Source organism: Papilio xuthus, unplaced genomic scaffold (genome assembly GCF_000836235.2).
Source record: "Papilio xuthus unplaced genomic scaffold, Pxut_1.1 DF826961.1, whole genome shotgun sequence".
Taxonomy (NCBI): Eukaryota; Metazoa; Arthropoda; class Insecta; order Lepidoptera; family Papilionidae; genus Papilio; species Papilio xuthus.
Window position 1 is genome coordinate 2,253,153 of NW_013531688.1, and position 104,655 is coordinate 2,357,807.

Below are 104,655 nucleotides of genomic sequence, written 5' to 3' on the forward strand. Positions count from 1 at the left end.
TCCTTGACAGACTTAAAGATACAAGGTCATCAAGACCCACGTCACTCGGTTAGGTCTACAATATTAACAGACAACAGTTAGTCTCTAATACAATATAGAATTCATCAGGTCTAACGCAATTCCATGGAAATAATGTTATTTAATTTATGTTTTCATTGCATTGACAGTTTTTAGATTAAATTTAACTAAAGATCTTAAACCACCACAAAAATAACATTCTGTTCTTCTACAGAATGAATTCTAGAGCAAACTAGAAAAGGGTTACAAAATCAAAGTATTAAATAGTCTTGTCAGATTATAAGTAGAGTTTAAAATTTGCATGATCACAAACCAGCGTGAAAAGCGCCTTAAAATTTTGTATGAGCAAATAATAAAAACATGCAAAATATTTAGGGCACACAAAAATTAGGTGTTATGATTATTTGAAATTTTATGAAAAACTAACCTATAAATAACCGCCAAATCCAGATCAGTATAGTCTGTTCCTTAGTCATCGGATCAAAGTCTGGGATGACATTATTTTCATATGATAAGTTAGGTCGGTCTGAATCCCTAACACCTTTAATTATTGACAGGAATTTATCAAGTATTTGACTTGTACTATCATGGGTAATTCTACTACGTTTGTATTTTGGATGAACTTTGACAGACTCGCCAGACTCACCAGATGATGAGCTCGAATGTCTTCGCTTGCGCCTTGTATGTTGCTCCGTGCTGGATCCGCTTCGCCGCGTCGTCACCCGTTCTTCGTAAGCATCCTCCGCAGGAGACATTGTTCTTTTCGGGCTTCGTCTCATCGTCCTCCGCGTAACTCGTTCCCGTCGTGGCCTGAAAATTCCATCCGTTCCTGGTCCTCGTCCTTGGACCTTATCATCACTATCATACCCTAATAATGGGGTAACATCATTAACATCATACCTCAATCCTTGGGTATCATCAACCTGCTCTCGTCCTTGGGCGTCATTATCCGGCCCTGGTCCTTGGGCATCATCATCTAGCCCTCGTCCTCGGGCGTCATTACTAGTTCCATGTTGGGCACCGGTCCCCTCCATGTTTCTGAAGCTCAATAAGGGCATAGCTTAGTATCACGTAAGAAATCGAAAATGCTGATGCTAAAAGCGGACCAGATATTGAGAGCTAGCCTAGCCATTTTAAATATTCAGAAAATCGTACGAGACATTCCGTTTGTCAAGTAACTATAAGTGTACGTTTGATTTATCTTATTGTATATTATTAAAGTTGGTCAAACGCTAAACAAATTTATACTTACGTCTAATTGTGTACAGAACTTAAGAAAGAAAATTAATTGGTTCAATTCAATCCATGTTATTTGCAATAACGCATTTTCCGGCACTATGTTAGTCGTATACCTTCTACGATATTCACACATAATATTAATAATGTCCAAAGAGAAATAGAATGTCAAACTATATTAATATTACTATTTTTATTATCCAATTTTAAAAATATTGTCCAATTGAATGTAATTTAATTGCTTCCTTAGGGAAGCTATTAAATTTAGACGATATAGTACATATTACGCGGATATTAGGCTTAGAAAAAAAGAGACTAATAAGGAAAATAATAAGGAATCTAATATAAATATAAAAGAAAAAAAAATTAGGCGGTGCTTACGTTTATGTAGGCGTGGAAGGAAGTTTTATTTATCCTTGTCGTAATCTCACTTCTGAACTTTTGGGAATGACCAAAAGTTCACAAAACAATATTCCTTGCACTCGTTTATTTAATCACTCGCTCCACAACATCGATCATCAATCCGTTTTTAGAATGATTACGTAAATTGCCGATACTCAACGAATGAATCCGTCTCCGTGGTCGTTTTCACATTTATACTTTCACTCTATAGACCAATCCAACGGAACCGGACGTTCGTTCAGTTGTCGTATTAAAATAGTACAACATTTAGTTAAGATTCAACAATATAATCTAAAATCATAAAACAGATTAAGATTAATTTACGGATGATTAAAACAATTATGTATTTTCAACTCGATACAAATAAAAGTAAATTATTAAGCTTAAGGAAGCTAATCAATTGCACAACTAGTCTTGAGTCAATGCAAATACCATTATTACATGAATTACGCCGTCAATGACTATATAATTATAAAATAGGCACGAAGGACCCTAACACAAGACAGTAATAAGAATGATGCTGGTTGGCTGCAAGGATAAAAAATTGATGTATCAGCTGTAGCCCGCGAATCTGTCTGAGCGGAATGAAAAAAAAATAAAGTAGCCTATGTGTACGTGTATGAGTACTACGTTCTGCAGACACCTTCTAACATCGTCTATCTATTCATCAATTTAAACATTTGGATTTTTAATATCAGTAAGATTGTGAAAAAGAGCATATGCGTAAGACGGTAAGGAATTCATATTTGACGGCTGAGAGAGGAAATAAATAAATATGGGAAGCAGTGCAGACCTTCCGCAAAAAGGACGTGAATTTGAAAATGATTATTTAAAATATACTATTGTTAAGAAGAAAATCCGGCATTGTGCCGGTGTAGCGCAACACTAGCCTTACTAAAATATCGACGTTTATGTCCCCTCACTAATCATTCTGACACTTGACTTTGTAACAAAAGCGCGCCATTCGCGCAAATGGTTCGAACTAATAAATTAATATAAATAACTGTGGTCCGTGTATGGCGAGAATGATAAGCGTAAATAACCGATATGATAAATTAAAGAGAGGTTAGTTATTAAAGAATAAGATGTTTATATAAATACAATATTTTCTATATCCAAAGAACATCGAAAACTCCTAACTAAAGGTCTTGTTTCGTTAGATTTTATTTCCTGCTAGTAATAAAACGCTAGAGGCATTTCGGTTCAACAGCGCCCAGCTCAATTACAAACTAGTTATAAACTTTTTAAAAATATACGTACTTTATAAACTTTAAGTTCTAAATCCTTGGAGCGGTTAACTAGAGTTTCTTAAGACATATTTAAAAAAAAATTCTTAACGAAAAATTACCAGATTTTATTTTTAATTTAATTTATTTGTCAAATTAATCTTGTAATGTATCCTATGAACTTCATTACTAATAATAATTTATTCAATTGGGAATTAAAATTATTGACATATTGTTATCTCTTTTTTTAAAAGAGAATGAAAGAGATGACAATATGTTTTAATAAAAGAGTTACGTCAATGGAGTTCTACTGTTAGAATAATTCCGAACAATAACGACAATTTAGTTCCCGTCGACAGTAAATGGCGCCGCCTTTATTTATTGCGCCAAACTAATTTATTCTCGGAATATATTTTATTAAAGTGCTTTGTAAAATTGCGGTATTTTCCTCGCTTTGTTTATTCAAGGAATATCTGAAAGGAAATTATTGAACATTAGAAATATGTTTAGTACTTGTTACGTACAAACATTGATCTGTTATAAGTGGATAGGGGATTGCATAGAAATGACAACTTTTTCTTCGATTTAAACGTCCTTGTTGATGTTACATGTCAGTAGATTCTATAAATATTATTAGTTCCAATCCACACCACCACGACAAACCGCTACCATCAGCGCCAAAATGGCGAGAATCAAATAGGCACAAAACACTACATCTTTTATCCAGTCCATTTATAGAAGTCAGTGCGTACAAGCCTTTATTATTCATGTGCAGTCGCCCGCATTGTTTGTTTCGGGATCGTATTTAAACCAGTTAATATGAAGGTCGTTCCGTCATAAAATGGTGAAGGATGTCAAAACCACCGGCACGGATCCATGACAACTGCGCACTACATTTAGATTGTGGAACGTTTTAAAAAGCTATAAATAATTTTAATCACTTTAAATCAGATATTTTCAAACTTTTCTCTCTTAAACACTTGTAAATTGTACAGGTCTTAGTTTTTTAATTTTTCCCTACTCTATTTAGGGTTTATATTCCACTAAGGCACATACCACGGGTCTTTCATAGACTCCAGGGGGTCCTGGAGCACTTTGGATCAATTCAAACATATTCATGGATTCCTTGAAATCAGTATAAAGTACTACCAAAAATATTTCTTTATAAAAAAATATCAGGAATTGAATATTTAACTTTTTATCTTTTGGATTACACGACGACGATTAAAAAAAGCATTAAACGGTCGTCGGACACGATCAGTCGCTTAATGGAAGAAGGGTTTTAGCACACATACTATGTTAAAAATATGTGCACTCAACAAGATTGTAAATCTTACGCCGCGTAATAATATTACTATATTTACTCATAAGAGATTTCCTCTCGATTTATATGCCGTTGAAATAATATCGTCACAAAATAATAAATGATGCTGTAAAGCTTTTTATGTATCTTCACACGCGCACTTTATTACTTTCAGCGTAAAGAAACGATGCATAACTTTCAGCACTTGGCACTTGTGTGTCGAGAAAAAATTGGCAAATAAACAAACTACTCCATAATAAGAGTAAATTTTACTCTAATTCTTATTCAAGTCAAACGCTTTATATATTTTCATCGTAAACTATATTCCAAAAGATTAGTAAAACAATTTTTTACAACATAACTTTGCGACAAAACCTAGTATAATATCATTTAAAAATATTAGCAGAATTTTGTAGGCTTGTGATAGGATATGGTTTACGACAATAGTCCAATGGATTCGAACTCTCGACCTCGTGATCAGAAATCCATACCCTTAACCATTAGGCTATAAGTGCTAGTATATTTTTAATTTCAATTTATCCTATTAAATTCGACTTTGCTCTTAATATAGGATAATCTTACCATATTGCGGAAAAATTGAAAGTAATTTCTTTGCACATTTGAAAGTAGAGCAATAAAGAAACCAATTGTAGCGCCCCCACAAAAGTAAGTGTATATTCTAGTCTAGATAGCATGTTAGAGGGAACGTTAAAGCCAAAACATATAATTTCCTCGTAACTAGCTGACCGTTTACTACTGAACTGAAACTGGCCAGTATTGTTTAGTGAAGTCTGTTATTGTAAGACTGAAATTATATACTATTTGTGGCAGTCAGAACAGGTTTATATGGAAGAGATTTTGTTTTATAAATACATACTATATGTACATACGGTTTTAGGTTTAGTACCACCCTGGATTAAATTACTACGGCACCTTTTTTACAGTCTTTGAGAAGGATTAAAAGGGTTATGTGAGACTTTGTAATTTGCAGATCTATGGCGCCCCTTCCTGTGTAGCGCCCTGGGCGGTCGCTCAAGGGCGCCCTACTCTGACGGCCCTGTACGTTAAAATGAAACAAAATTTAAATGGTAAAAAATTTATTTATAAACAAAAATATATTGTATCCATTTTAACATAAATTACTATACGTACAGATCAATCTTAATTATAATATCTACAGTAATTTACAGTTTTATTATGGTCCAAAATATATTTTTTTAATTAGTTGGATCAACGTTTACATATTTCTTTTTATTAAAATTAATTTATACTAAAACGAAGAAGTGATTGATAGGATTGGATTAAATTAACTGGCGATTAGAATTTTATAATTAAATATAAAAATTGTATAAAAATCACGATGCATTTTTATTAAAACAATTGTATTAAGACTCAAGTATTTTGTAATTTAAGTTTGAATCTTTTTATCTTAACTTGTGTAATATTAAAATTTAATGAATGAAATTAAGTTAGCTTCATTAAAATGTTAATGATATTTACATGTAAATGAAAATGTAATACTGTTTATTTGAAATGAACTTTAATTATAAAGGGTCTTTTCCACTTCACTAAAATAAACTTAATTATATTAATACTATCATTTTTCAGTATAGAACTTTGTACTACGTACCACTTTAGGGATATTAACTTTGACTAGATAAATTAATAATGATGTGATGTTAAGAATACTAAATCCGAACTAATTGGTCTGATTAAAAATATGAATTATTTCTTAAGGTCGTAATGTCGAAATATTAACATATATGTTGTCTTTTCACTCTTTCCTTCAATACTGCTATCTCTCTTTCTTTTTGATTGAAATACAATCCAACATATTTCTATGTTAGTTTTTCGTCAGTGCAACCTAGAACTTACCAAGAGTAACACGTACTTATAGAAAAAACTCGCAAAATAAAATGGCAATGAATTTGTTTGAAGAGTGGCATTTGAATGTGTCATATTTTAAATTTTTTAACAAATACTATATTTTTAAATGCATTTAAGTTTGCAGTACAGACAGTAAATAAGCCAGAATTAGAGAGAAATTAACGTAATAATAACAAGTATTGAATAAGAAAAAAAACTGTAAATATGTAATCGGTACAGATTTAAATATTGTATAATTTTAAAGTACGACAGTTAGTACGAATAATTAATTTGAATTGGTTATACTAATACGCCACGAAATTATAACAAAACTTTTTTTTTCATTAAAATCTCGTTTAAAAATTAAAACTAACTTTTAAGTACTAAGTAATCATTATTGCAACTAATTGTATACTTATAGTTAAAATAACAGTTCTCGTGTGCTTATAATACAAACATAATATTTTAAAAGGCGGGTAATATATGAATTAACTAAAGATAAAACCTATCCAAGTGTGTTTTATACAACAAAAACATTCATACAGCGTGTCCCAAAATTCAACGATAAAACTGTAATGATGTATAGCCAGATCGATAATTACACGGGGAAAAACACAAAAAAAAATCCAAGTCTTTTTGTTTGACAGTTTTTTTGTAACTTTTCTTATAATTTGATACACCTCCACCATTATGCGATTAGACACTGTGGCTACAAATATGAAGATATTCCTGCAATTTTTTGTATTGGGACACGCTGTATAAATTAAATAATATGTTAAACTATTAGTTAAAATGTTATTTATTGTTATTTTCATTATTTCAACAACATAAATAACAAAGACAATATTGTGTTTTGTTTTAATTATAAAATTAAATTGTGTTTTTAAAAGGGTTATGACAAATTATACCAATAAACTTTACTAAAATAATAATAAAAAATAAACGTTTTACACAGATAATACGTGTACATCTATGGTACTTATTAAAAAAAAAAGATTAAAAAAAGGCATTTACGATAAGGCCTATACTATCGTAAACTTTAACACGTTATAACACGTATGAGAAAGAAAGGCTTGCTAAAATGTTTCATACAAATGTTTATAAAAATCAGTACAGTACAGTCAGCTTCATAAATATGTCTACATTTTAAAAAGATTCAGAAACTTGTATACTTTCGGTTTCAAAAATATCTCTACACGTTCGTATATTGCTGACCAATACAAGTTTGTGATGAATACGTGCGTACGTATTTTTAAAAGCAAAGACCACTACACACTCTAGAACTTTCCGAAATTATGGTAATGTATATATATTTATTCAGCTGACTGTACTTAAATAATACCATTAACAAATCAACACCATTGATATAATCTAAAATTAAATATCTTCAATCACTTTCATATAATCTGTACTTAAAACTAACAACGCTTGAACAAACCTTTGACAAAATTAACCACACACATTAACATGAGTATCAAATTTGCTTCGTCTTGTTTAACGTCAAAGTTTAAAACACATTTTAACATCTAGATTAAAGATAAAAATTATTTACATAATTTAAAAATTGTATTTATCTTAATCACCCCTGTATCCATTTTAATATTAATAATTAATTAAATTAAACATTAGACCATAAACTAAGTTGGGGCTTTTTCTATATGATCGTTCAAATTGTTTTTGGTCAATCGTGTTCTGTTTAATAGGAAATCTAAATCGTTTGATATTTTATTTAACATTTTATTTGTTTCAGGTGAATCGTACGCTATATTCCATTGTTTATTTACTTGATCTATATCTGATTTCACTTTGGGTTCATCACTCACCACGTCCATGGACGGCAGAGATACGCTCGAATTGAATTCTTGGTTCTTATTCTTTTTTAAGCAGCTCTTTATTGGCGGTGATGGTATCCTCGAGACATCCGGATTCGATTGTACACATATTGAGCAAGATTCCTTTGATGTATCGAATCTTTTTTCATAAGGTTCGAAGTCTACGGAGCAAGCGAGGAGTGGAACAGGAGATTCTCTAGGTGGGGGACTATTAACAACTCCTAGTTCGAGACATACTCGTGCGATGTAGTCTCTCTGAGGTGGTGATTGCGGTATAAGATCGCAGACCGCATGCGTTGTGGTTATATGTCGTGTTTCATAGCGCTGCGGTGTTAATACTGAATCTTTAAATTCTACACAACGCACTATGTCCGCTCGACTGTCCGGTGTAGATTGTCGTCTGTGAACAAAATTTATATCATATGTTTGTTCAAAAAGTTTCCAAATATGCTTGTAGTACAAAAATACTTTGAAAGGAACTAATTTAAGCTTCTTTCAAATATTTTTCAGATTGAAATTATTTACCAAAATAAGCTTATTTTGTGCAGACATATTATTGAGTTATTATAAAGTTATTCAAATCAATAGAATTGTAGCGATAAAATGTTCTTCGAAACATTACATAACGATATATACGTGAATAGTACAGTCGCCTTCATTGGCGGTACTCCAGTTTTCGTAAAATTCCTTTGCACCTTCCTACGAACTTAAGCATCGCTCCCATTTTCCCAATGACAATTAGAGTGCTATTGAAGTTAATAAAATGTTGATCTTACTATTGTGACTTAACAGACATTTTATTCCGAGAACAAATTTAAAAATGCCTTCTTATTTTCTTTTGAACACTAAACGTTCAAACAAATATCGCGTTATATAGCACCGTTAGCGGAGCTTACTGTACTTTTGCTTAAACTTCAAATTCAGATTAGTAAACAAAAACCAGTATCCATGCGATTAGTCTTTTAGTAATAGTCCTTAAAAATAGCAGTTTCAGCCATTCAAAGATTTTTGTTAATAAAGGAGACCCAACACCAGGGTAAAGCAGTAATCCTGTGTACAAGTATTTTTACCTTCATTGTATTACCTATGCATTCCCGCGGGACTCTCCAAGCCAGGCGCGCGCCAGTAGGACGCGACAGGGGATACTGGTGAGGATGACGACTCCAGAATACCAACTCCACCGCGACTCTCCACCTCGCCGCCTTGCTTTATGTACACTACAATTGTTTTCAATATTTAATGAATGAATGAATGAATGAATTAATATTTACACATTCAAAATTTAATAATTTTTGAGGTTATTGAAAACAAATTAAGGTACGTATCATTGGCCCGCGCCGGACGCACCGCACGCACGGATTAAACAGATTTGCTTTGTTTTTCAATGCGGGCTACGTAAAATCATACAATGCAAACTAAAACCCGTTGCTGGCCGACGCGTACCGTAAGATTCTAAGACAATTTTTATTTGTTGTCATAAAAACTGTCAAAAATCAACAATAAAACTGTATAGAAATTACTCCTACATAATACGTGTTTTATAAATTCATTTACTCTATAACTAACATAATTTATTATTTAAAACAAAAATAAATAAAGTCGCGATTACTGACAGCTAAGTGAAGTATCGCCGGCGCGCGAGTCTTCCCAGTCTCGGTGCGAGGGCAGCGACAGCACCCGCTTGGCAGATTGCAGGCACTCGTCATCATGGATCACGTAGCATACCAGCATAGCCACACCCTAAGGTACCAAGGTACAAACGTATTGCTGTTAACAGGTTACAGTTAGTGGCTGAGGTGAAAAGTATTTGACTTGTAATCTACAGGTCCTGCAGGTTATGCAACCTGCACATATCTGCGAAGGAATTCAAGGATGTGTGTGAAGTCCACCCGCACTGGGCTAATGTGATTGACTATGGCTTAGGCACCCCTTTTTTTTTCAGAGGGGAATGCTTTATATATACTCCGCGCCCCGGGGGGACGCGGTAGTTATGTGGGATTCTCCTCCATAGCGGAGGCATACCCACTAAACCCCTCTGTTCCTCCAACGCATCGGCCGGCTTAGGCACCCCAAACCAAGGGTAGGCTCCGAGCCCCTTAATTGGGATGTAGTGTCCTGATGATGTATAAATGTCATGTTGGCTTTTCCTTCATTCTTTTGCCTAAATAAAGACATTATCTTACTTAAAAGTGTTTCATTTATGTACAAATATATCGGAAGTATAATTACTAAATGTATTTTACCACACTATTAAACTTCTAACTTTCCAATTGCAAGCGAATAAATACAAATATATGATAAACATCCATAGAAATAGTTAAGTAACGTTTTATTGTACGTATAACTCAAACCAACACTTAACAAACGGAATATTGATTTTAACCAACTGAGAATTCTATTAGAATTTCAGACGCGTATTCGCTCCTATAACTCACGCAAGATTACAACGCCTCGATATATTTATCATTATTATTCTTGTAAATCTTAGAAATAAGAATGCTCGTAATAATTCAATTTTACTGCAAAAGACTCCAGTAATTTGATACAACAGAGCTTAGCATTGCTGCAATAAATTATATAATGTTACATAATCAAATTCAATCTGTACTCGCTTTTTTACATTGTCTTATGAAAGTTTTAACCTTTGCGTAAAAGGAGTGGCGACAGAAAAGACGAATGATAGATATATTTGGAGGTTGAAATGGAGGATAAGAACAGGGAGATGATGATGAAACTTTAAACGACTTACATTAGCGAGTACCGCGGCAGAGAATGCGGCGACCTGTGCGATGTGATGTGTGCCCGGCTGCACGTAGAGCACGCCCGTCGCCTGCGCCGCCGACGTCGTGAACAGCAGCGCTAGCGTGTGGCGCACCACGCGACGACTAAATTAAACCAAACGTAATTTAACAGTGGTAGAGCGAGCTCAAACATGTTCGCACGAATTGGGCCCGGTGAAATACCACGACCACACAGAAGACAGGCCTCAAGTGGAAGCTATTCCGCGTTTCGTCCGATCAGTGTGCGTCCCGAAGGCCTAATTTAGTCCTCTTTCCCTTCTCACCCTTTTTCTTATAAGGAAAGGATGGGAAGTAGAAGTGGACTTTCCGGATGAGAGGATGCATGGAAAGGGAAAATATAACAATAATGATTTAAAATTAATAACTTACCGATCTTTAAGATATGTTCTTCTCTCGGCTGGTATTTTATGCGTTATAGTCCTCAATCGTAAAGATACACATAAAGCTAAAGTAAAACACAACATTGCTAGAAGAATGCATCCCGCCGCGCACACAACTTGCGCAGCTGAGCCTATTTGCAGCGGCGCTCCGCCCCACAGCCGCGCTGTCAGCCACGCGAGCGTACTGACACCTGATGACAAAACTTATCTGTTTACTTTTCAATCCCACTTATACAATATATATTTTTTAAAGACTTAACAGAGATGAAGGCTTGCTTGATACCTAGCTAAGTATAAGCTCAAATTAAAGGCTGCCATAGACTCTAAAATTATTAAGACACTAGCTGTCACCCGCGACATCGTCCGCGCAGTTTTAATAAAAAAAAATATAGCCTATGTGTTCTTCCATACTATGTTCGGTATCCTTGCCAAATTTCACCAAGATCCGTTAGGCCGTTCTGGAGCTAACTTCATACAAACATCCATCCATCCATTCATCCCTCTTTTCATTCATTGATATAAACATTCGCTTTTATAATATTAGTAAGATTCAGCAACCAATGAGGAGAAATAACTCAGGGAAATTCTTAACAAAATCAGAAAATTCTCTTCTAAAATCCGAAAGTATAGTGAAAACACACCTTAAACCTTACCTATTTAACTAACCTATTTTTTATATAATATTTGTGTGTATGAATTATTTTATATGGAACAAGAACCAGTCATAAAATATATGATAAAATATGCAGCACAATTCAGATAGTGGTAAGGTAACATATTGACACAAATTCCTTCAAGGTCTTTTAACGTTCAAAGTATTTATTATTACATATTTTAGCAAACTATGTTAATTAACTACACTTTTAAATTATTGATAAAACATTATTACGAAATAAAAAATGCCTTAGTAACTAACTAGTGTTGTGTTAAAAAAAAATCTTTTTTTACCTGCGACCAGGCCTACAGAGGGTGCGCGCTGACCTCTGCCAGCCAGCTCCGCTTGTAGCATGAGAGGTTGAGCGCAGAGCGCGGCGCAGCCAGCGCACCAGCACGCCGCGCACACCCAGCCCAGCGCGCCCGGACATGCCTCCTCCTATAGTTAGAGATTCATTTATACATCTTGACTGCAGAAAGGCAATATAACAAATTTTTAAATTAAAAATAAGTTATTAAAATAAATGCTCAATTTAGGTATTATTTGGGACTTATTAGAAACACAAAATATAATTTTAAAACATTATCTATATTCTATATCAAAATAGCGAGAAAAGGCAGATGGCAGTGATCCAGTGAAAAGGGACTGATGTATTTTTCATCACTATAAACTTATAAATAACCGTCAGAATTCAAGAAATCAGAACAGTTCAAAACATATAACCTTATCTCGTATTACAGTATTTTCACCTGTCTAGTATCACATTCCAACAACGTGAGTATTGCAGCGGAGTGCGTGCCCGCTGTGGCGGCCTTCAGCAGCACCGGCAGTCGAGGCTTCCTTCCAGGCACCAGTGCTAGGAGTTGCAAAGCCGCTGCGGTCAGGCACATCGCTCCGCCCAGACCGACCGTCACCTTGACCACCCCTCGTAGATCCTTTTCTACGTCAGTCTGGTACGACAACAATTTATATTAATTTAAAAAAAAATATGGGCTCAGTTCTTCATATTTTGCTAGGTGAAAACGGTTCGTAAGATTTGATAACCTGCTTATTGTTTTCACATCTGGTTTACCAAACGTTTAGCTTGAATCATGATAAATATAATAAGTTCGGTGAGCTGATGACCTTGAGTAGCGAAGTATTTGAAGAAATATTTTTATGGTGAGAATCTTTTCGACGTAAAGATTTTAATGGTCAGATCTCTATAGCAAGAATATTGGAAGGTTACATGTTGTTTAGTTACTCACCAGTTTGGATCTAGCTATAGTGAAGAGCGCAAAGGTACCGAAACCTCGGCATCGACACGACACGAACGCAGATTCTGGAATACGAACTTCGCACGCCTTGATATTCCACGCTCGAGGTTCCGATGGTGTTCGTAAACCGCACGCCAACTTCGAGGCTAGTTTTATTAGAAGAGCAAAATATTAATATTAGAATTAAATGACTCAATAACTGACATAAATAAGAAGGGATTGAATACTGAAATAATTCGTGATATATTTTGAAGTCGCAAATGATAATGATAAAAGAAACTAAACTACATAATTAATAGCCGTAAGTATTCCCTTTACGTGTAAAAGCAGTCATTTATTTCTTACCTATCGCACTGTAGTTTTTGGAATGTGTAAATAGTAGGGAAACCGAGTGCTGCAAAGATTGATCCACGCCTCCGTAAGCGGAGACTTGTATTTGCTGTGACGCCGGAATGTATTCCAGTTCACGTCCATTTCTCGAAAATGAGTGGCTGGAACAACGGTTAAATATATACTGGAATGCTAATCGAGAAAAGAGGTTGGATTTGCTGAATTGTCTTTTTAAATATTCGCCAAATAGCTATTATAGTAGCGCAGTCTATTAAACAATACGTTAAAGCTATGGCCATTTCCAAAGGATTCAAAAGTCACAAAATATTATTTCAGATTAACTTAAAATTTTATTACAACTTTTCACTACGTTGAATTTATTTTATGACAAGGACTAAAGAAAGGAGACATTGGTGATATTAACAGCCATGGCCATTTGTAAAATTAATATTAAATAAAATAAACAAAATATATTTTACTACTAAGTTTAAATTGTTACCCGATCTATCTTTATTGTGTCTACGACTCCACATCGATACTATTATAAGTTTGGTAGACATTTTCTGAAAGGTGATGTTATTTCTAACTTACTTAAGCTCAATCGATCTTCTTAAAGAAGGTAATCTAGAAGTTAAGTCGTTATAATGCACCAGCACGACCGAAGCGTTCCCGGTCCGGGCTATTAACTCCACACCGGCAGATGTGAGAATCCATTCGTGGCCAGATGTGGGTGCAAAATTGAAGTGGGCAGCATTGTCGTCTTTTACAGATTTAGTTTGTACTGTAAATTCTTGATTCATAATATCCAAATTCTCTTTCATCCCAGCCGTTTCGACGACTGCGTTTTGTAGCTCGTAAATTTTCTACAAAAAAATTATCATCACTTTACTTCTACACTTGGATTTACGAAACCATTTCTATTTACAACTAATTGGAATTGCTTAAATCTTTTTAAAAGCTCTTAAAGATAAGTTTTATTGACAGTGATTTTTATAATTTCCATTGCCTCAAAGGCGATGAATAAAACTGTAATAAGATATCAGAACTCAGGTAAAAATAATAAACCTTTGTAATTAACATTTATAGAGGGAATGAGACTTCAACTCGTAGTCTTTAATTACGTTAACATTAAGAAAATGAACATTCTGGAAATTTTATAAAGATAATAAAATTCTTAACGGCATTACTTAGCGTCTTTTTCTCTTAATATATTCTTTGATCATACACGAGATTAAATTGTTGTTTAAGTCAATAATGAAAGAACACACAAGAATAGTATCTAGAGTAGAAGCAATATTTTTATAAGTAACTACCACTAGGTAATCTTTTTAATTAGCTAGGAAAGTTAACGTTAGTTAGTAACAGTTGACAGTCACCTTTTATATTATTATTTTTAAACAGTTTTCCTATACACAGATAAACTTAACGTTACGATAACGTTAATCATCACTTACCTCTTCATCAAGGAATGCGTCAGGATGTTTCAGCAGGGTATCATAAATTTTTAGCAAATGTTCTGTACTTTCAACTCTGTCTCTTGGACTACCAGCTGCTGATACTAAATACTGGACCATATTCCGGGAATGACGTAACGGTATTGCACCTTCCCCAGGATGAGCTGGTAAAGAACGAAGTATGGCGCCGTACTGATGGGCAATATCGGACACATTAGACCAAGAGTAGCCGTAGGAGACACGTGTAAACTGAAATATAAAGAGAACTTTACAAATTTATGCAACTATTGAAATTAGTGGAACCTTTTATGAAGCATAAAGTAAATTAATATTTATTTATACAAAGAGGGAGCACGAAGGTAGAAGATGACATAAAATTCTAAAAATAATAATTAATCGAAATACAATTTCAATATACCTGCTCATAAATGTCACGCAATGAATCAGCTATACAACCAGAAAAATCTGGAAGCATCCATTTCACACCATGTTGTGTTGTTTTCGGCTCACAGAACCTAGAAAGTGTAATAATATTTTAAAACAGATATTCACATGCTCAAAGCCAATAATGTTGTTCCGTACTGTACCTTGTAGATTCTCCAGTATGTCCAGGTGGGCACGTCGCAGTAGCATGAGCCCCTGGCGCAGTCTTCGGCCAGCGAAGACCGTGCGATGCTTCAGAGTGACACGCTTCATCCTTCTCTCCAAGAGCCCACATCGTGACACCTTTCGAATTAGTTCCCGCTACTGATGAAACTTGGCACCGAAACTCGCTAGATTTCTGTGTAGATTTTAAACTACATAGATGAAAAATATTTTGGACACAACACCATATAAAAATACTAAAGAAAAAAAAGTTAATTTGTTTTGTTTTTAATAAAACATACGATTGATTTTTCAAAACTCAATGTTAATATAAAATTGCTCTTACTTGTACATTATATAATTTCAACACGCTTCCAGCAGGGTATAAGTCTTCCCAGACTTCTCTTCCAGGAGCAAGTTTTAAGAGTGTTCGCTCTCTAGCCCAACTGAAGCCAAGGGCGCCATGTATTCTGCCAGCGCCGGCCAAGCATGTTATGCTTACGTTATCACCCTATATAAAAGAGTGTGGTTTAATTTTTTTTTGTCTAATCAAAGTGGTGACTACACTATCTCCTCGTCATTTCTGTACACTTAACCTTACCTTATTGACAGTTAAAGCAGAAGGCACTAGACGTATATCAGGTGGACGTAGAACCAACAGTCGTAAAGCTCTGCAGCGCCGTCTGCCCGCGTCATCAGCTGAACATGACCATCGTCCACTATCAAGAGTTCTAGCTTCTGATACCCCAAGAACTGACATCCGTCTTCCCAGCGCATCTTCAGCTACCGTACGCGTCCATATGTCTCTAAATGAAATGTTTGTTTTATAACGTCTTGATATAAAATGTCACTGTCGAAAACGGAAAATTTTGCCTCAGGCAAGGCTTCTCGAGGTAATATTTGCCTCGTTTAGGATACCTGATTTTATTGTTAAATATAATTTTATAAAATGTTATAATAAAGTCATGACATATGTAATTATACGGAGGCGAGGACGGCTTGTATTGCCTCAGGCAAGACATGTTATGAATAAAGAATGTTTATCTCCCGGAGTGCGCCGGCAATGTGATGCGAATCGAGTTTTCGAAATAGAAAATGTAATATTTATAAGACTTTTACAAGTATGCTAGCTAACTAGCAACTGTCCATCGAACAGTTTGATGAAGGAATAACTTGATGAATAATTATATCTAATCTAATAGTATTACTGCATTAACTTGACAATAATACTCATACGTTCTTTTAATGTTTACCTTTTGTTTTTAAAGCTCTGTGTCTGATGGCTAGGCTACAATAAACCATATAATTTAGTAACTGTCGCCCGCGACTCCATCCGCGCGGAATTAAAAAAACTATTGGTCGCAGCATAATGTTATGTAACCTAAAGCCTTCCTCTATATATGGACTTTTCAACAAAAAAAGAATTATTCAAATCGGACCAGTAGTTCCTGATATTAGCGCGTTTAAACAAACTCTTCCGCTTTATAACATTAGTATAGATTAATCTAGACTTCATTGTAAACTAGTCTTTGTTGTCTCGGCTACTTCTTATTATAAGAAAGTTATAATAGACCTAAATAGAAACTAGTCGACGACTTTAGAGAGGGAACCGATTTCTAGTACTTTATAAGCGGTCATCAAGTGAAGAGTGGAGTAAGGTCGTGGCTTCTGACCTCGAGAGACATGTTAACTTTGGTAACTAATTAGATAGTATAGAGATTTAAACGATTTATTATAAGTTGGTAATAATTTTTACAATTTTTGTTAATTGTAATAAGTTTTCCTTTTCACTCATTCTTCATTACTTTTATAAGCTGTGTTATCAATTCTTACTTCTTACTATATATAATATTATAAATGTCAATGTTTGGGTGTATGGATGTTTGTTTGGAGGTATCTTCAGAACGACTCAACGGATCACGATGAAATTTGGCATTGAAGTAGAACATAGTCTTGAAGAACACATAGGCTATTTATTCGATGTTTTTTTAATAACGTGTAGCCGGAGTCGCGGACAAGAGCTAGTTATATAATAAACAACATACCTAGTTGTTCCGTTAAAGTTGATCTTCACGCCATCTTTGTACCAAGTGAAGTTAATGTCGGGTGAACCGTAAGCCATACAGCTGAGAATGAACTCGGAGCCTTCCCAAACTTCTGGACGTTGGTTAACTATTAAAGCCTAAAATAGAACATTACTATTAATATGTTCCTTTAAAACAAATACTAAAATTACTAAACTACATGAAAATGTCTTAAAAATATCTAATGTTTTTGTAATTTTTTTTTAACCGGCGTCAATGTTGCCGAGTGCTTGAGGCTGCCGTTGTCGACTGTTTGAAGCTGTCCGTTTATGGTGACCCTTCCTTCTATTACTTTTAATAGCATTTATTTTCTTTACAGTACGAGCTGAAAGTTGAATAAAAACCAATATTTACACACATGAAGACTGAGCGCAGGTTGCATATCAAAGTGTAGAGTTGCTGGTAGTAATCGGAGGCGATCTGTACGGGCACGCGTCGCCGCAAGGCGGGACAGCGCGGCACGCAGCGCGCCCGCCTCTCTCCGCGCGCTCCACACGCGCAACCACACTGAGCGACCGCCGTTCGTATCCACATCACTGTACAAGAACCAAACTGATGTTATTCCAACCTAATCCATAAGAACTACTTTCCACTAATCGGCAAAACGAGTGGAATTGTCATTTGTAGGCGAAATGCATGACCTTTGGCGTGGCCATAAATCCTATGCAAATTGAGGGCTTAATTTGTTTTTAAAAAAAGCTTGTAGCTTAGTGGAAAAATGCACTAACCAAAGAGTTTATATGTTGTTACAACAGAAAAACCTACCAGGGTATTTACGGATAAGGAGTTTACCCTTCTGCCAAGGGACATATATTAAAAGTTATTACAAGAAAAGTAAAAAAGATAACTCACCTTATGTTTAATATTTCAATCTCGTCATCTAAAGTTATATTCGACGCTTTCAAGTAACTTGTTACCTAAAAAAATATATTTAATTAAGACAATATTTCGAATTAATTAATACTGCTGCTAAAACAACGAGGGTTTTACTGTGGGACATTAGTAAGCGGCCATCTGAATTCACTAATAATAACGAAGTCTTAGTCAACAGATATCCACATTAGCGGATGTATTGCCTTTAATAGAAAAGGAGACGCACAGAAAGAAGATATTTAGCCTCAATATTCTTCAGCTCCTTCGCCAGATTCACTTACCCTCACTATCCCTTTCTTATAAGATAATGGAGTGAAGAGAAAGAGGACTAAAATTAGGCCTAAAGAGGACTAAATGTAGTTTTAAAATAATCGTAATCATTTATGTACCTGTCTACTAATTTCTTGCGAGATATTAATACTTCCTTGGTCAACAATCTGCAATCTTGTTTCGAATCTCGCTGACGCTAGAAATAAATAAGCCTGTAGCTGTATTAATCAAGCTTATTCAAATAATAATTTAATTTAAATTTATATTTTAAAATATTAATTTCATACTTCAATACTTACTGAAATCGTTTTCTCTTGGATTACAATCGCAACCGTTTTTATTTATACAACCCTCGTAACATTCTTCTATTCCACACTCTAAAAAAAAGAAACATTAAGAACAAGACATTTTCTGGTTAAGAAACATCATAACTCTAACATGAACTGACAACATTCATGGAATATCAATATTATTGTATTGCAGCTTACTTATTCAAGGTGTTTCTCATTGGACCGGAGGTTCGATCGAGCCAATGGGATACACTCGTTTGCCTTTGATAAATGATAAATGCATATTTACCTGGTGCGGCAATTTTCGATTCACAGAGATCACCCGTGTAGCCGTGTGCACAGATACAACTCACAGCAGCGGGGCCCATCTGTCTGCATAACATCGGATTTTTAGGAAACGAAAAATGTATTTTTATTCAGGAAACCCGGTTGCTTTATGATTAACATGTTATGTATGCATTTATATCTAGATAGAGCTAGTCAATAATAATCTAATATTATAAATGCAAATGAATAAATGATAGAAGGTATCTTCAGATTGGCTGCATGGATATCGCTGAAATTTGGCATAAATGTAGAACATAGTCTAGAAGAACATTTACTACTGATTAATTTTCTTTTTAATTTCACGCGGACGGAGTCGCGGACGACAGCTATTAAGTAAATATTAGAAGAAAAGAGTGACTTGTAAAATAATTTACCTGCATGTTCCACCATTTTTGCACATATTAGATGTCTTTGGACACAATGGACCCACGCCGCAGTCGACTCCTGAGTACCCTTCGAAACACGAGCAGAAGAATTCCCTACAATGACAAAACAAATGCTTGATAAAGTTTTCATAATGTGCTTAATCATTTGTGTACGGTGTACTAAGAATTTCCACTATCGAAACAGCTCTATAGAAACATATAGCCATCCCTTACATCGTATTTGAATAAACAGAGACAATATTATGTGTCAAGATAAGTATAACAGCCGAATCCCACGTTTACGGCAACAGTAACTTTGTCTCGAAACATTTCTCCATGGTGTTATTATATGATACCAAGATGGGAGATGGGGAAAATGGTAGTTAACTTCGTCAACTGATTATCAACAAAGGTTCTTTATAAAAAGTTTGTACTCACTTATAGTCATGTCTGGCATAGCAGTGTCCTAAGAGTCGACATTCGATAGCACTGCAAGACGGGGGTCCTGGCGGCTCTTGAGGTTTCTGTACGACGTATGTCACATTGAAGCCAAAGACAGAGAGCAGACCGAGCGCTCTCAATTGTGTTCCTTCTAACCTATCTAATGTTAATTCCACTACAAGGACGGGGCTTTGGACCTTAAAAGAAATATCATGGTACAATAATAATTTACAACAGAAACATTTGCAATACGACAATTGAATTTCAATCATAATATAGAAATATAAAAACTAACAAATAAATGAATTGGATGAAAAAGATGTTATAAAACGTGTTTTGTTGACATGGCAAATTCTAGTATATTCTATAAGATTTAAAATTTAAAACAAAGGTAATATGTTTCCTAACAAATATTTTTCCAAGACTATTGCGGCCGGAAATAGTTCAATTGAATTGCAAAACTATTTGGAATAAATACGCCATTTTTCTTATAAATTCAAAGATGAACGGAGTGTTTTTATGACAAATGTTACGCCACGGCGATGTCTTGCACTGTATCAAATATAAAATACCATCTGCCATAGCTTTAAAGAGGAATTAAAAAAAAAATAAGACATTTTATCGCGTTGATCTACCAAGTGTCAAAATACTGGACACATTTTGCATTTATCGGAGCAAAAGTAATTATTGAAAAGGGCAATACTTTAGCAACGTTGACTATGCATCGTTAAACTTCTCAGTTCCTGGAACCTTAAATGTTCCAAAGTTATTCAAGAATAAGGTATTAAATTCATTCGTCCCGGGAAGAAAACTACATTATAAATCTTATCAAATTAAAAAAAGATTAAAACATTTTAATCAAAATCAACCGGTATCAATGTCACTGGTAGATAGGTATACTCGAAATAAAAAAAAACACGAAATAGAATTTAATTCTCATACCTGTAACCATTTTATCTTAGTGATGTTCTCTTCAGTCACCGTCAAAGCTCTTCGTTCACCAAGCTTATAAGATTCATCATAGTACATATATTCAGTGAACGTGAGTCCACTAGTGGTGTACTGTTGTGTAAAATATACCGATATCGTGCCATTGATAACATCATGTTCAATAATCCAACGACATTTGATAGGCACTGGAAATGGATTCGGGAAATTTGGTGTTTGTATTGTACCCACGTGACTCCGCAAATAACCACCACATGGCTGTGGACCTAGATGCTCTCTATTCTCTTGGGAGTACACGTAGTCGAATGCGATTGTTACAAGCGTAATGCTTAGTAAATTACGCATTATCGACCTGTAACAAAGTAAAATATTTTATTATCAGGATCTACCGACCCTTAAGACGCTATCAAATCAAAGCCACTTGAACGCATGTTTTTTACTCATTTGTATATTTAATAAAACCGAAACAATATAATGAAAACGAAACGAAAACAATACGTCATATTATAACACGGTTGATTTGAAAAAATAATTCCAGAATTTACTTAATCTATTTTCGCTTCCTTGAATTTAACCATTTCAATAAAAAAATTGTGACTAACCTTTGCGCGGCCACATTTACAAAAAAAAATTTCAGCATGTACAGCGAGTTCAAAGTTATTTTATTTTTATAATTTCACATTCTTATTAAAAGGTTCCTCAGTTTTGAAAGCATGAACATTCAGCTTTTTTGTAATTCACGGTAGCTTAAATCTACGTTCAAAAATGAGGATGGTAACCTGTTCACTGGAGTTTATAAAATATAAAATTTCTAAAGACATTTTATTTAATTAAATCTTTTATAAAAAAAAACGTAAAGGATGAAAACAAAATTTTTCTTTTTTCAGTGTCAGCGGTGGAAGGGTTATTAGATGAATTAAAAATTTAAATATACTTCTATGACAGTTAAATATAACAAAAAGAACTATTCAAATAAATATCATGTTATCATCTATATATATATATAAAAGGAAGTCGTGTTAGTTACACTATTTATAGCACAAGAACGGCTTTACCGATATGGTTGAAAATTGGTGAGGAGGTAGCTTAGAGCCAGGAGGACATAGGATACTATTTATTCATTTTTTCCGAATTTATGCCTTGAAGAGCTGCTTTTTATTTAACTTACTAATATTATAAATGCGAATATTTAGATGGATGTAATATGGATGGATCGATGGGTGTTTGAAGATATCTCAAGAACGGCTGAACGTATCTAGATTAAATTTGGCATACATATAGAACATAGTCTGAAAGAACAGATAGGCTACACTCAATAAGTTTTTTATATATCCACGTGGACGGAGTCGCGGTCTACAGCTAGTATTACCTATTTATATGTAACAAGTCGTTTTTTATATGTAACAAGTCGTTTCTTACCGCTAGTGTTGTCCTGTCTACTTCTCAGTCGCTTAAGTCTTTACAGACTGGTCGTGGTAATTTAGTAGGTGCCTGTCTATACATGATACATATGTGACGAGTCTTTTATTACTGTTATGTTAGTGTTGTCCTGTCTATCGATATATATGTGCGGAAACATTTGTGTAAATATAAAAACGTTGGCATTGAAGTATCGTGTATTCAAACGGAGCTTTATAAAAAAAAATCAACACATTGAATGCCGGAAATTATTGCAAATTTATCGTTACATTATCATGCAACCGCATGCAGTTCACCAATAGATTATTAAAACGATATCAGATATACACACGTTATATAAATAAACGAAAATATTGACACTTACATCAGTTTGTTTGTGGATTCAAATGAAGGTAAAAATGGTACATTTTTGCGCAGTTACGAATACTAATACATTTTATTTATCCTTTTATTCGTTTTTATTTAGCATTTCCATTATTTAAATTCCAAGTTTCTATCTGTAAAAATTACGATACTACCATTTTTTTACAACTACCACTTATTTCCACCCTCACTTTCAACCCTTTTTTCGCATTAAAAAGTAGCCTCTGCCCTTCCCTAGACTCTATACTATTTGTATACCAAATTTCATTTAAATCGGTTTAGTAGTTTTTTCGTGAAACAAGGACAGACAGTTACTTTCGCATTTATTATATTAGTAAGTATTAGTAATAAAGTAGGAATTGGGAGGAAGAGATTGTTCCTTGTTATCTATGCATATATAGGCCGCGTTTACGACTAAGGAAAGCGTCACTTAAAGAAACTAACCACTAAAATAAATCACCAGGTGAATGTTTTTTTTTGTCGAACTTTATGTATTCGCCAAATCATATGATAGTTCGGAACTCTGAACAACGCTTTTCTCCATAAATTAATTAACAATGGTTAAACTCACGAATAGTAATTATACGTAAGTGTAGCCGGACAGATAGTCATTATCCGATGCTTTACGTGAGTTGTTAGTATATAATAATGTATCACGAAAGTTTAATCAATTTTAATGCTTTTGTCATATTTATTTGAAACTAGCTTTCGCCTGCGATTCCGTCTCCGTAATTAAAAAATAAAACATAGTTAGTTCCAGGCAATTATTCGTATTTTTCTCACCTTTTAAACCTTCCCTAGACCTCCACGTACATTTCAAGGCCAAAATAAGATACCTAAATCCGTTCAGCCATTCTCGATTTTTAGCGAGACTAATGAACAGCACTTGATTTTTATATATAATATAAAGATGATACAAATGACACTAATAGTTACAAAATGAGGTGTTCGTATTTGCAGTCTATAAAAAGGGTATTGACAGACAGACCGACTGACAACAAAGTGATCCTATAAGGGTACCGTTTTTTTCCTATGAGGTACGGAACCCTAAAAATTATATTGAATAGGATTTAATAATTGCACCTTAGTGTCCAGAGTAATACCCTCTTGAGAATGTTGTTTTAATTTTAAAAATGGAATAAGATCGGTCTTATTTATCTTAAAAGATTGAATCATAAACCAGTTAATTGAACGAAGCGCATCGTACAATGACCGCTTTCGAAAACAAAGTGTACCCAAGGTCATATTATGTAATCAGCATTTATTGTATTACCAACGAAATTGATAATAATCTTAGCAAAATAGTTTCAGTCCAATATTGTAGAGCAGAGATGGCGAACCTTTTTGTAACTACGAACCATTTTGTAAAGACAACTTACTATTATTACAAATTCGAAAGTTTAGATAGATGGATGGATATTTGTTATAAGGTATCTTCGGAACAGCTGTAGGAATTACACTGAAATTTTGCATAGATGTAGATCACAGTTTGGAAGCATAGGCTACTTATGATGTTTTTTATTCCGCATGTACGTAGTCGCGGGCGACAACTAGTGTTAGGGTCCTTCAAGAAGAGAGCGTATCGTTAACTCAACTTGCGATTTCTCTGATAATGCAGATGTCCATAGGCGTCCAACTCCCACGTGTTCCCGCTGCTCGTTTGCCCCCTTATTTAAATAAAGAAGAGTTTAATAAAGTCATAGACATGCCATCAAATAATTTTGAGTTTATTACTCTCCATTCCGTAGCGAAGAGATCGCGGAGGGATCGCGTTTGCTCCTATATACTATCTACGTAACAGTTCAGTTTTATGCGTATGCCAGTGTTTTGGTATCCCTGATCTAGAGCAATTTGCACTTTGGACTACTATTACCGAAACCGGCACAAAGACATATACAGGTATCTTTGTTTTTTACAAAGAGCGTGAATGGGATGACTACATTTTTGTAAAAATGTTACGATTCACTAGGGGTCTTTGAACTCATGAAGATTCGCATATACTTTAATTATTATAAAAAAAAACAGATTTAGTATTCCTTCATTGTAGTTGATTTGACCGACTACTCTACCATGCCTTACCATAGAGCTATGAAAGTAAATAGACTTAGTATAACCTACAGTGTGAAGTTAGTACATAAGGTCATATAAGGTCATGTTTTCATTCTCATTGAGAGATACGATATATCTTTGAAACAAATGTTTCGTTAGTACAAATGCATAGGTAATTTATAGACCAGCAGTCAGTCTCGAGTTCGTCCGCGCACAAGATATAAGCCTATGTTCCCGCATTCATTAGCTAGCTTTCAGTCAAAGTCCCGTCAAAATCGGTCCAAGTGTTCCGGAGATTACGCTGAACAAACGCGGTATAGCGGAGACGGACAAATAATTATTAAATATTAATATTAAAAATTAGTTTTTCGTAGTCAGCATCGCAAGACATCATGTTTACACAATATGCAGCATATTTTTTACATATATGTGTTTGTAACACTCGATAACTATTATATTATGTATAGATAGAAATATATATAAGTAAGGTTAGTAAACAATGTCATACGACCCGCATCGATGGTGCCACCCACTTTTCTGTTCGCAAAAACTTTTGTTAGTCATCAACAAACAAAACATTAGTCTTTTTCGACGCAGTTTGAAAAGTTTTTTTTAAAAATAGAACAATTTAAATGCGACCTCGTTAAACTCGCGACCTCAATGTCAACACTGTGGTAACACTACGGAAATTAACAGCCCTATGTGATATAGTTAACACATTATTTTAATTAACTGTTGCTGTGTTTATTTTAAATGAATTAATGGTAAGATCTTATTCTAAAAGAGGTATTTACAATAGATAAATTACAATAGACACCGGTAAATCGTGAAAGTAGACTGTTTGTAATTTGCCCATGAAATCTTAACAATGTAGTGTCGCTTTTCTCTATCTGCTTAGCTTGTATCTCGTATGGTCGTGGGGTCAGCTTTCCTAATTATTTCACTTCCCCATGTTATTAAATACTACTTTTTTCCACTTTATCTTATTTCTGGATCTGCGATCGGAAGCAAATTTTCGACGTAGTCCAAAAGTATCACTTCTGTTGACAATGACACTTCGGGACACATAGTGTCAAAATACTTGAAATATGATCCGTCGATTTGTGCATGATTTCATTGAATAAATAATTTACAGACAATTTCCTTTTTGTAGTGGCATAAAAAAGTGCAGAGGATTTTCCTGTAACAACTGCATACCATCAACACGACATAACAACAATTCTAATTTAAAACGCGTGCCAGCCAAGGAACAAAGACTTGAGGAAAGCAAAAAAACAAAGGAAAAGACTTGTTTCTGTGACTTTGGTCTTGATTTATTTATGACTGACAATGTATATTAAAGGAAAACAATAATACCGCTAATTAAGATTCATCGTATCATATAAAATGTGGTTTTAAATATAAATGGTGAAGTCCGAGACTCAGTCCACATTTATTTCTTAGTTTCCTTACTAAATTTATTTACGAAAATTTCGCATACATTTTGTGGTTATCAAATAACGTGTCATATAATATCAACATTGAATACGATATAGAAACTGAAGGTTATTTTTTTCCTCAGTAGAAAAAATAATATGTGAGCAAAGTTTCAAAACGAACTTCAGTTGTTTCTTTCAAACAATCGAGCAATCATGTTATCAATACAATGATTCTCCATTAACGGAACACATGTATTTGTACACTATTGCCATCCCTGTCATACTCTTGAAAGTAACAAAGATAGCAATAGTATTCACGTTATTTGAAATTCTTTATTAAACACATGAATAGACTATGTACACTTGCGTGTGCAATGTTACTGTTAACCAATTGACCGCCGCATCGGTCGACTGCGGTAATTATATAAGGCAAAAAATAGCAACTGTGAAAATAAAATTGTCGGTTCGCACTGTCACTGCATAGCGAACACAATAAAATGACACTAAAAAAAGAAACTTGTGGATTAGGCTAAGCACCATCTGCGCCCAGTCACCTCAAACCCGGTAAAGTTGTAAATGTCTCTTCAACGCAAACGGTAACTATTCAAAACAAAACGAATCTTTGAATCGTAGACCAGACTAAATAAATAACATAAACCCATTTCGATTATTTCACTTATTTAATTAACCATTTAAAACCATTTTCATCTAATTATCTGCAGTAAAAATAATACTCCGTCCTAAAAAAAAGCGTTAAAATGATCTGATCGCTCGCAAGGATCGATAATTTTCCTTTTGTAAATACAGTGGTTATGTTAGCTTATATTTCTATTAGTAAAATGAAAGTGTTAACCGCCCATTGGAATAGTAAAAAGCAAGATATCAATAATACTTATAATGTTACGTACATTTAAGTAAACATATTATTTTATTTTGTAGCACGTAGGATACCTTGACTCCCTTGCATCGCATTCTAACAAACTGGTTTGGTTGAGGATAAAAATTCCACTTTTAAGGGCCGTATCTTTATCCGTTCAACGGAAAAACAACTCATTTTGTATTATATCGTGGGAATCCATCACATTCTATCAGATTTTAGTTGTTTTTGCAAATAAAATGTACATAAAATAAATTCTTATGTATTATTACACAATGATATAAAGACATTTAAATAAAAATAGAAACCAATTCACTTTTTATTTAACAAACATGTTAAAAAATCGATTAACCCGAATACTTCTATGACACTGCAGAAGTAGACGTATCGAGAAAAATCGCTCTCACCAAAATCGATTCTGCTTTTATGCTACATAACAGAATCGATATGTGTATTTACAAACCTACAGTTGACCCTCATATTATTCGGATATTACGAGCCAATCTATTTAAACTAGTGGTTACCCAATATTAGTAATTCGTGTTCAAAGATTTTGAATTTTAGATTAAAAAATGCTTCATGCACTTCTTGTCTCAATAATTTTAATTATGTTCAATTACACGTTCATTTGTTCGCGTAATTTCCTTAAAAAGGGTCACAAAGGTTACGCTTTACATATTAATATATTTACGAAACAAGTTTAACTCTATTCATGATGGTTATAGTTCAAGATCATTGCCTTATAATCTTGTTTCACTTTTATCCTTAAAGTTGGAAGTTCAAAATAACAATAAATCAATAAAATATTTTTCACATCACAAAAATCTAGGTATTCTTAAAACTCATTAAAAGAATCTAGATTGGGTTTAAATTGCACCCGGTCTTAGATAATATGCAAATGGTTCGTGGATTTGGTATATATTAAGGAGACGGATCTCGTAATTGCTTCGTTTCTTTGAAATCGATTCAGCTCTTTGGTTCTTATCGAAGCAGCGATAATGTAAGGATGGAAGACCATGTTTAATAAAATGATTTTGTGTTTGCTCTTAAGGAATTAACTAAAAAAATCTAAATTAAAAATAAAATTGACATAGGTATTTTTAGGTAGAAAATTCGACATTACGCCAGTATTTGCACAACACTACCTTTACTAAAATGTCGACATTTATGTCCCCTCACTAATCATTCTGACACGACTTTGTAATGAAAGCGCGTCATTAGCGCCAAAGGATTCTAATTAATAATGTCTAAAAGTATATTATAATGTTGTCTGTCCGTCGTTCAATAAATAAAATCGATAAACAGTCGATAATTATGTTGCCAACTGAATAAATATTACAAAATCTGACAGTAAACTTGGTACAGACAGCAGATGGCAAGACATTAGTAACATGCATAAGTGCATAACAATTGAATATTACTCTCCTCAGTAATTTCAAGGTGAATTGCTGTCTCTTTCTATATTAACTTGCAAGAACGAGAGAGACTATATTATTACGATGAATGATATACCAGAGGTAAACAAGTATGACGCATGGTGCAGCCATTGCCTTTCGCAACCTTATTAGAATCACGACGTACCGCAACTGAGAGGCACCTTATTGTTTATGACTGACATTTTGGAGCAATGTAAACAACTGCATGCATATCACACCTGTATATTTATATAATTACTAGCTGTCGCCCGCGACTCCGTCCGCGCGGAATTAAAAATAGATGTTGGCCGATTCTCAGACCTACTCAATATGCTGACAAAATTTCATGAGAATCGGTCAAACCGTTTCGGAGGAGTATGGGAACGAATATTGTGACACAAGAGTTTTATATATAAGATTGTTGCTGAAAATACGCGGGAAATATTTTTTTACCCAATTGAATAACCGTAGGTTTCTAAGACTTAAAACATATTGTTATCTCTGTTTTGTCAAAGTTAATGACAGGGATGACGATGTGTTTTAAATAGAGATTTTGATTTTAGAAACCAGCTGTATGATAACTAATGTTTTTATGCATGTAAAAATCAATTGTGACCTTCTATAGCTTAAACAATTAAATCTTTTTGACGAGGGAGTTGTAAGTGTATTCATATCCCTTCCTGTATGTCATAGGGATAGTCCGTCAAGGTTTTTTTGAACTTCTCATTTTTATCCACGTTTTGAAATCAATAAATGGACATCTTAATATTCATTAATGCGAATGTTTGGATGGATGGATGTTTGTTTGAAGGTATCTCCAAAACGGCTGAATGGATCTTGATGAAATTTGGTATACATATAGAACATAGCCTGGAAGATAACATAGGCTACTATGTTTTTTTTAATATCGCGTGGACGGAGTCGCGAACGACAGCTATTTAGCAAATAAATTTAATGATTACATTGCATTGTTTGTACAACTCAATAAATTAAGTCGAACAATTTCTTTCGCTGAACTTCGTAAACAATACATACGTCAGAGTTCCAATCAGAGGATGCACTGTTTATTGTATTGATAACAGCAAAAGCTTGATAATGTAAACATTGTACGATGAATTCAGGATGTAAATATTAGTATGTATGTATTATTAGTTCCATGACTTCTTACACCCTTATTGTTTAAAATTTATTTAATATAACATTTTATTTTAGGTCACTTTATTTATCTTTTTATTTTAAAATTAGCTGTCACCCGTGACTCCGTCTGGGTGGAATTAAAACAAAGTAGTCTATGTGTTCTTCCAGACTATGTTCTACATCTATGCCAAATTTCAGTTAGATCCATGAAGCCATTCTGGAGATATCTTTAACCAAACATCCATCCATCAATTTAAACATTTGCATTTATAATATTAGTGAGATAATTTGACGAAAATACAGCTATATTTTATAATACGTCAAATGATTGTCTTCATTTACAGATTCAGCAGTTCGCCTTCATTTGCATAATGTCAGAACTAATAAAACTTTTCCAACTCATTGGAAAATCTCTAAATAAAGTTTTAATAAAATGGATCTGGAGCCATCTTAAGCTAAAACATTTTCCTTTTCAATCATTGAAGTAATTGATTAAAAAGATTACTTTAAACTTTTATTTATTTAAATTAAATATATTTAAAAGTTAGATGTTGAAATGTTTTCGTTAAAAATCACAAACCTTTTTTTTATGAAAGTTAACGGCAAAATACTGGTCAGTTATAGAGTTGCGAAAACTTTCCCCCGTTTTCATAGATTATGATGTGTTTATAAACAGTTTTTAGTACTTACTTAAGATTACAACTCTATTAATCTGTGCATTCTTGCAGCCATAAAATAGAAAATTGTACTTCCCAATTACGCAGTTCGGAAAAACAACAAACTTTTTGCGTCGTAAAATAATGCGACGCAGAAACGTAATCTCCGCACTATTTCGGTCTGTTTTGTATTGTTTAAACACTCATGTGGTTTGTGAACAAACTTTTGTAAACAAAATCGTAAAATTGACACGTTATCTTGAACGTAAAATAATTCTGTATAAGACGAAATAACATGACATAAAATAAACAAATGAAAAAAACTTGTTGATATTTTTATACCTGTGCAGCCTTTATCCCATATTCATTTACTGTGGGTTTCTGAGGCGAAAAGCTTCATTTAAAACAGTCTTTCCTAAAGTGGGCGATAACGCCCCCTTGTGGGCGCTGCAGGTCTCAAGTTGCTTGTTATAGTAAAAGTTTCGTTTAGAATTCTCCATTAATATACATATATAGGTCACAATAATAAATTAATTTAATTTGAAGTTATAGTTGTTTGTCAGTAGACAAAATAGGTTTGGGGTTAGGTAACATATTGTTATCTTTGTGTTGTCAAAGATGAAAGACAGAGATGACGATATGTTTTATACAGAGGTTTTGATATCAGAAATCCACGGTAAGTGACTCTGGCACAACTAGTATTGAAAACAGAGATTCTACGTACATGTGTAACTATAAATCAATATGTTTGTATGTTTGTGTCATTTTTAATTACTCAATTGAATGTGATTAATTTGTAACGTGATATTGTAGATAAGTGGCTAACTGGGGCACACGCTATTTACAATTAACACGCGGTGACGCAAGTTCAACGCTGGAGTAAAAGTTTATTTATAAACACTGGCCGCACGTGTCATGGCTTTTCCTTTGTCACACAATTTTTACGTGTCAATATAGATTTACAAATGTTTAACTATGGGTTACCACTGCTAAAACGTAGGTACTTTTAGACATTCGTCGATTTAGGGTAGGCAACGCATATGCAATTGCGTGTGTCTATGGGCAACTGTCACTTCGCTATTTCAGCGATTTCAGGTGGATGCACGCTCGTTTGCCACCTTATGATATATAAAAAGGGAGTACCTATATATTTTATATAGGGTTTTAGCAATTAATACTTACGATCACAAACGAATAAACGATTCAAAATTTACCCATTTTATTTACTACCAGCTCTCGTCCGCGGCACCGATCGCACGGAATTAAAAAACTGAATAAATAGCCTATGTGTTCTTCAGGCTACGTTCTATATCTATGCCAAATTTTATCGAAATCCACGTAGTTAATGTTCTAGCGATTTATTTTATATTTTACTTTTAGCTCTTAAGTTTCTCCATCCGAAACACAAGTTTGGTATAGAATCAAATATTGTTTAAAATCGAAAAAATATATTTGTTTCACCTGATATCTTACTGTTACACTCATATTTTTTTTTAATATTTCACAAAACTTCCTTCCCTAAACCCACATCGGCCTCAAAGCGAGTATTTGCATTCATTACCGAAAAGTTTTCGACTTGGCGCACAAAAAAGCCGACTTTGTTTACTTTTAATCTGCCAACAAGTCTGACATAAACAATTTTTTTTTTAAATTCACCAAGTCTGACGTACCGTAATTTGTCATTCTCATTTTTAAAGCTACATTTTTGCCGTACAATGCTTTTTTGACACTGACAAGAGGGTTCTTCGTGATTGTATGTGTGATTAGCTATCGCTCGCGACTCTGTCCATTATAAATTAAAAAAAGCTTAATTAGTAGCCTATATGTTCATCTAGGCTATGTTCTAGATCTATGCCAAATCCATACAACCATTCTGGACATACATCCAAAGAAACATCAATCCAAACATTCGCATTTATTATATATTTATAATATTAGTAGGAGTAAGATATGTAATACTAGCTGTCGCCCGCGACTCCGTCCGTGCGGGATTTAAAATAAATTTTGGACGATTCTCGGACCTACTCAAAATGCTCACAAAATTTCATGAGAATCGGTCAAGACGTTTCGGAGGAGTATGGAACCGAAAATTGTGACACGACAATTTTATATATAAGATGTTTTGCTGTTTCATTGTGCTGGCCCGGGGCTTTGTTATTTTGTTCGTCTAGATAATTGAAAGATATAAATTGTTTACGTAAAAACTAATAAGAATAATTAGCACTAATTTACTAATACATACTTCGAGGTATTAGCAATGATTCACACTTAAAAATAATTACTGTATATAAGTATAGTTAAGAAGAATCTTTATACTAAATAAACGGTGAGTCACGAACTAGCGTGGAGGTTGTCAGTGTAAATATTTACTGCACTATAAAATCATCGTAGATTATAATGAAAATGACCCAAGGATGGGCTGTTAGGCTTAAACAAACGTTGGGCACCTCACTTACGTTACCGGCTACAATAAGCCCTCAAGTGTTTACTCTCTGCGTTCTACTTTTAACAACTTTACTCTCTACGATCTAATGTTTTAAATTACAGTTGCATTTACTATTCGTGTTAATTACACGCTTGGATGAAAAAAATGTTTATTTTAGACAAAATTAAAAGTAAAACCAACTTATTCTGCAACATTGTCCATTATGAGCTTTACTATAAGAAATTTTGTCAATAAGTCACATACAGCTTGACGTATGTTAACCTTTTTATACCGTGACTATGAGGCATGGCGCGGATTTTCGACAAATCATGGCTATTAAAAACATCGTTATATGAAGGCTTGTGATACGAAATTTTGGCCAAAAAATAATAAAATACTAATACCGAAAATAGTGTGATGTTATGGTGGTGAGAAACTTTGCCGTGTACAAAATTCATCGGCCTTGAAAGGGTTAAATCATGTGTTTTATTAGTGTCTAGCTATACTTGTCGGGGTGCGTGAAGGTTAAATGTAAAAAGTTTATTTAACTTCTCTATGATGAAAGAAAACACTATAATTCAAATCGCCCTTATTTGCGATATGAACTTGTAAGTCATAGATGTATATTAAGGGCAAAACTCAGCATTGGGCTAGCGTAGTTAACTAAAACCTAGTCACCCTTAATTTAACTTGGTTACCTCGGTGGGATTGTATTTGACCTGACGACGACATTAAATGTCTTTTGTTATCTGCTTAAGGACATCCTACTAAGATGGCATAAGGAATTAAATCACATAAAAAATAATGAGTATAAAAGTTGTAAGTAAACAAGAATCAACTCTAAGTTAAATGAGAATAGAGTAAAAAGTACCTTGTAGCTAATGTTATGGTTATCATCTATTGCCAAGTCATCCGGACAGTTTTCGCAGTTATCTGAAACAAAAGATTGGTAATTAACCGATAGTCATCATTGCGTGAAAATTCGTGATCGTTTTAAAATGTTTTTGATCTGGTTTGTTTTGCTCGCGACCTCTTCATAATAACAATGTTGTGTTTTTAACCGGCTTCATTCTTAAATTATTCAAACTTTTGTGAGACATTATACTAAACTGTCTTCATTCTTACTAACAAGAAATATATTTTACGCGATTGTATGAATATTTTTGTATGTATTTTGTGTATATGTATGTTCCTTATGATTTGTTATTGCTTGTTTATGTGTAGTTTTGGCCTTTCGAAAGATTGAATAGTTGACGTATCTTTGAGACGTCGTTGTATTTACGATAAAAATATTATTTGGTTTCTTTTATCACTGTCATAATTTTGTAAAGCTGCAAAGTCATATTAATATGACATTAATGTAAAAATGTTCAATAAACAGACAATACGTATGATACATTGAAGATTTACGTTGCTTTGAGTAGTTGGGTTGTATACAAAGAGTTACGTCCTTCTTATACAAATCGATTTAATTTTCAAAACTTATCGATTTTAGATGCTTATAAGTCGCATCGACGATTCAACATTGTTTCTACAGAGCGCGCGCAACGTGAATATCTCGACGCTACCTTACAATATTAATTTCGATGACTTACGTTGCCTTGTGTACTAATGGCCTGAGAATGTATAGACAACTTAACAAGGAATAAATAAAAAATAACATTAAAGGTTATTACACTTACCGTGGGTTTCTGATTCTATTATCCCGGTTTAAAACATATTTTTATCTCTGTTTTATCAAAGATAATGACAGGGATGACGATATGTTTTATCCGATGATTTTGGTCTCAGAAACCAACGGTAATAGTACTTATATTCTATAACTATTTTATTATTATCGAACTGTCAATCAATGCGTACTGAGTTGGATTCGTTGTATCATTTTGTTCGCATTATTTTTTTTTATTTACCAAATGGCGATGAGAAAAAACAACTTCGTGATTCAAGATCTGTGCGGATAGACTTTTAAATGCCGATTGTTCACCTATTTCATACTTTGATTTTATTTTCTGTCATATCTTATAAAAGAAACATTAACAGATAAGATTATAAAGCGGAGACATTGATATTTTTGTATGTCTGATTCAAAGACAACACATAAAGTATTCGACTAATTTGAAAATAATATTTTACATTACAATGCTATCATATTCCCGAGTTAAACGAGTTCAAATCTTACATCATCATCAGCGCACTATACGTCCCCACCGAGGGGCTCGGAGTCTACCTAAGGGTGATTAGGCCGTAGTCAACCACGCTGGCCAAGTGCGGATTGGTTGACTTCACACATATAAAGATATGTACTAATACATATACACATATAATGATATATACTAATTCAAAGGAATTACATCTCAGATATGTGCAGGTTGCATCACGACGTTTTTCTTCACCGTAAGAACGTTGGATAAATGTACATATATAAATCGGAAATCGAAAAAACACATTGGTACATGGCGGGATTCGAACCCAGGACCTGCAGATTGCAAGTCAAGTGCTTGACCACTGAGCCACCGACGCTCCGTCGTTCAAATCTTACGAATATTATAAATGCGAATGTCTAGATGGATGTTTGTTACAAGGTATCTATAGAATGGCTGAACGGATTTCGCTAAAATTTGGCTTAAGTATATAACATAGCCTGAAAGATCACATCGGCTAATTATGTTTTTTTTTATCCCACGCGGTCGGATTCGCGGTCGACTCCTAGTAAGGAATATTTATTATTGTTAAAGATTAAATTCAGACGTACAAAGCCGGGCCGGACAGCTAGTTACAAAGAATAATATAGCTATGATGATGGTATATGAAGATGAAATACATAAGTATAAGTATTAAGTATCAAAATCAGAAGACAGACGTGAAGTGGAAGCAATTTCGCCTTTCGTCTGATGAGTGTGTGTCTCGGAAGCCTAATTTTGGTCCTCTTTTCCTTCCCACCCTTTTTCTTATAAGGAAAAGATGAGAAGTAGAAGTAGACTTTCCTGATGAGAGGATGCATGGGAAGGGAAAATATTTTCTTTCTGTGCATCCTCTCTTCCGTCGATTAAAAGTAGGCAAACGCATATGCACTTGCGTATGTCTATGTTCAATGCTCGCTTCGCTATTTCAGCTATTTCAGGTGGCCGCTCGCTCGTTTGCCACCTTATGATATAAAAAAAAATCGAGATCTAAAAAGCATATCTGGCAAAATATTTAATGAATCACAATAGCTAACCGTAGCAATTAAAAAAAAACATTTATTTAATCTGTACACTTTATTACGTTTAATAATCCCGCCTGTTGATTTCGAGGTCGAATGCTTAACCACGTCAAAAATATTTTTTCATTTTTAAAAAACCGCGCTAACGTTAAGAGTAGCAAACATACGGTGTTTTAAAAATATTAACTTTATACACAAGTGAGTGAACAGTCGCCACTGCGGAAAAAAGTGCCAATTTTACAAAAATAAAATATACCAGCTATTCGCGACTTCGTACGCGTAGAATTAAAAAAAATAACTATTTTTAGGGTTCCGCACCTTGAAAGGAAAAAAACGGAACCCTTATAGGATCACTTTGTTGTCGGTCCGTCTGTCTCTCAAGATCCTTCTTCTCAAAAACGCGAAACGCGTGAAGGTTTTATATATTATATTATACATAAGTATACAGTCTGTAAGTGAGAGTAAGTAGACATAACAAATTTTACGGAGTCAAAGCACTACCACTGCGTGTTTTTCATCGATAAGAACCGCGTTAGTAAAATAACACTATTTTTTTAATCAATATTATAAGCGTTTTTTGCTTGAAAAAGTTAAACTTAATTTTTTTTTACCATAGCACAATATCTCACCCATTCAAGTTCAAATACAAAGATATTTTAATATCCTTGTCAGTCTAAATCGTATCATAGTCTATGCTCAGCTTTTACATTTTTTTATTCCGAAAGTAATTACGACGGCAGCTCCTATCTCATCGAGCCAGATTGATTGTAGCACTGGCCACATAATTGTCATCCATTAGCTTTATAAAAAAAAGTGTGCAAATGTCTCGGCAGTCAAAACTCAGCTAGGGAAAACTCTGCTCTTTAAGATATTCGATAGATGTTTTTACGACACTTTGACATTGTTTTCGATGTCATTGTATATTCATTACGGTGAAGGAAAAGTGTGCGAATGTGACATTGTTTTGAGTTTGACATTCGGTTTGTTATTCGCGAATTCTTTATCAACTGCGCAGTTAAATAGATCGTGCTTGTCATATAATGACTGACCGTTTAAATCTTATCAAGATTTAAAACTGATTATAAATAGATAAGAAATTATTTTACTTCCTGTATTTGCGGACATTATTTTGTCAAAACAATTTTTTTGTGTTTAAACTACAAGGATTATAAGAAATATTATTTGTTTATAATAAACAGTAAAAAAATAAGGCTTATAATTTTTTTTGTATAATTTTAATTCTTATTTTCTTTTCTTTCATCTTATAGTTGTAGTCGCCAGCAACATTTATTACATGAATGAGGTCGGCTTGCCCGGTATATTACCAAAATCATACAAAAGACAGGCGTGCAGTTGAAGCAATTCTGCGTTTAGTGAACCTTGCAACCTTAAGTCAAACTTAATTTTGACGGCTTACTGCTTAGCTGTCAGTGTCGAAATAATACAAGATCCTATTCGTATGGTATCTGTCATAGCATTTTTTATTTTCATGCCCATTTAGATTTTACATATTCTCCTACAGAACTAACCGCTATATATTGTCTCTGGCTCTCCACCGGCTCTGATATCCACGTCGGCTTGAACTGAAGGCGAAACTTGAAACAATATTAAATCTGTATATCTTTTAAACATAAATGGAATCAATGTCTGTCTAAAGCATTCTTCGTGTAACTGTTTATAAGATACTGGCAACTTAGAAATGTAAGTGACAGTTAATAGTACAAGATGGACAATAAAGGTGAATAAAATGAGTGATATTAATAAAAAAAAATGTGTCCGTTGGACGTTTCTGACATCTTAGTATTTTAATAAAAAGTGGTTTTGGTCACTTACATTTCTATGTTGCCAGTATCTTATAAACACTAACTCAAACAATAACATGTTTTTGTACGTATGTTTCAGTAGTGGAAACTCATAGTATATAAGAATCTTAACAACAACTCAGGTGGAGTTTACTTGAAGTGTTCTGTTTGTAAACACATCCATCATAATTGCAGGTACAATTACGTTCTTTACATTATCTTAATGCTAGTATTGTTTACAAATATTCTCGTTTTCGTGAGACGTTTTAAAAAATATGTTGTTTGTGTTTTTTATCAGTTGATTGAAATATTTATGAAGTCTAAGGTTAAAGCGAGTCAAATGTTACAACCGGACAAATTTTACAATATCATTGTAACCACGGTCATTGTCAGGCAATGGCATGGACAACTGTTTTACATTTTTTTACATATATCTCCGGTACTAAACAGAAAAGAAGTAAATAATTTTTGTGTGGATTAAAACTCGTATATAATATATAATAGCAACAAAGATTTTTCAATATAAAATCAAATTTCGCAACACGAAAAAATTTTTTTTGCAAACGATACAAAAAAGGTTTTATGAGGAGTACATGTTATTTTGTAGACGGTACACCGTCCGTAAAACACTGTTAAATAAGATCAACGGTTATTAAAAACAAACTGGCAACATGAAAAACTCTTTCAAATTAATTGTTTTCACTCGTACGTGTAAAATTCGTTAGCGCATCTCCATTCGTTCCACTGTTCACTGACACCGAAACATGAAGTGCAATTAATTCGCATTGTAACGCGAGAATAAAGTTTGATTTCTTTTTTAATTTATCTAACAGCAGTTTAATGTTTGGAGTGAAAACAAAATAACACCCGCTATAAGCTTGACTTTCTATTGACTTTCCACGACCGAAGCACAAAAAAATTATCTTTGTTTTTACAAAAAAATATAAGGGTCATCTCTCACGTGTTTTTCTACATGTGTTTCAGGAATAAAAACTCATAATTATGCTGTAAAAACAATTACTAATATGGCCAAATGCGGAAGAATCTTTTGTCCCAAAAACATTTATATACAGGGTGTGCAGGACTTTTAAAAAATTGTAGAAAAATCATGAATATGTAAATTTCTTATTATTCGCACGGAATCCTTTAAAACGTCTTATTTAATATGTCTTTGTCATGAAATGTAGCCAGCGATCTTCAGTCCTCTTCCTCAATAGCGACTTAGTGGACACAATATTGCATCTTTTGACAAAGTGACTTAGTTTTTCTTTGCCGATAATCCAAGTTTTATAATATTTAAAAGCATTATAGTTGTTTGGATTAGGAAAAAATCAGATTTAAATTATAAATTTGACAAAAAATCAATATAACATCTAATGTTTACGTAATAAAAACTAAGGTAGTGAAAAGTCACAACTTAATTCTAAGTTCTTTATAAATGTTCCCTTGATTAGTTTAGATTAGTCCTTACAGCTAAATAGTGAAAATTCCAATAAACTAAAGACCCGTTTGACTATATTACAACGATGAAGTTAGCAAAGTTATTTTCAAGGAATTTTAATTATTTGACTTAAGACACAAAGAGAAAATTTCCTTATAAATCTACCCAACAGTAAGAGCCGCGTCAAATTTCATGACCAAGATAAGGAAAGAGTCGTTAGCAAAATACGACATTATTTGGTCATAGCTTTCACTTCAAAGGAGTCCCTTTATTGCCTCTGTCCTTTATCAGATAATTAATTTTGTGTTGTTAACGTATACCGAAGTTATTGACATCAAACATCTTCCTAAAATTACTATGAATTAATACAGCATCTGCCTCACCTTCCCTTTAAAGACTACTTAAGCTCAAGTTACAATTACATGTTGCCGAGATGCCTATATTAAGATGGATGTGTGGTGTGACAGGAAGGGATAAAATTGTGTATATTAGAGGAAGTTTAAAAGTAGGGACAGTGATAAAGAAATTGAGAAGCACAAGATTAGCGTAAGAAGAGAGTGAATTCAGATATAACGGCTGATGGAGTTGAAAGTGTAATACTTATTAGACCGACTCTGCCTAAGAACAAAGGAAAGTAGATGATGATGATCTGCCTGCCCTTCCCCTATGGAAGATTGTTTCAGTATGTACTACTCTTCCATACATCTCTATCAACCGTTGAATTCATACCCTTCATAGGCATATCCTCTTTCACCAATCTAATGATTTATAGTATAACTATACTATTAACATTCATTATAAGTTCTAATTGAGGGGATCGGAGACTACCCTAAATTAGGGGTGACTAGGCCATAGTAAACTGCGCTGGCACTGTATGGGTTGACTTCACACATATCTTTGAATTTCTTCGCAGATGTATAGACTGCATCATGTTTTCCTATATTAACTATTAATATTGTTTGGTGCAAATTTCAATTCGTTTAGTATTGTAGAAAATGTAACTTTTAAAAATTAAAAGAAAAAAATAACTGTTAAGATAACGGTAGAAGTCTAGTGAATTCCTATACAACAAGCTAACGGCAGTTTTTGCTCGTACTTTCTTATAATAAACAGACGTAGCTATGATCCACAATGTTATTTAGATTTAAAACCGATTTACCGGTCATGAGCTCGTAATGCAAACATGTTTAATTCAATATTTAAAAATGCACGAAAAATTGCCGCCTTTATTCTAAGACTATTCATTCTATTTATTCTCTCGTTTAGAAATTTCCGGAACTTATTACCAACAGCGTTGCCGTTTAGCATTCGATATTAAATAGCGGTGTGCTATTATTAATATTCCAATAATTGTAGTTCTGTCATATCTTACTTCTTACTAATATTATAAATGCGAATGTTTGGATGAATGGATGTTTGAAGGTATCTCCAGAGAGGCTGAACAGATCGCGCTGAAACTTGGCATAGATGTAGAACATAGTCTGGAACAACACATAGGCTACTAATTATTTTTTATTAAATTCTGCGCGGACGCAGTCGCGTGCGACAGCTAGTTTTTTTATATTTGTTCGTCTATACGTGATCGAAAAAAATACGATTGAAAAACATTTTCTCCTAGTGGGACCATTAAAACATCAAATGCATACATTTATTATGTTTGCTAGTCGAATAGTGTCGGGCAAAAGCCTGCGGTTTCCGCTTTCTACAGATTTATTGCACGGCTTCATACATACACTTCGATTCACGAATATTTCATTTGACCCTTTTCAAATACGTTCTCGATTTATTGGCTTCTGTGATCTCGATTCTGATGTTATGGTCTATTAAAGTCAACATTCGATTTACCACTGTCGGATATTAATTAAAGTATACTCCGACCTGTATAAGAAGCTAAAGGTTAGCATGGTATGGGCTTAATATGAGGAGGGAAAATATGCCTAGAAACAAATGGGTGTATTGCGTGAAAGTTGACATGATCAAGAAGGGAGTAACGACTGAAATATGACATATATATCGATATGGAAACCGAACTTATAACTTCTTACCAATAGGTAACATGTCTAGTCTACCACTCTCGTAATATAAAATGGTATTTATTTGTTAATAATTATTGCGCTACCGATGATTAGTTTTTGTATAGAATTGTTTTAAATGCCAGCTCTTGAAATTTATTTATTGGAAACTCTTTGTTGTGTAGAGGCAATGTAGTCACAGTAAAAACAATTATAAGTGCTAACTATATTTACTAGTGTATCGTTTCTAGCCATGTCTACAACACGAATTTGTTCCCATTATATATTCAAAGAAATCCACTGTATCTATTTTGAAAGGTGAATGATATAATTTTCCTATTTTAGTAAAGATAAAATCTTAATTAGAGGAATAAAATTTAACTGCTATTCTATATAAACATAAATAATTTATGAGCAGGTAATAAATAACCGTCGGTCTACACTGGTGAAACATCCGTACTAAAATATAACGTTATCATAGTTTTTTTGAATAGAATGAGTGCGATGACAGTCGTTTGTTCGTCAGTGAAAACGCAACTTAAACACATTCAAACAAAAAATGACGGTTTCTTAGAAGTTTTTTTGATTAAGTGTGCAATTAAAACGTCTAATTAAATTATCTTTTAACACAATCGAGTAACGAAATGTTGTTTATTATGATGTAGGCATAAAAGCGTAGCCAAGTACCGTGACTGATGCGCGACCGAACAATGTAAATTGTTCGAGCAACTAACATCAATGTACTTAAATCACTTTATAGACATTTATTTTTAAACTTTAAAATTAACTAAACGTTATTACTCGCGGCTCTTTAGTTTGTAGTTTTCAAATAAAATGAGGAGAATGTCGTTCATCAGTTCATTTGAGGTTTGTTTATTTTTGTTGCTATATTTTTAATCAGTAAAGCGCCCTGTAATTATTCAAATTTTTTGCCGTTTGAATATTTAGCAAGTACTACCTGTCGCCCACGACTCCGTCCGAAATTAAAAAAAAACCTAATTCACAGTCTATGCTTTCTTCTAGACTATGTCTACAAATTTCAAGAATATCCATGCAGCCGTTCTTTAGATAATTTCTAACAAACATCCATCCATCTAAACAATCGCATTAATGACGCTAGTAAGATGTCAAATACGGAACAAAGTTTCAAACAAACCGTCAAATTTGTTTCAAATGTTGTCAAAACTTGTTCTGTAGATCACATTACTTACCCAGAAAATGTTATATAATTATTCGGAACGTTTAACATTACTGTTTGGTAACCACTTAACAACGACCAGCGTTTGAATGAGGTCGATCCAAAACACGTGAGGAGATTTGATTCTCGAGACAATTTAAATGCAATACTGATTTATACAGAAATAAATTATAATGTAAGCAAGTCAAATGGATGAATATTACGGAATTAGAACAAGGATTTCCTGGAAGAAGATAGAACGTTGAAATGAGACCATTTGTGAAACGCCAATAACCTAACAATTCGAACTGTGGTACGAATCTATCTATTCAACTATTGTGAACCATGTTAGCACAAAGCTAGTGCATACTTGGAATAGTTACAAGATACATGAGTAATTTTCTAATCTTACTATATTTAAATTATTAGAAATGATGATTTGTAATAAATCTTGTGCCAATATCACGAAAAGTAGACAATAATTTGAAGACCAAGTAAGGATAGGCAAGTAAAATTCTTTTTTTTTCATTAGGTGGCGAACAAGCGAGCGGCCACCCGAAATCGCTGAAATTAGCGAAGTGACCGTTGCCCATAGACATACGCAATTGCATATGTGTACACCTATCTTTAATCGACGGAGGAGAGAATGCACGAAAATATTTTCTCTTCCTATGCATCCTCTCATCCGGAAAGTCCACTTCCACTTTCCATCCTTTCCTTATAAGAAAAAGGGTGGGAAGAGAAAGAGGACTAAATTAGGCCTCCGGGATGCATACTCATCAGACATAACGCGGAATTGCTTCCACTGGACGCCTGTCTACTGTGTGGTCGTGGTATTTCACCGGGCGAGCCGAGACAATTCGTGCGAACATGTTAAAGCGGGCTCTACCACTGTTAAAATTCAAAGTTAATTCGACAACAATTTGTATAATAATTTCGTTCAAACTGAAAGTCTGGATTTAATTTTCTTCTCATTGATAGTGCCACTTTTGCTTTTACCTCTGGATTTTACACCGAATTTGTCAATATCTTTGATTTTCGTTTTTCGAAACAGATTTAGAATAAAAAACGATGTTTTTTTTCACAGTAAGCGAAATTCATACGTTTTTGTACAGGAGTACGGCAATGACAACTCAAGATAAGTAACTGCTTATATGTGTTTGAAATTCAACGCAAAATAACCAACAGAAGGTAAGGAAATTTTTACTAGTTGTTATTAAAAGAATATCAAAAGGATAAAGTATGAAACTTTCTTTCTTTTGCAAATGAACGTTCAAAATATCATAAGATAAATCAGTCAACGTTGCATTGACTCATTTTGTTGAAGTTTAATTAAAATAAAGTAATTTCTAAAGGTTTACAATGGTATGGTAGATCTGAGAGTAATCCTCCATCTGTTTTTAATCCAACGGGACTTTCAAATTTATTAAAATTATTTTACTCTTGGTAAGAGATGATTCATTCGTTTGTGTTTTTAATTCGCATCTGTTAAACGAGATAGAGAAAATTTAAATCTTAAGATAGTGTGATTTAAAGTAAGTAAATTTTCTTTAGACATTACAATACTAGTTGATGCCCGTGACTGCGTCCGCGTGGGATTAAAAATTAGATAAATATAGATAGATTCTCAGACATACTATGTATAATTTCATAAAAATCGGTCAATTTGTTTCGGAGTATGGTAAGTAACATTATGACACGAGAATTTATATATAAAATATATATTAAACATGATTGTTACCAACAATAGAATAATTAAATAAGAAAAACAAACATTACTTCATATTTCAATGTATTTTTTTACGTATAAATCCATAAATTACGTATGAATAATGATGAGGAAAATATGACAGGGATAAATTATTAGTTTCTTTTTGTTGTCTTTCATGGTTTGCCGGTTTACTTTATGAACCGTATTAGAACTTTACATATGTATAATACAATAATAAAGTAGAAAACAGCTAGAAATATAAGCTAATAAATACACACAGTTTAATGTCGATACTGTTTAGATTGTAATTAATTTTTTTAAATGATTTTTTCCTTTTTTTTGTAAGGAGATTATATTTAAGCGCCATAAGGCATAAAATAATTGGCTTACTTATTCGCGGAATACTTCTTATAAAGAATTGTCAGGAATGTTTTACTTTGAGTAATGGGCAAAAATATTATAATAATTTGTCTAATAAATATTATTTATCTTGTAAGCTTTTAGTTAGTTTTTTTGTTGTGAACAAAACGAACATGACGAAAATTAAGACATTACTTTTAATAAGTTTATATTATATTAACATGTTTCCCGCGACTTTGTTCGTGCGGAATTATAAAAATCTTGTAAGAAGAAAGAGAAAGAAAAGTTTTTATTATAGGTAATACAGATTAAACCAAGAAACAATAACTAACAAAATAAAATTGCACATAATTAAGAAATTAAATTAGACCTAAGTTACCATTTATGGTTAATTTGGATAATCTAGTGATGCCCACACTAGGCAATGCCTGTATCGTGGGCACCGATATTCAGATAGGTATATAATATTCAGTCCACAAAATTACAAAACATAGCAAATAATAATTGTAATAAATATAGCCTATGTTATTTGGAGAGGAGATAATGTAGCTTCCCAACAGTGAAAGATTTTTTGAAATCGTTCAATCGGATAGTAGTTTCGAAGCCTCTTCAATACAAATACACAAACAATCAAGTCTTTTATCTTTATAATATTAATATTGATAGAATAATTTTTAGTCCTTAACTTTAATCCTCTTTCCATTCCCACCATTTTTCTTATAAGGAAAGGATGGGAAGTGGAAGTTGACATTCCGGATGAGAGGATGCATTGAAAGGGAAAATATTTGCTTTCTGTGCATCCTCTCCTCCGTCGATTAAAGGTAGGCAACGCATATGCAATTGCGTATGTCTATGGGCAACGGTCACTACGCTATTTCAGCAATTTCAGGTGGCCGCTCGCTCGTTTGCCACCTTGTGATATAAAAAAAAAATTAGTACAAAATATTTTAAGACATATTAAGGTTTTTAATTAGAATTACGTTTGTCGTATGAAACACAGATTAAAATGTTAAAAGTTAATGATAAAATTAAAATTGTCTTAAAACTTTTAACTTTATACAAACTCGCACATTAAGTAATAAAAATTCATTAAACATGAGTAACTTCAGTGAATGCCGCATTACTGTGAGCTTAAACTTCCTGAAAATAAATTAGCTGCGATACTTTCCTACTAAACTGTCTCAAGTATTTCCTTTCTATTTCTCTATGCATTATTTCCACTTATTTATCATTATTTCCGTCTGTATTTAAAATTACATTTAAGAGTAAATTTAAAATAAGTAATGTTTTTTTTTATTTTATGGACATCTGCAATACCACAGGATTCGCAGATGCGTGGCCTTCAAAATGGTGATACGCTTGCTTCTTGAGACCCTAAGGCTTAACAGTTTGGATATACTGCCGAGGACACATAATTTCTCAACGCGGCTGTCCGTGGCAGAAAGTTTCACTAAAACCGAACGGTTGTGGATTGCCCGCCATCAAGATTGTTTGGATGGCTTCTTTAAAGTCACTTTCATAATATTATCTGTAAATGCTCTACTTTAAGATGGGCCAAGATATGAGTACATCGCTGGATACGGAAAGCTGAAGACCGCATGTGGTAGATATTGAGGAAAGCCGTCTTGCAGTAAATCGGCTGATGATATCGTATTCAACACAAATTACATCAAATCAGCTGAAGGAATCAAATTGTGGCATTGTATATTAAACAGTGCACGTATCTGATTTCTTTGTTTTCAAAACAACACAATACCGTAATATCGTGTTTGAAAAACTGTAGAAAAATTTATCAACAAAAAGTCGCACCTGTATTAAGAACAATTTAATGTTGGCAAACTTCTGTTTGCTTTGGCCCAACCATTGTCGGATTTAGCAGACGACGTCCGAAATACGGTGCTAAAGGCTTTATAGATATTAATTAAGTGTAAATATTTTTGTTTGTTATCTCTTATCATTGCTTTTTTTTTAAATTTTATATCGCTTGCTTGTATACTTTACTATATTCTTGATTTTAGCTCCCAAGTTGATTGATTATGTGATTGTTGATTATGGCACTGACATGTTCAAAAGAACAATAGCCCTTAAAACAAAAAAGAGAAAAAAGAACAATTTGTGAAAAAAATATGCGAAACATTTCTTTGGTTCAAATCTTTTTTTTGACTAACGTGAATGATAGTGGTCAATAACGCGCCTACTTTTAGTTAAGACTAAAGGTCAACCATGACTATGTCAGCGCAGAATTAAAAAGAACTAAAATTCCTACGTATTCATCCAGACTGCACAACTATGTCAAATTTTATCTACATTTATTTAACCGTTATAGACTTATCTTCTAACATCCATCCATCTAAACTTTCGCATTTATATTATTAGTAAGATAAATTGTAGTCTTAGTAAATATATTATATGCACATAAAAATATATAATATAATACTTTACACTAAACGGCTAGCATGATGTTAACGGTAACTAAGAGTACATTGTACAGAACAGAGCAAAAACATAATTTATTGCTATGAACACTATCTGCTTAAGTCCCTCGAGCTAGTATCACATTTTTTGTAGCATTTTCTTTTTGTCGTGGCTGCAGTTTTGTGTTTGTTTTCTGTACCGTTGCGAAAACTAAATAGTTATTTCTGTTTTGTACATATTTCATTCGCATTTTATCGCTACTCTGTGTTTATCAACTCTTTAATAAATTGTTCCCATTTACGTAATTTTTTTATCACTAATTTTCCACTAGGTTTGGTATTTAGTTTGGGTTAATAAGTACTTAAAATAGTATATATTTTAAACAAATGAAGTATAAAATATCGTCGTCGTAAAAATAAAATTGAATTCCAAAAAAATATTCCCAAAGGAAATGCAGTGAAAGATAATTTCGTAAATAACTTTGAAAGACAGAAAACTCTTTCTTGTGACTATTATATCAATACTGTAGATTTATCATTTCAGACTCGGTGACAACAGAGGTCAAAATGATGATAGTATTTTCAATTATTGAAATTTAAGGGAAATTAAAAAATTGTTTAGTTTACGGTTTTATCACAATTCGGCTTTTTCGTCTTACTCACAGTAACGACTGTATTGAGTGATGTATTGATCACTAAGCGTTTTTTAGTGTAGCATAAATATGAAGAAATATAGTAAGAAACACTTATAGCGACAATTTGAAAAAAATTTACAAACAAAACTCGTTGGTCAACATGCGGAACTATAGCGCAGATATTTTGACAATTCATTTTTTACCGGTTCACAAATATGACAATCATTATTTCTTATCATTTTTAAAATGATCGTATAAAAATCCCCGCGGAACTTTAAGTAACGTTACCTTGAAAACAACATTTTCTAATGCGTAGGCTCCAAACCTACGCAGACGAAAGTAAAGGTCTGTGATTACGGTGAAGGTGAACCTCATTATATTCAATACACTTATTAAGACGATATTGACTATAAAAGTTATAAAGGTCACGCACGTGTTCAAAATAATAAGCTTAATTTATTTAATTTGTTTTATATTTATAACATACTACTTTTTGCCTGCGCGGAATAAAGTAAAAAAACGGGATAAAAGTATCCTACGTCCATCCCCTAGTTCTAAGCTACCTCCCACTCAATTTACAGTCAAATCTGCTAAGCCGTTCTTGAGTTGTAATAGGTTACTGACACGACTTTCTTTTATACAAGTACATAGGTTCCTTATTTTGGTAATAAATATTAGCTTAATACATTAATTACAAATATAATTTATAAAAAATCATCATCATCAGCTTGCCTACCCACCGATGGGTTTGAAGTCTACTTTAAGTTAAGACTTACCCCTCGCTCACAGTCACAGTCACCCTTAGATGACTAGGCCATAGTCAACCACGCTGACCCATTGCGGGTTGACTTCACAAAAATATTGTTAAAAACATACATGTATTTATTTAATTCATATGATAGTTTTCCAAAGGTTTCTATCGAAATAAACGTATATGCTAGTATCGATATTCTCTTTGTAACCGCACGAAGGAAGCTATCTCGATTGAACTCGGCCATAAACAAAATATTATTTTCCTTTGTAACAATATATGTCCAGATAAATTTCGCATCCGCGCCACCTTTTGAATCTGGAGCTAACGTAGAAAATTGAATTTGTGATTTTATATAACAGATTGTGTCTGCCGTTGTTCAGATATTGCCTGTCGACTTCAATATAAAGACGGTCACTTTAAATAATTGTACATATAAACGTAGAATTTCACTGCCTGGACACTTTTATGAAAAGACAAGCTGACCGAATTAAAAAAAATAATAAGTACTCTATGTGTTCTTCTAGACTATGTTATATATGTATGCCAAATTTCATTGAGATCCGTTAAACCGTTGTGGAGATACCTTCAAACAAACATCCATAAATCCAAACATTCGAGATGAGAGGATGCATGGAAAGGGAAAATATTTTCTCTCTGTTCATCCTCTCCTCCGTCGATCAAAGGTAGGCAACGCATATGCAATTGCATTTGTCTATGAGCAACGGTCACTTCGCTGTTTCAGCGATTTCAGGTGGCCGCTCGCTCGTTTGCCACCTTATGTTATAAAAAAACAAACTAGAAACTTTCAAACATTTATTTAAAGTAATGTATATTAAATTATAAGATCAATTACGTGTAAAAAAAACTTGATTTAATGAAGTCAAACCGCAGCTCGACAAATTAATGTTTCAATAAGTTAAATTAAAAATCTCAAATTCAGTAAAGTAAATAAAAATTCGCAACATAATTTTCATTCCATTAAAATGGTAAAGCAAAAACATTGTCATAAAATAAAGTATGACAAAGAACATAATTAGATATGCCACAACTGGTTTATTAAGCGATGTCACAAATTTTCCTCGACGTCGACTTTAATGCGCTTTTCATGAAAATTCTACTTACAGTCATGATTGTGGAATTCTTTGTTTTGATCTTCCGAGAAATAATTAAAATCAAAAGTAAAAAATGATTCAAATTAAAAAGCGCAATGTCAAATCATTTCGAGTTATATTTGCGTTTTTAATGTTAGTACCTGGATGACCGAGCTTTGCTCGGCATTTTTTTTAAATTGTGTTTTTTGGAAATAATATTTCAGTATAAAATTAATAATAAAATGATGAAATATGAATAATATTTTTCGATCTTATCGATAGAAAAAGTTAACTTTATATTTAAGTTGATTATCGATAAAACACGAATAAAATGAAATTTTTTAAAAATGATTCCTAGCTAGACCGATTTATCGCCCCCGAAACCGCCTATATACTAAATTTTAAGAAAATCGTTGGAGCCGATTCCGAGATTCCAATTATATATATATATACAAGAATTGCTCATTTAAAGATATAAGATTATACGTATCAGCCGCAACAATTAATTATATTTCCACTGTCAAAACACATGTATAAAAACTTATCTCTCTCTTCCTACTTGAAATAAATATATCTTACTAATATTGTAAATGCGAATGTTTTGATCGATGGATGGAAAGATCGAAGAATGTTTGTTTGAAAGTAACTCAAGAACGGCTGTATGTATCTCGCTGTAATTTGGAACTTTGAGAATCTGTAAGAACACATAGCTTACTAATTAAGTTTTTTTTAATACCGCGAAGACGGAGTTGCGACAGCTATTGTTTTTATAAATGTGTTCAACACACGAAGTAGGGGACAATTAGAACTATTTGTCTGATATCATTTAAATGAACTTTTCTGAATAGGTTTTTTATTGTTAAGTAAAACTCGGAATTGAATTAAAAAAAAAATCCTTTATTGACCAAAAAAACATTTGCACAAAAATTTTGTGGGCTCTGTCTCCTGAACTAGTATAATAAATACTGTGTTTCAGGAGACAGCACCTTCTCTTATCTATTGCCTAAAGTTTATATAGATTCTTAACTTATATGTAATTAAATATAGATTATTATTATTTAGATACAAATATAAATACTAGATATATAGTGTGCGATAGTGTGTGTTTGTGCATGTGCGCTTGTTTGCTTAGGTATGTATTGTTTTGTTTGAATTAAATCATTATTTTAATACCTAAAGAGAAAACTTTTTAATTATTAAAAAAATCGCTTTAACATATGAACCTCTTTGACATAATTAAAGTTAATGGCAGGGTATAAAGCTATTTTAATTTTAAAAAAATCTTTGAATAATAATTACTGTCGAATATACCTCGGAACACTAGTTACTTCCTCCGTATATATAATATTTGTTGTTTAGGACTCAAAAAAAACAAATCTTTACTTAAAGCTTCGTATGTTTGTAAGTCGTTTATTTACGATAAACATGTTTTCATGAAGGTTAACAGGTAAATAAAGCTTAGATAGTCTATAAATAAATAGCTAAACCAAGAAAGTAACATAGTTATAACTTTTCACATTAATTCAGCCGAAATCGTATACATAATAAAAACACATTGAACAAGTTCTATTACAGTGATATACAAAAAGTTTGAACAAATAAACTTTCGATGTATAGAAAACTTGAAAGCTTAATAAGCTCGATGAGTACTTTTCATTCGCATATAATTGAAATTAATACATGCTGTCGCCCGCGACTCCGTCCGCGCGGAATTAAAATAAAAACGTAATTATTAATCTATGTGTTCTTCCAGACTATGTTCTATATGTATGCCAAATTTCATCGAGATCCGTTCAGCCGTTCTGGAGATACCTATAAACATCCATCCATCCAAACATTCGCATTTATTAAATTAGTAGGAAAGTATAAAAATAAAACAGTTGATTAAGCGATTGTTAAATCTGTTAAAAACATTTTAATTGGGGATTAAGTTATTCGTCCGTGACCCAGAATATTAAACAGACGGAAATACAAAACCGATGGTCGAAATTTCTATATAATAACTCTCTTTCTGCCACACTCAGAGTTAATTGGGCGCTAAGGGCTATGCTCCAGAGTATATTTAGTACCAGATATCTACGGAGACTCTGCTTATATGAACGTTACAACTGTTATGGCCGCAATAATTTTATGCCTACTTATAAGTTTAAAATCCTGAATCTACAATTAATGGTCACTTAATATCTCTGAGTGTAACAGCGCGGCGTTTAAAGGTTTAAAAATTATTATAGATATGTAAGCAGTAGTTTTATATACAAATCTTACTAATATTACAATTGCGAATATTTGGATGGATGGATGGATGTTTGTGAGATGATCTTTGGGACGGCTGAACAGATCTTAATGAATTTTGGCAGATCTAGAACATAATATGGAAGAACACATAGGCTACTTAATAAGTTTTCACTATTTCGGCGAAACCAGCTTGATCCTTTGCTGACAATACTATTAAAACACTAATTAGGTCATGAACAATTGTAACTTGTCACAAACTTTATCAATTTAGGTAAGTTACGAAATGCAAACGTGCACCTCAGGGAACATTTATTAGGGCGACAGTTTCGCGAGTCTCCTACCGCGTCCGTATATCATTCGAACAAATCGGTTTGTCAACTACTGGAATAAAAGTTTCGAGATTGAAATAAATTTCTCTGTTGAGTTACCCAGATTTTTCTTAACCTGACTCAAAACAGTACTGAGGCCCGTTTTATTACGTTTTTAGAGTTAGATTTATTTTTCACAAAACACCTATTAATTTAAAGAAATATAAGACATAGGTTAAGTTAAAAAAACACAAAAGAAAAACATATAAACATACTAAAATACCGTGGAGCTTTGGCCTACATGTTGAAGACTAGCTGTCTCCCGCGATTTCATCCGCGCGGAATTAAAAAAAAAACTACTAAGTAGCCTATGAATTCTTCCAGACTATGTGTGCCAAATTTCATCAAAATCCGTTGAGCTGTTCCGGAGATACTTTCAAACAAACATCCATACATCTATGTAAACATTTGCATTTATAATATTAAAAAGATTTAAATGTCATTTAATTCGTATTGCCTTTTTAAAAGCCATTTTAGAAACATAATTTTATCACAGATGACAAAGAATTTTTTTTTTAATTTTTTGTCATCTTTACTTTAATTGTTTCTAATTCAATGTACTATTAATTAATTAATTATTTATACGGCATATCTGAAATTCGAAGACAATAGTTTGTTAATTTCTGATATAGATAATAGACGTAATCCTAAAGAGCCTTTGGTAGCTAATTGTTAGTATGTCAAAGCTCTGCGTCACTTACCGCTAAGAGATTACTGCATTGTGCTGAAGTAACCAACTTAATTTAGCTCTATTTGGGTCGTAAACATTAAATCAAACTTAAATAATCAAATGGTATCTTGGTACATAACAAATCTTGTATATAAAACTCTCATGTCATAATGTTTGTTAATATATTCCTCCGAAAGTCGAATAGATTTTTATGAAATTTTATGTGCATATTCAGTAAGTCTGACAATCGGCTTATATCTATTTTTTAATCCCGCGCAAATGGAGTCAGCTCGTAAATATATTATAGAAAATAGAGATGGATGAAAAAGAGGATATGCTTAAGAATGGGGTGAATTCAGATATGACGGCTGATACGAGATGTATGGAGGCGTAGTACCTACTTTGCCGACTCTTCATAGGGATAAGGTCAGTTAAATGATGACTCGTATTTACATGCAAAAATAAACTATTTTTGCTTTGCTTTGTGACAAAAATTCCTATAACTCATTTAGGCTTCAAGAGCTTGCAATAAGACGACTATACCGTGGATTTTCATTGTCAAAGAACATGTAAAGTATAGTCTCTCATTCAGTCTGAAAACATTATTTTTATATAGAGGTTTCAATAGAATCTTACGGTTATAGATACCCGAGAATTACCTTCCTGTCTTTCTCTTTCTATCTTTCTTCAATGGTATATCAGTCTTCTCTCTCATGTAACAAAATGTCGCTAAACGTGACGTGCATTTGAATTGCAAAAAATAAATCATTGGACACTGGCCAGCGTTACACTTGATAGCTAATATGAATAAATGTCTAATTTAAAAAAGAAAATCTTCCATATCACGAAACTACCGTGTCATTTTAACTAATGGCATCCGTAGTGTGAATAACCATGATCTCTAAATTTAAAGTTCGAATTCCATTGAAATTGTATACTAATTAAATGTTATAAAAAATTTATTAAATCACTGCCAAGAGTAATTTATTTCTGGTCTTGTATTTATAAAATTCTTATTTACATTTTTACGAAAGAAAACTAAAATATTGGAATATCGCGATAAGTTTTGTTAGAAATTAATTTAAAAAAATATAAACCCAAGACAAGACATGACGAGACAGTCAATCGGAGTACGGTCAGACTAAGATCATGTGCTCTACAAGAGCTTTGCCTACCGGGTCAGAAAAGTTTGTAGTACTACACATTAAATTCAATATACTTAAACCATTAGACATATTCCCCTTTGACGTTCGAAGATAGATAAGACTCAACATAAACTAATATATTTAATTCACCAAAGGAAATAACTTAAAATTAGAAATTCGGCAGAGACTCAGCCAAAGTATCCTTTCAGGCAACGTTCGAACGCAAACTTTACGTAAGATGAGAAGTTAGGAATTAGTAATTAGAAATTATGGTTATTGCACGAAGTTCGATCGCTCAATTTTCCAGTTAACGTACTGTATATCAAAGCGGAAGATTAAATATGAAACATCTATTATTAAATGTTTTAAGGTTGTAAATACATATTTCGACAAAAAAAAATCGCGTAAATATCAACTACTAGCCGTTGCCTGGGACTCCGTCATTCGTAGCCTACGTGTTCTTCCAGGCTATGATCTACATCAATGACAAATATCATTAAGATCGCTGCATCAGTTCTGGAGATACCTTCAAACAAACATCTATCCATCCAACTAACTAAACATTCGCATTTATAATATTAGTATGAAGTAGAACTGTTCTTTGAAATTCTTTCGATGTGAATGCTATGACGTCACAAGATGGCGCAATTACTGGAACGTTCTAATTTTAAATTTTAGTAATATTGAATGAATAATAAGGAATTGCAGACTAGATTTTTACTTACTCAATTTATACAAGACTTAATCTTAATCTTAATTTTCCATTTCTTTTTTCATTAAACAAGAAGACCTACGTTGTATATTTCTCATAAAGAACCCAATATACTTGGAATGAAGTTCTTACGTAAGTGTATTGCGTCTTATTGGGTCTCACGACTTCATACCAACAGATAAATGCCAAGTCGCGCAATTGTAATTATTTCTTTGAAGGCATCTAATTTGAATAATCTGCCAGCAAGTTCCCAATCAACGTCGGTCCATTGCACGAATAGAAAGCGGGCATGCATTATTTAATACTATCCAAAGCAGCCGGTGGAGCTTAAGGAGAACATGAATATTTCATCATACGGATTTAAGACGTAGTAACAACTGCCTCTTCTCTCTTATACTTTAGTAAGAGCCGACTCGCTTTTTTACTCTTTTTATTTGAGATTTTTACGAGATCGGTTGAGGTACGTGTGTACGTTGAGCTCCCGGTAAACTTTATGTGTTTGACAAAGTACTTGAACGTATACTTGCTTTGGTAGACACTTCTTCATATTTGAAATGTTTGACGAATAGTTTGTTTAAACAAAGACAGAATTTGATCATTCACCGGACGTTTAGATGAAACTTATTCATATAGATTAGGCACTAAATCCAATCATAGTCGTATTCGTTTGTTAGAAGGTATCTTCAGAAAGGCTGCATAGATCTCATTGATATTTGGCATAGATGTTGAACATAGTATGATAGAACACATAGGCTACTAATTAAGTTTTATTTTCAATTCCGCGCGGACGGAGTCTCGGGCAACAGTTGTGTTCTAATGAATGTAGACAGATTTTAAAAGAAAGGCCAGTGTTATTAACGAAAATAAGGAATATGTTTCCTTAAAATTAGTTAATTATATTACAAAACTATATCAAGTCAATATAGGCATTTGGCTACAATATACAAATAACGTTTAACGTACAATTCAGAGATGAAATGTTGCCAGTTGCCAATGTTAGTGAGAAATGTTTGCCCGATTTTCGAGGCCCGATCTTATCGTGTATATATTATACCGGATTCAGGGAGCGAAGACGAGCAACTGACTCAGTGATTGCCTTTATACTTACGAATGCATAATGTAAATATTTCGCAGCTGGAATCAAATCTATAGTAGAATATATCTGATTTATTTGTTACCACGAGCATATATCTCAACGATATTTATTCATAGGTTATAACAGATTTGACTATGAATATGGCATCTTTTTTAAACTCATTAACATAATTACGTAATTGTAACCTCTTAAAGTCGCTTGGTAAACGCATGTTTGCCAAACATGTTTGACCAAGCATTTAATCTCAAACAAAGCGACAATTAAAGACATAATACATAAAGTTTGATAATAAATTTGATTATTGTAATAGAACTTTAGCGTTATCAATCAATATTGCCATGTGAAAACTTTCATTTTACTGGTTGTAATCTTTCGTAGATATTCTAAACCTTCCTTACTATCTTACTAATATTATAAATGCGAATGTTTAGATGGATGGATGGATGTTTGCTTGAAAGTATGTTCAGAACAACTAAACGAATCTAAATGGAATAACACATACGCAACTAATTATGTTTATATAATTTCCGCGCGGACGGAGTCGCGGACTATGGCTTGTATTTCAATATATTAAATACTGCTTTAACCTATAACCAAACATTTCGGTTTGTTCATAAATCATAAATATAAGTTTTCAAGTCTAGTGGTTAAGTGGGCGTAGAGTTTACATCGCAATAAATTATTTATGGCGATTAGTTTTCAACTTTGTACACAATAGGCTCGTATTTGTGTAAAGTTTCAAAGTAATATTAGATAAACTTTTGTTTTTTTCGTATTGTCTAACGTTTAAATAAAAAATTAATATAAATGGGTGTGTAATAAAGCAACCTTTACGTAAAAACTTACTAGCCACATTTAGACTATTTTCTTTTTTTTTATAGGAAAATGTGTCAAACAAGCAAGCGATTACTTGAATTCGCCGAAATAGTGAAGTGAGCGCAGCCCATATACATATAGATGCATTGTTTACCTTTCATCGTATGAAAGAGGATATTTCCACTTAATACCTCACCTCCTCTACTAAATCCACCTTCCGTTCCATACCTTTCTTATAGGAAACGGTTGGGAAGGTGAAGAGGCTATAGTAAGTCTCCGGCAAGTCGCTCTCGCACTGACCGTTTCGTTTAGTAAATCAATCCTATTACATGGCAAAGATATTTTCTGATTACGAACAATATTTTATATATTTGGATAGCTTTAACATTGGTTCCTGAGACTAAAATCCCTGCATAAGATAATAATAAGAGGGATGACATGTTATAAAATGTTTTTGGTCTCAAAAACCTACGATTAGACATGTTAAAGAGAAAAAGTTTTGATAGAACTTTTAACTTACCACTATCAAAATGAAGACTAACGTCTCAGGTTACCATCAAAGCCGTGCAGGCGATGAAGCACTCTTTCTAATACCTGTTAAAAAAAAATCATTTTTATAAATATTCAATCAGATTTCCGAGTACAGAAAACTTTAACGGCTTTTTAAATCCAAATGACATTACAAAAGAAAAACATACTGTATCCAAAATTTAATCAAATTATGGACGCCATGATACTTCATAAACTTTGTTAAGAATTCATTAAAACTTGGATGGATACAGTTTGGAACTTTGGCCACATAACGACATGCAGTTACGCCATTTATGTTTTAATCAAATTTAATGTTTAGTTCGTTGACTTCGAAAACAATAACATTTGACTTCGAAAACAATGACATTTTTTTTCTCTTTCGTTATATTTAATTGGTTTCATCATCAGCTCACTATACGTCTCCACCGAGGGGCTTGGAGCCTACTCTAAGTTAAGGGTGATTCGTTTATAGTCAACAACGCTGGCCAAGTGCGGGTTATTTGACTTCACACATATCTTTAAATTTCTTCTTAGATATGTGCAGGTTGCGTAACAATGTTTTCCTTCATCGTAAGATCGTCGGATACATATGTAAATCGAATAACACATTAACAAATGGCGGAATTCGAACCCAGGACCTGCAGATTGCAAGTCAAGTGCTTAACCCTAAGCCATCGACTCTCTCTTGGTCTCATAATAGTTATTATTCCATTATTCCAGCTTCAGGAGATATCGTTTAAAATTTTATAACAATTTAAAACATAGCTAACTCACTTTGTTTAACATAAAACAATGAAAAAGTATTAACAAAATATGTAAAAACAATATATTTTAAAAATTTAATTTCTATTTTATTAAATTATCAGAGGTTTTATATCAATTAAATTTAAAACAATGGCAATAGTTTGTAAGTGTCTTCGCAAAACCAAAGCTTTGTTTCGAGCTACGTGAGAATTTCATTAAAACTTACCTAGAACAATAATAACACGGACGTCCTAACGCTCTTGTATTACTGCCAATTGTATCCATCTAATTAATATTATAATATAAATTCGAATGTTTGGATGGATGTTTGTTTGAAAGTATGTCCAGAACGGCTGCATGGATCACGCTGAAATTTGGCATAAATGTAGAACATAATACCGCGCAGACGGAGGCGCGGGTGACTAGCTGTCACCCGCGCCTCTATTTAAATATAATCTAAAGATACTAAAAATAAATCGATATCATTTTAAATTATTATGTTAAAACTCAAGCCCTAAATAATTTTACTATTGACAAACAGCACTGTTTACGATTAAACTTGTGAATTCAATCTTACTAATATTAATAATGCGAAAGTTTAGATGGATGTTTGTTACAAGGTATCTCCGAAACGGCTCAACGGATTTTGATGAAATTTATCACAGATGTAGAACATAGTCTTGAAGAAAACATAAGCTATATATCAAGTTTTTTTAATGCGACATCTATTATATATTTCACTTAAAATACATAAAAACAAATCATTAACAATACTTCTTTTCAAATATCTTTCAAGGTCATCGGCGTGTTCTTATGTTCACTTTTATCTACACTTTACGAGGTTAATTTCGCCTACTTGATAATTGATAAAGATTATTCTTAAATTTTTAGTAAATATAAGTTGTAGATAGATAGTTACATTTGGTAGAATGATACATTGACCCAATAACCTACATCTATTTATGTCTAAGTGTAATCTTATATATCGCTCACTATAATAGTCGACTGAGTTCCTATATATGATATTCTTATGAAGCTGCCCATCAAACGAGTTCAAAGAGATAACTCAAGTCAACTGAGACGACTGTAATTCGTACATACAAAGCTGTTTCGTACGGTCAGAGGGAAACGTATTATGCCGTGAAGGAATTACGATGGAGCTAGTAAGTGACGTTTGGTTATATTACCTTTTTTTGGATTAAAATGAACTACATAGAAGATTAGAGCGTCGGTTTCTACGGTGTTAAGCACATGACTTGGAATCTGCATGTCATGGGTTCGAACCCGGTATGTACCACTATGATTTACATATGTACATTTATCCGACGTTCTTACGGTGAAGGAAAACATTTTGATGCAACTCTGAGCCCCACAATGGGGACGTGTATTGAGCTGACGATGATGACATAGAAGGTTGCGTCACGAAGGTAGGTAGGATTATCAGAGATAAGCTACACGCTTCCTTATTTCTCAAGGCTTTACCGACAAATAATTATTGTTTGTATGGCTTCAATTACCTTTATCTAATTATCTACCTTTAATTTCCAAGTTCAATATTTAATCGAAAACACTATTGTTTTGATACTAATATAATAAAATAGCGGGAAAAACCTTTTTTAAAACGGCAAACGGACAAATGGAGAAAATTAGTGGAGGCCTACACCCACCTTGGGTCATTACTGTGTTTAATTAATTTATATTTGTTAACTTTAACATTAACAATGGCTAATTATTAAGATGTTTTATAATTATTTTCTTTCCGCTCTCTGCTTCCTTTAGACATTTTTTGTTTTAACTCTTCTCTTATAACTCTTCACGTGCTTCGTAACTTTGCAATATAAATGAAAAATTACTTCTAAAATATGCCATTTAACATCGCATGTAACTAAATTGAAACCAATTTATATTCAGATATTACTTTTAGCTGGTATTATATCATATGCTTACTGAAACAGAAAAGTAGTTCTTCATATGGGCTGTTGCCAAGAAATTTGGTAATATATTTGGAAACGAAATGCTTCTACGTAATCTGCGATGACATATTACTGGACAAGAGCTATCTGAACAGTGAGAACAGTTTGTCGGCTCGGAATCTTAGCAGTGATAGATTGAGTAGGAAAACAAAAAATAATTTAAACAAGAATTTAGAGAGAAGTAGGTTGAGAGCGTCGGTGGCTCAGGGGTTAACTTGACTATCAAACTGCAGGTCCTGGATTCGAATCCCGCCATGTACCAATTTCTTTCCGATTTACACATGTACATTTATCCGACGTTCTTACGATGAAGGAAAACATCGTGATGCAACCTGCACATATCTGCGAAGAAATTCCGAGATATGTGTGAAGTCAACCAACCCGCACTAGACCGTGGTTGACAAATGCCTTGTCACCTCTAACTTAGGGTAGGCTCTGTATTCCTCAGTGAGGACATATGGTGAGCTGATGATGAATTTTTCTTCGATTAGAAGGCTAAACATATTTGTAAGACACGTGGCATTTAATGCAGCCGAAAAAAGATCAAATTTTCAAAAAAAAAAATTAAAATTCGTGAAACATTTGAAAAATGGGAGATTTAATTCAATCTCATCCAAAAATATCACTCAAAACGTTATTTAAAGATGAAATAAATTTGAGTACATTTAAAAAAAATCAAATGTAAAACATTTTCTGGTTATAAAATTTATAATTATAGTAAATTATAACTCTAACTGAGCTTCATTCAATTAACGATTTGAATTAAAATACATTTTTAAACAAGTGCAATGCAGTTGCCGTTTTTATAACCAGAAATAAACGAACCGCTTCTTCACCACCGAGCTTTTTATGTTCCAAAGAGGTTATTTATCGAGTTAAAAGTATGTAACAAAAATAATATTATAATAGTCACTAACATGTTCATCTCACTATACGTCCCCTCAGGGGCTCGAACTCTACCTAGTCAGGGATGACTAGGCCATAGTCAACCACGCTGGCCCAGTGCGGGATGTCACACATATCTTTGATTTTCTTCGCCGATATGTGCAGGTTGCATCACAATGTTTCCCTTCACCGCAAGAGCGTCGGATAAATGAAATATCGAAAAACACAATAGTACAGGGCTGAATTCGAACTCACAACCAGCAGATTACAAGCTAAGTGCTTCAATCCTGAGCCAACGACGTCTATTGTAATAGTAGAAATTATTAACAACGTCATATTATATCACTAGCTATCGCCCACGACTCCGTCCGCAAAGTATTTAAAAAAGCTTAATAAGTAGTCTATGTCTATCTGAGACTATGTTCTATACGTATACCAGATTACACAGAGATCCCTTCAGTCGTTCTGGAGATATATAAACTTAAACAAATATACGACAGTGCAAACATTCGCATTTATAATATTAGTCAGAAGTAAAAGTAGGAAGATAATCGCAAGAATATTGTTATGAAAACCCTAAACGAAAATACACATAAAGAATTTAACAAGCAATTTATAATTAAACATAATGAAAACACGGAATAAAACTATTCAAATAAAATTTTGCTTGTACAAAATTCTGAAAACATTTCTCTAAAAATATTATTTTAAACGAGCTGTATTTTGAATTCAACTAAAGTAAAAGAAGTAAAAGCATTCATTTCGCCAGCAGTTAAACCGAACAGAAAAAAAAACTCGAAAAAGTGTAAAAACGACGTAATTAAAAAAGGCGAAACACATTTTGTGAAGTAAAGGGCTTTTACAACATCGAAACGAATTTCCTTTGGCGCTAACTTCCAAGTGCTTTTGTTTTAATGTTTAGTTATATTGTTAGGAATTAGAAAAGGTTTCTAAATTTAAAAAAAAGATACGTGTTAGTTGCAGTACTGACTGCTGAACATAAATTTTGATAGACGGATGACTAACCGATAAACTTTATGACATCGCAATGTTTTTTGAACGGTCTGCTATTAGAGCTTGACCGAATTTGAAGAAGTCAGTTGATTCAATGCCTGGAATATCTAAAGCACAATACATATTCTGTCGGCAAATTATTCGATAGTTTGCGGCTTCATTGAAAATTTTGACCCAAAATTTGATTATCATATTGTAAAATATTTAATCGATCCTGCCACTTGAAGTGTACTGTTGAATGTTTGAATTCATTAAAAATTTATGATGAAACTAGCGGTCGCCCGCGGCTCCGTCCGCTCGGAATTGAAAAAACATAATATAAATTAAGTAGCCTATGTGTTCTTCGTGTCGATGTTCTATATGTATGCCAAATTTCATTAAGATCCATTCAGCCATTCTGAAGAGACCTACAATCGAACATCCATCCATCCATCCATCCATCCATCCATCCATACAAACATTCGCATTTATAATATTAGTTGCACGATATAATATTAGTAAGATCTATCTAATTACTGCAGTTAAAAATATCAAAATACCTTTCCTAATATACATTAACTTGCTACAAAGCTGTCTAGACAGGCCCTTCCAGAAAGTTCTGTTTGGATCATTAAAGGTGATACAAATCTGACGTTCTCAGAATTTGAAGATAATTTTGTTGTTGTCATGATTCAGTGTTGGAATCTATTCCTGAGAAAACTTCATTTAAATTTAAATATCTGATTGGTTAGACAAAGCACATTCGCTGCGTAGTGATTCCAAAATGTATGGAACTGACGCGCGACAATCACGTGACTTAGTTCGAAAGTTATAGGCAGTTGTATACATTTTTGAAGTTCGTTAAGAAATTACTTCTAAGCGATCGCACTTTGTCTAACCACACAGTAAGAATATAATATTTGTTAATAGAATATTTTAAGCTCAAATTTAAGTCTCTTTCAATTTAATAGACGTATATCATCGTAACCTTAAAGGCCGGCAACGCATCTGCGGTTCCTCTGGCGTTGCGGATGTCCATGGGCGTCGGATCAAGTAATATTAGGCGAATCGTTGCACGTTTGCCCCCTACTCCTATATTTTTTTTTTTATATCATAAGGTGGCAAACGAGCGAGCGGCCACCTGAAATCGCTAATATAGCAAAGTGACCGTTGCCTATAGACATACGCAATTGCATATGCGTTGCCTACCTTTAATCGACGGAGGAGAGGATGCACAGAAAGAAAATATATTCCCTTTCCATGCATCCTCTCATCTGGAAAGTCCACTTCCACTTCCTATCCTTTCCTTATAAGAAAAAAGATGGGAAGGGAAAGAGGACTAAATTAGGCCTCCGGGACGCACACTCATCAGACGAAACGCGGAATTGCTTCCACTTGACGCTTGTCTTCTGTGTGGTCGTGGTATTTCACCGGGCGAGCCGGGCCGATTCGTGCGAAGATGTTAAAACGGGCTCAATATCAAACATCACATTATTTTAATAAAAACTTTCAATATATTCGATAAATTAACTTTATTTCAGAGAATTTTCAAGTAAAATCTAACCTATATTTATGTGATGCAGTTTGCAACAGCGTAATCAACAGGTTCCGCAAACTTTGTAGAGATTCCACGATGCATAGCATTTCAAACACTTCCGTTCGTCTAGATTGATTAAGTGCACTTGAGAGTTGGAGGTAAACTATACAGTTTAAGAGCTTCTTGATAATTTAATCAATGATTGTTATTGCCCAACTGATATAGGCCGATATCAATTTAATCTCCTTAATGTCCCCGGAATTTTAATTTAACCTTAAAGTTACCTAATATAGAGATTAACATGATTATGTTCTAATTATTATCATCAGCTCACTATACGTCCCCACCGAGGGGCTCCGAGGGGCTTCGAGCATACTCTAAATTAGGTGATTAGGCCACCTCGCTGGCCCGATGCGGGTTGGTTGACTTCACACATATTTTTGAATTTCTTCTCAGATATGTGCAGGTTTTATCACGATGTTTTCCTTCACCGTAAGAACGTCGGATAAATGTACATATGTAAATCGGAAAATCGAAAAACACATTGGTACATGGCGGGATTTGAACCCAAGACATGCAGATTACAAGTAAAGTGCCTTAACCCCTTAGCCGACGCTCATTATTATTTTTAATACATAATAAAAAACATGATTATTTTTTAAAATATAGATAAATCCATCCATGTATCATCATAACTATCAAAACAAAGACTGGAAATAGTCGTTGCATTAATGGAAACATTACTGCAACGACTATTTCCAGTCTTGTGCTGAAAATAGATCGGATGGTAGTACCAAGAGTATAAATAAATCATATTGTCTTGCGGTCATTTCAAAATCCGATTACGAAGTGTAGTGTGTAACGCGTCTATAAACGCGAAACAATAATGTCGACGTAAACAAATGAAATACCTATTTATTCCAGTAGACAGGCTATAAGCCGTGATATTTTGTGACTACTTGATTTCCGCCATTTTGTCTCTGACAGTAGTAGTTGGATTTTAGATATAATTCATGGACTGTAACTTTTAAGATAGAATGAAGGAAAGGCTTTGATTTCCATTGTCCAGCAAATATAGAGGTCAATGATCAAAACTAACATACTCGTAAGTATCAGAACAGATTAAATAACAATATTATAAATAAATAAACACTCACCGGTTTAACCCATCCAGAGTTGCATTCTTAGGAAAAATAACAGGAAAATGAAGTACTTATATTATTTGCGATAACATGTAACACAAATAGATAGAAAATTGTTATTGATTTAAAGTTTAAAACGTATTTTTTCTTTAATTTAAATTTCATTAGGTAGACGAGAAGTAGGATCCTTAATAAAAGAAGTCAGCGTCGCCCATAGATATCCCCAACACCAAAGGCACCGCACATGCGTCGCCGGCCTTTTCCCAACCTCCTATAGCTTTAATACTTCGACCTATTTTCGAGAGTAATACGTCATTTGTGTATCCTAGATTGTTCTTAATCATCTGATTTGCATTCTTATATAGTACTATAAATATTTTTATCTTATCATGTACATTTTTCAACCGATGGCCTTACTTACAACACGTGCCAGTAAGGCTATTTATTACACAACGCAATCAAATAACGTATTCACGTTTACCGATAACGCCGTTTAACGACCTCACCCGTAGTTGAAAACGCATAGCTTTTGTTAAATAAAAACAATAATATTGTAGCAATAGGTTTTAAGATCCCGTATAAAAACTAGCTGTTTGCAACTTCACACGTATGCCTTTTTTTATAAGAGAAGGGAGCAAACGAGCAACGAGAACAAATGTGTTCATCGACGCCCATGGACTGCAGATGTCCACCAGAGGTACCAGAGGAACCGCAGATGCATCGTCGGCCATTGAGATGGTGATACGCGCGTTTCTTAAAAGGTCTTAATTCGTAGCGGTTTGGGAATACCGCCGAGGACAGACTATTCCACAACGCGGCTGTGCGGGCAGGAAGATTCGCGCAAACTGCACGGTTGTGGATGTATTATCAAACGTTAAAACTTTTGAAAATTAATTCCGTGATTAATATCCTCGCTACATACGCAGGAAAAAATAACCACCGATATCAATCAAGTAAGGTTTTTTTTTTAAGTTTGTAATCTTACAGTAATAGTTTGTAGTTTTTTTTTTACACATTTTATTTAGCAAAAAACAAAGTAGAAAGCGGCATTTACAATTGAATTTGTCGTCAATCAATTTGTAAAATAAACCGTTTCCAACGTTGTGTTAATTTCGTGTGAACTAATATAATGGTTAATTTGTATTCTCATAATATACTCTACGATTTGCAATTCGTGATCGAGGGAAGATAACATTGATTTGCGAGCTCACAGTAATGATTAAAACAGTTAACGTTTACTAAACGCATTTAACCTTTTTGTTAATTCATAGTGTGGTTTAATACCGTCGCAGAATTTTCTGTTTATTCTACATGCTAAACCACTGTTTGTCACTACACGCACAATTTTTTTGTATAATAGTATTTTTTGTAATATTATCTTGTGAGACATTATAATTAATTAATTAGGAAGGACTTAATTCAGGTATAATTGTCCGGTGACGGCACCGAGTACTTTCGGTCCCATCGGGGTCCATATTCAGGACAATTATTCGGGATTCTTCGCTTCTCGCATTAAGAGTGTGGGTCCGAAACTAGTCGGCGCCGTCACCGGACTATATTTGAGTTAAGCCGTTCCTAATTATCCCAATCCAAAAAATACGTCTTCACATAAAAAAATCCTTGTGCACGCATTTTGTTTAACGGTTTGTGGACACGGTGTTTTTATAAAGAGGTAATTTACAATGGAATATCAAATGTGCAAATATGTTCAATTAAATTACATTTGTATGCACTAAAACATGCGTATAAAGACTTATTTTGCTCCATACTTCTGATACTCTGACAATATGTTAAACACGCAAATACATTTCGCGCTTCGCTGCCTCTTGTAATTATTTCCTCGTTTATTTACATAACAACTACCTCAGTACTTTACAATGAACATTATAAAAAATATAACCTTCCGAGTTAATCGGATAATTAATTGAACGATTGGTAACTGGTAACACTGACTAGATGGATTTATAAACACTGCTAAACACTCACGTATATTCGTCCGGTGGCGGCACCGACTAGTTTCGAGTCCATCGGGGGCCTTCATAACGAATATACGTGAGTGTTTAGCCGTGTTTATAAATATATCAGTTTAGTATAATGTCTCACGAAAGTTTGAATAATTTAATTACTGACTAGATGGTTGTAAAGAGAGACATTTATATCTTACTAGTATTATAAATGCAAATACATAAATGGATGTTTGTTACAATTTATCTCCAGAACGGCTGAATGGTTGTCAATGAAATTTGGCATAAGAATAGAACATTGTCTGGGAGAACACATAGGTTACTAATTATGTTTTTTTTAATTCTGCACGGACGAAGTCGCGGGCTATAGCTAGTTTATAATACCAACTAAAATGTTACAAGTACTTATACTATTTTGCATAATGTATTCGTAACTCAAAAGGTAATGACAAACGATTTATTAATACCGCAATAGCGGTTGTATGTGACAAGACACGAAAAACTTGGCGGTTGTTACGTCACCAGATAAGGATCAGTCTAAGCGGAAGGCTTACAATTCAATAAGTGGATTGCCATTTTGAATATGCTAAAAAGTTTTTTTTAAGTTACAAGGAAATGCTAAAACTGATTACATATCAGTGTTTATATTATAAAACGATTTAAAAAAAGGAATCGTTGATAGTAGCATCACGGATGAGTTACAATATTTGAGTAACTAAGTGGAAGTGAACACTTGGGTGAGGTTTAGAGCTAAATTCTGCCTAAAAACTTTTTATCTAAGTACATAAATCGCATTAACTTTGAACTTTATATCTACAGCAAATAACTTAAGATTAACAAATATTTTGAAATGTAAAAATGCTGCATTCTAATATTAATGTGTAAAGTAATTATTAGCTTTATAAAAAAACTAGTCGACCGCGACTCCGTTTACACGGAATTTAAACAAATTTGATTAGTAGCCTATATATTCTTCCAGGCTGTGTTCCACATCTATGCCTTATTACCGAGATTCATACATTGTCCTGGATACGCCTTCTAACATACATCCATCCAAACATTCGCATTTATAATATTAGTAAAACAACATTTTGATTAAATTTTGGTACGTAGTTTAACACCAGATGTTTGTGAACCTAAAAAAAAATCGTTTTCAATGAAACTTTTTACGCGCACTTTTATATTTTAGACATTTTAATAATGTTTTGTTTACCGTATTTTACTTTAAGCATTCAACGATTATGCACATATCTGCGAAGAAAGTCAAAGATATGTGTGAAGTTAACCAACCTGCAGTCAGTCACCGTGGTTGACTATCACCTAGTCATAGTCGGAGTCTTCCGAGCTCCTCAGTGGCGTATAGTACTTATGTTGATGCTTCAACGCTTACGCGAGGTTATCTATAAATTAGTTAAGCTTTATTTAACTATATCATAAAATTCTTGCATACATTACAATACTTGTAAGATTGATTAATACTAATCGTAGTAAAACTTGTATTCTTAAAGACCATTAGTTATCGTCAAAAAAGGCAATTAGTCGGATAATTTTAAAGCGATGATTAATAACTATGTTAACAATAACATTAAATAAAATGGTTACATTTAAATTTAGTGAGATAAATGTAGACATGCAAATAATTTTGATGATGTCATCTGTCTACCATAAGTTAAAAGAACGTTGATATTGTCTATGTTTTATCAAGTGTTGTCTCAGGTATATAAGGATGCGTACACGTGAGCGCGGTAGTGATGAAATCGAACGTATTATGTGAACAAACCCTTTAGCTTGTTTATTAATATTCTATTGCATTATTATTATATATTGTTAGCTGTCGCCCGCTACTCCATTCGCGCAGAATGAAAAACCTTAATTAGTGTAAGGGTTCGCTTATTGTATGGTCAACACTTTGAGCTGTAAGGAAGAGGGACGGAAATATCGAGAGGTGGGAGGTAGAAGGTCGGTTGGATATTCCGGCATCGCGCTGTTGATCTGGAAGGTTGTGGCAAGAAAAAATAAATAAGTGACTAGTTTTGCTTTAGCTAGAAATCCTGAAATCTAGATATAATTCTTAATATCTGTGTTTCTTATATTAGGTATATTTTCTTCCAGGCTATATTCTATATGTATTCCGTATTTCAGCGAGATTCATGCAGTTGTTCTGGAGGTACGTTCTAACAAACATCCATACATCTACACATTTGGATTTATATTAGTAAGGAATTAAGTACGTTACATTATAGAGTGGAATTTAATTCTCTAAATGTTCACTTTTCAGTCACAAACGTGGGTAATTTTATCTTCAAAAATGTAGGAAACATTTATTTAAAAGAGCGATTAACAAAAGTTTTCTTTTTATTTAAATCGTATCGCGTATCTTTTTTTAACATAGAAAATTCTACATTCGCCGCCGAGCCGCCAAAGCAACGTTTCGAATATAAAAGAAATGTATACCCTTTTATATTCTTTTACAACCCCCTCGTAGAAACGAGGAATATTTGCAACACACAACCTTTTTACAGCGCCACAATAAGCGTTCCAGGCCTTTGTAATTTTTCAAGTGTAACTTATTACGCTGTAGACTTGAAAAGGTTATAAAAAATTTATCACTTAGAAAAAAAAAACTTAGTTCTACGTTTAAAAAAAATTTGCGTATGAAGACTAGAAATAAATCTAGATTTAAAGATCTAAATTAGTATTTCTCAGTTTCTATTATTCACTGAAATGATTAAGACTTACCATGGGTTTGTACTGTCATGAAAGTTCTATTTCCGTCAAAGTAAATGATAAAATGTTCTTTAGTAATTCGACAATGGAAACATACGGTAAGATTAGTTCGCACACAATCATTAGTTAAAGTCAGAAAGATAAGTAGGTAGTTATTTACTGTCGCTAATGGTATATTAATTAACATAATTTAGTATATTGTAATATCAAAGTCACTACTGGATAAGGTCAATCGCTTCCATCGACCTCCCGCAAATCTTAGTGGGGGTCGAGACACTTGGCATCAGTTTGGCATCATATTTTCGCGTCAATAGTAATAAGCAATAAAGAATCTGAGAAGTTACTTCGTGATGCGAAATACATACATTTGATTTGGTAGCTAACTATCGCCCGCGACTCCGTCCGCACGGAATTAATAAAATAATTAGTAGCCTATGTCTCCTTCCAGACTATGTTCTACATTGAAGCCAAATTACATCGAGATCCGTTGAGCCGTTCTGGAGATACTTTCAAACAAACATCCATCCTAACTTTCGCATTTATAATATTAGTAAGATTATTCTGTTTTTACCATAACTAACCTGACATGAAGACAAACATTGATATTTATATAAACAGATGTTTCTTGAGTAAAATATTAACAAATAACAAAATTTTCTTTACATTACGAGCAGCATAAGTGAAAACGACATAGTATATGAGTCATTATGTTTACCAGGACGTGCAACAATTTGCATACAACTTACATATGGTAGAACAAATGTTACTTGCATACTTAAATTTGAAAACAATACATCGTTATACTTATTTGTACTAACTGAATATACTTATGAAGTCATTAAAATAATCCTTGTTTATTCACTTCTTTATCTTGTATTTTAAGTTGGTTTATTAAATAAAATAACTATTTATTATTAAGAGAATCTAAGAATAGCAAGACACGTTCTAGGACGATGGTGATTGATAACAGCTACACTGATACATTACTCCATTGTGGCCATCACAAATAAATATAAAAAAAAATCTGAATACTTTCCATTCATCATCATCATCAGCAGCTCACTATACGTCCCCACCGAGGTTCTCGGAGCCTACCCTAAGTTAGGGGTGACTAGGCCATAGACAACCACGCTGGCAAAGTAAGGGTTTGTTATAATAAATTCACACATACTCGTATATTTGAATTTCTTCTCAGATATATGCAGGTTGCATCACGATGTTTTCCTTCACCGTAAGAACTTCGGATAAATGTACATATGTAAATCGAAAAACACATTGGTACATTCGAACCCAGGACCTGCAGATTACAAGTCAAGTGCTTTAACACCAGAGCCACCGACGGCAAAAATAAAAAAAAACAAAAACGCAACCTATTATATTCCCGCGCCCATCAGTTATTTTCCTGTCAAAATTCCATCAAAATCGGTCTAGTCGTTAAGAAGATTAGCCGGAAACAAACCCGGCCTTGTGAACAAACAGACATACAAACTCCAATTTTATGATATGTATAGATATAGACGATGAAAACGTAGATGTTATTGTAATTATTAAGACAGTTGAATGTTTTTAATTGCGTTTATGTTTAATTCTTCAATATTATAATCACTTGACTTGGGCTTTAATGTATTTTGATAAATAAAAACAAATATCTTAATATCGAAGTAAACAATGTTGACTTTGAGGATCCGAACACCATAAATACCAAAATGTCCTCCGAAAAACATTACGCCTCTGTGGCAACCATATTATTGACTTTTAACGGACATGATGCAAAAAAGGTTGTAATAAAAACTACACTTGAGTAACTTTAAAATGAAAAACAAATAATCACATTCATTTATGGTCTTTAAGAGGTTGTTAATTTTATATTCGGCCAATCCTCTTTAACAAATCTTTTATGACGGTGTCAAAAAAAATTATTATCTTTTTTCTGCTTAGTTGAATCCTAAGGTAATTCAAGAATTTTTTACCCTTTGCCTAAGGTACCAAACGAGATGCGATTTTCAGAATTCGCCGAAATAGCGAAGCGATTCCCTGGCATAGGCATCCGCTATTGCACATGCAATTCTTTGATCGACGGGGTTATTTCACCAGTAGCCCGAAACGATTTGTGCAGCAGATTTTCATGTTGCTACTACGACTGTTAAAAACTCTTCTTAATTTCTCTTACATTCATGAACAATCACTAATCACTAATAAAAAGATTTTCGGAAATGTTTTCATCAACAATATTAACGTAAAAAATAAAATTAAATTATGTTAATTTTTAGCCGTTGAACTCATTAAAGTTGTTTTGTTAAACAAATGTATTAATTATTGAAAAAAATAAACGATTTTGAGTCACAAGTATGTAAAAGAACGTGTGGCCTTCATTGTAGTTTGAAGTAACGCGAAATATGTAGGTTAACCGCATTACATTATTGTAATACTCGAATAAACACTACAATTACGTAAATTGCATTACTTTAGCAAGTGACGAAGGTCAAAATAATTTATATATAGAGTATATGTATTTATCTATAAACAAAAATACGAGTATATCGCACTGCCCACATTTTGTAATTCTTTACAAGTCTCTGCAATAACATTACACTATGAATTTATGTGAGTTATCAGTCAACTCATCCTCAATTGTACTCAAATATGGGTAACCTAACCGATGAGAGCCGATCTTCATAGTCATAAAAAACAAAAAAAACAACGTGACATAACATGCCAGTACTAAAAGTATACTGTGACACTTTTTTTTATGTTAACACGCGCTAGTGGGCTGTCACAATTTAGTTTGGCATATACCTACTGGATCAGATATCCTAGTTGGTCTATAGTCGAAGAAAAACGCCGAAATGTCATGTGTATAAACTTTTAGAAGAAAATCTCGAAACTTATACAACTCATGGTGACTGTAGCTGTCTTTTTTCTGTTGTTGCGACTAATAAATTTTCGTCGAGGACCGCAGTGACACATAAAGGAATTGCTTTCGCCAGTTTATGGCAGCAAGTCGCCGCTCCGTCGGTTGGCATAGTCCTATACTGTTCATAGATAAAGTAGAATTATAGGAAGTACGAGAGAAAACTTTATCCAAAAGACGCCTCCATGTTATTAAAACTAGTTACTGTTAAACTTATCCACGGCTGTACCGTAGTATATCAAGCTATATATTCATTCTTGTGACGTACTATGACACAACCATTGAGGAAACTTGCATTACAAATAAAAACATATTGGAAAAATATTTAACGTTATAAGGGAACATACCCATACTACGTGACCTATTTTTTTAGTTTTTTCGACCCCTCCCTCCCCTCGGTGACCACTCTAAACTCTCGGTGACTAAAATCTGAGCCACGCTCCTGTGATTGACCGTAGTATTTTAAATACTCCGCTCCCCCCCCCCCTAAACGGGTCACGTAGTATGGGTATGTTCCCTAAAGTTTTGGAAGACCCCAATGTGACTTTTATACGATAAATGTTTCGCAAACTTTTGTTTGTTATAAGTTTTAATAACGTCATATATCCCTGTACGATTTTAAATATGTCATGTCATTTTAGTTAATTGGCTAATTAACGTAAAAGAATAATAATTTTGTTTGTTTAGCATTAAATAAAGTGGGGTCAATGATTTAGGCATTCACTTGAATTCAATAGTATTTGATTTGTGATTAAAATTCTCCATCTAATTTATTTTCAAAGTAGTCTTAACCAATGTTTCTTAATATTTGGTCATGAATTTGTCTCTGACTTTGTTTTACTCGTTATAACTAAATATAAATTTAATTAGATTTTTTTACGTTTTTTTTAAGCGATCAATTGTTTTAATGGTATTATTTTATTGGTGCAATAAAAATATAACACCAAAAGTTATTCTTCAGTTTAACATCTTGTATTCTAAACTAAAATTCGTGTTTAAATAATTTATTTTTATGAAAAAAAAAATATGAACGAGGAACGAAATGCTCATTAGCATTTTCTGCCACTCAACATACGAGTAGGCGAAAATTTAAAGCTACAAATAATTTTAGCACAATAACGAGGCGTAAAACAAAATTTACGTTACTGAAAATACTAAAAATACTCAGAACAAGCATACTAAAAAAGTTAATGTTTTAAAGACTCGCTTTTACCGGCTAGAAATAATTGTGTGGTTCTTTATTATTTTCTAATAACGAAAACATATGTAGGATATCAAAAATCGGTCTTTATTTAGAGTTTGTTGATACTTGAAATCAAACAGACCATTTAATATAGACGCCTATAAGGAAACATTGCAGTCTTCGAGTGATGCCACACGAGCGATGCGGCGACGTTATGGCACCGTATGTATATATAGATACCAATGCGCTGCGTCACTTGCATTCCCACACTATTCGCCTTTTCCGCTATAGAGGGCCCACTCAGTATTTACAACTCTTCTATACATCTCTATTACCCGTAATACTTGAATTTACTCCCATCGTACGCATATCCTGATTCACGCAATCCTTCTATGCTTTCTTCAGTGGTCCTTTACCTTGGTACCCATCCACTCACTTACACATTTCTTCTTGACACGCATTTGTAGTATGCGAATGCAACGTCTAACATTCATAACGTAGCTGAGACTGACTTTAAATTATAATTGTGATATACTTTTATAAGTACTATAAAAAAATGGCTTACATTAGATTATCAGCGTCGCGTTGTCGCACTGTCCGTGTGGCATTTATCTATTGTGCACGAACCCCTATAGGTGTCTATAAAACCTATAGAACTAACCGATACAGCGGCTGCTTGGGAAAGTTCTGAGTCACCGATCTACAAAGAGGGCAATGGCCGATGTTTCTCTGCTTTGATTTAAAAGCGAATGCAACACTGCACAAATAGGGCAAAGGTAGCAACATCTCTTAGCTGTATAAATTAAAGTTTAATAAATATACGTACTTATTTACGACATCGAGCCTTTAGTGTATTCAAACCCCACATCGCATCTACGATTGTGGGTAAGTTTAACTATATGTCAAGCTGTACATTCCTTTGATGCAATATCATATGCATGAAATTACGTTGACACAACAAAGGATTCATCCCAGACATATTAAACACAGTGGTATAATATAAATCAGAAATACAATATATTTCAAACGACGAGTCGTGTCTGAACTGTTTCTAAGAATGTTCATTGTCAGCGTCTGGCACGTGGTAAATCCGCACTCGCAGCTAAATTGTATTTAACGATAACAAGCTCAAGGTCAACACAACACGTGCTCCTGCACTATGTATTTCCTCTTATTATCGTCAGATCGTCACATTCAACATTCAACGGTATTTTCAAATTGTCAACGGTGCATTTTGACAGATGTCAATGATATGTAAGTATAGTGCGACAAACTTTTCTGACCCGATATAAGTGAAAATAAGTCTACCATTTTATACCTTTTTAGGCATAACAAGGCATACAAGGATTTTGTGACACTTTTGATATTGACAGGGGACGCTAATGTGCTATAGTAATAATGCAACTTATACCCACCGGGTCAGATAACTTTGTCGGTCTGTACAAAATTAGCATTTGCGATGAACTAAAAAACGTGTAATTTATTTTAAAAAGCAATTATGATTACATTGTAACCACAATTTTATTAATGGTGGGTTAAAATTAAGACGATGATTTATATAAAACCAGAGGAAATCCAACTAATTGGTAGTTATGTTGAGGTGAACTTATGTTTGTTACATCGCCGTCAAACAAGTCTCAAAGTTCTATATACATTGATGGTTAAGAGATTAATTATTAAATGACTGCAAAAATATTATTCTACATAACTAATTATCATTTTTTTATTTATAAAGATTCTTATAAAAAGGTAGAAGCCGATCGGGTTTCGCTCGCTTAGGAAAATTAAAATCAATAAGGTAGCGGGCGAAAGTAAGATTTGTGTTTTGATATCGTTTAGTTATCAACTTTATCGGGAACAAACACTAAAATATTTTCCAGAAGGAAGACTAATTAAATGTAAATTTAAATACCACTTACAAAAATCCCACGCAGTTAATTTAAATTTTAAAGTCATCGAAGTATTTTAGTCACAAAAAATTACTACTAAACTATTTTTATCTCAAAGAAAAGATACAAAGTCGAATAATATATATAGAACTAAACAAACAAGGAAATATTAAACTTATACTCAAAAAGAACATTATACTTAACGTATGTTATTGAGAAGATTGTCGTTTCATGTTCACACACGACCACCTTTAGACGTTGACGAATCACCTAATGCATCCCACGTACTTTATACATAAAGCCCAAGTGATACATAGAGCTTATGTACTGAGCCTGTAGATGCCGTGGGCGGTGATAATGACCTCCGGCATTTACTTTATATCAAGAGGATACCGTAGCATTAGAATTCTAAACAAACCCACAACTTACCTTTCAATATAGTGAAAGCCAATACATATTTATTCGATTGAATAGCCAAAAAAGTTTTTCACCTTTTTCGTCTTTTCTTCAAAATAATTTACTGTATCAACACAAAAGTTTACATTGATAAAAATAAAGTCGTCGTTTTGAACAAAGATAAACGTACTTTTTATAAAAAAAAAAAAAACGAAGACAAAAATGGATTCTTTGTAAATGAAATAGGAAAAAGCGAAGCTACAAGAATTTATAAAGTTTGCCTTTCACCAAATAACTTTAATTATTTTCTAAACGAATCGTTAAAGAGATTTAACAGTTAGCAACCACGAGTAGATTATATATTTGCAAAATATTATACAATTTAATCAGCAAGAAAATAATATATATTTTTTTTATAACAGAAGGGGGCAAACGAGCAGCGGGAACACCGAGGTGTTCAACGACGCCCATGGACATCAGCAATACCAGAGGAACCGCACATGCGTTGCCGGCCTTTGAGGTGGTGATAGGCTAGCTTCTTGAAGGACCCTAAGTCGTTTTGGTTTGGAAATACCGCCCAGGACAGACCGTTCCACACAATTTCATATTAATAAAAAACTTATTTCAAATGCAAAAAAAATAAAATTAAATAAAATTAAAATGATTAAATGAAGAATGGTACTTTTATATCATCACAATCATTTCTTAAAGGCAGACCACCCTGCTGGCCAGCTATACTAACTACAGCGCTGGCTTTGTGTGAATGCTACTCTAATATTACGAGTAATAGAATTAACAAAGATGCCTAATACGTGTGCCTATCTATTAACTTCAAACCAGAGTTATTTAACCCTCATTACCTATAATTAATCAAGTTTTATTAAGTAACTATAAAATCGTTTAATCCATCATCTATTTATTCTATACATTTCTATTAAAAACCAATGATAAATAAAACATAGCTTGTTCTATTCTGAAACCTTTTTACTATTAACCAGATCTATCAAACATTATTCTGATCTGAAGGGCGCTGTCTAATTAAATTACTAGGTTAGTAGGGCAGACCGTCTTAAGCGTCAAGGTAACTAGTGGAAATGAACTTTAATCTACTTATTTAAAAACTAACAATATGATTATGATTCGATGAATCTTAAAAAAAGAATAAACTACCCTGATAGTCAACAATTTGTGCGCTAAATATTATTCGAGTATTAAAAAAAAACCTAGCAACCCTATATTAGTTTAGCAACGTTTATCTAAAGATTGTTAAATATTCACGCATTTGTTCGTTATCGGCACCGACTTAAAGCACATCGTGGACCATTCATTTGGGTGACTGGAACTGGTATTATTTCGGAGTATGCGGCCCGTCTCTTACTACTCGCCTGCGCTTCAAGGGCACGACTTAAGGGGAACGCGGGGAGCGCCTGCATCGTCGACCTGGTTGATACCAAAGCACTACATTTCATTCTACAATTTTCATAATGAAAGACATGAACATGGATCCTGATGCGCCAAACTAATGAATCACGATTATTATGATTCAAGTATTAAACGTTCCAAGCGGAGCATCGTATCAAAATAAATAAAACACACTTTAGAACTGTACGACGCAATTGATGAAGGTGCGGCTATAAATAACACCACACACTTGTCAATGATCTCTTCCAAACCAGTTTACGATAAATCAACAACATTATCTGACCCGGTGGACAAAAGTGCAACTAAATAACACTTTAGCTTTATTGTCAATAACAAAAAAGCATCACAAGAACCATGTCAGACTGTCTTGTATTGTGTAATTTTCTATAATTATTAAGCTTTACATATTTTTGTGCGTCGGTGGCTCAATGGTCAAGCACTTGACTTGCATTCTGCAGGTCCTGGGATCGAATCCCGCCATGTACCAATGTGTTTTAGATTTCCAATTTACATATGTACAATTATCCGACGTTCTTACGGTGAAGGAAAACATCGTGATGCAACCTGCAAATATCTGAGAAGAAATTCAAAGATATGTGTGAAGTCAACCAACCCGCACTTGACCAGCGTGGTTGACTATGGCCTAATCACCCTTAAGTTAGGGTAGGCTCCGAGCCTCTCGGTGGGGACGTATAGTGAGCAGATGATTACATATTTTTGAAGGAAATAACCGCGATAGAATTTCACCGGGCCAGATACTTTTGTCGTACTATGGGTATGCGGTTAATGCAACTTGGCGAGCCACACAAATTACTCAATAATTTAATAAATGATTGTAAGCCAGGAAACTACACTCCAGTGATAATGAATACCTCATTAAAGATAATTCGCAAATGACACGAGCAAATAAAACAATATGAGTAATGGATTCCTTATCTGTATGAAAATTTATGTTACATTAATTAGTTTAAAACGATATTGATTCGAAACAATAGGACATCGACCGTGCTATTTTAATCTTACTAATATTATAAATGCGAATGTATAGATAGATGGATGTTTGTTTGAAGGTATCTCAGGAACGGCTGAACGGATCAACCTAAAATTTGGCATAAATATACAACATGGTATGGAAGAACACAAAGGCTTCTAATTAATCTCTTTTCGGATGGAGTCGCGGGCGACAGCTAGTCTACATATAATTCTTTGATCAATATACTAGCGCGTCAGCCGCGAATTCATCAGCCTATATTAAGACTTCGTGAAACCTTCCCGTCAAAATTGGTACGTATCTATTAGCTCGTGCCAGACGCACCGCACGCGCGGAGACGGATTTGCTTTGTCTTTCGTTGCGGGCGGCACGGATGCTCGACGGAGCGCTATGTCAAATCATGAAAATAAACTAAACTCCGTCGTCGGCCGTGCGTGCGGTGCGTCCGACTCGTGCGAAAGGACTTAAACACTTCGAATGTAACGTCATACATACATACAAACCCATATACATAAAAACTGTACGCGAGAAAACATAACCCGCCGGTGTCAGTTTAGTCCTTGGAAGGTATGTGAAGATTGGAATTATTCATAAAGTCGAGACGATTCGTGGATTTCCTTCAGTAAAAAAAATATATTATTCCTGTATAAGATTTGGGAACTTGATTTTAATTGGTACATTGTAAAGAACACCACGGAATAATCTTTAAGACGAATAATGTATTCGATAAAGATGTTCTAATTGAGAGTTAAATTAATGGCATAAATTTTGATCTTTTTACAGTTGATCAGGTAGCCGAAGTTTTTTTTTTTCAAATTAGACTGACCAACGAAAATTACAGATACTTTCAATGGACTAGCTGTCGCACGCGACTCCGTCCGCGCGGTATTAAAAAAAACACAATTAGTAGTCTATGTATTCTTCCAGACTATGTTCTATATGTATGCCAAATTTCATGAAAATCTGTTATTGCTGTTTTGGAGATACCTTCAAACATCCATCCATCTAAACATTCACATTTATAATATAAGTAACAAGTAAGATTATTGAACGAGTTTGAAAGAGTTGACAAAATGTTTTGTACAGGTCCAGAGGAAACTCGTGGTAACATATGTCGCCACGAGGTTCCCGACATTATCAGTAAACTTACTTTACCTATCGTTATTAAATTGTTGGTATAATTTTAAAATGCCTATTGAAGTTCAAGGAAGATTTGGTGGTATTTGGAAATGGGCGGATCATAAGCAGATAAAAGCAGTGTGTAGTTTACCATAACCAATAATTTAAACTAAATAAGGAGACTATAAGAAGAAAGTATGTGAATCAATGTTATATATTATCAAGACACAAAAAGATACAGAAATAATAAATCGTGTTAAGTAATGGCTACAAAAGTGTTTATAATTAATTATCTCAAGCATTGGCATCAATATTAAACACGTTCCGACGCCTTACCTTATTTGAACTATGTTAAGATTCTCTGAACATAATTATCAGAAATAATACCAATAATATTTAGTATTGCACCGAAAATCAATATTCTTTACACCATAAATGTTAATCGTATACCAATTAATTTCTACAATCAATAGTATTAAGTAAGAGTTATTTCTTTTATAAATAATATAAAAAAAAACTTAATTAGCCTATACGTCTTTCCGTATTATGATTAGCATCCGTTCCAAATTTCAGGAAAATCCATGCAGCCTCTCTGGTGATACCTTCAAACATCCATCCGTCCATCTAAACATTAGCATTTATAATATAAGTAAGATGTAGACAAGATCGTGTAGAGTTCATTACTATAAGATAAGAGAAAAAAAATTGTCTTGATCTGAAAAATATTACTAAACTTCTGGCTTAACTACTTTACTCAATACTTGGGGAATGCTAATCGAATTATTAAGTACACTAATTTAAAAAACTATGACAAAAATCAACGTAACACGTATTGTTGTTACACGTGTAAAACAAGCGTGTTTTCAATATAAAAAGGTTTTATTGCACATAAACGGTTTGTGCAATAAAGTAGATTTGTAACAAAAATAGTATGAACACCGAAAAAGTTCACGGCGTAAATAGATTTAACATTTGCATGAACCTTTGCATGACCCATTTGTTTTATTTATACACCCTGTATATTCTACATTTGATATTTCTAGCAGCTGCACCGTGAAGATTATGTTTCTTATCTTTGCAAGAATAAAATATTAACCAAATAGTATTTTACTTCTGTATTTAGCATCGTAATGGGTTTAGAATTACTAATTATTATTCGTATTGGTATATTTTATATCTCATTTATAATATTAGTATTGTAGTTGTGATTTTTTTAAATTCAAGCGAAGCAATAAATCGTATAAAATACATACGCGATAAAATATTTTGTATAAAATTTTTGCACATTTCCAAAAAGTCTAAATTAAAATAAAAAACTAATATTTTTAGTATTCATATATTCTCTTTCACAGTTATGTGTGTAGGTGAATCGTATTATAAATCAAAATTATAATTTGCTTGCTATCGCCCGCGACTCCGTCTGCGTGGAAAAAAAGCTAAATAAGTGGCCTATGTGTTTTTATAGAATATTCTCTACATCCGTGTAAAATCTCAACAAGATCCTTTAAGTCCTTCTGGAGATAACTTCTAACAAACATCCATGTAAACTTTTATAATATTTCGCATTTATAATATTAGTCAGATTAGTACGCTAAAATTTTAAATATTTTAGTAATAAAATATATTTACGTTTTTCTTATTCAAATTGTAATCGGACGGTAGCACAGACGTACCAATTATTAGAGTCTTTTGTTGTGCGATTCAACTGAAAAAGCAAATCGCTTTGTTCGAATTCGAGATATCCACAATGAGAGAATGTCGGCTTGAAGCGGCGGGACTTTTTGTCACGATTACCATTATAAAAAGTAGTACGAAAGTCAAAAGGGCAAAATGTTTAAATTGCAGTCGAATCTCAAAATCCTAACCGAAACTTTAGAGCTTTCCTTTCAAATTAGTATTTAACCGACTTCAAAAAAGAAGGTACTTAATTCCGTTTTTTGTTCCTTCGCTCCTAGAGAACCGGTTTTGAAGTCGGTTTTTAGGTAAAAGATAATGAAACTGCGAATTACAGACAAAATGTATTTCAAATGATTAATTAAGTATCATCAAAATAATTATTAACATATGAAAAGAATAGTTTAAAACAAGTTTAAGAAAATAAAGAATGTGTTGAAAAAAATATTAACCCTTAATTCGACGAAATTTTTTGCAGCAAATTTTTTTTTATTAGTTGTTCGTCACACTGGACACCATCGAATTAAGAGTTAAGGAGTATTAAGATGTTAAGGACTGGATGGGTTTGTTCTAATGGTGGTAACCATTAGAATTGTGATAGATAGTTTGTACAATTTTTTTCCACAAAAATTAATCTATAATATTTAATCCAGTTTTTTTTCTTCATAAAATTAATTTAAATTAATTAAAAATAGATTATAAAACATAAAATAAATAAATCAAATGCATTGAATTAAACATATGAGTTTCGATTCATTAATAACATTAATATTAAAATCAGCCAAGCCTAAACAAAGTCGTTTGAAACTTCCGCTTGTGACCCTTGTTTTATTTTTAAAACGTCAAAGGGGATATAAAAATAAATCAAAATTACTGCGCATTTGTTTTTTACATGAAAGTATTGAAAATGTAGCTGCAACTTACGCGTGCCAAACATCTAAACACACATACGAATAGTGTTCATTTGCAGTTGTATTTTCGTTAAAACGAAGCTTGCATTGTAGACTGCAGCCAACAAGGAAGTTGCTATTGACCGACATTTTATTATTGTTACATTGTTGCACCAAGGTCTTAGATTACATTAGTTACTTATTGTTTTAATCCCTTTTAATTTTATGCTTTTAACAATTAGCGTATTTAATATTATTTCTAAACAGTTATGTTTAAACCTCTATTCCACCATTGATTAACCGCGCGCGACTGTACCGCCTTCTAATCCAACCATAGACAAACTGCATAAACGGTAAAAAACTTTTTCACGTAACTATGCAACATTATTTTGTATATAACAGAAGGCGGTAAACGAGCAGCGGGAACACCAAGGTGTTCATGGACGCCCATGAACATCAGCAATACCAGATAAACGCAGATCTATATTTATTTTGTAATACCACTTTATTTAACATTTTAAAATAGAACATAAAATTTGACACGTCTCTCTTTACTATAGTTTCTATTTTGGATTAAAAGGTGGAATATTGACATGATAGTCACGGTCGCGTCAGGAAACAAACGCGTTAGTGGAAATGGAGTCTAAATGTAACTGTTTAATAATGCGCATATCTAACCACTTACGTTTACCGACATTTATTATCGATATTGACAATGCATTTGACGTCACAAAAGCATATGTGCAATCGATGTACCAACTAATGCGCACAACATACATCTTTATACGATAGTAGGTTGTTCACTTTTTAATCTTTATGTGATAACTAAAAACAGTTAAAATAAAATACAAACGCAATTATCTTATGATATTATTAATGCGAATGTTTAGTTGGACAGATAGAAATTTGACACAGTCATAGAATAAAGTCTGGAAGAACACATAGGCTACTAATTAAGATTTTTTTTTAATTCCGTGCGCACGGAGTCGCGGGCGAAAGCTAGTAATATAATAAACCAACGCACTGTGATGATAATGGATTTTCAAATTCCAAAACCCTTCATTCCTTCGCCTTCGATACACCACAAATTAACAGTAGGTAGCTACAAATTTGTTTGTAACGTTCATTTTAAATCGATTGATCTCCTTTACTATTACACAATGATGTTAAGTGAACATATAAAAAAATGTATTTATTATACTTCACTAACTTAGGAAATACAACAAATAAATAGTAAAGTTAATTTTGTTTAAATTATATTTGAAATCAAATAAAATAAATCATATGATTGGTTATATTTCCACTTTACCGTACAGGTACAACAATAATTAAATTTTGGATTAAATCAGTATTAAAACGTTATTATAACACTGTAATTTCAACTAGATTATTTTTGGAATGTTATAATTAAAAACAGATATAATTAAAATAAAATATAATAAATTTCATTTTTATTATTACAATAAATCTATTAAAATATTTAATTAACTGCAACTTGAGTATATTTTATTTTACTAAGAATTAATCTAATTTAAAATGATTCGTTATAAAATAACGTTACCCATTTTTTCACAGATACATTTATTTTCTTATAACTCTATTTTTTTAATACCTACAACACGCAAAATAAATGCAACAAACCGAACACTTCTCGAACGAGTTTGTTCATTCACCTACAAAAGGATGGAAACAAAGTTCACAGATAGTGCCCAACAATTTCCTAAAGTATAAAAGAAATAGCAAAACTTACGTTATTTGGAGAACCGCCAGTAACCCGGCTGGATTCCAACTTGAGTTCCAACACAAAATTAATACACTAATTTCTAAATTCACAAAACAAGCACAAAATTAATCACGACACAGAACATCGTAATGTCGCTTCACTCGCTAACACAAACACGAGATACCGCAACACGTCCACCATCGACGGCCGTTGGCGGGGCACTGAAGCTGTGCGAGAGGCACACCACGCTCATTCCTTACCACAGAGCTATAAAGTATGCGAGAGACCAAAGGACAGCAATTTTCACGTTTTTTCCGCACAGACTTTTCGTCACTTTTCCTGATAACGCACAAGCATTCGACAAAAGTTTTGTTTGACTATTCTTTTTTTAACTTTGCTTTGTAACTTACTGAATTGCCTTTTAATTTTGATATCTATAATAATTAAGAAAATACATAAATTAAAACATTTCTCAAAAAAAGCGTGTGCTGAAATAAATTATCTGTTTGTCAACCATTCATGTATGCTAATTATTTCGAATTTGCAGACATGCATTAATAAATATATGACACGGTTATATCACTTTTTGCTCAGAATCTTGTTCGAATTTCATACGTCCACATCTTCGTAGTCAAATGAGCTTCAAATTAAGGATTTTTAAATCATTATTTTATTATAGTTTTAAAACTTTGAAAATAGTAAATTTGTCTTAAAGTTACATAAAATTATTTAATTATGATTGAGGTATATAAATCTTGTTTGTCAAAGTTCGACAAACATAAAAATTTATTCATAAACTTACGACCTATTTTGGTAGGAACAGAGTTGTAACATCCTGTGTATATAAGTAGATAAACTTCTCGTCTTTTCATTCTTTTGTGGCGACAGCGAGCATTAATAAATCGTTACTCATTCTTTACCTTACTTCAAGACGTCTGTCGATAGTATCCAAAGTCTTTGTTAAATCCATTAATCCGATCCAAAAGAATAATTGATGTCTCCACCCTTCATTAGGCATGTTTAAAATGTAATTTAGCATTTTTAATCTTAAGCACTTTTAAAACTTTTTTTTTTTTGAGTACACTTCTTAAAATGTAATATTAATCATGACCCGAAGCCATTCTTGCATAGATTAGATGTTACTAACTTTTGTATTGTAAATATTGGATATTGAAAAATTAATAAATAAAACAAAACAAAACAAAACAGATCGGAACGGAACGGGACAGGACGGGATGAGACCTGACGGGACGGAACGGGACAAATCAAAATAAAAAAAATATTATAAAAATTGATAACACAATTTTAATATCTCTTCCCAATATGTCTTATTATGTTTTATATTTTTTATACGTGAATAACATTATGATAACTACAACTGAATGATCAAGCAACAAACATCTCACAATTCTATGTTACGTAATACATAAGGTGTCACGTAAATTCTTCACGCTGCCAGTGACTATCGGCACGGATCGCGGTCACGTGCGGGACAGAAGTGACGGGGTGTCAACGATGAGCTTAGCCAGCGGAATATTCATGTAGGCTCGTCGTTTTTTTGTTATAAATTTTGGATAAAGGTGTTGGCTCGCTAGTTATAGTATACCATGAAAGTTAATATGTGAAGTATCCTTTATTAAAAATCAACTCAAATAGTTCCTCTTTCGTGATGTACTAGGTGTCGCCCGAGACTCCGTCCGCGCCGTATTAAAAAAACTTAATTAGTAGACTATATGTTCCTCCAGACTATATTCGATATCAACGCCTAATTTCAGCGAGATCCATATAGCCGGTTTGGAGATACCTTCTAACAAACATCCATCCATACATATATTCGTATTTATTATATTAATAAGATTAAAATCAAAATTAAATATCAATTTTTAAAATATATATTTTTTCAGAAATAATTACAATAACTCAATTACTTGGTTATTAAATCGTAAATCGGCATGTTATTAGATATTTTATGACTTTATTATGGTCTTCAAAAGCTTCGTTGAAAGTCATATCGTTCCGACCACATTATACGAACATGAAAGCTCACTTATTAACATTGAAAGCCATGTTAATTGTACATACAGACCAGTATTACGAGTTTAGTTTCTAATAGAATCGAAGGCAATGAAAGAATGAATGAAATTACGTGCAAAAAGGTTGTAGTTAATTAAAAATAACTGTTTTTAAATAACAAGCACACAGAATAGTGTTAAATGTAATTTTTAATCTTTCTATATTACTATAATAATATAATAATATAAATGAGAATGTTAGATAGACGGAAAGATGGATGTTTGTTTGAAGGTATCTCTGGAACGACTCGACGGATCTCGCTGAAATTTGTCATAGATGTAGAACATAGTCTGGAAGAACACATAGGATACTTATTAAGCTTTTTATTAATCCCGCGCGGACAGAGTCGCGGGATACAGCTAGTTGGTGTCTAAATAAAAAAGTAAGCGAGAAAAATCCTCTCAGTTTCAATTGTCTTCAACACGACAATGTAGACACTCCGGTAAATAACCAAGAGTGTATCTGAAGATATGATACATGTGACGCACCCTTATTTCCATCCCCACAGTCTGCGCCCTTGTTTTGTCTACTAAAATCAAGTACACCCTAAGAGTATGAAAAGAGCCCTAAAATACCACAGACGGCAGCCATAATAAAAATTGTCTCGAGGAAATACTCAAGCATGATATGAGAACATACTCGTTCGTTGCGTTCAAAAAATTCTCATACAATAACACAACCTCATTACTTAGAAAGACAAAGAAAGAGCTCGTCGAAATGAGAATGAGATAAACCAAACATTTTTTACTAATTTAATTTCTTAAATAAACTGATTATGTCCTACTAGCTGTCGCCTGCGACTTCGTCAGTCCGAAATTTAATATAAAAAACTTAATTAACCTATGTGTTCTTCTATAAAATGATCTACATCCATGCTAAATTTAATCTAGATTCATTGACCTGTTCTATAGATATTAGTGATTGTAACAAACATACATCCATCCATCTACACATTCGCATTCATAATATTAGTGAGATAAGGGAGATAATTTATAATAATTAAGGGATCAATATTATTTTATTTACCCTTTCTAATACGTAATAGGTCCTCAAAATATTATCAATAGGCTTCAAAAGTTAAGCCGACATTTTATTTATTATCACATTAACATCTGTAGTAAACAAATATATATGAAGAAATATATAAAACCTACTGCCCATTTTTACAATCGGCTTTAATAAACTATTCAGAAACTATTAACAGGCCACTATTATTTCACTTGAGATTTTTCATTCTTTCTTCCATAACAAAGTTGTTAGTATTCTGAATTAAAGATGGCCGCTTAGATACTTGGCAGGTGCAATTAGATATAGTAATAATTAAATGTTCAACAGTTCGAGGTGACGGGCACACATCCAAATGATGCCATTCACCCTTCTATAATTTAAATCTGACGTTTAAACACCTTTTACTGCCAAATGTTACAACTATGATACAAACACTCATATATTTTTGTTTTTAGTGGGATAAACAAAATCTAAATCAACTGGATAGTGTTATTATTAATCTTGCTAATATTATAAATGCGAAAGTTTACAAAAATGGATTTTTGTTTGAAGGTATCTCCAGAACGATTCAACGGATCACGATGAAATTTGGCATGGATGTAGAAAGTAGTCTGGAAGAACTTATTAAGTTTTTTGTTATAATACTACACGGACGGGATGGGGAAAGACAGTTGTTTAAATATAAATGTATTAACGACTTAACATGTTCGAATTTTAGGTCCTAAAATTATATTTTCGTATGAATTATATGTGTTAAAATGTGAATTAGACATTTTAAAGTTTTCGTACAGAGATGGATAAATCTACAAGTATATTTACACACAAGCTAAACTAATAAAAGAATAGCTAAAAGATAAAAATAACAAAATAAAAAAGTTAATTACATTTCATATTATATTGTACATAGAGAGTTATATACATCTGCACGCTAAACCGAACCCTAAATAATAAACTTCTAGTGAGTTTAAAAAAAAATGGGACTTACCTGCAAGCAAAACCTTTCGATCAAAAAAACATTTTTCAAAATTGGTGCGCCAGGGGCGGAATTACGCGGTAACACACTTAAAAAAACACAGACAAATTGATAACCTCCTTCTTTTTTAAGTCGGCTAAAAAGAAAACAAAATGTCATCCCTGTAATTATATTTAAAAAAAAACTTTGTGTAACTATAGGTTTTTACATGTGTTTCGGTAGTGCAAAATCAAGGTTATTCTGTCTAGAATTATGACAATGGATACATTGTTTGCTGTCTGAAAATGTCTGTCGTTATCTAATCCTATTGTTTTCCAACGCGAGATACATTCATGCAGTTCTAAAGTAAGTCAGGGTTATGTTTATAATACTTGTATAGAAACACTATTAAATTAGAACAGCAGCAAATATCGATTTTTATCTTTAAAGTCAATATTTATAACCGTGGAATTCCACTGCTGTAACCCTTGTACTACCGAAGACAGGACGGCGTGGAGGCAGCTGGTCGTCACGGCCGTTGAAGCGTATCAGGACAAGCACGACCTTCAGTAATGAAGAATACGAAGAAGAGGAAGAACCGTTGTACTAAAACATATTGTCATCCCTCACATTCTCTGCGAAGTAACAGAAACAACAATATGTGTTACGGTGGTGACAATTCACAGTATTGATCTTCATATGTCTCCCACATGACTCATTTTGTACAATTTAAAAATAGAATTGCGACACTCTAACCGCCATTATGTTTGTTGTGGACCGTTTGATTGATTTTTGTTACGCGTTTCCCGAAAATTAAAAAAGTACTTTGAGTAATGGCAACTCCATTAGTGTTGAAGTGCTTTTTAATGTCAAATTAAAAAGGGACGTTTGTTCAGTCGCCGAGTTTATAAATAAATCACAAAGTTTTTGATCTAATTGAACAATAAAAATATTTTTTTTTTAATCTGTACAACTAAAAATTATTTTCAGCCTGTTTTATGTTTCTTTGTGTTCATTCTGGCAGTTTATTTACACCTAAATTAAAAAGTGATGCTTTTGTAAACAGAGATTATTACTTTGATTGTCATGTTTGTAAATAATTCGCCATATCTTATAAAGCAATCGCCAAAGATATACAAACATTTTTAAGTCGAGGACATTTATTTCCTACCCATTCGGATAAATGACATTTGAAGGCCACAACGTAGCAAGGTCAAAGCTTGTACTAACATAGATACGTGTTAAAATATAGCTCATATTGTGACAGTTGTCTGTACGATAATTCTAAATTTAATTCTAAATGGTAAACGAATTAAATTCTCTGACTATAACACACTGAGAATTCAGGTATCTGTTCGCATGTTCGCCATCTTATGATATGAAATATTGACATCATGAAGAAAACATATAAATACGTATGAATTATTTCTCTTTCATAGCTGACCAAACCACAAAAGTATAAATACTTTTATGTGTATTTTTAATCAAAAACATATTTATAACTAAGTCCTGCAACTAACAGCGAGGCCGCAAACTAAAAGTTATAACTAATGAGTTGAGAACTTTGGGACGTGAATGCATTACACGAGAAGGCACCACTGCGCTCTCTGGCGGAAAAAATATTAAATTAGTTTTTAGATTATAAGTTACTCTAAACTATAAGTTAACTTTCAAGCATTCCTTTATTGTAAAAACTAGCTGTCACCCGCCACTCCGTAATTAGTACTGTTAGGAAGAAAATCCGACACTGTGTACTGTGTACTGGCGCAACACTAGCCTTACTAAAGTATCTACGTTTATGTCCCCTTAGTATTCTGACACTTGACTTGATAATAATAGCGCGCCATTCGCGCCAAAGGATTCTAATGAATAATGTCTAAAAGTACTTAACTTTATAACTAGCCTATACATATGTTCTACATGTATTCCAAATTTCAGCGAGATCCAGCCGTTCCGGAGATACCTTCAAAGAAACATCCATTTAAACATTCGCATTTATATTAGTAAGAAGTAAGATGTGTCTCTTTAGACTACTAGCTTGTAACAGTTGTTTACTTTAGTTATTAGTATTTTAACCCTTAGGAATATTGTCATTTTAATGTAAAATAATATATGTGCAAAGATATATTATTAGGTTGTTTTGAAGCTCATTTATAAGTATAATTATAGCATCGATCTAATTATATCGCTAACAAACTATGCTATTGTTCATGCTTCCATGATTATCATTGAACGTCATGTTGATATATTATGCTGATATTGTTATTAATTGTGGTTTATATTGTACTATTTTGACTATGCATTTCTGACACCAAGATCCCAGTTTTAAACCTATTTGCATCTCTGTTTTATCAATGATAATGACAGGGACGATGATATGTTTTATACAGAGGTTTAATTCTCAGAAACCAATGGATAATAATTTGTGTATGCAATTGATTTTACATAAACTTTTTAAACAAAACTTCTTTTTTCTTTTTTACCTTTTGATGCTTTATGGAATTAAGTAACCAAATAAGAATGGCACCACAATCTTCAATATAAATAAACTTGGTTTTTTAGATACAGGATGTTGCAAAGTACATCCTTATATTTATAGGTGCCAACGAAAATATTATCCTTCAACGAAAAATGGTTATGAAACACAGAAAAAACAACCGATTTGTAAACGTACCTATAATAACTAAAATATATTTATTACACATTTCTATTCGCAACATCTCTACAAAGTAATGCGAACTCATCAAACGCAAAACGTTCTCAGCTCATTAGTTACAGCTCTTCTTACTTTTTACAGTTCGTGTTGTCTCTGCCTTCACAAATAATCTTTTCTCTGTTTAAAGAGCAAATGATTTAACAGATTATCTGCTTCGTCACTCTCAATTAAACGGTGATTTGTGACAAATAAAATATTTCAAGGGAAAATTAAAAATAAATTTTCTTCTCGAATTTAATGTTCGTACCATTTGGGTTACGAAACCGTCAGACTAATTTTAAAAATGTTAAAAAATAATATAACCAATTAGTTTATAGCTAATATTAATAAAATACATAAATGTATATCAAATTTCCTAAAGTAAATACTTTCTTATTATAACAATATTATTATAACAGCCTAAGTTTAGATGGATGGATGGATGTTTGTTTGTTGGTATCTCCGGAACGGCTCAAGGGAACTTAAGAAATTATGGCACAGATCTAGAACATAATTTGGAAGAACACATAGGCTATTTATTTAGTTTTTTTTTAATTCCGCGCTGACGGAGTCGCGGGCGACAGGTAGTACGAGTATATCATAAAATAGACTTTAAGGAAAAAAGGTTAACTTATCTTACCTTTTTGTAAGCAGAGATTTCACGACAAAGGACACGGAAGGCATTTTTTGGCAGGACATTGTGTAACCGGGTCCAATAATGTATTTGTAATATGAATATTTAAAAAAATATCGTGACTAAATTGTTTTGTTTTCATTACATTGTATCGTACTTTATTATTTTTTCAAATAGATTACAAGTAAAACGAAGAAACAAAATAAATTGCTTTTAAATATTGAGTTCAAACAGAACGTACTTAAGTGTTGGTTGAAAGGCTTCTCTGTTGTTACTTTAACTAGAACAATTATGTCCACTTAGTTGAATGGCTCTTAAATGTACAAACACTGAAGTAACAACTGTTTTTGCCAATACTGCATGACCTTGTCGTTGACCTTGGAAAACGCAAATCAATAGATTTGTGAACTTTCCCAGAAATATTCAAGTAAAAAGAAAGCTTTATTTTTTTAATCTTACACTGATATTAAACATAAAATTCACATAAATTATAGATTATAAAATTTGATGCCAATTCAAGGTTTTGTCAGTTGATAATTGTTAGGGTTGCCACAAAATAAAAGCCGTCGTTGGTTCAAAATTACGTTTGATTGTCAGCAATTGATTCTGCGAGATTAATACAAATTGATAATAAAGTGAATGACAACTCATTTCATGGCTCGCAATTCCTCAATTGGAGCATCCCTCATGGTTACATTATATTGCTTCATTTAGGTTTACAATTGGTGTCAGTAGTACAAAAAATATCGTATTATATTGTCTTACCATTGTTTTCTGACACCAAAACATCCGTATAAAATATATTGTCATCCCTTTCATTGTCTATGAATAGAATGGAGATAACAATATATTTTAAACGGAGATTTCAGTCTCAGAAACTCACGTTTACACAGTCTTGGTCAGATGCGTTGCCATCGAAATAAGTACGCTCTTTTGTAGAAGGTTCTTAAATTGATAGCTGTTTTTAAATACCGCTATGGACAGAGTATTCTACAACACGCCTGTAAGCGAGGAAGTTACTAGAAAATTTTATGTACATAACACGTGATACTTTTATACCCATCACGTATTGATTCTATCAGATACTTTAGTTTGTTATTTGAAGAGATCGCATTTTTTTATATATAGCATTTTTTCTATGTGGCGAACAGTGTAAACCCACGTTTAGAAACTTAATATAGTGCTGTTGTTTAATACAGACTAGGAATAGAACCTTTTTTTTTCAGAGGGGAATGCTTTATGCATACTCCGCGCCCCGGGGGACGCGGTAGTTATGTGGGATTCTCCTCCATAGCGGAGGCATACCCACTAAACCCCTCTGTTCCTCCAACGCATCGGGACGGGACCACGGGCACGCTTCCGCTCTCGTCCGCGGCAGGAATAGAACCTCGCCATGTGGAAAATATGGAACTAATTCTTTTGCGCATATCAGAAAATAGAGCAAATAAAGAAGCACCCCCAGGCTATGTTTTTTTCTTATTGCTTAGGCTATAAATAAGATTTTACTTATTAATGTAAATCGCGTAAGCCTTTTTAAATGCAAAGTCACCGTAAATATTATGCACATCTGATAATAGTCGCCAACGTACTTAGTTATTTATCATCTATTAAATACTGTTTTATAATTGGATTAGTAAGTGTACTAAGTGAATTCAACTGAATATATTTAGTTTTCCACGTGTAATATTCAAAGAGATCCGAGATAGTCATTTGTTAAAAGTATTAACGTGAGTTTTCACTGGTGTAATAGCTGTACAAAAACATACTGTCACGCAAGAGAGAGTACAGAGTTATGTTACTAATCTTACTAATATTATAAATTCGAACGTTTAAATGGATGGATGGATGTTAGGCGGTATCAAATTTGGCAAATTTAGAACATAGTCTGGAAGTACTTATTAGGTACTTTTTATTTTAATTTTTTTTATTTTGCTGGACTGACGGGCGACAGCTTATATAAAATCCAATAAATCGTTATTTTTTAATCGATTTTGCAAGTAAATGTGTACGTACCAATTTGTCCTAGACATTCTTTTTGGGCAATTTTTTTTAGAGTTTTAAGAATTAGTCGACATTCGACGTGGTGTGTTTTAAATAAGATTTGATTTATCGCAACTCTAATTCAAAATGCTTCTAAACTAACGTTATTCATAAATATTTAATTTGTAGTATTTAGCAAGCGTTTCTGCAACGAACATAGCAATTTAGACGACCTATTAAAAATTAATTGCAATTTTAATTACCTACATTATATAACGTTTGTTTATTTTATTTGAAATAAAATGTCAATTAAGTATATAAAGGGATATAAAGAATTTCATAAAAAACCATAACATTAAAAAAATCACGTGATTTTTGAAACAGACTTTTAGAATACTTAATAGTTCTATTTACGATATTTTTATTGCATCGCTACGGAACGACATTGTTAGAATCATCGAGAGAGAGCATACTTAAAACATTTTAACACCCGTAAACACTAAGAACAACTGTCAAATTCCACATTCAGTTATTTTTATCTATAAGTAGAGTAACGTAGAGTAATCTGAATGTTTCCACCATTACATCATAATACACAAACTCTTTGTGTAATCAAATACATATGGCGCCGTTTTTTTCTTTCCATTATGTATAAGTCATTGAAACAACGGTTAACGAAAAAAAATACAGACGAATTGATAACCTTCTTCTTTTTGAAGTCGGCTACTAAACTTGTGTAGTAAAAGTAATTTCATCCTCTTATTTTTGATTAGTAAATAAATCAAAGTCAAGTATCACAATATATTTAAGACACACATATATTTTTATTATAAGCGTATCCAAAGTATGTAGTTGTGTCTACTATTTTTAGTTAACGTTGCTTTGAGTCTCATTGCGTATTGCTTCATCATCATCAGCTCGCTATACGTCCCCACCGAGGGACTCGGAGCCTACCCTACGTCAAGGGTGATTAGGCCATAGTCAACCTCAATGGCCAAGTGCGGGTTGGTTGACTTCACACATATCTTTGAATTTCTTCTCAGATATGTGCAGTTTGCATCACGATGTTAACCTTCAGCGTAAGAACGTCGGATAAATGTACATATGTAAATCGGAAATCTAAAAACACATTGGTACATGGTGGGATTCGAACCCAGGACCTGCAGATTGCAAGTCAAGTGCTTGACCCCTGAGCCACCAACGCTCGCGTATTAACGTATTGCTTACTGTTCTATAACTTTTTATACTGTTCTCTAGCACGTGAAAAATAAAACGACTTTTTCATTTATTCATTGTGTGGCGTGTGGCATTCGCTTTGTGAATTTCTCTTATATTACGATACATAAAAAAAAAGCAAAAAACTTTGTTGATTTCTATGCCTTTTTACATTCTATTCATATACGATACAAGTCTGAATGAATGACGGCAAAAACTGGATTTTTTCCAGTTTTTGTATGGAAAATTTTGGTCACACAATCTATTGCTTTGTAATTTTTTTAATAATTCAACTTTATCTATATTATATACTAGCGAAGAATTAAAAAGTGTAGGTTATACTATGTCCGCGTGCATTACCTACATCCCGTCCAAGTCCCGTCAAAATCGGTCCAACCGTTTCGGAGATAACCCTGAACAAATGCGAGAGAAGGCAATATGTTTCTATACCTTGGTTTAAACAGTGGAAACGCACGGTTATCTGCAATATTAATATATTATCCAAGCGCCTTCGTATCGGCTTTTATCCTTTTAATAAAAGGTAATGTGTTCAGTCTGAAAAGCTTTCGAGTTTCGCACTTAGCAGCGACGATAACTCGATTTAATATATCCATATAACTTTTCGTTTTCATCATACCACAGGTGAAGCAATTATTTAGTCCCTAAGTGTAGATTTACTATCTGACTTACAGCCTCTTTATGTACTCGTACAATAAATACTAAGTAATATTACTGATCTAAGTGTAAGAGACGGGTCGCGACCGCGAAATAATGACTCTCGTTCTCCTCCCCATTCGTCGGTTAAAGGTAACCCATCTGCTATTGTGGATGTCAATGGGCAGCGATCGCAACACTATTTTGGTGAATTCAGGTGGCCGTTCACTCGTTTGTCACTTAATATAAAAAATATACCCTGGTGATTAGCTCTATGGGCTTGAAACTAGTCGGTACCTGAAACCTGAAACCAGTCGGTCGGTACCGACACCGCATAGATACGTGAGTGTAGCCAATTAGACCATATGTCTTTATGTTATTACTTGCAGTATGACATTTCACATTTTCATATGTGTAGGAAGCAAACAGTGGGACCCCTTACAAAAATAGTTCACCGACACCCACTACCATATAAAACATATATAGTGGTGATATAACACCAGTGGAATATCCAACGTGTTGACCGCCTTACAGAAAGAGATACGCTTGCTTCTTGAAGGACCCTGAGTCACAGCTGTTTAGAAAAAAGACAGACAATACCACAACGCGGCAGTGTAAGAAATTGCGCAAAAACGAACATGATCATCATCATCATCAGCTCACTATACGTCCCCACCGAGGGGCTCGGAGCCTTCCCTAAGTTCAGGGTGACTAGGCCATAGTCAACCACACTGGCCAAGTGCCAAAACGAACATAATTTTGATTATTTACACTTTTTTTAAGCATAGCAATAATTTCTAATGGTCGTTGGGAGTATGAATATACTTTTAGTGAAATTTAATTTTAAAAGTTCAGCCCGTGTTTATACAAAGTTTGTGCACACATTATACAGTTTGCAATGTCGGTGCTAGAGCTACAAACTGGCGCATTGCAAAATATTGTTCCTCAAAACACTACAATATTAGGTTTAATATAAAAATGCTTTATCATTAATTAAATTATTATTTTTTTTATTTTAGAAGGTGGCAAACGAGCGAGCGGCCACATGAAATCGCTGAAATAGCGAAGTGACCGTTGCCCATAGACATACGCAATTGCATTTGCGTTGCCTACCTTTAATCGACGGAGGAGAGGATGCACAGGATATTTTCCTTTTTCATGCATCCTCTCATCCGGAAAGTCCACTTCCACTTCCCAGCCTTTCCTTATAAGAAAAGGGTGGGAAGGGAAAGAGGACTAAATTAGGCCTCCGGGACGCACACTCATCAGACGAAACGCGGAATTGTTTCCACTTGAGGCCTGTCTTCTGTGTGGTCGTGGTATTTCACCGGGCGAGCCGGGCCGATTCGTGCGAAGATGTTAAAGCGGGCTCTACCACTGTTAATATTTATAGAGAATAATTAAAAATATAAATTTGTTTGCCACCATCTTCTTTTTAATTCGCTTGTCAGATTATAAATAAACTTTGTTCCGATATTCTGTGGATGCCAGAGAAAGTTTTCGTCGCAAAAAAATCAAAAAGTTTCCTTAAACAAATGAAACTTTTTGCTTGACCTACTTATTTTCAATGACATGTGAAAAGATTGAAAAGAAAATAACATTTAAATCCTTGAGAATGCACTTTCAAGGCAGCGAAATTGTATTTCCCTACTCTCTTGCACTTGATAAATTTCTCCTACTACACTAGAATAGAACATTCTGAGCGGAACATAAATTTCAAGATGGAATAAATTTTATTGTATAAAGTCTAAAAACGCTTTTAACCAGCTGTCTTGTTATATGAATATGAGCGTTTTACAGGGTAGGAGACGGGGATTTTTTTTTAATCTACTTATTCCAGATTTCTATTAGCGGTGGTCACTTCGCTATTGTAACGATATAAAAATCATTAAAATAAAAACTAAATTAAAATAACCTCACCTTAATTTTTTACCAAAAAAACCCGACTGAAGCTGTAATGGATGAAATAGCGCCATCTATTGGTTTTATCATGGTTCGTTCAAAATTCATTTAAAGTAAATAAATTTTAATTTTAAATGTAGCACTTTCTTATTTTAAATATACTCGAAAAAAGATATGGACAGAGATATTACTTGAACGGCGAACTTTGTAAATAAGATTAAGAAGAATTTTTTACGTTCACTAAATGTGCTTTTCAAGACTCTGGTGAAAAAAAAAACTTGAATGATACCTCACACTCACCGACAGTACTTCGGATTTATTGTAATAGAACAATTTAGAGTGAAAATAAATCTTTATGTGTGTTTTATTCATGACTCTAAATTGTTCTTAGTTATAAAGACATCACCAAGTTACGAAATACTTATTCTTCTCATATATTTTCATGACGTTTATACTCCTTTATATCCACAGAAGTTTAATGTACCGATTCGGATTTGGGGCAAATGGTTTATGAATTATTATCTCCATTTCTTTTAATATTTATAAATATACAATAATACAAGAAATTATATGTAGTTATTATTTTTATTTACACATATTCGAATAAAAATAATAATTCAATATTAAAATTATAAAGAAATTAAATTTATATTTATGTAACTAATAAACTCAAAAACTACTTCAACAGTCCCAAAAAGTTAATTATAGCTAAAATTAAAAAAAAAACTATTTTTATTAAAAAAGAAAACGTTAATAATATGCTCGCATGCATCGGCTACTTTTTCCGTCAAATCTCAGCCATAATAGCTCCAGCTGTTCCTGATATATATGCAGACAGACGAAAATTTAAAAAATTGTTTTTTTTTTTGTTATCAACAATCTAAATAAATTATTAGTAGAAAGTATTTTTTATTACATATAAACACTTCAATTGTATAAATCTACAATGTATCCATCTACATACTAGAAGTATGAAAGATCACAGGTACTTTTTGATATAATATATAAAAGGAAAAAGCTGAATGTCATCACGGCTTCGAACGTAATTTGCTTTCAGATCACGCGCCGCGGAAAATCCAACGCCGCGATAATGCGATGTAATTACAGATAGGTTCGCTTAACATGTAAAGTCATGCTAATATTGAGATCAAATAATTTAATACATTTACATTGAGTAAAATGTATCTATCCGAATTTTACAACGCAAGAAACATGTTTAAATCACCTTAAGGGCTAATACATAGATTGTTTCTGTTAAAAAAAACATGTCAAGACCGACTCAAGCTACCGCTGCGCTGCCGACGAATTGAAGCAGTCCGTGTAGAGATGCCCTAAATTGTTTTGTTGTGAAAAGCTGAATTTTAATTGAATCTTTACCAATTTTCTATCGCCTTTTTTATTTTTAATTTAAAATGTCAAAAATTACCAATCTCAAGTTTAAATTGCATTTTCACAAACTCATAAAGGATACAGTCATCAATTGCAGTGGCAAAGCTGACTGAGAAAAGGAAAGAGGAATGGAAAGTTCTCGAGCATGTGACACGGCTCTATAATTATGGTGAATGTAAGCCTCTCACGTGCTGCGGTGCGCTTTCCGCCATTACTGCTCTACGTATGGAACTGAATGCTTTACTATTTATTTAAAAAAAAATATATGAAATGCAATGTGAAATTATTTTTTTTAGGCTGCAGTATGCTGCCAGATGTCGCTAACATTGTGAAGTGCTGTCATTATGTAGAAATCACCAGATCGATTGGATGAATCACGCTAAAATTTGGCAAAGATGTAGATATCCTGGAAGAAAACATAGGCTTCACGTCAAACATTTTTTTTATTCAAACAAAAAAAATAAGCTACTGTAAAAATTTTGCTGACTTCTTTTTGAACTTTTCATAAACCAATGAAATTCTATTGAATGTAGGCACTTTTTAATTCAACTCTCAAAAGGCGCTCGTACTCACACTTTCAAAGAAATACATAAATAAAACTTTACAATATTTTCAGAAAATATTATTATTGGAAGTTTAGTTTAAAAGTTACCTTAAAAGTTTCCATTATGTGAAAACGGGGTCCGTACGTTCATCTTTTTAAAGTTCCCGCAATGTTATAACAATATTTTTGATTTTAAAATTGTCATATATACGCAATCAATGATTTAAGAAATTAAACTTTATTTCTTGGAAAATAAAGTTGAAATTGTAACGAAAATTTCCCTTATTTTCTCGTATAGTTCCCACAATTTTATACGTATCGTCTAATGAGAGTTCGGAAGACATGCTACGTTATTTAAAAGAAAATAATATTACGTTTATTTGCAGTAAGACAACTTCCAATTACTTAGGACTTAAAATCTTAGTGTTCATATTTGATAAATTCCTAGAAATGTAATTGCATGACTACTAACGAATTTATTATTGACATAAGACGCCTTAAGTAACGATTAATGTCGTGGGCAAAAGCTAACTTTATAAAAAAAACAAAAATATATCTTTGAGGCCCACTAATGTCCAAATTAGGCAACTTTTTATGTAATCTGTTATATTTTATTGTATAGAGTCACAATCTTGTCGGATCCGGTAAAAAAGGCGCACCTATCGCAGTAAGTTCTGTCCGAAACGTGTATAATCAAAAATGACAAAAAAGAATAAAAATGACATCTTTTGTCACTTTTTTTAAATCGAGAGGGGCGCTAGTGTGCTATAAATTTAATGTGACTTATGGAGGTCAAACAACTTTGTCGGTGTATACACATATATTGTATAATATAAACCTGTTTGTTATGCTCCGCGGCTTTACTTTTGCGCCAAGTATACGAACTAATCAAAGATATTCTTAGTTAAACATCACACGGTATACAATCAACTCTATATTCAAGTAATAAGGACCTGCCATGGTTATTAAATAATAATAACTCGTAGTTGCCCGCGACTCTGTCCACGCGAAATTAAAAAAAGCAATTAGTAGATTATTTGTTCTGCCAGACTATATTCTACATCTATGCTTAATTTCATCGAGACCCGTTCAGCCGTCCTGGAGATACCTTCAAACAAACACCCATTTAAACATTCTCATTTATAATATTAGTAAGAGTATTCAGACTAAATATCTAGGCTCAAAGAATAATGTTTTGTCAATAATTTTATTGCTACAGTACTTTTCTAGTAGTTTTTGACAGTTTTTGCTTCTAAGATCAAAAAGATGTAGCTAAAATGACTCTTTTGTTCAAAGCGAGGAAGTTTAACAGCTTATGAGTTTTCCCCAGTGGAAGCAATCGTTAAAAGTTAAGCAACTGCAGTTGAATTTATTCAACACTTCGAATTGCACATTAATCTTTTGATCTCGATTATTTTCAGTTCGCAAGTTGTTACTTCGAATTGATAGTGTTTTATATTTATACGATAAAAGATCACAATTGGATTCTTAACTTTTTGAATACATTTGTAATTTAACAAAACGTTTCAAAACTACTATTTATACATTTATTTATATACATTTCTAATATAATACATTTCATAAAAAAAAAATATATACAAAACATATTATATTAAAAAGAGAACTACTATTATTGTTAAGGAATTCCAACGTAAATATTTCACAAACACAGTATTTTTTTTTCTTTTATTTGGAATAACTAACGACTACATAATGTATATACATCAATATAATATATAACAAAGACTTAGTTACGAGTATTATGTACCCAACACCGTTGTTCACAATTATAGTAAAAAAAAGAAAGGAAAGAAAACAGTAATAAAATTATTCATAAAATTAAACTATACAAATTAGTTCACAAGGACAAAGCACACGCGACACTTCTGAACGATGCAGATGACGTGGAAACCAAATCTACATCAGTAAGCAGATCATTGTATAATCTCATCACCCTCCATAAGGGGGTGCGCTATTTTAGTTTTTTTTTAAAATAACATTGATGACATAATCTGTGCGTTTATGATACGATTAGCAGTCGCCCGCTACTCTGTCCGCACAACATATAAAGACAACTAGTAGCCTATGTGTTCTTCCAGACTATGTTCTATACGTATGCCAAAATTTTATTAAAATCAGTTCAGCCGTTCTGGAGATACCTTCAATCATCCTTCCATCTAAACAGTCGCATTTATAATATTAGTAAGATGTAAGATGAGATAGTGGTTATTAATGGTTTAGCGATTAGACTCTCATAATCATCATGATCATCAGCTCACTATACATCCCCACCGAGGGGCTCGGAGCCTACCCTAAGTTATGGGTGATTGGGCCATAGTCTTGGCGTGATGATTAGGATTAGATTTTATTGTATTATAACAAAAATAATTTTGCCTCTCTTATGTAAGGCAAAGTATCTGATATGTAATATCATAATTTATTACGTCGTGTAAATAAAGAGGTGAACGCATTATTTAACTAAATAAAAACCAAATTCTTTCTACCTAATAAGAATAAAATATGAAGGGAGGAAGTTAACGAGATTCGAATATTCTCGTCGTTTTTTCTCCAAGTTTGTGTGCCCAAAATCATCCGTAATTACTTTATATTATCTTCGGCGTAAACTGAAATTTCGTTATCTTTCCCTTGTCATTTTTCTTCCCAATTTTAAGGGGAAAACTCACTTTTGACATCTTAGAAAAATTAAAGACCGCTACACACTTTTAATTCAAACTGATCAGACAAAGCACCATTGTAGGCAATACTGTAATACCAAAGGTGTATGACAGGCTTCATAAAAATAAGGAAACAAATGCGGTTTACTAATAAGGAACTAGTAACAATCGTCTTCTGAAATCTTATCTGTAAAGTTTACTGTAGATGAGTGAGCTATCAATTGCCAAAGTTCAAAATACGGTTAGACTTATGTTTAACCGCGTGTTTCCATTACCAAAACATATAATTAAAACACATTGTAATCCATCTGCGTGTTGATAAAAAGAAAAAAAAACATAGTTATAATTACGTTTTTGATAGGTTTATGTTGAGATTGTGTTCAATGGCTCACATATTATGGCTATTGATGTAAGTCAGATTTATTTCCATATGCATGTAATCAAAACCACACTGAGTCAATTCTCGCTCGGTTTTCAGCTGCCGTATTACTTCGCGGTCTGTGAATCTGTTGCGGGCCAATAATCATTTTGATTAGAAAGCCGCGGTTTAATCCGCAGTAATTTAAGACCAGATTGCTGATCAAAATTTGTGGTTTGTATGCCTAATATAAATCCGATGGCGGAGACGCTTAGGAAGGGCTGTGCGTCACTTCCTCCTTCGATTAAAGGTAGTCAACACATCTGCAATTGCAGATATCTGTGGGTGGAGGTCGCTTCGCTTTCGGCGAATTTAGATGGCCACTCGCTCATTTGCATCCTCATCATATAAAAGAGAAGAAATAATAAAAGTGTTCAATAAAAACCCCAGAAACCCGCTATCCGACAAAAACTAGACATTAACCGCTTTATTACGAACACGTTCACGGTCAATAATCTCGTAGATTGCCGTTTATTGAAGCGCTACAATAAAATGAACGTCAAGCCGTTTTTAATTGCTCAACGAATGTGTATTTTTGTCACGTCTCTGAGATTTTCGCAGCGCTTACAATTAATTCGCCTCGGATGATTACAGAACAGCTTGCGTTTCAAAAAAAAATTACTTTTACATAGACTCGACATTTTTAGTGACACTTTTTTTTCATCGTTATGTACTGCTAAATATACACTTCATGTTGTCGTTATGCTTTCTTTTATTTTTCGTAGTTAAAAATTTGCCTTAGTTTGTTATTCATAAATGTACCAAATTGTGTTAAAGTATTGGCAAGATTTTCTTCTGTTGTGTGAGTTTCCACCGCAGAAACATCTGCACAACACACACACGCACAACACAACATCTCTGTTTAAAGATGAGTCTGACAATTTTACTACATGTGTGAAACTTAGTATAATTCCGTACTTGCGGAAAAATCTTAGCACAATGTTTTTAAGTTTTGTGATTTTTTATTATAAGTATTGAATACTTAATACTTATCAATTGCAGCGGTTAATCTGTAATGTAAAATTTAAAATGACGTACATATAATCCTTCCACTATAACGAAAAGCCAATTTTATTTTTTTTTCTATCCGCAAATCCGCGATTGATCCGGCAAATTTCCGTAACGGCTCGATCGATTTTGACGGAATATTTCCTCGAAGACAGCTTATGTGTACGAGAGTAATGTAGACTATTTTTTATTCCACGCTAATGAAGTCGCGGCGCACAACTAGTTAAGAATGTAAACCAGTATTAACAGTACTCGATAAGATTTATTTGCGTTGCGTTCAAACACGAATGTCCCATTACAGTCAATGTTTACACGAGTTCAAGTTTGATATTTTATTTTTTTAGTCATCAAATAATGGCCGTCGCTTATACAAACACGTCAGCTGATGTTCGATACATAACATGTTACCTTTAATATTATGATTTTTGGATGTAATAGTATTTACTTTGTTCTTTTGCCTTCGAAATAATAGGTGAAATCCTTTGTTTGTGTAACATAAAACGATGTCTATTCGATGACTGTATTTGTCAAATACTAAAATATAAAAAGCTTACCGTGGGTTTCCAAAATCTCTGTATAAAACATATCGTCATCCCTGTCCTTATATTTGTCAACACGGAGATAACAATATGTTTTAAACGGAGATTTTGGACTCAGGAACCCTGTGGTCGTTTTTTTTAAATAAAATATTATCAGTTTTTTTTTGTTAATTTACTAATATTTCTTTATCCAATCCAACTAAGCTCTAGGCTTGTGCTAGGATATGGTTTACGACAATAGTCGAATGGCGGGATTCAAACCCCCGACCACGTGATCGGAAACGTACCCTTAACCTTTAGGCTAATGACGTTCTTATTATGATAATGTCTTACGAAAGTTTAAATAATTGAATAAACTTGTTAACATTAATCCAGCAGTGAAGTTCTCATTTTTTGTTTATAAATAAAATGTATATTTAAATAAACAAACATTTTGTTCAGTTCATCTGTTGTATGCAATAACTTAAGATTCTCGTAACGCTATCGTAGCTGCGTATTAGTGAAGATAAAGTACCGTAGCACTGAAAGGTCGTAGCATCCTAGTTACGTAGTCAAAGGAGAGCGATAAGATGTTTAATATTAAAGTTAATTATATATTTATTACCAATCGTTTAAAATGTATCACTTTTCTTTAACAAAAAATTCAGTACAGTAAATCTGAAAGTTGAATCTAATTCGATTTACCCATTCTCTTCGGAGACACACTTGAAAATATCGTAAGAAACAATCGGTTGCAGTGAGGTCGGGTCACGTCGCCGCCCTCAATAGACCTCCCCTGACCCCGTTGAAGGCAACATTCACATCATTTCCCTAGATCCACCACAAAAGCGAACGGCTTAAAAATTCATGAAATGTCCCACTTTTACGTACATCTTTTTAAAATCGCCGCAATGATATAAAACTTCATGCAATCCCTTGATAGCGAATATCCATTTACAATTATTTTGAAATTCAATCTTATGCCTCTTGTATTTAGATTCAAAATTGCATCTCATTTAACTCTTTATAAAGCTCTAGTGATCTCGGTACACCTTCAGAATGAGACCTCAGCGGACAGGCGATGCTCTTTTTAAGTAAATAGTGGCGCAAATATTCCAGTATGAAACCATCGCGATAGTTTGAAGTTTATATCAATATGAGTCGTAAAAAGTTGCTTCTTTACACATAAGATATCTTATAAATATATTGATATAATATACTTATCTAAAGAATTGTTCAACTTTTATACAAATAATGTAAAAAAATATAGTGTTCCAAAATGAAATAGGTAAAATTAAGAAACATGAATTTTTATATCATTCAACTCTATATTAAATCTTTTATCGTTAAACGTTTTCGTAAGGTACTAATTATAAGCGATTTTAATGGAAGATCATTAATCATTTTTTAAGTCTTTAGACAAAATTCATTAAGCTTAAGTTCTTACTAATGTGAAATTAAATATGTGATAAAAAATATTACAAAACGTTAAATGTACCCCGGTAATGGCAAGAAATTTATCTCTGTATATATATTGTTTTTTAATGTGTTCAATGCTGACCAAACTGTATAGAGACATAAAAAAAATAATTTCAAAGGAATTGAAAACCCTTCTAGGCGCTTAAGAAGACTGAGCGAAATTTTATTTTATATTACCTTAAATGTATTCAGTCGGTGCAAGTTTAATTGTCCCACAGGCTTTCATCTCGCCACTGATTCCAATTCTTTCAAAGCGAACAGCGCTTTCAATCGCCTCAAGCGCTATAATTGTGATGAAAGCCCAAACATCCGCGAGAAAGGTGGAAATTACATTCAAAGAGTAATTAAAAATGCCGCACCATTTTTTCTTGCACTTATTGTGAAATGTTTTTGTTAATACTATCGTAATAAATGTGAGTTTTCACTGTCGTAGCACTTTGTATTTACTTTCATTCTCTTGAATCAGAAATACCTA

At 33.2% G+C, this 104,655-nt stretch overlaps 2 protein-coding genes across 4 annotated transcripts in view; both read right to left on the bottom strand.

Annotated features, from left to right (window-relative positions):
• Positions 1 to 7,517: 7,517 nt before the first annotated feature.
• Positions 7,518 to 83,243, bottom strand: LOC106120314 (uncharacterized). 3 transcript variants are annotated; one of them, XM_013315627.1, is made up of 27 exons: positions 83,064 to 83,243; positions 56,863 to 56,936; positions 33,573 to 33,634; positions 20,937 to 21,294; positions 19,992 to 20,191; positions 19,563 to 19,667; positions 19,151 to 19,233; positions 18,871 to 18,948; positions 18,691 to 18,767; positions 18,281 to 18,345; positions 17,787 to 17,964; positions 17,390 to 17,526; positions 15,946 to 16,150; positions 15,691 to 15,855; positions 15,347 to 15,540; positions 15,178 to 15,274; positions 14,760 to 15,008; positions 13,897 to 14,168; positions 13,321 to 13,466; positions 12,967 to 13,121; positions 12,469 to 12,669; positions 12,013 to 12,157; positions 11,054 to 11,255; positions 10,633 to 10,768; positions 9,497 to 9,623; positions 8,968 to 9,100; positions 7,518 to 8,283 (listed from the first exon to the last, which is right to left on the bottom strand). In XM_013315627.1, exons 3-27 carry the CDS (start codon positions 33,596 to 33,598, stop codon positions 7,689 to 7,691), a joined length of 4,329 nt encoding a protein of 1,442 aa, XP_013171081.1. In that variant the 5' UTR covers positions 33,599 to 33,634; positions 56,863 to 56,936; positions 83,064 to 83,243; the 3' UTR covers positions 7,518 to 7,688. The 3 variants fall into 3 exon arrangements, with proteins under 3 accessions (XP_013171081.1, XP_013171083.1, XP_013171082.1); XM_013315628.1 differs by having other exon boundaries at positions 8,192 to 8,283; positions 8,954 to 9,100; XM_013315629.1 differs by lacking the exons at positions 19,992 to 20,191; positions 20,937 to 21,294; positions 33,573 to 33,634; positions 56,863 to 56,936; positions 83,064 to 83,243 and having other exon boundaries at positions 7,519 to 8,283; positions 19,151 to 19,229; positions 19,563 to 19,613.
• An 18,644-nt stretch (positions 83,244 to 101,887) lies between these two features.
• LOC106119907 (uncharacterized) overlaps positions 101,888 to 104,655 on the bottom strand; it is a 7,935-nt gene continuing 5,167 nt past the window's right edge. Inside the window, exon 2 of the mRNA XM_013315034.1 lies at positions 101,888 to 102,000. Coding sequence (XP_013170488.1) covers positions 101,888 to 102,000 — 113 coding nt within the window. The remainder of the gene's footprint in view (positions 102,001 to 104,655) is intronic.

Excerpts from the sequence above, each read along its gene's own strand:
- LOC106120314 (XM_013315627.1), bottom strand. The coding sequence starts at position 33,598 with ATGATAACCATAACATTAGCTACAAG. Across the intron at positions 20,192-20,936 it reads CTAAGATAAAATGGTTACAG|GTCCAAAGCCCCGTCCTTGT; the intron begins GTATGAGAATTA and ends ATTTCTTTTAAG. Across the intron at positions 10,769-11,053 it reads AGAACATATCTTAAAGATCG|TCGTCGCGTGGTGCGCCACA; the intron begins GTAAGTTATTAA and ends GGTTTAATTTAG.